The sequence below is a fragment of the Nelumbo nucifera genome, chromosome 4 (genome assembly GCF_055504915.1).
Source record: "Nelumbo nucifera cultivar China Antique chromosome 4, China Antique-T2T, whole genome shotgun sequence".
Lineage (NCBI taxonomy): Eukaryota > Viridiplantae > Streptophyta > Magnoliopsida > Proteales > Nelumbonaceae > Nelumbo > Nelumbo nucifera.
The window spans coordinates 59,546,077-59,690,255 of NC_142652.1; the positions used below are offsets into that span (position 1 = coordinate 59,546,077).

General features: G+C 38.2%; 3 protein-coding genes, 1 non-coding gene and 2 pseudogenes across 6 annotated transcripts; 4 read left to right on the forward strand and 2 right to left on the reverse strand.

The window, feature by feature from the left end:
- The first annotated feature begins 4,003 nt into the window (after positions 1 to 4,003).
- On the forward strand, positions 4,004 to 90,285 carry CSTF77 (Tetratricopeptide repeat (TPR)-like superfamily protein). 2 transcript variants are annotated; one of them, XM_010281161.3, is made up of 22 exons: positions 4,004 to 4,405; positions 4,513 to 4,575; positions 8,133 to 8,242; positions 8,993 to 9,093; positions 17,891 to 17,952; positions 18,066 to 18,206; positions 25,772 to 25,900; positions 26,458 to 26,504; positions 27,355 to 27,418; positions 35,633 to 35,753; positions 42,852 to 42,910; positions 43,019 to 43,087; positions 43,566 to 43,706; positions 49,573 to 49,637; positions 49,815 to 49,911; positions 62,597 to 62,656; positions 65,043 to 65,195; positions 75,791 to 75,860; positions 75,930 to 76,046; positions 84,319 to 84,489; positions 86,034 to 86,255; positions 90,045 to 90,285. In XM_010281161.3, the coding sequence occupies exons 1-22, from the start codon at positions 4,313 to 4,315 to the stop codon at positions 90,203 to 90,205; spliced, it is 2,316 nt and encodes a 771-aa protein (XP_010279463.1). In that variant the 5' UTR covers positions 4,004 to 4,312; the 3' UTR covers positions 90,206 to 90,285. The 2 variants fall into 2 exon arrangements, with proteins under 2 accessions (XP_010279463.1, XP_010279464.1); XM_010281162.3 differs by having other exon boundaries at positions 75,936 to 76,046.
- A 3,014-nt stretch (positions 90,286 to 93,299) lies between these two features.
- On the forward strand, positions 93,300 to 94,278 carry LOC104613395 (kunitz trypsin inhibitor 5 pseudogene; annotated as a pseudogene). Its single transcript, XR_016085799.1, has one exon. The product of XR_016085799.1 is annotated as a kunitz trypsin inhibitor 5 pseudogene (transcript).
- Positions 94,279 to 115,569: 21,291 nt separating this feature from the next.
- LOC104613396 (kunitz trypsin inhibitor 5 pseudogene) lies at positions 115,570 to 116,485 on the forward strand (annotated as a pseudogene).
- Positions 116,486 to 121,999: 5,514 nt separating this feature from the next.
- On the reverse strand, positions 122,000 to 122,815 carry LOC104613379 (kunitz trypsin inhibitor 5-like). Its single transcript, XM_010281163.3, has one exon. The coding sequence runs from the start codon at positions 122,779 to 122,781 to the stop codon at positions 122,164 to 122,166; it is 618 nt and encodes a 205-aa protein (XP_010279465.1). The 5' UTR covers positions 122,782 to 122,815; the 3' UTR covers positions 122,000 to 122,163.
- A 7,825-nt stretch (positions 122,816 to 130,640) lies between these two features.
- On the forward strand, positions 130,641 to 131,069 carry LOC148800571 (uncharacterized). The gene has a single exon (XM_088903787.1). It carries the CDS (start codon positions 130,641 to 130,643, stop codon positions 131,067 to 131,069), a length of 429 nt encoding a protein of 142 aa, XP_088759913.1.
- Positions 131,070 to 135,112: 4,043 nt separating this feature from the next.
- LOC148800572 (small nucleolar RNA R71) lies at positions 135,113 to 135,219 on the reverse strand. Its single transcript, XR_016071108.1, has one exon. It is a non-coding gene; the product is annotated as a small nucleolar RNA R71 (small nucleolar RNA).
- Positions 135,220 to 144,179: the final 8,960 nt, after the last annotated feature.

Genomic DNA, 144,179 nt, shown 5'->3' on the forward strand with positions numbered 1-144,179 from the left:
GATCCCAAAAATCCAAACCCGATGACACCATGATCACCCAAATCCGACACTGTTTACCCCATCATCTTAAGACTGGAAGTTGAAACCTATTTTGGTCGTTCGATTGGGTAATTTTGATCTTGAACCTCATATCACATCAAATCAGAAATCCAAAGAGGTACATAGATCCAAAAAAATCCAAATCTAATGGCATCAACACACATGAATTCGACACCGTTTACCCCTTCATCCTAAGACCCGAAGCCAAAACCGATTTTGATCATCCGATCGAAGTCATTTCGATCTTGAACTTCATCTCACATCAAATCAGAAATCCAAGACCTCCCCCATGAAATATGTAATCCAACCACATGGATTGATATAGTTCAAAATTCTGAGTCCAGCGATACCAAGATCGTCCAATTCCGACATCGTTAACCCCTCCATCTTGAGACCCAAAGCTAGACTCGATCTGAGCTTTCCGTTCAGATTCCTCTTCACTACAACTTCAAACCCAGGCATCCCACTACCAGAACTTCCTCCCAGCCTCTAGAACCATCTTAAGAATTCCAAGATTTGACCAGCTAGGAGCCTCTAATCAATCAAGCCAATCACCTAAATTTGGAATGTCCAATATAGGTAAATCGGTGAAATCTTCCACTTATTGTCTTGACTGATTGAGAGGATCTCTCTCAAAGCTGTCTTGACAATCCATTCTCTGAATCAATCTCCCTCCAAAAACTCTTTAAACCTGAGCCATTGATCTTCCTAGGCTCCCTATCTCAGCCCTCCATTCCCTTCTAGAACCCTTCACAAAAATCTATAAATGCCCCCCCCCCCCCCCCCTTCTCACATTCTAGACACAATGAAGCCTAGAGAGATAACCCCTCACTCACTAGTCTAGACAACACCCCCTTTACGTCCCAAGCAGCTCCAACCATTGGCCCCTACCATTTCTCATGTCCCTAGAGTTTCCCATATTGGTATGCAATCCAAAAAATTCCTAGGTCATTCTTTCATCAATAGGGCAAGGTTGAAGCACGTTTGATTTTAAAAGAGTGTAGAAGAAGTCTTAATCATGCAGCAGCGTTCTACACCAATTGGGCCACATCTCTGGCTATGTGAACACCAACCTTGTTGATACATGTTAAAGATCACGGTTTTTTGGATTAAACAATGGGGAATGGGTTGTTTTCTTTTCTCGGTTATTCCAGATAAGATTACTCCCAACCTTTTAGTCTTTGTACCTTCATTGTTATGATAGTTATTCTACTAAGATAATTTCTTTTCTCAGGGTTATCTCATTTGAAGCAGTTGAAATGGGTTGACCCATTAGTCACCCGAAATATCGAATATCATTTTGATTAGAGATACAATTAGCAGCATTGTTTTCCTTTTAATTATTTACTTAATCAGTCTATTTATTCTTGATACTTCTCTTGGCGTTAAATATTTCAGCATTTTTTTCATGCTAGTTAAAACTTTATTAATTTTGAAAATGTTTTGCATGCTAAAAATCTTGGTAGGACACCTAGAATCTGCATGACCATACTCTTTTAGCAGCTTTTGTCTAGTTAAAACTTGATTAATTTCAGCATTTTCTTTCAACCCATTACCCTTAAACCAGCCTAGCACCCGATAAGTAATTATCTAGTTCAGCCCATTGTCCATCCACTTGACTAGAACTTTAGGCATTACATTTTACTTTATAACATTAGGTTGTACCTTGAAAGTTAAGTTGATATGGGGCACTGTCACTTAGGGAACTCTTATAGGCTTTCACATTGCATTCAGTATTTGTTTAGGTGCATGTTAAATTGAATCAACCCCATTTGCAATTAGTCCTTTTTTAACTCTCATTAGTAAATCATCTATTTACTTATTAACCTTAGTTTACCAATATTTTGTTATGCTCCTTCGAATACTCTTTAATCAATTAATTCATCATCTTTTGATAAATTAGATGTTTCAATTATTCTTCAATCTTTTTTCCTAAATGATGATTTCCTTTTTCTTTCTTTATTAGTTATTTCAATTAGTTTTAGAAATCTCCTTGCTTGGATCACATTTAATCTCTTTCCTTGGTCATTTGATGTTTTGGTTAAATTTGTTATTAGTTAGGTTGTTCATTAGTTACATTCTCTCATGTCTATTTTGTTAGTTAACCATTTGATGTACATGTCTAGTAATTTTACATCTTTCCACATAATTTGTCTTGGGATTGTGATGTTATCTCTAGCATTTGTTTGGAACAAAGTTGTCATTCCCCTTGTTCTTGTTATCCTAGTATTAGGACAAGTGGTATTCATGGTCTTGAAGTAAATTTTGTAAATTAACGCCACATTTTCTGATCTTGGTTTCATTTCAAAACCTTGGGTTTGCAGCCTCAAGGTTAAGGCTTTCCGGGGTCTGTTAGAGACACTATGAAATTGGGGAAGGCATTGAATATATGGGTCCTTGACTAAGGTTACCCTCAATCACTCCTATTAAGGAATCATTGAATTTATTATCTAGAATCTCTTAGACATGCTAAAGTAGTTGTTTAAAGTCTTAAGTGGGTCAAGGGTTTGATGTCTACCTGTACTAGGCCAAAATGAATGAAATGACATTCATCTCTTCTCTTATAGGCCTCTATTGTGTTTCAGTCTATAAGGTGGAAGTCTTTTGATTCATTGCCTAGTGCTATAACTCTTTCTATGGTTATTTTTTATGGGCAAGATCTTAGTTAGGGAAGAACTGATGCTACATTCTTTAGAACTATCATCTGAGTTAGATGTTGACCTAAATAATCTTCTCATTTTATCTTGCCACTTCACCTTCAACAATCAAATCAACTTCAATGACCTTTCAACAACTCTTTATGGCTGATTTCTCCGAAAAAGTTACAGTCTATGGGTTATAGCCAAAGCTTTTAGGTAGTATCCAATCAAAAGATATCTCTAAAGGTTGCAGGTTCAAATTTTAGGCCTACTATATTGGGACATAAAAAGTTATGAAAGAAATATGGACCTAGGGTCTTTGGATCAATGGATCAAGATCTCTGAAACCAAATGGAGTGGGGAGTGAGCAATAAAATTTGGGAAAGAAGAGCTAATAGCTAGTCCAATAAGAAGTTCTTATATAATAAAAGAAATAGAAAAGGTGATACTAGAACACTATTCCCAAATAATAGAACAAAATCATTAGAATAATTAAGTGCAAATAAAATGTTAATATAATATATCTAACATAATAATAGAATACTAACATATTAATTATTAAATAATTAGAAATTTATTTTAAAATAATAAAAAATAGAATAATAATAAAATGTAATAAAATAATACATAACATATAATAAAATATACTGATAAAAGAATAATATATTAATACAATATTCATAATTTAATGATAAATAATAAGATATTAATTATGGAATACTAATTAAATAATAATAACAAAGTAATAATAAAAAACAAAGATATTATTTATTGAATAATAATAATAGTAATAATAATAATAATAAAGTACAAATAGAATATGAATATAATATAATTAAATTAAGAATACAATATTGACATATTAAATATTAAATAGAAATAAGGTACGCTTAAAATAATAAACAAAAATAATAGAATAATAATAAACTAATAACAGAATAAAAATATAATAAAATAGTAAATCATTCATAAAATATAAAAATAAAAATATTTTTAAATTCATTATAGAATTATAATATATTAATATTTATAAATTAATAATAAATAGTAAGATATTAATTATTAAATACTAATAAAATAATAATAACAAATAACTAATAAAATGATAATTATATATTCATAAAATATTAATAAAGTAATAACAAAATATTAAATAAACTAATATAAAAATAAAAAATCAATTGATTTGATTCCAACTCCAAACAAACCAAACAAGAAAATTTGAAATATAAGATCAGCTTGAAAGGAGTATAAATGCAAATACCTTATATTTTGCTATGTATTTATACCGTACATATTTGCATTACCCTGTTGATATCTTATTTGCGACAAAGACCCACTAAACTTTCAGATTGTGACAACACCCCTCTCGAAAGAACACTTTTCATCGCCAAGATTCACTTTTCATCTTCTTCCCAAACACCGAACTCTCCGATCCCCGAACTAGAGCAGCGGCAGGGAGTTTCTTCGTCTCCCATTTCTCTCTCTTCATCCTCTCTTCGCCTATCGCCATTTTGTTTGGAGTTATGTTTTTTAAGGGTTTCATTCGGTAACCTTACCTATTTTTTTTTTTTTGGTTTCGTTTAATACTTTCCTTGACAAGCTCTTTGATACTTCTCCGAAAGTTAGCAACAATGACTTTGCCCATACATGAAAAGGATGGAGATAATCTCTCTGTTGATAAATACAACGTCGAAGCTTCGGAAATTCTAGCGAATGAAGCACAGGTTTAATGTTGTATTTTTTTTCTTTTGTTTTTCTTGGGTGCCAGGTGTTCTGTGTGTTTTAATTCATCAGTTTACATTGAATTTACACATTTTGATTTGGTATGTAGCATCTTCCGATTTCTGAGGCAACGCCGATATACGAGCAGCTTCTTTTGACATTTCCTACTGCTGTGAGCTCTTTTGCTTATTTTTGAAATCCTTCATTTTAATTGTTTGCTTATCAACTAAAAACCTCGATGTATTTTCCTTTTTCCCTGGCTTCTTGTATTTTCTTAGTTCTACTAATGGATGGCTGATGCAATGTATACTTGGCTGAAAGCATTTGTTGCACATGTTACTATACTTGTCTGACGGATATCACCTTTTGCTCCCTGATGTTGGTGTTGTACGATAAATTTGCATGCTACTTGCTTTTAACTATGATGTATAAAACTTGAAGCATGCATCACGCTGTGTCAGGTTATTTATCTTGTTTTGGCTGGTTGGTGATCAGGTTATTTAGGATGATCTTGAAAATTAATTTAAAGGTATAAATGTGAACAGTTATTTGCTCATGGTTGATATTTTTCACCTAGGTGATTGCATTGGTCGGAGAAAGTTTGCAGTTAGTAGAGATTCTTCTTGTTTATTCATGTCTTGTAGACTCAAATATCTTGATTAGAGCTGATAGTTTAGCTCTTATGCAGGGAATTAGACTGCATTGGGTCCAAATCATAGTTTCCAAATTACAGTTTACAGCGGTCATTCAAGTTATGGATCCCAAGGGTTATGATTAAATCATTTGGTTGAATCCATTTTTGAAAAAAAAAAGTCCTATGTTTATTATGTAAATCATACTAAATCAATTCATGATTTTTATAATTTCTGCAATTCATGGGATTTGAATCAATATGACTGGGACCTAATTCTGTACCTTGTCATTTCATTTGACAATTTTCTTTTCAACAAGTTTTTTTTTAGAATCCTTACTTGAATAATACCCATCACACAAGAGAAATAAAATAAAGTAAAATACATAGTATACAATCCTATCTACAATTCGGGCCCCTCAGGCATAGGAAGGGTCCTCAGGGACGAGGAAGGAGAAACATCGTAGCCTTATACTTGGGACCAACTGAACAAGGTGAAAGGGATGGTGGAATCCATCATATGGACGCCAAAATTGTTGCGGAATGGGTGGGCAAATTTAAAAAATTTCCTACATTCCTTTCAATTGGGAATCATATTCCCTGATTTTAGAATCAAGATTCAAGGATCCTACTTGAACCAGAACCGAACCAGATTTGAATCAAAAGAGAAGGGAGTGATTATACCTGATCCAGAGAAGTAATATCTCCCAAAGTTGGTGTTCACGCCCAAAGAAGACACCAAGATGAGCTCCCATTGAAGATGACACAGTGATGATGAAGCCGAACCAGCAGTGTTCGTCCCACGAACCAGGTTCTTCTGAAGAACTCGATGGAAGACTGTGAGCACCACAGTATAATCAAGAACCTTTCTTGATTTTCTCAAATTGAGAACTCAAACTGGCAGAAAAGGTGGCGGCTGCTGCTGGAGGAGAATGCTAGAGAAGAAGATGCCAAATTGTTATTTTCCTCTCTAGGGTTTCTGAGATCCTATCTCAAGAATGCAGAGAGAGCTCTTGAAAAACCTAGGGTTTGAATTCAAGTAATTCGAAATTAGGGTTTTTCCTCATCTTTCTTAATGATTAAGAAAACCTCCTAATCATATCAGGAGTTGCCCTTATCCAAATCTGTATTTGGATAAGAATTCTTCTTAATCTTATCTGTAGATTAGATCAGTTTTTGGGCTTAACCTAATCTCTGATCCGCCCCCTTAAGTGACTAATCAAATCAGCCCAGATCGAAATGGGATTTAGGCCCATTAAGTAATAAGTGCTCAATAGTCTTCCAAACTGCTGCTCAGTTGGGATTCTTTGTATGGCGTGGGACCCAAGCATTGATCTACACACCAGCCACATGGGTTCGGCCCAGCCTCTGTTATAAGGCCTAGCCGAATTCACTGGAAAGCCCAGTGAACCCCCTGAGCCCATCACATGGACCCCATGGGCCCAACACTTACACTAAGTGGTCCTTGGGCCAAGTCATCTCATAAAAACCCAGGGACTGTGGGCAGATGCAAGATTAGCCCATCATGTATTATCCTAAATGGCCTTACACTTAACCTCTCAGCCCATAATGATCAAGCACTGCCCGACAAGAGAGGACCTCTTCCTCGGCTGCAAGGAACAGTGTTACACTCTCTACTCACATGGATCCTGGGAATTAAAACCATTTGCAAACATTTTGAAACCATACATATCTATAAATTTTGCAAAACAAAATTTCAACGATTGAAATGCAGTTTGGTTTCCATCGGAGAGAGTGTATCCCCGATCATTACCTTTGTCCGACAAAAGGGCTTATCCCGTCACTATGATCACCCACTCAGATGAATTCTCAGACTGTCCCAACATACCCAGGTTTTGACCCCTACTAAGGATCTCACTAATTGGCATATCAAAGACAGCCCGATCCGACACCTAGTGCAGTACCATAATCGGGTCTAGGGGTCAGGTGTAACTTTCCAGTTTTGCCCATCAATCTCCAAGGTCTAGGGCAATACTGGAAATCTGGTCCGGTTCAAGGGTTCAAGTAATCCTACACTGCGTGTGCCTTGGGTCTCACCCTGGCAACTGAGACAAGCCACCCCAACAGTTGGCAACACACCAGTGTCAGCCTTGGCAGGATAAATCTCCCCAGACTTATCCAATGGCTGTGAACATTTAAAATTAACACAAGTCTCAATAAGTGTCCAGTTTTAAGGTCTTACACAGAAGCATACCACACAACATGAATCAAACATGTACTTTATTTATTTACATTAAATATCAAAAGTACATCAAAAAATGATTGAAGCTAAGGGCATACAAAAACTGTCAAACACAAGGTGATGTGGTTAGACTAGAGGTATTGGCTGCAGTATATGGGGTTGAGAAGGTCAAAGATATGGGTATTGATAGACTGATCATTGAGGGTGATTCAAGAACTTGTGAACTGGCTGAAGAAGGGGGATAGGGTGCCATGGCATCTAAGAAATGAATTCAGGTGATTTAAATGGCTCTCAAAAGACATGACAATCCAAGTTAAAATGGGTTAGGAGAACTGCCTACAGTCTGGTAGATGGTTTAGCTAAGCAAGGGGTGCAAAGAATTTCCATGTATTGGGCTAAATTGTAATTCTTGGGTTGGGTCAGCATTTTTTGAAGCTGTGTTTTTCTCTTTTTCCACAACCTCTTGTTGTAATTTTTGTTTTCTATTATTAATGAAATCATTTCTGTGTTGCTGATCAAAAAGAAAAAAAAAGAAGAAACAAAAAAGCAACCTGAATACTTAGACACACTAGCAGCAAGGTTTTTCTCAAACTCCATAGTGAACACTGCCTGGCCTCCCTTTCAACTTTCTAGTGAGCTGGTTCTGTGTACCCTCTATGCACCCACTTATACATCCCTATGGAATTTTCATTTCCTTGAGTATGAACAAGAAAGAAAGTTTACCATTACTGTGTGTCAACTTTTCTGAAGCTTGGTGTGCATGATTATCTGTTTCAATCTCATAATTGGAAATTCAAATCCTTACTTGTTTCTGGATAATGGTCTATGATATTTCTTTTATTCTTTTTTTAAAGTAGCATGTTTTACATGGGTGAATTATCTTATCTTTTTGCAGGCAAAATACTGGAAACAGTATGTAGAAGCACAGATGGCTGTGAATAATGATGATGCAACTAAACAAATATTCAGTCGATGTTTATTGAACTGCCTTCAGATATCTCTTTGGTATAACCTTCTTTACTATAACGCAAATCAGATTAGCCAATGTCATTTACTTGCTTTACTGTTCTTTAAATATCAAGAGAGAGAAAGAGAGATACAGAAAGTGGGGGTGGGGGAGAAGAAAGATGTTAATACTGCAAAACCCCTGGCAAACAACCAGCATACTGTGACTCCCCAGAAAGAGATACCAGATTAGCAACCAGAAACACTAATACCAATTGATTTTTTGATCCCCTGACTCAACAAATGGTATTATTTTCACTACACCCAACTCCATGTAGATGTAGAGGTTTGAACTCTGGATGAAGAACTTGGGGACAGGCCACCATCTTGGTCTCCTACCTCAGTCACTACATTTTGTTGTGGGGAAGGGTTGCAAGCTTGTTTGTAATGGACAAACCTACATTCTTACACTTGCCAGTGTGAGATTTGACCATTACACCAAGTAATGGACAAAAGGGCAATAGTATATACAAAATATAATATATAACATAAAAAGAGAAGAACCAAAACAAAACATTAAATCCTTTCTTCTTTTTCTTCTAGATGTGGGGAATCTCTCCCCACTATAGGGATGCTTGGCATCTTGTACACAAAAATTTTCTGTTATCTATAAAAAAACATTAGATCCTTTCTTCGTTATGCACTACGTTTACTAGTTATGATGTTAACATCTGCTCATCTGCTTTATAGTTATAGATGGTATTCCATTGTTTTCTGTACTCTGTTTTTTATTTATTTTCAATTCTCTAGGCGGTGCTACATACGTTTCATCAGGAAAGTCAATGAGAAAAAGGGAGCAGAGGGTCTGGAGGAGACTAGGAAGGCTTTTGATTTTATGTTGAACTATGTTGGTATGTATCAGGTTTATGCTCTCTTGGATGACTATTTTCTTACTCTGTTTCTTATTTGCTATAAGCAGCTTGTTATGCTTGCATCAATGCTATATATCCTGGATAAAAAAAACTATATTAAAAATTGGTGTTAAAACATGCCTTTCCACATGTAGATCATTCGGGCATCTGTGATCTGTATCCATCCAAAAGCAAAGAAGAAAGATGGGATTTTCAAAACTTCTAATTTGTGATAATAGGGATATTTTGGTAATTTTATGCATGGTTAGTAACATTGGCAAGATTTGGTGAAATATATCCCCATTTTGCTTGGGATGATATGAAGTTTTCTAAGTAATATAGCCTAAATTGCCCATCAAATCAAATATGGACACATGGCATGCTCAAGGGGCAACCTTGTCATTGTACGGGTTTCGGAGGGTAATTCTGACATTTCTCCCTTTGACTTGATGAGGAGCCATGATGGCAGACGTTACAACCTCGGCCCACCCTTTGCTATAGTAATGATAGAATAACGCTCGGCCATGTGGTTGCTACCTTAATGGCGTTGGCCTTAATGATGCCCGACGTGTGAAGCCATTACAAAGAGGCCATTATGTTGCTTCTAGGAGGGACCTCACCTATAAGTACGGATAACCGACCACAAGTAACTTCTCTTACACACTCTTGTTTTCCTATTTACTCTTGTCCTCCTTTCACTTCGACACCTTGACACCTTGACTCTTTGAGACCTTGGCTAACATAATAGTTGGAGTCCTCGCCCTTGGAACCACATCGGAATTCCAAGACTGTCATCACAGTTAACTTTACTGACATCAATTGGCACTGCCTTTGGGATACAATTACAATAAAATTCCACTTCCAATTACTATGCCCAATCATATAACTCTAGGATAGGAAACAACTCTCCCCCTTCTGTACCCCAAAATCATATCATGAAGGAGCAATTCCAATAGTTGATGCAGCGAGTGGCCTTCCTCGCCAACCAAGTTCATAATTTGCAGTAACTAATGGGAGGCCAATCTCTACACAACTGTCTCAGTAACACTCACGACTACCTTGGTAGGAGGTCAGTTGGCCCTTCGTTGAGTCAGTGCCTTGGAAGCAACACCAAGGATGACTTTTCCGAGGCTAACAATAGTAACTGCTTAGGAAGCTAACAATGCCAACAATAGTTCCTTGGAAGCCACACTAGTCGCCCCATTGGCCATTGCCAGGCAACAAAGGAACACAAATGAAAATAGGGATCAAGCTACACCTAGCCATTGCAATCCGAAGCCATATCCTTACGTAGGCCAGGAAGCAGGTGAAGGGATGGGATATCCATCATATGGATGGCTGAACCCTACAGGAAGGGCGAAATTTCAAAAATTTCTTTTCTCCCATCCGGGAATCGTATTCCCAATTTAGAAAGCTGCATTTTCAAGGTTCGTTCTTGTAACTAAACCAGACCAAATCTGAAACCAAGATTAGGGAGAGGTATACCTGATACGGAATCCATGCAAAAATGCTCCTCCCAACGCAGGTGTTGACGCCCAAAGAGTACCAAATCCTCCCTCCACTGAAAATGACATAATTTAGGATAAGGTAGGAGTAGTAGGTAGTTCTTCACCATGAACTTTTGATTCTTTAGCAAGAATCAAATGGGTTAGTGAGCACAACTTTAGAATTGTTTCTTCTAGCAAGAAATAGTATTAAGATCTAATGTTGACCAGTTCCAAGAAATGGAGATCAAACAGGGTAGGGCGGCAAGAGCATGGAGAGAAAGAACTGAAGGCAGAAACAGTCAAACTGTGTTGTCTTCTGTGTGTTTTTTCAAATCCGCCCTGCTCTTTATATATAGCCTTAAAGAGATAATCTCCTAACCTGATTAGGAGTTTCTTGATTCAAATCTTTATTTGGATTTGAACTCTTTAAAGTGATAAGGATAATCCCTTATCTTATCTGTAGATCAATATCAGCTACTTCTAATCAAATTAGAAGTTTCCTAATCCAAATCTCTATTTGGATTTGGACTCTTTAAGTGGATAAGAGTTATCCCCTTATCCTTATCTACTGATCCATACTCAGATTCGCCCCTATTTAATTAATCAAATTAATTCAGTTCGAAATGGGCTTTAGGCCCATTAAGCTTTTAGGCTCACTTCCTTTTTAATGCTGGCTAGCTTGGCTCTCTTTGTATGATGTGGGACCCTATTATTGATCTACACATCAGCCACATGGGTTCAACCTAGCCTTTGTTACAAGGCCTGGCCGAATTTACTGCTGAAAACAGTGAACCCCTGAGTCTATCACCATGGGCTTTTAACGGGCCCAACATTTACACTAAATGGTCCTTAGGTCCAGCCATCTTATGAAGGCCCAAGGACTATGGGCAGATGCAAGATTAGCCCACCGGGTATAACCCTCAATGGTCTTACACTTAACCTCTCAGCCTTTAATGATCAAACACTGCCCGACAAGAGAGGACCTCTCCCTCGGGTGCAAGGTGCAGTGCTGCACTCTCTACTCACATGGATCCTAGGAATTAAAACGTTTTGCAAACAATTTGAAACCATAATATATATATATATATAATATATGTATGTATGTATGTATGTATGTATGTATTTCTCTATATAAATATATTTTGCAAAAACAAATTTCAAACACATTTGAAATCCACTGTTGGCAGTTTAGGTTTCCATCAGAGAGAGTGCATTCCTCAATCATTCACTTTGTCCGACAAAGGGGCTGATCCTGTCACTATGATCACCCACTCAGGTGAATTCTCGGACTGTCTCAACATACCTAGGTTTTAACCCTCTCTAAGGATCTCACTGATTGGCATATCAAAGACAGCCCAATCCAACACCTAGCGCAGTACCATAATCGAGTTTAGGGGTCAGGTGTAACATTCCAGTTTTGCCCATTTATCTCCAAGGTCCAGGGCAATACTGGAATTTGGTCCGGTTCAGGGTTTCAAGAAAATCCACACTGCATGTACCTCAGGTCACACCCTGGCAGCTGAAACAAGCTACCCTGACACATGAGTGTCAGCCTTGGTAGGATAAATCTCCCCAGATCTATCCAACGACTGTGAAGATTCTAAACTAACATGAGTTTCATAAGTGTCCAGTTTAATGGTGTTACACAGAAACACACCATAATAACATGAATCAATTATGCACTTTATTCATTTACTATAAATGACAATAAGTACATCAATCTGATTGGAGCTAAGGGCATACACTGTCTAATAGCAGGAGTTCATTCGATGGACCTCCAAGATAAAGAAGAACCCCAAAATAGAGGAACCGATACAAGTACTGTAAGTATCACCATGACATTAGCCATGACACAGATGAATGCCGCCATTTGAAAACTGAAATTGAGACTCTCATAAGGGATACCCGAAGGACTTTGCCTTGAAGGATCAGCCAACTAGAACAACTTTGGAGTCGGTCGATCTCCCAACAAATAGACTCCTGGTTAGTGTCATCAACATTATTTTTGGAGGTACAACATCAAGTGGAGAAAGCTCCTCTGCTAAAAAGGCATACACCTGACAACTCCAGATCAGACACATGCTCAGAAGAAAGCTAAGTCAGAAAGGTCATCACCTTTTGTGATGATGATTGGTAGGGGGTCATCACTAGGGGTGGATTCAAGCTGAGCCAAGCCAAATATTTGTTTATTTGAGCTTGTGAATAGCTCGACTCGTTTCCACCCATAGTCATCACCCCCCATGACGACACATTGTTCGTTTTGGTAATAAACAAAAAAGAATTTATAATAATAGAGAAAAGTACATTTGATAGTGATGAGAGATCTCTAGAAAAAACAAAACTACAAGGAGAGCTGAAACAAAACATAGAGGAGACATTGAAAGAAGAAAGGAGAAATACATAAATCAAATAGAAGGGAAACTGTTAAGCCAACTACAGAATGTTCCGAAAACCAGAACCAAGGTCTTCTTTTGTGATTCCTTCAAACTCTGGATGAATGAGAACCCAATTCATAATTCCTTTGCAGCATAGCATTGAGATATGCTCCCTTGATTGAGCCTTTTCTTCAAATATTCTTCTATTTCTTTCCAAACTTCCCAGTAGACAACAAAAGGAATGCAGCTCCAGGCGATCTTTGCCTTGATATTTCCCCTTACTATTGGCCATTTGGAGAAAATCTCCACAGAATTGGGAGACCACCCACCAGACTTGAAGAGCCCAAAGAAAAGCCCCAGAAGAACTTGGAGAACAGACACTCAACAAACAAATGATATACATTCTCCTCAGCGTTCTCACAGAGATAGCATCTGCTAGCCTGGTGAAAACCTCTGTTTTGAAGATGGTTTATTGTCAAAATGCTATTCATCACCACTAGCCAAGCAAAAGCTTCCACCCTATGGGGGACAAGATTTCCCCAAATGCCTTTCAATTCTGCATTTTCTCCAATTGGCCTTGATAAATCCTTGTAGAAAGATTTGACTGGAAATAGTCCATTTCTAGCTTCTTTCTACCATCTTGAATCCTTCCTTTCCACTTGAGTTTTAGTTGATTGGAGTTTTGCCAGAAGATCCCCACACCTCATGAATTTCCTAATCAAAGAGAGATCTCCTAAATTTTGCACACCATACTTCTCTACCTTGATTGACTAAAAAATTCTCTACAATAGAGCTATTTTTCATGCCTAGCCTATATAGATGAGAGCAAAGATCACACAGCTTTCCAATACCCTGCCAATCATCTTCCCAAAATTTGATTGTTGTACTATCACCAACCTTGAAGGACACAAGATTGAGAAAAGTTGACTTGAATCACATAATCCCTTTGCACACGCTAGCTCCATAAGATGACTTTACTTCTTGGGAATCCTACTCGAAACAAATAACCCCATATTTACAAGCCACCACCCTTCTCCAAAGTACCTCCCTCTCCAATCCAAACCTCCACAGCCATTTCCATAAAGGAGCTTTATTGAAAATCTTCAATCTCCTTATCCCCAACCCCCATCTTTCTTTTCTTTGCAGAAGTGGAACTTCTTTTCAATCCCTTTAAGTTCCCATAAAAACTCCTTTTGCAATTTTTCAATTGAGTTTATTATAGAAACTGGAACCTTTAAAAGTGAAAGGCAATATTGCCAGAAGATTGGATAGCATACTCTTTATAAGAGTAATCCTTCCACCAAGAGATAGATACATACCCTTCCATCCTGCCAGTCTTTGGTCCATCCTTTCAAGAACCGTTTACCAAGTCGAAGAGATTGAACCTTTTGTCCCAGTAGGGAGTCCCAAGTAAGTAAAAGGGAAATCCCCCACCAAACAACCCAAAGCTGTTGCACAATCCTCCAAAAGAGATTTTGGGATATCTTCCACCCTAATCATCACACTTCTTCAAATTAATTTTTTTACCTACCAAACACTTCATAAAATCTGAGAATCTCTTTTAAATTCAGCACTTGCACAGTGGACTCATCCAAGAATATCTAAGTATCATCTGTAAGCTGAAGATGAGTAATGGAAACCTCATTTTTGCATGCTTTAAACCCTTCAAACATCCCAGCCTATGCTCCTTTACATAATAAGCAGCTTGCAACTTTTGCCACCAAAACAAACAACAAAGGTGTCAACATATCTCCCTATCTCAAGCCCCTTTGGGCTTGAAAAAATGTGTGAATATACCATTGACAAGAACTGAAAAAGAAACCGAAGAAATACACATAAACATCCAGCTTCTCCACCTTCCCCCAAAGCCCATCCTTGCCAGGATATCTTCCAGAAACCCCAATCTACATGATCTAAGCCTTCTCAATGTCAAATTTGCAAACTAAACCTTGTCCACTTTTCAGTCAGTCTTGAGTCAACACATTCACTCGCAATCATCATCACCCTATCAAGAATTTGCCTGCCTTCCACAAAGGCCATTTGGGTTGGTCCCACAACCTCATGCAAGACAGATCTTAATCTTCTAGATAGTGCCTTAACAATTACTTTGTAGGGACTTTAGATCAAACTGATTGGTCTGAAGTCCTTTACTCTAGATGCCCCTTTGACTTTTGGAATTAGAGATATAAAAGTTGCATTTGCACTCTTCTCAATGATCTTTTCCTACCAAAATTCATTCATCATCCTGAAAACATCCTCTTTTATCACATCCCAACAGCTCTTGCAGAAAGAGATATTGAAACCATCTAGCCTTGGAGCCTTGTCACTCTTCATAATATTTACTGCTTTCTAAACTTCTTTATCATCAAACTCTCTCCAATCAGTCCCTTAGATCCTCCCCAAACCTTCCCAGATCTACATCACCTAGGAAAACCTTTCTACTTGGGGTAGCCTTGTACAAATTGATATAGAAATTTCTAATTTCCTCCATCACTTCTTTTGAGTCATCAATAATTCTGTTTTCCTCCAATCTAGAGATGAAGTTCTTCCTCCTCCTACCCCATGTTTGAGCATGAAAGAAGGCAGTATTCCTGTCTCCTTCTTTTAGCCAAATTGCTCTTGATTTCTACGTCAACATAATTTCTTCCATATGAATCATTTCTAATAATTCCCCTCTTACACTCTCCTTCTGCCTTTTGCCTTCCCTAGAAAAAACATCCCTTTCCTCTAGTCTCTCCAAATCTACCATTTTTCTGAGCAACTCAGCTTTTTTGAATGAAATGTTCCTGAAGGCTTCTCTGTTCCAATCTTTTAAGTCCTCCCTTAGGGCCATCAGCGTTCTCATCAAAATGAAACCTGCCCTTCCTTCATAATGATAACTCCTCCATTTCTCTTCCACAAAGGCCACAAAAAGAGGGTGTTTAAGCCACATATTTTCAAATCTAAAAGGTTTTGGCCCATTAAGTTTGAGAGAAATTTTCTCAAAAGAATCAGCTTATGATCAGATAAGGCAAAGGCCAGAGTTTCCTGAACCAAGTCTGAGAAAAAGTCCTGCCACTCTCCATTAAAAAGAAATCTATGCAATCTCCTTAGGATAGGTGGATTTTGGCCATTTGACCACGTGTAGCCTGATCCCAGCTTGATACAATCAATCAACCCATTCCTTCTGACAAACTCACTGAAGCTCCCCATAGCCCTGGTTTGATTGTGATACACTCCAAAATTGTTTTCATGCTTCTCTCTTCTTCATTGGAAATTCTTGCCCTCCTCTCTTCCCAAACTGTCCATAATATAGTGGCCCTGGTACATCTCCACTAGGAGTGCAATCAAGCTGAGCCGAGCTGAACTTTGGCATGTCTTGGCTCGAATCGACTAAAATATTACTAGGTTCGAGTTCGAGTTTGGCTCGAAATATATTTTCCGGCTTGAGCTCGAGTTAAATATTCAACGAGCTCGAATTTGGCTCGAAAGCTCGAAAAAAATATTTGTATATTATATATGATATTTATTATAAAATATATAGTATATTTTGATAAAATTCCTAATCAGTACCCTGTACTTTGGCTCAAGTGACAATTTGGTCCTCGAACTTTAAAATGCGACAATTCAGTACCCGAACTTTCAAAATGTGACAATTCAGTACCCGAACTTTCAAAATGTGACAATCCAGTACCTGCCGTCAACCATTCTGTCAACCAGCCGTTAAGTGACACTTGAAAAGTAAAAAATGCCCTAAGAATGCCATCTAATTCTCTTTATCAACCATCCAAACATTGACAATAAAATGAACAGTCCCAAATTCTAGATTATTCTAAACAGTCACCAACTTTTCTGAATAGAAGAGGCTAGGATTTGGAACTGTTCAGTTTTTCGTCAATGTTTGGATGGTTTGTAAAGAGAATTAGATGGCATTTGAAGGGCATTTTTGACTTTTCAAATGTCACTTAACGGCTGATTAACGGACTGGTTAACGGCAGGTACTGAATTGCCACATTTTGAAAGTTTGGGTACTGGATTGTCACATTTTGAAAGTTTGGGTATTGGAATGTCGCATTTTAAAGTTTGGGGCCAAATTGTCACTTGAGCCAAAGTACAGGGTACTGATTGGGAATTTTCCTTAAAAATATTTTTATATTCTATATTATATATGTATGTATGTGTTAATTGAGCCAAGCTCGCAAGCTTTCGGGCCAAACTTTTTATTGGTTGAGCTCGTGCTTGAATAACTAATCGAGCTTACTCCAAGATTCAAACTTGTTTCGAGCTCAATTAGAGTCCAACTCGAATTGAGCCTAATCGAATTCGAGCCCAAACTATTTGATTAGAGCTCGATTCAATTGCTGCCTTAATCTCCACATTAATCTCTCTCTTCTCCTCAACCACTTGAAGGTTTCAGGCTTTCAGCCTCGAATACTCACCAACTTGTAGACAGTCCACCTGAATCCAAAGAGAGAAAAGAACTAATCCCAAATAATGTTAACAAATGGATAGGGGATTAGTAGGTGGTAACCGGTTTTACCATTTGTGAGCTTGTAAATGTATGACTGAAGGTAGCAAATGTTTACCAAGCCAAGTTGATGCGGATGCATGAGTGAAGCACCATATAATTTTTCTGATCTATGGAAAACACAACTAATATGAGTAAACATTTTAGATTGGTGACTAATGGACCTTGGAATGGTAACTTCTTGCTAAAGGAGGAGAAAAAGAAGATTTTGTTTGTGTTGCAAGATATAAAACATAAGGATGAAACTAAGAGAGACTGAGAGGGATTTATTATGTTAAAAAATGGAATATTGAATATCAGGAAAAAAAGAGTAAAAAACATTGGCTGTAGTCCTGTAACCATACAAAGCTTAAATACTGTTTTAATGAAACTGCTTTTAGTAACTTGCAATTATCTATAAATTCTTTTCTTGTTGATTGTGCTTCTAGGAACCGACATTGCATCTGGCCCTCTATGGATGGAATACATTGCATTTTTGAAGTCCTTACCGGTCTGTTCTTCATTCCTTGTTTCTTTTCTGCTTGTCATTTTTGGGTAGCCAGATGGTGGATTCTTTAATTTTTTTTATCCCTCTTTATTTTCTTAGAAGTTTCTTGTTGGCAGGCTTCAACTGCCCAGGAAGAGTCACAGAGGATGACTTCAGTGCGGAAGGCTTACCAAAAAGCTATAGTAACTCCTACACATCATGTAGAACAACTTTGGAAGGATTATGAAAACTTTGAAAACTCTGTTAGCCGAGCATTGGTAAGTTGTCTTAATTTTAAATATCCTGTTAGATTTGAACATTTCTTTTTTGAAAAGCAAAGTCAATTTATCAAAATTTGGAAAAGCAAAAATATAAAAGAGGCATCTATGCAGGACTGCTCAGACATCATCAACTGAGAATCATGGCAAATCACATGGCCTCAATTAAGGGGCAGTTTTATAACTGCTGAACCGATTCGCTTGTTGGTTTGAATTTTAATGGATAATATAGTAATGCAATGGAACATATAAGGTAATGTAGTTATCTCCATATGCCATTCAGAAGTTAATGAGCTCACACCCTACTTAATTCTATGGATTGTAGTAGTTATCTCCACATGCCATTCAGAAGTATCGGGTGCCTCGATACTTTGAACGTTGCTCTCAAGAGCTAAACATAAGCACCCCAAGCTCATACTTCTATGGATTGGAGTCCTTTTGCTTTTCTACTATAGATAAAGTCTCTTTTTGAATTTCAAGTTTCAACTGACATTAGGTTTGCTTATTTTTACTCAATAAAAGAAACTTTTTATTGGTGACCAGATGGATGAAAAACTTGAAGATCGAGGTTAAGTAATTCATGTTTGAAGAAACATGGACAAAGGTAGACATGACTTTGAAGATCTGACAGGTGAGGAGGGCATTGGTGATACTGGTAGGAAACACAACCTTGTGGTTTTCAGGGTATATTGGAAGGAGCTATACATATCAACCGGATGAGTTAATGGAAGAACTCAATGTACAAAGGTCGACTAAGATACAATATAGAGAGGACCAATAAGAAAGATTCATGGAATTACATGAATGTTATGGTGAAGGAAAGAGACATCTGACTTGCTTTCTGTAAGGTAGAAAACAATAGATGGAGTTCAGTATTAGAGGTGAGAGCTGAGGAACGAATTGGAGGATATTTTATTCAAAGAGGAAATTAGTATCCTTCAACAAAATGAGATTGCCTAGGCTTTTCTGGACCATTTTAAATCCATTTTTAAAAAGCCTTTGGAGGATAGAATTTGGGTTGGCCTAAGTTGGAGGAGTCAAAGGGTGGTTGGAAAGAAGGTTTGATATGGATGAAATTAAGATGCTAGTCTTTTCTATGGATAGAGTTAAGGCCCCTGGTCCATATGGTTTTACAATGGCATTCTACCAAGATTGTTGTGAGTTTTTAAAACATGACATTAAAAAGTTGTTTGATGAATTCTTTGAGAGGGGGGTGATAAATCCATGCCTCAATTCTACTTTCATTGCTCTGGTTCCTAAGAAAGAGGCCTTACACCCCAAGGACTTTTGGCCAATCAGCTTGGTGAATAGCCTATACAAGATCATTGCTAAAGTGCTTTCTCGAAGGATTAAGGTAGTGCTACCTTCCATAATTTAAAGTCTCAAGGGGCCTTTGTTAAGGATAGACAAATAATTGATCAGATTCTAGGGGTGAGCATTATTCGGTTAAAACCGAATTACCGAACCGAAAATTTCGGTTTTGGTTTTTGGGTAATTCGGTTCGGTTAATTCGGTTTTTAGCAATTTTGGTTTTCGGTTTCATTTTTTAGATTTAGAAATTCGGTTAACCGAAACCAAATTAACTAAAATTCATTATATAATATATAATAAACAATATATAATATGCTATATATTTATATATTAATATATTATATATAATGTATTATAATGAAATTAAATTTCATAATATATATATTATAGGTTATAATATATAATATATAATATTATAATATTAATTAATGAAATTAAATTTCATAATATATATATTATAGGTTATAATATAATATATTAATATATTATATATAATGTATTATAACGAAATAACTGAAAACTGAACCGAAAATTCCAGTTCGTTTATTTCGGTTTTATTGTAATTCAATTTCGGTTTTGGTTTTCATTTTTTATTTTTGTTTTAAAAATTTTGGTTTATTCGGTTAAAAACAAAACTGAATAAACCGAATGCTCACCCCTATCAGATTCTAATCACCAATGAAAGTGTGGAGGAAATGAAGAGGGCGGGGAAGAAAGGGTTTGTTTGTAAGTTGGATCTAGAAAAGGCGTATGATTTAGTTGATTGGGGCTTCTTGTTGGAGGTAATGAAAGGTTTTGGCTTTGGCAATAGATGGTGAAAATGGATATTGGGATGCATTAAGACCTGTCATTATTCAATATTGGTCAATGGAATAGTGGTGGATCATTTCCAATCTATCAGAGGGATTAGACAAGGGGATCTTCTCTTTCCGTTTCTCCTCACTTTGATTGCAGATGTCTTTGGGAGACTTGTAGACAGAGTTGATTCTAGAAGACTAATTAGGGGTTGGCGGGTGGGAAGAGATGAGGTTCCTATTACTCACCTACAATTTGCTGATGACACCATCCGTTTTTGTGAAAAGGGTGACATTAGATGGGTGAGAAGTTTGAAGATGGTTGTATTACTATTTGAAAGATTGTCAACATGAAAATTAACTTTGAGAAGAGCTGCATTGTGGGATTGAATATGGAGGATAAGGAGATTACTGAATTTGCAGGAGTCCTTGGTTGTTCTATTGGTCAATGGCCTATGTCTAGGAGTCCTTGGTTGTTCTGTTGGTCAATGGCCTATGCCTAGGAGTCCTTGGTTGTTCTGTTGGTCAATGGCCTATGCCTTATTTGGGGTTACCACTAGGGGATAATCCTAGGAGTGGCAACTTTTGGAACCTTCTAATTGACCGCTTCACTAAGAGATTGGCCTTGTGGAAGAGCAATTATCTATCCCTTGGTGGTAGAATCACTTTGATTAAATCCACACTTGCTAACTTGCCGGTGTATTTTCTGTCAGTTTTTAGGATTCCAGGTGGGGTTTGTAGGAGGCTAGAGAAGCTGATGAGGGATTTTTAATGGGAGCCTAGGGAGGAGAAGAAGGATCATAGAGTGAGTTGGGAAGTTGTGTGTAGAAGCAAGAAGTATGGAGGATTATGTCTCGGAAGTATACAGGAGAGGAATACGACATTGTTAGGAAAGTGGTTGTGGAAATTCCCTTGTGATAGAGACAAGTTGTGGGCAAAGGTGATCATTAGTATACATTGGCTTGTGACTGACGGATGTGACTTTGGCACTTAAGTTCGTGCTACAAGAGCTTCTCCTTGGAATTCCATTTGCGACATCCTCCCTTCTTTCCTTTGTCATATTGTATAGTCCTGGGTCTGGATCTCTCATAAAGTTTTGGGATCATGTTTGGGTGGGCAATTTACCTTTAAAGACACATTTCCCCTCACTTTATGCCTTATCCAATTGTAGGGAGGAACCCATTTCTTTTGTGGTCCATTCTACTATTTATGGTGTTGTTTGGGACTTGGGATTCATAAGGGGTCTATGAGAGCCTGAAATTACAAGTGTTATTATTGGCTTGCTTCAAAACCTTGACGGGGTGGTATGCTTGGATGTTTCAAGAAGGGATAGGAGAATATGGACTTTGTCCCCTTCCAGTTCCTTTTCTTGTGCCTTTTTTTTTCTTACCTTATACAACCTAGAGATAGTTAAGGTTTGTCCTTTCTAGTGAAGGAGGTTAGGAGCACACCCATTCCGCATAGGGTGGGTGGTTTTTGCTAGGAAGTTTATTTAGAGAGAATTAATACTTGTGAATTAATGCAAAGGAAAAGACCTAATTGGTGTCTTTCCCCTCATTGGTGTTCTCTTTGTACGGTTAATGGTGAGAATTGCTTTCACTTACTAATCTCTTGCCCTCTTTCTTCTTCAATTTGGGAATGGTTCTTTTCTTTGTTTGGATGCAGGTGGAACCCTCCATCAAATGCACAAAGCCTGTTCGCCTCTACTTTCCTCAGTTGGTCAAAGAAGAGGGGCAGAATATTATGGAAATGCACGAGAGCGGTAGTTTGTTGGACAATTTGGGAAGAAAGGAATCATAGAATCTTTCTTGACAAAGAAAGAAGCAGAGACACTATTGTTGAAGCCATTCTTATTAGAGTTCTCCATAGGGTGAAGACATTGGATCTCTTCAAGAATATTGTTGCGATGATTTATTGAGAAAATGGAGGGAGGTGGCTGGTTCTTCTCCTCTTAGGGAGGTTACTAGACCTAGTTGGTCCTCCCTATCCCAAGGTGTCGTTAAGCTTAATTTCGACGATAGTAGTGAAGGTAATCTGGGTCCTTCTGGAATCAGAGGTCCCTTAAGAGACGAGGAAGGAAAATCATTGCTATTTATTTTGGACTGATCGGAATTGGTGATTCTTTGAGAGCGGAGATCATGGTGGTGGTAGAAGGTGTCCAAAGGGCTAGAGAGCTGAACGTTAGGAAGCTTACCATTGAGGGTGACTTGAAGCTTGTGGTTGAGTGGCTCCAAGGTGAAGAAGAGGGATGGTGGTCCTATATCTTTGAAAAAAGAAAAGTTTTGAGATTGTTTCAGGGGATGGAGGTGAACTTCAAATGGGTGAGAAGGGATGCCACTGTACTTGCTGACACTCTTGCTAAACAAGGGGTGGGAGGGGATAGTTTGTTTTGGGCTGTTTTGTAATAGCTTCTTTCTTTGGGGAGGGCTAAGAGAGTTATCTCTCCAATTATCAAAAAAAGAGAGTTTATCTCTCCCCTTGTTATTCTTGTACCCAGTTTCCCCTTCTCAATTAACAAAATTGGTTATGTTATTAAAAAAAAAAACAATTTTGGTAGAAAGTTGGAGCGCTCCAGCTAATCCCAGGTGCACAGTTTTAAACTTTGGCCCAAAACAAATGGTCCCTATTTACCCCCTGTTTTGCTAATACATCGGCCATTCCATTTGCTGCCTATCTCCCCGAACATGTGCCTGTTACTCCAAGGTGCTGAATTTATTTGTCTTCTCCAAAATATGATCAGTTTTAAATCCTCTTCCACTTCCAAATCTCTGGGCTCTTTTATAACTGTTTTTTTTTTTCTTTCTTTTGAATGTTTTTCTGCACTCTTGAGGAGTTAACCTCTTGTGTTAATGAAATGTTCCTGTTATTGATCAGAAAAAAAAAAACCAATTAGTCCTGAATAGATGGCCTCCACCATGCCTAGGTGATTCCTGAACAAACTCCCTATGCCTGCCCTCCCTAGATTTCCCTTAGAACTGCAAAGTTTGGTTTGATTTTGTTTTCATCTAGGATTTTCAATCCATAATCACATTGTCTCTCCTTTTATCTGTTGTACCACCGCTAACCAAGATCTTACTTTCTCATTAATTGAGAACATTGAAAGAGTTTCAAAGATTTTACCCTATGTGCAACTCTGACTTTTATACCTTCAAAAAGCTCTTCCTATGACCTGTTGTTGTCATTGAAAATTCTATGGTTTCTTTCTTCACAAATAGTACACACCACAACTTCCCTTGGGGGTAGATTCAAGCCGAATACCTGCCTATTTGAGCTCGGCTCACCAAGATAATGTTCGGCTTGAGCTTGATTCGAGCTAGAGACTTGAGCCCAAATTCGACTCAGCACAAAAGCTCACAAGTTAGAGCTTGGCTCAGCTTGAGCTTGACTATGAGCTAAGCTTCCTATAAAAAATAAAAATTAAACATATAAGAATTATTTTTTATTTTGCATACAGAAAAATTGAGAATTATAAAAATAATTTATTATATAAATAAAAAATAAAAATATTATGTATAATATTTATAATTATATATAAAAAATAAAAAATATACATATAAAAATTGTTTTTATCTTATATACAAAAAAAAGAACTGTGAAACTTTTTTATTATTATATATATAATAAAAGTTATTTATTATATGTATGTTAGGCATGATTAGGCTTGCGAGCCTCATGAGTTGAGCTTCACTAGGCTTGAGCTTGGCTCGAAGCTCGGTTTCAACTGAGCTGAATCGAGCTTTTCATGAGCCGTGCTCGAATAGCTCGTGAAATGCTCAATTTGTTTCCACCCCTAACTGCCCTTATTGCCCTCCACATTATTCTTTCCCTTTTTTGGTTGTAGGGGGCACCCACCTATAAGTTATAACCAAGAGTAGAAAACTCCTAGGCACAAGATACAAGAAGATGGGGGATTAGTGGTGGATGGTTTCCTCACAAGCTTTGTATATTATTCGCGTATGAGGAGAGAGGCACATGTTAGGCCTCCTTTTCTGCAGCATGCCACAACTATTAATCTTTCCATGGAACACTTCCCAACATAAAGATTGAACTTTTTGGAGGGATAGTCTTGCACAAAATCTCTTTCATTGGGAAGTTCTCTCCCAAGGAATCTGAATGGATGACTAGGTCAAGAAAACTACTCAAGAAAAGGAGTCAACTGGGGTGAGAGCCCAAATTCTACCATCTTCCCAGTTGGATCCAAGAAGATTGTATCCAATTTGGCCAGTAAAAGGACAAGGGATTTGCATACATTATCCCTCAAACTCCTTTTGAAGCCCTTAAAGTTAACTTTTCTCAAAAAAAAAAAAAAAAAAAAACCCATCTGAAGCCTAAGTCTCAATTCAACCTAGAGGAGGAGGTTATTTGAAATCCATAGATTCAAACTTGTAGTTGGAAAGGGAGTAAAGTGAAAGGAGTTACAACTTGAGAGGCAAGTTACCAAACCACAGATCCTCCCAGAATAAGATTCTTGTCCTACAACCCACATCAAAATCAGTTAAGTTACGAAGAAAGGAAGGTAGTACCTCATGTATTGCTTTCCAGAGAGAAGTTGAATGCTCCCATTGGCCCTATGCCAAAGTCTATCCCTTGCAAGGGGAAATCTCTACAACCACTTACCTAGCAAAGCTATATATCTCTGAATCAGGTTCCTGGTACCATGCCAACTCTGTTCCTTGGATCTTTACACCTGCTCCCATTATACCAAATGATCCTTCTTTTTGTCCCCCCAGTTCCCATAAGAAATCCCTCATGTGTTTTTGCCTAACCATTTTTTCTGGGATATGAAACGTGGACAGGTAATAAATGGGTAAATTGGCTAGCATAAATTTATTTAAGGTCATCTTCCCTCCCATTGAAATGTAGTTGTTTTCCAAAGGGCCAATGCCTTAGCAAATTTCTCCAGGGCAGGTTCCCATAAGCCTTTTGCTCTCAGGTTGCACCCCAAAGGAAGTTTAAGGTACTCAAATGGCCAATTTTTGACCTCAGAACCTAGGATACCTGTGAACAATTGAGCCTCATCCTCTCCCAAGCTCCCAAATTCCTAATTCACCCTTATATTGGAAGCCCTTTGAAAGATAATGACCATGTCCTTTAGATTCCTCAAGACACCTTCATCACCCCCACCTTCCTTCAATTCATCTAAGTGTTGACAACTTGAGAATCACCTCCTGCTTTCAATCATTGGAAGTTCAATGAATACATGAGCTTCATTTAAGCTAAATTTTGAGACTCATTTCACTTTGTTTAGCACATACCAAAAACCATGTATGGAAAAGAGCTTTATGTACTTGAGGCTTATTATGAATAAGAACTTATGCATTTGTGAGACTGTAATTTCTTTTCATTTGTTAATTAGCATATTGAAAACCATGTATGCACAAGAGATGTTCTATTCATCATCTCTTGAGAAGCACATGGATGGAAAACAATATGTGATTTTGCTGATAATGTTTTCTCTAGGCGAAGGGATTGTTGTCTGAATATCAGCCAAAGTATAACAGTGCAAGGGCTGTCTATAGAGAGCGAAAGAAGTACATTGATGAAATTGATTGGAATATGCTTGCTGTACCCCCAACTGGTTCATACAAGGTGGGTTTTTAAATCACTCTCTCTCTCACATGTTAAGTGAGCACCCTAGGGTTGAAAATATGCACATGTGCAAATGTATTTTATATAATTTTTTTGGTTTCTCCGGATGACTTTATTTCTGACCTAGTCCTTCTGAGTTTTTCCACTTATCTTTGTCAGCATACACATTTCTGCCACACTCATTTTTTGTCATGTTATTTCTTGACTGCCCAAAACTTTGCTCCATACAGCATTGCTGTTTTATATACATTTTAACCTGAGTTGTATTTGTCTATCAAGTAAGACTCTGGATGCAGTCCTTTGTTTTTCCATCATGCTTTGATTCTATCATTCTATTGGCTACATCCTCTTCAATCTCTCCCTTATTATGAATTATTGAACCAAGGTAACAGAAGAGGTCACATTGAGTTCTCTCTTTTTCTCCAATTCCAAGTGTACCCTGATTTGAATTCCTATTTTTATTAAATTTAAATAGTGTATATTATATTTTGGTCTTATTATTTTAGTACCCTGATTTGCATATATGAGAAATCTAAGTGGTGTGCTTTGCTCGACAGGAAGAACAACAATGCATGGCCTGGAAAAGGTTATTAGCCTTTGAAAAGTAAGAATGCCATTATTTATTTTCTTCTTTCATAAGTGATATATTTGAGCAAATCAGATCTTTGGATTTTTCTGATAATTTTTGGGAATTGTTAGAGATAAAAAATTGTAATGTGAACCCGTTGGTCTAAACTGAAGTTGGATGTATGTTTTTCTTTGTTTGGGGTGTCATCTAGACACCTGATCAGCTTGTATCTGTTTTTGTTTTAATAAAATTTTTACTCTTATAAACTGAAGGTTGCCTTTGCCTTCTCCAGGTGTCTACTGGTCACTTACCTATGTACTTTTCTTTTCTATTAATGAAAATTTCTTTTTATTATAAAAAAGTGGGAAAATGATAAAGGGCATTGATATATTGTTTGCTAAGACCTGTTTCTCCAGAACTGTTATTTCCTTGAGTTTTGTGCATGGGAGTTGATTATGAATTGCCGTTTTGGTGATTCTGAGACACCAGGGAACATTTTGGCAATCTCCAATGCGATGTAGTGAAATTTAAATGATGTTTTACATTTTAAACCTGTAATTTTGATAGGTGAAATCCATAGGATTTTAAACGCCAAATCATCATTCTTCCTACCAAACATGTATGTACTAGAAGCCTTGCCACAATTTTTTTTGGTGTTGTTTTGCTGATTAAAGTAAAATGGCAATGCCAAGAAGCGTAGCCATGCCAAACACTTTCGGCATCAATGGGTTTTACTAGCAATAAGTGAAAATCAAGAATAGTACTTTTCTCATTAATCATACACAAGTAATATTCCTTCCCCATAAGTGAATATGGTTATACATTTCATATAAAGTTGACTTGAGATCTTCTAACTTTAAACTGATAATGATAACTTACTTTTCAGAGGGAATCCTCAAAGGATAGACAGTGCATCCTCTAATAGAAGAATTGCCTTTACATATGAGCAGGTATCAAAGAGGGGTGGTTAATTTAGTGCTTCTTGTGTCATTATTCTTCTTGGAAATAGTTAATCTCCAAAATTTGTCCTTGATTTTCTTGGAAATCAAAAATTCTGTTTGGGTCGAATATATTATTGAAGCTTACTTGTAGTTTGCATTGGATATTCTTGAATTTTCATCTTGAATAATCTGATTATTCATTCCTTGATCTGTGTAATAATTGTTTGAGCTCACATGCCTGAGTATTGATTTTGCATTTACTTTCAGTTTGAAATTGAACTTTGAACTGCTGGGGAATGTATTCCATTGTTCAACTTACGCACCTGTTGATATGTCTGTAATATCTGAGATGGCATAAATACAACAATCACAAATAAATTAGAAAAAGATGAAAATGCATTAACAAATGAAAAATTAGAAAAAAGAACAATAATATCTAAATCAGATAGTAACTTTTCTATGTCATGGAAAGATCTATTAACCATGCAAGCGTGCTTGAGTGATTAGTTGGTCTTGTCAACTATTTTGATCAAAGGATAGTTTTCGACTTAATACTTATAACTTTAGTCATAGTTCAGGGGTTAACATGTGGTTTTGCAGCAGTTGAAAGTCCAAATTGCTCAACCATCTAGTTATATCCAGGTTGACAAAGAATGCTTTTTTATTTGATGTTTTTGTTTCTTTGTACCATTTAGTTTCATTTTAAACACAACTAACCACTTCATGGGTTAGTGGCATTTATTCCCCTGTACTAAATTTTATTTTCCCTTGGGTGATAAAAGTTGTGACTTTTGTTGATTAGACTGGACAGCAGAATTGTTGGGATAAAAATTTTAAGGAAATCTTTGTGTAACATAATAAACTCTCAGACCTGAACCTGTGTTCTCATGCCTGTCAGCATGAGGTTTTACCATGACATCAAGCAAAGGCCCCTACAGTAACAGAAATATAGAGAATATAAATTTCTCTCTTGGGAGTGGTTTAAGGCCCATCTACCCCCTGAAATTGGTGGGACTTCGAAACACTGTGTATAGGGGTGTATCGGAGGGGTCCCGATATGACACTATTGGTGTATACACCCCGATACATGATGGAATTTTAATCCTTGGCCTTTTGTTCTTTTCTAAGAAGATATTTTATTAGGATGAATAAATGAACAACATTTGCAAATTGGAGGTAGGGATTACGAATTTAAGATCTAACATGGATTTGTTTGATCTTGCCTCAAGGGGCATCGCAATTTGGTATGAAGGTGGCTCGTTGGTTAAAGAATGCAAAATGTTTTGCATCACATTAACTATTTGAAGTAATGTAATTGGGGAAAAAGAGAGATTGAGGGTTTTGCATGCTTGAATATAGAAGAAAAACAGTCCAAAAGAATGAGAGGACTGATTTAAAAGGTGTGAAAGCAAGGTATATATCGACAGCAATGAGAGAAGAAGAGTTCGGCTGTAATAGGGTTTTGGAGAAGAGTTGTTCAATCCTCTCTCCCTTCCCTAATCTTTTCATTAAAAATAATTACAAATTTTCTGTAATTACAAGTAGGCCCTTAATTGGGTGATTAACTAGTTAAACAAGAAACATAAAGAAATATAAAGGTCCATTAACAAAAAGAATAGAAACATAAAGAAATAAGAACAGCCTATGGGCCATTCGGCCCATCCTCTCTTCACTCCCCCTCAAACTAAGCATAGATGTCAATCATTCCCAGCTTGCCACTGTCATGTTGTAGCTTGGCCTTGGAGATTCCCTTGGTAAGACTGTTACTGTTCTTCAGATGTAATGAATGGTAGACAAACTTCTCTAGAAGCCACTCTTTCTCTAATGAAATGTCTGTCAACTTCAATATGCTTAGTCTTATCATGTTGCACCAGATTGTGGACAATGTTGATCGTGGTCTGATTATCACAATATAGCATCAATGGCTTATCATACTCAACACTTACTTCCTCCATTAGGGATTGAAGCCAAAGTAACTCAGAAACCCCATGAGCCATAGCCCTGTACTCGGCCTTAGCTGAAAATCTAGCAGCAATAGATTGTTTCTTGCTTCTCCAAGAAACAATATTACCTGCCACCATGCTACAATATCCCGAAGCTGACCTCCTATCATCAATGTTGCTTGCCCAATTAACATCTGTATAAGCTTGCAGTTATATATGACCATGCTTAGCAAAAAGAATGCCCTTTCCAGGAGTACTCTGTCAGAGTTGATTCGAAAGTCAGAAAAGAGAGAGAGAGAGAAGAGAACACAGCCGAATGGTGGGTGTGACACCTTGTGTTAGTCGACACCCTAAAAGATATATTTATATTAAAAGGTAAAAGGACAAATTTACCCTTAATGTACAAGAGAAAGAGAGTACAAAGAATAGTTGTACAACAAAGAAGAGTAAAAGTACAAAAATATCCCTATGGCTAGATTTCACAATCTCTACATACTCTTCAAGGAACATAAAATCCGCTCTGCTACTGCCATATGAGTGTCTTTGGGAGCATGCATGAACTACCTAATGCAGCTAACAACATATGCAATGTTAGGCCGAGTCATATAAAGATATAGCAGTTTCCTTAGTAACCTTTGAAACACTCCCTTATCTTTCAACAGTTCTCCATCAAAGGCGGAAAGTTTGTGACTCATATCAATAGGAGTAGCCACTGGTCTTGCACCCATTTTGCTTGTTTCAGAGAGCAAGTCTAGCACATACTTGCGCCGAGAGATAAAGATTTCATCCTTAGACCGAGCCACTTCAATACCAAGGAAATACCTCAACTCCCCCAGATCTTTGATCTCAAACTTTGTATGAAGGAAGGATTTAAGATCATCAATCCCTGTCACATAGTGCCAGTCACTACAATATCATCAACATAGACTATGAGATATACCACCAATGAACCTCTCCTCTTCACAAAGAGGGTATGATTAGACTGAGTCTGTATGTAACCAAAGTTAACAAGACCAGCCCTAAACCTTTCAAACCACACCCTAGGCGACTGTTTGAGCCCATAGAGAGACTTTTTCAACTTGCACACTTTTCCCTCAATGTCTGTGCCATACATCCCTGGTGGGAGGGACATATAAACCTCCTCATGTAATTCTCCAATCAAGAATGCATTTTTCACATCCAAGTGATAAAGAGGCCTATCTGAATGAGTTGCCAAAGATAGCAGAATCTGCACAGATGTCATTTTCACAACAGGAGCAAAAGTCTCCAAATAGTCAATCCCATAAGTTTGTGTATAGCCTTTCGCAACCAATTGAGCTTTGTACCTCTCAATAGAGCCACCAACATGATATTTGATGGAATATACCCACTTACATCCCACTAACTCTTTCCCTTCAAGCAAATCAACCACTTCCCATGTGTCATTCTTGTGTAGAGCCTCTATTTCAGTTCTCATAGCATCATTCCATTTTGGAATAGTAAGAGCTTTTGATACAGACTTGGGTATAGGGTTAGAATTAAGAGAAGAAAGCCATAATATGAAGGAGAAAAAAGGCCATAGGAAAGATGTTTGGAAATGCAATGTGTAGTACACTTCTGTTTACCTTTCCTAATAGCAATAGGGACATCAAGATCTGGGAAGGGAGGCTGGCTGCAAGGGGGTGGTATCAGTACCTGTTGTCTCTTTAGTAACTGGAAGTGTAGGAGGCTCGTGTGATGTAGAGGAAACAATTTGCTCACTCCTGGTCCTTTGCCACTGGTACTACCTGTGATTAAAAAGAGGACAAGGAGGTAATGGAGGAGGAATAGGAATATTGGAAGGAGTAGGTGATGATTGTTCCCCCCTTGTCTCATTAGGAATAGAAGGAAACTCAAGTGGAGACTCAACAAGGACAGGAAGGGGGAGTGCAAACAACTGTGACAAATGCTCCCTTTGTGAACAATGCTCCCCTCGAGATGAACCATAGAAAGGAGTGGACTCAGCAAAAGTAACATCCATTGAAACATAACGAGTCTAGGTTCTAGGATCAAAATAGCAATAACCCTTCTGTGTGGAGGCATAACCAAGGAAGATGCACTTATGGGCCTTTGGTTCAAATTTATGTCTCTGGGTACTAGAAATGTGTACATAACAAGTGCAGCCAAAGACACGAAGGGGAATAAAAAAAGGTCCTTATCTGGATAAAGGTGGTTAAAAGCGGACTTAAAGCCCAACACTCTGAATGGCATACGATTGATTAGGTAGGTTGTAGTGAGAACAACGTCCCCCCAGAAGTAGTTGGATTGCCCCGAGGAGTTGGAGGAGGAGGCTGCACTCTCATGCTGATCATCCTCCCATACTTCTCATATTCTGCCTTCATAACAGCTAACTACTCAATAGCAGTCCTCTCATTTGTGAAACACCTGTCATTATCTGAGACTGTGGCTGTGTTGGCACTTCCTGACTTATCATTATCAGCCTTCTTTTGAAAACGAGGTGGAAGAAGTTCTGGATGTAGTTTCCAACATTTATCTTTTGTATGTTTGGGTTTCTTGCAGTACTCACATATAACCTCCTTCCTTGAACCACCTGAACTACCTATAGTCATCTTAGGTTTGAGTCCCATATTAGCAAAATGGTCATTTGGGATAGTCCCTTGAACTTGGACCAGCCTCCTGCTCTTTTCACTGCTCACCATGGCATAAGCCTAAGACAAAGATACATTATCCTTAGCTCGGATATTCTATCTGGTAATATCAAACTTTGGAATCAAAGACCCTATTCCTCTCAACTAATTTTCTGTATGTCTGAACATCGTTTGTGCTTTCCCAAACAACTGTTTCCATTAGATCTATCTCTTGCTACAAGGATTTCAGCATTGAGAAGTATACTGCTAAAGGTCTCTCCCCTTGCCTTAGATTATTCATATCACTCCTTAACTTATATGCCCTGGCCACATTTAGTTTTTGTGAATAGGTTTCAGCAACACTATCCCATATTTCCTCAGCTGAGGTCATCCATAAATAGTGTTGACTAATTTGTGGTTGCATCGAATGAACTAACCATCCAATAATTGTGTAATTCTCTTGCAACCATTTCTCATAAGATGGTTCATCTTTCGGTGGTGCTTTCTTGCTCCCGGAGATATACCCCTACTTGCCTCTACTACAAACATGTATCTTTACTGATTGTAACTATGCTAGATAGTTAGTCCCATCGAGCTTGACTGTGGTCACAACCAATAAAGAGTCTACAGGTGCTCCCGGAACCTGTCCGGACTCTGCGCCAAACTTATTCTCAACTCTAGAGACATCTATCTTTCTCAAACAACTCCAAAAGAACTTCAAACAACTTCAAATGATAAAAAAGAAGACAGGAAAAAGCAGACAACAAGTACCAACCTCTATGAAGTCTTTTTTGCCAACTGCGTCTCACCTGGAACTTGAGAGAAAAAGAAAATTGCAGCCACTCCCTGTAGGCTTCACAGATCTGCACAAGACTTGGATTGGTCTTCAAGATAAAGAAAGAGAACCCCTTCAGTCACTGAGTGCCAAGGTGAAACTCCCTGTGGGGCCCGCAATCAGAATTCTTCAGTTGATTAGGGTTTTGGGCAAAAAACTCCAAGGACTGTCAAAATAATGGACAAGACAACTTCCTTTTCTCGAAAAGACCACTACCAACTGGGCTGAATACTTTCTTCAATTACTCATTTGGTTCAGCTCTCCATACACACTGTGTATGGGAAGAAAAGGGAAAAAAGAAGAAGAAAAGAGCCCACTCTGATACCAAGAAGAAAAACAGTCCAAAAGAATGAGAGGACTGATTTAAAAGGTGTGAAAGCAATTTAGATATCAGCAGCGAAGAAAGAACAAGAAGAAAGAAGAAGAAGAAGAGTTCGGCTGTAATAGGGTTTTGGAGAAGAGTTGTTCAATCCTCTCTCCCTTCCCTATTCTTTTCATTAAAAATAATTACAAATTTTCTGTAATTACAAGTAGGCCCTTAATTGGGCGATTAACTAATTAAACAAGAAACATGAAGAAACATAAAGGCCCATTAACAAAAAGAATAGAAACATAAAGAAATAAGAACAGCCTATGGGCCATTCGGCCCATCCTCTCTACAAATATATTTTATATGTTTGGTTTATATTTTTAAATTTCCATTTTAATATGTTTTACATGTTATGTTCATGTCTTTTACTTTTAAATAATAGGTTTTTGAAAATATTTATTTGGAAAATAATTTCATATTTTAATTAATAGTATCTTTAGTATTGAATTTTTTTTTGTTTTTTTGAAAACCTTCATTTTTACGCCTTGCTTCAGAACAATGTTTTAAAATGTGGAGGCGTGACATGAGGCGTTCCACTACCTAGAGGTGTGAGGCGTAGTTCAAAATGTAAGAGGCATAAGCCTCCCAAACACAAGGAGGTGTAAGCCTCCTTAAGAGGAGAGGGAAGAGGGGGAAGGAGGAAGGGGAGGAGGAAGAAGAGGAAGGGGGATCTCATTTTTCTTTATTTTTCTGTTTTTTTATACGAGATGTGCATGAGGGGCATGGGGCGTATGCCTCTAGCACGTCTCACGAAAAAAGCATGTGAGGCGTACACCTCAGAGGTGTCAATGCCTCTGGCATATGCTTCATGGTGCTCTTGGATACTATTATATTCTTATTAAATTATTCAGTTTGTGAGTTAAAATATTAGTTTCTTTTTTACTATTTTCTTATTTTTCTGGGTTCACTCAACATGTATACTGTCTTGAACCCTAAAATACTTCAAAACCTGAAGTGATAAGCAAGAAAGAACTAAAAGTTTTGTCTACCCAAGAAATTATTATTATTTATTATCATCATAATCATTACCATTATTATTATTTTCTTCTTTTTCTTCTTCTTCTACGACAAAAATAGAGACTGAGCCCCTCTATTTTTTGAATTTTTTTTTTCTATCTTCATTTTTTCATGAATATGTTGATCTTCTATTTTTAAATGAAGTTATACATTTTTTTATGAAGATTATTTATCAAAAAAAAGATTATAGACAAATAATAGTGAAAGATGGTTGTTGTTATGAAACCAAGGGAATTACCCCAGTATACATGGTTTTTATTCAAAAAACCATCACCTAGGTGACTATCAACAAGGTGCTCCCTGTCACCTAGCCTCGCCTTGATGCCTTGAAAACTATGGAAAATAGATAAAGCATGGAATTTTGATGACAAGGTATCACCTCATACAAAGCACAAGGTCCTTAAAAAATGCCACCCCTAACTGACAAGGATCAATAAATTCAATCCATCACAACTACTTGGACAAACACAGAATACAACCGACAAAACACAAGAAGATACTACCATGACCGATCCAACCCATAGCAACTGCAAGAACCTCACCACCTTATCCAGTAATTCATTTCAATGTTCAGCTAACCCTTCTTCTACCTGAACTAATTTTCCCTCCCCAAAAAACCTTTCATGACTGAGAAGCTCTCCAATTCCTCACCTCATGCGAGCCTTCAATTAGCAAAGCCAAATAAGTAGGCCGTTGGCATGGTTTCTTCCCAATTTTATGCTTCATAGGTAACCGTAATCAGCTGGATTAAATAATTGACTCCAGACAGTATAATCACTGTATATAATCCTTCAAATCTTTCATTTACAAGGGAGCAAATCAGTTGAATTATACAACTAGGCTGTAGATAGTGTACTTCCCATGTTCTTCAGTGTTTTCAATCTTTAGTTGAAGCTATAGCCCATATTTTTTTTTTTGATAAATTGCTATAGCCCATAATTTGCCAAGCTGAATCTGTAGATTTATTTTTTGTTCTTTCTACTATCACTTTTATATTCATCTTCCTTTTGGGTAAAATGTAGCAGAAAGTATTCTGCTTCATGTATATGAGTGGGAGAAGTGGAGGAGGATACCATAAATTTTTTTGTATAAAAGGAAAGGGATGAAAAGCTGCCAGAATGGAAAAGAAGAAATGGTTTGTTTTTCTTTTTCCTGAAGTCCTTTAGTAAACTTGTAAAAAAAAGTTCTTTTGTAAACTTCTATACAAATTTTTTTCTTTTGCATTTTTAGTGGACATCCCAATCTATGTGGGTATTTCTCTCCCTCTCTTCTTTCTTCTGAGTTGTTTTAGTACAGCTGGATGCCACAGCCCCAAAAAGGAAGACAAACAGAATATATCTGAAGATTAAATGAGTCTTTCTTCTTTTGCATTTTCCTTCTGCCTGCATCTTTAATCTTTTCCTTTTATAAGAAACTGCTGGATTACTCACAATTATTTGTTCTGATATCCAGTGTCTGATGTATTTATATCATTACCCTGATATATGGTATGACTATGCTACGTGGCATGCAAAGACTGGTTCAATAGATTCTGCAATTAAGGTATTTCAGCGAGCTTTGAAGGCTTTACCTGGTAAGTGTGATTCTTCTTTTCCTTTGTGCCTCACTTTAATTTTTAGACATGTCAGTTTTAAATAAGTTTTTTCCTTTTATTGATCAATCAATTGGGCTCTAAAAAATTTATCCTAGCTATATGGTTAGCTCCATGAATTCTTTTATTCCATAGTTCCTCTATTTAGGGCCATATACTCTCTCAAGTTGTGTGTTCAGGCATAGATCCTTTCCGACTACCTCAATTCTTGTATTGCCATTCATTGATTTGACTATTAATAGACATGGTTTGAAATGTTGGTGTCAGTGGAAATATCAGTCATCCAAACATAAGAAACATGTTAGAAATGTTGGAAATGTCGTATGAAATGTCGTAAACATTATAGACATGGTGGAGTGGAAACATTGTGAAATATGCAGAAATATAGAATGGAATTTTATAAAATGTTAAAAGAAGCATAGGCACACCCTTTTAAATTATGAGCTTGTTCCAAAACATCAAATAAAGCTAGGAAGCTAAGGTTAATAGGCAAAACAATAAGCTGCAAAGTTGTCTTGTAAACTTCAAGAGTCAAAATTCCATAATGGAGTAAGTTCAAGCAAAATTTAAACTCATAGAAACTGCAAGTTGTTCTAGTAGATCACCAAATAATTTATTACACTAACAAAAACAAAGATTTAACTTCATGTCTGAAAAGAATTTTGAGCTGGCACAAAGTGATAATCATGTCCATTACGTGGGCAATAATACTTCTACTCCACATATCTACAATATTGTTCCCACATGTGCTCCGCATAGTATTGGTAGTTTTTACTGAGGAATATGTTGATTCCAGTAATATTTTGTGATGGTACCAATGTAAATGGAAATATGGCATAGAAATATTTATTTCAACAACTAATTATCAAAAAACAATATTTACTTCAACAACTAATTGTCAAAAAAAAAAATATTTACTTCAACAACTAATTGTCAAAAAAAAAATATTTACTTCAACAACTAATTGTCAAAAAAAAAAAATATTTACTTCAACAACTGGGGTAAGTTTTGAATCCCACTCCTATTCATTCAAATTTACAAATGACATAAAATGGGGTCTCTCCCTCCACTTGAATAAATTTTGGGTTGAAAAACTAGAGGCTAGTTCTTATGATTGACGCCCATGAGGTTGTGTTGCACTCAATGTTCTGAAAATTGTAATCATATATATATATATATATATATAACAAAACTTTCATTAATCAAACAGGATAATTAATTACACGGGGGCGGGGGGGGATAAACTCTCTTAACTCCCTAGCAGAGGCAAGAGCCCCCAACTGAACTTTATTTCCTTGTCCTTAACCAGCCATCTGAATTTTCTCCTTTCATTGTTGTAGTTCCATAAACCAGCCTTGTCTTCTTGCAGCCACCCTACCACCACCTCTGAATCCCTTTCAATTGCAAGCCTTCTAATGTTCATTTCCTTTGCTCTTTGGGTACCTTCCAAGACTGCAAAGATCTCAGCCCTAAGAGAGTCACCAACCCCAATTGGGCCTGAGAACAGAGCTGAAACAGTGCCATTCTCATCCCTAAATACACCCCCAATGCCAGACTGCTCAGGATTCCCTCTACTACTACCATCAAAGTTCATCTTTATAAATCTAGTGGTGGGAGGAGTCCAAGACAGACTTAGACTCGTTTTGACATGGGCACAGCTAGCGATCTCTTTCCATTTCCTCAGCAGATCATCTGCAGTAAAACCTGTAAATAGGTCCGAGAATTTCAGCCACTGAACGACCTTAATGCGAATCAGCTCTATCAAAATTTTGACACTTTCTTTCTTTTAGAGAAAAGTCTTGAGTTCCTTTCTTCCCAAACTGACCAGCACACCGCAGCCCTTAGGCATCTCCACATAATCCTGCCCCTCTGTAGATGCCACATGAAAAAAGAAGAGTAAAAGAGGCTTTGCACATCCATAGGGGGGTTCCACCCAAGCCGAAATAGGGAAAAGGCCCATTCCCAAATAGTTTTGGCAAACCGACAAGAAATCAAAAGGTGAAAACCAGTATCCCCATAAGCTTTACTGAGAATACACCTATGAGGGGATAAACATGTCTTGGGTCTCTTTCTTTGAAGCAGATCACTAGTGTTGATTCTATTCAGAAATGATTCCCAACAAAAACTCCCAACCCTAGGAGGAATTGGCTTGCACCAGGTCTCTTTAATAGGGAAAGATAACCCTACGGGGTTGTCTGGCTGCGTCAAGACTTTAAAGAAGGCGGCACAAGAGAAGGAACTTGAGGGGGTGGGGGTCCAAATTTTAGTGTCTTCCTTTGTGGGGTCCAAGAACATTTTCAAGAATACCTAGGAGAGCCAAAGTGCTGTTCAGGTCTATATCTCTAACAGTCCTTATCAAACCTAGATTTCATCCAAACCTAGAATTTGAGGATGAAGGGACAATGAAGGAAGATATGGGCTCATTTTTAAGGTCAGAGGGAGCATACAAAGACAGAAACTGGTCATTCAATGGGGAATTCCCTACCCAAGTCTGTTCCTAGAATTTTATGAGGTTGTTTGAGTTTAAATCATACCTGATCGAAGGGGAAAAGATAGGTAACATGTCATGGATGGCTTTCCAAGGTGAAGCACTTGTAGTCCTTGCCAGAATTCTAGCATCGCATCCATTATCCTCCAACCCATGAATGCTCACAACTATTTTAGCCTACAATTTCTCCTTCTCTAAAGATAATCTCTATAACCATTTCCTCAGTAAAGCCACATTCCTTTTCTAATGTTCCTAATCCCTAAACCTCCTAAGCTTTTGCTTCTAACCACCACCTCCCGCCCCACTCTATGGTCCCTCTTCTTATCTCCTGGCTTCCACAGAAAGTATCTCGTCATCTTTTCCAAACTATTAGACACCTTTGCTGAAATCTTGAACACTGATATGTAGTAGATGGGTAAATTGGCTAGGGTAGCCCTAATTAGTTTGATCCTCCCACTAAGAGAAAGATAGTTCTTTTTTCCAGGAAGCAAGTCTCTTCTCAAATCTTTCTACCACTGGATTCCAAAAACTATCTCTTTTAGGGTTGTCTCCCAAAGGTAAGCCTAGATAGCGTAAAGGTCAACTTGATAATGCACATTCCAATAGCTCCACACATTCCCTGATCTCCCCATCCTCCATGTTTACTCCCATTACACAACTCTTCTCAAAATTCACTTTAAGGTCGGGCATCTATTCAAAGAGTTATATTACCATTTTCAAGTTCCTGATCCATCTCAAATTTCCACCTTCATAGAAAAGTATCGTGTCATTTGCAAACTGTAAATGGATAAGTGGGATCTCCTCCCTTCCTAACCTCCAACCTCTTATTAAGTCCCTTGAATCTGCTTTATGAATGAATTGTCTCAGAACATTAGCAATCAAGGTAAACAAGAAGGGAGAGAGTGGATCTCCTTGTCTTATTCCCCTTATGGCTGGGATGAAGTCTACCACTGTCCCATTTACCAACACAGAGTAATGACAGTTCTTGACACAACCCATGATCCATATCATCCATTTACACCATCTTTCCCCAAACCCAAAATTATCCATCACTTCCTTCAAAAAGGACCAATCCACCAAATCATAAGCTTTTTCTAGGTCGAGTTTGCACACCAGTCCCTTCTTTTTGACCTTTTTAAAAATTTTCCATACTTTCATTGGCAATTAATATTTGATCAACTATACAGATTGTTTACCAAACTTATTGGTTTGAAATCTTTTGGATGAGAAGCATCCTTCTTCTTTGGGATTAGAGCAATAAAGGTGGAGTTCAGCGCAGGATTAATTATTCCCCTCCTATGAAATTCATCAAACACTAGCATTAGATCTCTCTCTAAGATTTCCCCACAATCTTGGTAAAAGGCCATTGTGAAACCATCTGGGCTTGGAGCTTTTGTTCTCTCCATAGAAAACACAACTTCCTTTATTTCCTCCACTTCAAACCTCCTTTCCAACCTTTTCCTATTTTCTGCCTCTAAATCTGGCCAATCCAACCCTTCTAACCATACCCTCCCAATTAAAGGCCTTTTGAAAATGGATTTAAAGTGATCAATAAAGGGCCTTTGCTATCTCATCTTGGTGGGTCAAAATTGACCCCACAACTTCCAATGTTGAGATGGAGCTCTGTCTTCTCCTACCATTTGCCACCATATGATAGAAGCCAGTATTTCTATCTCCCCCTTCAACCATTTGCAGCGAGATTTTTGTCTCCAGATAACTTCCTCCTTATATAGACAATCCTCCAGCTGCCTTCTCAATTCCCTTCTTTGTTCCTTGTCTCCCTCTTCACATCCTCCCCTTTCCTCTTTCATCAAGTTCTCAATCTGATCCATCAAATTTCTCTTTCTTTCTTCTAGTCTGCAAAACTCCAATATGTTCCACTCCCTAATCTTTGCTTTCAAGAATTGGAGTTTCTTATGGAACCTCATTCCTTCCCACGCCACTGAAGGATTACACTGGTCCCACCCATAGTTGTCAAGGCGCCCTTTGAGGCTTGCCTTGCCTAATCTCCAAGCAGCTTTGTACTATGTATTGTAAAATACTTTTTTATTCTTTATTTTTTGACATTATAATTATAAAATAGGCACTATTAAACTAAATGTTCATTTTGTGTGTTTATATACTAATTTCTTTTTATTATTTTCTTATTGTTGGGGTTTTATCAATACAAACATTGCTAATGCTCTATTGAACCCTCAAAGACTTTAAAACCTGAACCAATAAGTAAGGGAGAACTTAAAATTTTGTATACTATTACTACTACTATATTTTTTTAATTTTCTTTTCCTTCTTTTTCTTCTTATGAATATGTTGATTTTCTATATTTGATCATGAATTCTATACTTTTCTTATGAAAATTATGAATAATTATTAAGGAAATATGGCTATGGTACCTAGGGAACTTCCCTAGGATCTATGCTTTCTACATAAAAAAATCCATCGCCGAGGCGCCCACCTAGGCGACAAGGTGCCCCCCTGATGCCCAACCTCGCCTTGGTGCCTTGAAAACTATGGTCCCGCCATTCTCTGATTTTCTTAGTGAATCCTGGGTGTAGTAGCCACATGTTCTCAAATATAAACAGAACAGGTCCTCCACTCCTCCTTTCCTCCTTGCAAATCGCTATGGGCCAATTATCAGAAGTCTGTCTAGGAAGTGCCCTAGATGCTAAACTCCCCTAGTGTTCTTCCCAATCTGTTGAGAATAGGAACCTATCCAATTTTGAGCAAATCGGATTCACCCTCTGATTAGGGTTATTAGTTTTTTCTATGAACCTAACCACATTAAAATCCCCGCCCAAACACCAACGCCCTTCCCATAGTCCCCTAACATCACCCAATTCCTCCCACAGTTCCTCCCGTAGTTCAATGATATTGAGTATTTACCAATTAATTCCTCCATTCCCACAAGCACATCCCTCTTCCACATTGTTACAATTCCTCCTTAGGATCCCCAAGATGGAGCAGCCACCCAATTGATCCCCCTAGCACCACATCTGGGTTATACCTCTTAATCACCTCTTTGATCGTTGCTCTTTCCCTTGCACTCCCCAAACCCCTCACATTTCAGCTAAGAATCCTCATATTAACCTTTTCCTTTCTCCCCTCCTACTACTAGCCTTTACTTCACCCCTTTCCTCCTATCTCCTTCACTCCAAATTGCTTGTCACCTTCCACGTCTCTTTTCAGCCTCTCTACTTCACTCAATTTCCTCTTAAACAGTAAGGAGGTTTGAGTTGCAAATCATATGATGAATTGTATTGTACATCATAAGATTTTATTTTTTTATTTATCTAAGAGTTATCAAAAATATAAAAAGTAGAAATTCTATAAAATGGTAAAGTGTCTTTGCACCGACTTTCAGCCTATACTCATCATATAAGTATGTAGTAATGGTGAGGAAAGACCAGAACTGCTCTCTAATTTCTGTTGCTTCCTCAAATATTAGATATATTGACAATTAAGGCTTAAAGAATACTAAGGCAAAGGGATTGAACATAGAGAAAATGTATGCATGTGATAATAGAATTATTCAGGAACAAGTGTGTTATCTTCTGAGTCAACCAGGCGTTCATGTGTATATGAACTGAATAATTCAAGAATAATCATAAAGTTATTCTTATTCGTGTTACATAGTCCTTGATGTGTATATGTAACCATGCTGAAAGCCATAACATTTTTGGCAATCTCAGAATGGGGTGATAATGATGATTATTTGGTTTCTGACATTATAAGTAGACCAAAAAAATAAAGTATTAGATTCCATTAGAGAACACTCTGTATCATACTGAGATAGCCATAAAGGAGAACCAATTTCAACAACTAAAGAGTCATTGGTGCTAAAAGTACTGAGATTAACCAAAAAATATTACCATCAAAGTTCAGTTTTAGAACAAATAATCAAAGAGAAAGTGCTAAATTTTGTTACCTAAATCATCACATAAAGATTAAAAAAATATACACATTGGAAAAGTGGAAGAAAAATGTGAAATGGAGCCTCTTCTTTCATGTAACACAAAGGTCCCTAATGCATTTATCATGTTGAAACAGAGGAGAGGAACATGGGCCTGAATCCCTGTTCTCAAAGCATAAAAGAATGAGACAAAATGGGAGCAGAGTTCAAAGCACAAAAAAAGAAAAAAAAGAGAAGATGGGGCGCAGCCCCATCCAAGCATAAAGGAAGAAGATGCTTAAAAAAGTGAATTTACCTATTTGGTGACTGACATTCACACCCCTCGAGTTGGCCATTTCTCAGTGTTGGCCCCAGCTCTGTGGGGTCTTGGGAGGGGTGGACTTGATGCAGACCTAAAATTTGGCCTTTTTTGCACAAATTCGTTTCTCTCAGACTCAAAATCACATTCTCGCACATGTCAGCCAGCCTGAAATTTTACCATTACTATTTGAAACACTGTTCACATAAAATTACCTGATTTAACTTCAATTCATGATTGATGACTCGATTCAACTATGTGCTCATAAATCATATTACCCCCAAAAGTGATTTGATCGTGTAATTTGAACATTTCTAGCTGCAACTTGATTTGAATCACCTGGAAGGGCCTAAATGTTTAATACCATTTTTACTTTTTTGTTAGATTCTGAAGTTCTGAGGTATGCATATGCAGAACTAGAGGAATCCCGTGGAGCTATTCAGGTATAGGAAGTATGATATATTCCATTTTTTTGCATTTTTTTTGGCATTGTTGGCTTTTCTTCCTTTTGCTTTTTGAATTTTATTGTCTTTGGAATTGGCTTTCTGCAGCCTGCAAAGAAGATATATGAGAGCAGTTTGGCTAATGCTGTCAATGCAAATGCACTGGCACACATACAAGTAAGCCATGTTTGCTTTTCTATGACTTTTTGCATGCATTGAATAACTGCAAGTCTGCAACTATTATTTAGTGGGTTGGTAAAAGTGCTGAGCTCTTGTCTCTCTGAGGGGGCTACATTGTACATTTGCTCAACTTGTAGGTTGGATGAAGAGAGGAATTGGGGGGGGGGGGACTGGGGAGTTGTCCTTGGCTTTACTGGCATTGTGAAGGGGATGCTAGATCTCTAGTAGAGAGATTGAAGTGTAACAACCTCTGGGTTGTGTTCCCATCTCTGGTTTTCTTTTGATTTGCGCTGTTCAGGTGAGACCTATTCTATACCTAAGACATGGAAAGTTTGAAGTTTGAACATGTGCATTTAGGAATGTTTATTGATTCCACTTTTTTTTTTTCCGTCTATTATTATAGATGCATTTAATTACTAGTATCATGTTATATGTTTTTTTCTTAAATTCTCAATATATGATGTTGACTCTGCAGTTTATCCGTTTCCTAAGAAGAACTGAAGGAGTTGAAGCTGCTCGCAAGTACTTCTTAGATGCCCGCAAATCCCCGAACTGTACATATCATGTCTATGTTGCATACGCTATGATGACATTTTGTCTTGATAAAGACCCAAAGGTCATATGGTATTTAACTTCATTTTGCTTGTATTGTCAAAGTTATTTTCAATCTTTTCTCTGGATACATGTCATTGCTAAACCTGCATCAGAAATTGTAGTAGAAATCAGCAGAAATAAAAGTTGTAAGAAAAGGAAGAGAATGAAGAAGAGGTTTTGTGAAAGAGAAAGAAGAGAAAGATGGGAGAAAGAGAAGAGAGATCAATAATACTGGTTGGCCCTCTCTCATTAACTTTTATGCTTAAAGAAAAAACACATACAATGTCCAATCTACCCTTGATGGGGCGGGTACTGCTAACAACTTAAAAATAAACAAACAAATCAAACAAATAACAGGAAACACTCAGCACTCCCCCTCAAGTTGGGAGCAGTGTAGTTAAAGTCTTATGATTTCCGATACAATTCACAATTTGAATCATGAGTCCAAAGGATTTCGATTCAAATCTTATGTCTGAATCATTTTCTACAAAAATCTTACGATTTTTATTTGAATCCTATGATTTGATTCATAAATCTTATGATTTACGTGATTCTTGCAATTCATTGTGATTCGAATCAATTCAATTAAGAATTAGTTCTCTACTTTGTCGTTTTGTTTATTTATATTTAGTTTTTTTCAAGGGCGACTTGTTTTAAAGGCCTTACTAGAAATTGATTTATATATGCTATTTAAGAGCCTATATTGAGTTTATTTTCTATTATTTGTTGGATAAAGAGACATTATATGTGATTATTTGTCTTTCAAGTCAAACTTGATTGTATCATCTTAGACTTATATTGTAGAAGTAGTGAATTTTATTGGTTTAGGTACAAATATTTTAGATATGACTTAAAAATAATGTAGAACATTAAATTTTTTGAGCATTATCCACATTTTATATATATATATATATATATATAGCATTTTAGCATTATCCACATTTAATTTTTTGAGAAGTTTGTAAAAATAGAAATAATTTTGCGATTTACAATATGATTCACGAATCACGATTCGATATGATTCAACATTCTCTATGATTTATGATATGATTACGATTTTTAGAACATTGGTTGAGAGTAAATGTCACACATTCCCAACTAGTGTAGGTCATGTTCAAGCTTGCTCTTTGTAATCCCCTGGGTAAAGACATCAGCCAGTTGTGAGTTAGAAGAGACGTATGGTAGGCAGACTTCAGCTGTTACCCTCTCCTTTATGAAGTGTCTATCAATTTCGATATGCTTTGTCCTATCAGGCTTTATAGTGTTCACAACTCACAACATTCAGCAAAGAATCTACATTCCCTACTGGACCAACTCTGGATTCACTGTTCTGCTTTATTTTGACCATAGTTTGCTCCACTGATCAAGAAATGTCCAAAAACAGCATTTGGAAATCAAACAAAAACGAATGGGATGCAAAAGATGGGATTCACAACACTAGGGAAGTAAAATCTAAGGTTACACACAACCCTACTTGATAGAAATGGAGAAATATCAACTGCTGCTACTAGTGCCTTCAAAATTACCTGCAACCTGGATCGTTCTAAAACTGGTCCATAAAGAAAGCTCCCAAGCCCTGCGTGTCAATTTGATGAGGTGCCCTTGATCCTTGTCATTGATTTTTCTCTAGTCAGCTAGGATTTTTGGCCAAGTCTCCAAATACTATCTTCGGCACCCCAAAACTGATCTGAATCACTCCAAAACCTTTAACCGACCAGGCCACAGCAGTCATACACAGATTCTAATCTAGTGATCCCTAAACTCTTTGTATGGAAGTGTCTATGGCCAAAAGGAATTTTGGCCAAGTGCTCCAAAAACTCTTTACCTGGTCAAATATGCAAGAAAATGTCATAAGTTGCAGACTTGATAGGTTTCTGCATTCTAAGGATTGGATGGAAAGATTTCCCAACCTTTGCCAAGAACTTCGCGCAAGATGTACTTCAGATCATTGGCCTATTTTGCTGAACACAGAAAGAATTAATAAAAGAAAGACCCCTTTTAGACTAGAAAAATTCTGGTTATCTCACAAAGATTTCAGTAAAAAGGTTGCAGAATGGTGGGAAGATTGCAAAGTAGAGGGCTGGGCAGGTTTCAGGCTTCTACAGAAACTAAGCTCTAAAGAGAAACCTGAAAGTTTGGGGGAGAGAGGAATTTGAAGTTCTTGAAGAAGAGAAGAAAAGAGTTCTAATGGAGTTAGAGGAGTTGGACAACAGAGAACAAAATGGGACCCTTGATGCTTTAAACAGTAGTAGAAGAGAAGATTTAAGAAAGAATTGGGAACAACTGATCAGAAGAGAAGAAATTTACTGGAGACAAAGATCAAGAGTGAAATGGTTGAAAGAAGAAGATAATAATTCCAGATTTTTTCACACTTATGCCTCGGGAAGGAGTAGGAAAAACTTCATCTCCAAACTGAAATTGAACCAGAGGGAAGAGGAGAATCCTGAGGAAATTAAGGAATCTTTCCTCTCCTTCTTCAAAAGCCTTTACACCAAGGATAGTAATAACCAGTTTAGTTTGAGCAGATGGGAAGGCACGACTTTATCAGCTGAAAAGAGGGTTTGGTTGGAAAGAAGCTTTGAAGAGGAGGAAGTTAAAAAGGCAGTCTTCAGCATGGATGGAGATAGGGCTCCAGGACCGGATGGTTTTCCCATCTTTTTCTTCCAGCAGTGTTGGGAAATAGTAAAGTCAGATCTCATGGATATTTTCAGGGACTTTCACTGTTCATCCATTGTTAACAAAGGCCTAAACTCAACCTTTCTCTGCCTCATCCCAAAGAAAGGGGGAGTCCTGGAAACTAAAGACTTTAGACCAATAAGCTTGATAGGGAGCATCTATAAAATTTTGGTCAAGGTCTTGGCTAAAAGACTTAAAGAAGTCCTTGAAGATCTAATTTCCCCAAACCAATTTGCTTTCGGAAAAGGGAGGCAGATTGTGGACAGCATTCTAATTGCAAACGAGTGTGTGAAAGATAGAAAAACCTCTGGGAACCCGGCGGTCCTAGTGAAATTAGATCTGGAGAAGGCGTATGATAAAGTGGATTGGGACTGCATTTTAGATTGCTTGAAGATGAGAGGTTTTGGGAGCAGATGGATTAGGTGGATTAAGGGTTGCATTGGTTCTTCTTGGTTTTCTGTGTCGATAAATGGAGAAGCTAAAGGCTACTTTAAGGATAGTAGGGGTCTCAGACAAGGTTGCTCACTCTCCCCCTTTTTATTCACTTTAGTAGTGGACATCTTTAGCTACCTCTTCAATAAGGCTATGCTCCTCAACTTGGTTAAGGATTTGAAGTGGGTAGGGACAAGATTCACATTTCACACTTACAGTTTGCTGATGACATAATTTTGTTCTTGGATGCCTCCATAACCAACATCACAAACACTAAAAGGATAATTGAATATTTTGAACTTGTCACTGGTTTGAGGGTTAATTTTTGCAAAAGTTCTATAGTAGCTCTTGACTCTGTGGAAGTGGAACTTCTGGAGAGCCTCAAATCTTTGTTGGGGTGTAAAGAGGAGAGTCTTCCTATCTCATATCTAGGGATGCCTCTTGGAGGGAATCCAAATCTCTCAAATTTTGGAGACCAGTGGTGGAGAAATGTGAGAAAAAATTTTCATCTTGGAAGAAGTGTTATCTTTCGAAAGGGGGAAGGCTTACTCTCTTGAAGGCCTCCTTCGCAAATATGCTAGTCTATTTTACCTTTCAATCTTCCAGATTACAACCAAAATCAGAAATCAGATTGAGAAGCTTCAAAGGAACTTTCTTTGGGAAGGAGGGGAAAAGAGAAGTCACTTAGTCAGTTGGAAACAAGTTTGCAAGCTTAAAGAGGAAGGTGGCTTGGGAGTTGGGCACTTAAAAGAGAAAAATTCTTCTCTCTTAGGTAAATGACTGTGGAGGTTCTCTAATGAATCCAATGCTCTTTGGACAGCTTTCATCTCAAGAAAATATGGACCAAATGTAAATGGGTGGGATAGCAATCTCCATTTGAACAGGATAAAGTCCACAAATCCATGGAAAGGTATCATTTCCACCCATACTTCTTTCTTTCCTTTATAAGATATAAAGTGGTAAATGGCTCAAATAAAATTCTGGAAAGACCTTTGGTGGGGGAATCTACCCTTGCAGCCTCCTTCCCTAGACTATTAAACCTTACCCTTGACCAAGAAGCTACTATTTCTTCCTACCTTCCAGACCAAACTGTTGAGAAACACCCTAAAGCTTCGACTCAGAAGACCCCCAAGGGATTTGGAAATTTCTGAATTAATAGACTTAATTCAGACCCTTAAAGAAGCCTACATCTCCCCATCCAATTCTGACACCCGAATCTGGACCCTGCAACCCACTGGCGAATTCTCTTCCAAGTCTATGTTCAAGGTTTTGATTGCTGATGACCAACATTCCTCCTTTCCTTTTAAGATCTGGTGTAGCCACATCCCATCAAGAGTTTGTTTCTTTGTTTGGGAAGCTTGTCTCCAGAAATTAAACACTTGTGATCTCTTGCGAAAAAAAGTTTTTGGGAAGATTGTCCATCTCCCCTCATGTTTGTTTTTTATGCTTCAGCTAAGGTGAATCAGTAGATCACATTTTCCTTCTCTGCAAATTCACCCAAAAGATTTGGTTCCATTTCCTGAAAACGGCAGGTTACAGCTGGACTATACCAAAGCATGCTATGGACTTTCTACACCAATGGCAAGGTACAGGTTTAAGTAAAAGGGGTAAAGTTTATTGGCAATTAGTGTTACATGCACTGTTGTGGGGAGTGTGGGATGAAAGGAACAAGCGGCTCTTTGGCAACAAATTCAGCCCCTGGAGGAGCTAATTTCAGACATTTCTTACCTTTGCAACCTATGGACAGTGAACTCAGAACTGTTCAAAGGACTCTCAGTCAATGATCTCGGTAGAGATGCTTACCCCTTTCCATTTCTCCCTCACCTCCATCAATCATCCTCGAGATATCCTGAACCCATCAATGAAGGAAAGATGATCCTAAACTTCGATGGAAGTGCTTTAGGTAACCCTGGATTAGCTGGTATTGGAGGAACACTAAGGGATGAAAGGGGCAACATCTGCTGGACTTTTAGCGGTCCAATTGGTTTGGCAGATTTACAAAGGCTGGAGTAATGGCTGCTCTCACAGGAATTAGAATAATAAAAAGTTTGGGAATCCAAAATATAATCATTGCAGGTGAACTTTGAATACATATAATACAATTTTGACATAAATATTTAAATTCTTGTTTTCTTGCTCCAGAACTTTTAATATATATATATATATATAATACAATTTCTAATTTTAGAAATATGAGTAGAAATAATATTTAAAGCATCCTAAATACATAAATTTAAGATGTAACATGCACATCTGATATGAAATAATTTTCCATTTAAATATGATTTTAATTGAGATTTAAAATATTTATTGCTGAATCATTATTACTAGCATTATGAAAACTAATAGAAAATAATTTATTGTCAAATTCCATAAGCATGTAAAGTATTTAAAAATACTTGCAGCAATAGATGGGCCAGTATATTCATAAAAAAAAGTTGGGCCAGTATGTGGCCATTCAAGTCTTGTAAAACTTAAAATTCTTTTATTTAAAAGTCAATTTTCATCACTAAAATGATCGGTAGCACAAATATAACTCATGCTAAATTTAGAAGTCCAAATATCAGAAGTAATTGCAACTTTAGAATTGTTAGATCTTTGGTATGACTTTAGCAATCACATTTTCAAGGTTTTGCTATGACTAAACTTCTATGATATATAATTGTTAGATCTTTTAAGCTGATCAAATTGCCTGTTGCCATATAATTTATTATGGTATGCAAATTGTTTTATAATATATGATTTTTGGACATGTTTGTGTCATTGTTATCTCCCTGCAGGTTGCACACAATGTTTTTGAGGCAGGACTGAAGAGATTTATGCACGAACCTGGATACATTCTTGAGTATGTTCAATCCTTCAAAGATTTGGTAGACCATTGTCATCAGTAGTCATTATCCTTGCTTGTGCTGTCGCTTTTGCTTTTTCTTGATAAAATTCATTGGATCTCATAATGATACTGTTGTGTATGAGCATTTATTCTTGATAATATTCATTGCTTTGTCCTTACATAACGTTACAGGTATGCAGATTTTTTATGTCGCTTAAATGATGATAGAAATATTAGAGCCTTATTTGAGCGGGCATTGAGCTCACTTCCTCCAGAGGAATCAGTGGAGGTAATTTCTTTTCTGTTTTGTTTTGTTTAAATGTTATCTAAGTTAACCACTGATATTGGTATGGATAAAAGGAATGTATGCATGGAGAAAGAAATCTCTTTCCCAATGATTCCTGCACTCATGTATGTCATAATTCTTTTGTGATTGGAATTTTGGTTACTTTGACTCTCTTTAAAGCTATTTTCTTGTTTATCAGTATATTAGGAATAAAGTCAATTTTCTCGAAGGGTCGGTATTTTTCAGCCTTAATAGTGAAGCTTTAGAATTTTGAGAAATTGAAGTTATGATTATGCCATTTTTCCCTTCAGCCCATTTTTTTAGGGGTCATAATGTGTGTTTTAGGTGGTTTGGTCTCATTAAAGAGGTTATTGAGTTATTGTAGAGAACACTGATGTGGGCCCCACAGCTACGGTCCCACTGTGTTCGTAGGGTAGAAGATGTTCTAGTCTGCTTAGGGTTAGCTGTTGGTCATTTAGTTGTTTCAGTTGTTATTTATTTCAGTCTTATTTTTTGCTCTATTTGTTATGTAAAGACTAAGGGCAGATCTGTCCTTTCCATGTAATGAGCATAACCTATAAATATTAATTAAAGTGGCGGCGGCAGAACATTAAGCTTCTGCTCCTCCTTTCAACTCTTGTGTTCTACTGCTTCTCCTCCCTCTTCCTCTTCTTTCCTCTTACCTTTCTTCTTATTTTCGATCCTGAAATCCATTAGAGTTCAAGACTGATAACAGTCTTGAACTTCTACTAACTGAGACAACTCAATAGACTCAAATAAAGCAGGAAACAGACTCTTTAGAGACCGAAAGGACAAATGACCCAATTGGTTATGCCAAAGCATAACCGAACTCACACTCTGAGAAACAAAAGACATCTTCTCTACTTGCTCTTCCTGACGAGACCTCTCCCCGAGCAGATAAATCCTATTCGTCTTACGGCCAGTCCCAATCACCTTCTTCGTCTCCAAGTCCTGAAAAACACATCGGCCAGGGAAGAAGGTTACTAAAAGAAGATTAGTATCAAGCTTAGGAACGTGCAAAACAGATGACATGGAGATAGTATCTGATAACTTAATGTCACCCTTCCCAAAAATAGGGACCAGGGAGCCATTAACAATAGATACTTTATCCCTACCCAAAGACAAATGGTAAGTAGTAAACAGTGAAGGCAAGCTAGTCATGTGGTCGGATGCACCTGAATCTATTACCCAACAAGGTTCAGTAGTACCTGGAGCTGAGGCATGGTAGGTTGAGGCTCAAGTACCTGAATGTGCGAAGGCAGATGTGGCAGGAGCTGATGGTGACTGCGGTGGCTGAGCTGAACTTCCAACTTCCTTTTCTAACTGTATTAGGGCAGCCCGAACTGTAGCTAAGGTCTCTAAAGGTGTTCCTCTTGTGCCAGATGAGGATGCTGAATCAGTGTTCACGGCCACATGAGCATTGCCCTTCTTGCTTCTCAACTTTGCCGGAACCAGGTGAGGATGCAGTTTCCAACATGTTTTTTTTGTATGTTTGGGTTTCTTACAATGCTCACATACCACATCCTTTTTGTCTTCCTTCCTCCTGTCCTTTTCTGAATCACCCCCTGATTTGGGTTTGACAGCTACAAAGTCATGATGCAACCTCCTTAGTGCACAGTGAAGAGACCAGGAGGAAAGTCATGATGCAACCTCAGCTGCTTACACCTGCCTTGGTAGCTGTCAAACCCAAAACAGAGGGTGATTCAGAGAGGGACAGAAAGAAGGAAGATAAAAGGGATGTGGTGTGTGAGCATTGCAAGAAACCTAAACACACAAAAGAAACATGTTGGAAGTTGCATCCACATTTGGTCCCAACAAAGTTGAGAAATAAAAAGGGTAATGCTCATGTGGCTATGACTACTGATTCAACATCCTCATCTGGCACAAGAGGCACACCATTATAGACCTTAGCTGCAGTTCGGGCTGCTCTAATACAATTGGAGAAGGAAGTTGGCAGTTCAGCTCAGTTACTGCAGTCATCGTCAGCCCCGGCCACATCGACCTTTGCACACTCAGGTACTCGAGCCTCAGCCTACCATGCCTCCGCTCCAGGTACTACTGAACCTTGTTGGGTAATAGATTCAGGTGCATCCGACCATATGACTAGCTTGCCCTCTTTGTTTACTATTTATTACTTATCTTCTGGTAGGGATAAAGTATCTATAGCTGATGGCTCTCTTGTCCCTATTTCTGGCAAGGGTGACATCAAACTGTCGAATACTATATCCTTGTCCTCTGTCTTGCATGTTCCTAAATTTGATACTAACCTCCTTTCCGTTAGTAGTATTACCAAACATTTGAACTGCTCAGTAACTTTCTTTCTTGACCGATGTGTTTTTCAGGACCTGGAGACGAAGAAGGTGATTGGGATTTGGCCGTGAGACGAATGGGATCTATCTGCTCGGGGAGAGTTCTCGTCGGGAAGAGTCAGTGGATAAGAAGTTACTTGTTTCTCAGGTTGTGAGTCCGGTTATGCCAAAGCATAACCGATTGGGTCATTTATCTTTTCGGTCCTTGAAGAGTCTGTTTCCTACTTTGTTTGAGTCTGTTGAGTCATCTCAGTTGAAGTGTGAAAGTTGTGAGTTTGCTAAACATTGTAGAAACTCTTATTCATTGAGTAATAAAAGGAGTAATAGTTCTTTTGATATTGTGCATACTGATGTTTGGGGGCCATATCACATTCCTTCTATGGGTGGGTACAGGTATTTTTTGTTATTTGTTGATGACCACACCCGGTTTTCTTGGGTTTATCTTATGCGTTCACGAGATGAGGTGCCTGCCCTGACCCAAAACTTCCACCAAATGATCCTAACCCAGTTTGATTCCAGGATCAAAGTGCTTAGATCTGATAATGCAAATGAATACTTTGCTAAGCCATTGGCATCGTACCTCCTTAATCATGGGGTTATCCACCAGAGCGCTTGCCCTCATACACCTCAGCAGAATGGGGTTGTAGAAAGGAAGAATAGGCACATCGTGGAGGTGGCTAGAAGTATTATGTTTACCTCCAATGTCCCTATTCGCTTCTGGGGTGATGCTATCCTTACGGCGGTATATCTTATTAATCGGATTCCTTCCCAGGTTCTTGATATGAAACCTCATTTTTCCCTTCTATACCCCAATGAGGAGTTGTTCACTATTCCCCTCAAGACATTTGGTTGTACCTGTTTTGTTCAGCTTCTCGGTCCCCATCACTCCAAGTTTGAACCCAAGGCCTCCAAATGCATCTTTCTTGGTTATGCACAAACTCAAAAGGGTTATTGTTGTTATGATCCTGTCTCAGGGAAGAAGTTTGTATCCATGGATGTCACTTTCTTTGAGGAGACACCCTACTATTCTCGGGTCTCTCCTCAGGGGGAGAGTAGTGAGCGTGGAAATTTGGGTCCTTTTCTTCAGGGGGAGTGCAGTGAGGATAGGGTTAATACTTTTGTGGCCGTTCCCTTACCTATTCTAGTTGGTGATGAGGGCTGCAGTAGCGAGGGTGGTCAGAGGGATCGGGAGTTGAGAATCTATCACAGGATTAGTGCAGAGAGTGGGGAGCTGCTTGAAGACAAAGTTATGTTTCAGCGGTTAGTGGGAAAGCTCCTATATCTATGCCTCACCCGGCCAGATATCAGTTATGCCGTTAGTGTTGTTAGTCAGTACATGCATTCTCCTAGAACCACACACCTTCTAGCAGCAGAAAGAATACTAGCATACTTGAAGAGATGCCTGGGTAGAGGTATACTGTTCAAGAACAATGACCACATGAAGGTGGAAGTCTATCGGATGCCGATTGGGCTGGGAGTGTTGATGACAGAAGGTCTACCTTTGGATATTGTGCTCTTGTGGGAGGTAACCTGGTCTCTTAGAGGAGTAAGAAACAGAGTGTTGTCTCCCGATCCAGTGCTGAAGCTGAGTACAGGTCAATGGCTAATGGAGTGGCTGAAATTCTTTGGCTGAGATCACTACTTGAGGAGTTGGGTATTGAGTATGAGAAGCCCTTGATGCTGTATTGTGATAATCAAGCGGCTATTAATATAGCACACAACCCAGTGCAGCATGACAGGACTAAACATATTGAAGTTGATCGACACTTTGTACGAGAGAGGGTCTCATCACAAGAAGTGTGTCTCCCATACATCACCTCCAATATGCAGCTGGCAGATATCCTCACCAAAGCTGTACCACGGAAGAAGTTAGAGGCAGATCTATCCAAGTTTGGAATGATAAACATTTATTCCCAACTTGAGGGGGAGTGTAGAGAACACTGATGTGGGCCCCACAGCTATGGTCCCACTGTGTTCGTAGGGTAGAAGATGTTCTAGTCTGCCTAGGGTTAGCTATTGGTCATTTAGTTGTTTCAGTTGTTATTTATTTCAGTCTTATTTTTTGCTCTATTTGTTATGTAAAGACTAAGGGCAGATCTGTCCTTTCCATGTAATGAGCATAACCTATAAATATTAATTAAAGTGGCGGCGGCAGAACATTAAGCTTCTGCTCCTCCTTTCAACTCTTGTGTTCTACTGCTTCTCCTCCCTCTTCCTCTTCTTTCCTCTTACCTTTCTTCTTATTTTCGATCCTGAAATCCATTAGGGTTCAAGATTGATAACAGTCCTGAACTTCTACTGTTATCAATGCAATGTAACCAAATCTTGTGATGCTGGCATTTTTTTTTTTGAGTGGGTTGTGGTTATTTTATTGATAGGTTCCAGTCTGATGGGATATGAACTTTTCTATTTTTTTTGTTCAATCTTGGAATAAATTTTGGTTTGTTTAGTTTTAATAGGATTTGTAATTGGTATTTAGAGTTGTTTTAAAAGAGTTGGAGTCCTTATTCAAGTGTCCCAATGGGTTACCTTAGTTTTGAAGATGTTAGAAGTTGATTTAGGTCATCTTCACGGTTGAATTTGTATTCTATAAAGGGAAATCTGCGCCCTTATCTCTAGTTTTAAAATAATTAATTTTTGTTGGAGTTTTAGTTGACAATTGGTGAAATAAAAGTTCATTTTAAAAGATACTTGCAGGTGAGCGTGTGGTATTGATCTCTCTTTTCTCTTCTCTTCTTTCTCCCTTTTTCTCTAAAGGTGTAATGTTTCTCTTTTCTCATTTCTTCATATATGAATATCTTCTTTTCATAATTCGAATCCTTAATTCCTCTTCTTCATCTATCACGTTCTCTTTAGTAAGTGTTAGTGGAAACTTTTTTTAGTATAATTTCTCACATAATATAATTCACCCAATTAGACTAATAATTGGGGTTTTTTTGTTATTTGGGTAATCCCCATTCAAGAAATCATGTAGATATTCCCTTAATTACATCTCTGCTAGGGGCAGAGAAAATCTTTTGGTTCTGATTCAGAAGTACCAATGAATAAGACTAAACTAAGTATGAGTTTTCTACAGAATTTTCCTTTGAAAATTCTGGTATATATTCCCTCTTTATTTGAGAGAAAACCAGTATATAAAGAAACAAACATTGTATGCATAACAAGTAAATAGGTATCATAAAGAGCATGTTTCACCAATAAGGCTACAAATGGCCTTTAAATTATGGTTGTGTGCATTATCATGCTGTGCGGAACCATAATCAGCCAAGTTTCATGAACAAGGTTGTAGTTGGTTTTTCCCCTCACACATAGGTTAGTAGGTTGTAAGGAACCATAATCAGGCAAGTTTCATGAACAAGGCTATAGATGGTTGTCTTCTTACATGTATTTCAATATGAAACAAGGAAGAAAAGAGAAAAATAAAAGGAAGAAAGAAAGGAGTGAGAGGAATTGATAGAATATGGGCTTCCATCTCATGTGAGAAGCACAAGGAGTATCATATTGAAGAGGTGTAGGAAGAACACAAGATTCCCTACCTTCTTCTTCCTTTTTCTTTTATGCTCTCCACACCAATCTTCTTCTCTTTTCTCTTCCCACTTGTTTCTTAACGCTAGAAATCCTGCAAATCAATTAGTAATAGCCAACAAAAAGGCATTAGCCTCTTCTCCTTGTAGGAGAGGGGTTTATATAGAGGAGGGAGGTGGTTAAGTAGCTCCCCACTCCCATCTTCTTAGAGTGCCAAGTGTCACCCCACTTAAAATGGGTTAAGGAGGGAAAGGAAAACTTTTCCTTCCTAAGGTGACAAGTGTCCCCCCACTTCAAAGTGGTTAGAGGAGGGAAAATAACTCCTTCTTCCTAGGGTGACATGTGTCCCTCCCACTTCAAGTGGTTAGAGGAGGGAAAACAAATCCTTCTTCTTAGGGTGACATGTGTCCCCCCACTTCAAGTGGTTAGAGGAGGGAAAACAAATCCTTCTTCTTAGGGTGACATGTGTCCCCCCACTTAAAGTGGTTAGAGGAGGGAAGATAACTCTCTCCCCTAGGGTGACATGTGTCCCCCCACTTCAAGTCGTTAAAGGAGGGAAAATAGTCCTCTTGTTAGAATGGGACAAGTGGCATCCCCTTATAAATAAGTGGGACACCTCATAAGAAATTAATTAAAATGGATTTATTCTTCTAGAGCCTGCTGTTCCACTAAATGGGCTCTACTGTGGGCCCATTAAATTCTTATTGCATTATAAATAAGCCCAAATAACTTGGGGCCTGTTGGACTGCTGGCCCCTTTCTTTATTAAAATGTTTCAGCCCACCAATAGGACTGGTTGGGCTTATAAGACAGTCCTTTTCTTTTCTTTATTATTATATATATTTTTTAAGTTGTGACTGGAAGTATCTTAATAACCTGCTCCCAGTCCAGCAAATTTAAGAGAGAGATTATTTCTCAAGGAGCTGCTGCACCTTCAACAAATCTGTCTTTTCCAGATCTTAGGTATGCTGTTAAATTTTTGTTTAATTAAAAAGAAACAGATAACCTCTCTTTCTTTTCTTTTATTTTTATTTTTTATTTTTTTGATTACTGCTGAATCCTTGAATCATTAAATAGGATTGCCTTTTTTATTTCAACCTGTTTTTTTTTTTTTTTTGGACTGAATCCTGAAATCATTAAACAGGATTTTATCTTTTTCTTTGACTTCTGTCAACAGAAAAATGACTGAATCCTAAAGCTATTAAATAGGATTTGATCTGTTTTTTTTTTACTACTGTTAAAAAAAAGGCTGAATATGATTGTGTTTTTTTTAACTGCTGTTAACAGGAAAAAGGCTGAATATGATTCTGCCTCTTTTCTTTTTTTTTTTTTTATTTTTATTTTTATTTTTTATTTTGACTTCTGTCAACAGCAAAAAGGCTGACCCTTTATATTCCCCTAATCCTAGAGTTTAGAATTGTTACTTTTTTTTTAATCACTAATGAAAGAGACTTAACTTGACCTTTAACATTGCATTTTGGGCTGTTTTACAAACATTCCCATTCTCCCTGAGAATGTTCAGGGTTGCCCTAAAATATTAGGGTAAAACTATTTTAGCCCAAGGCATTTAGTGATCTCCAGGCTCAAGGCACTTAGTGATTTCCAGGTGTGGATCACAGATAAAAAACGAAAATCAGATTAGAAGTAAGATCAAAAAGATTTTAATGGTTTTGATGATATCATTGAGAATTAAAAACCCATATAATAATTAAGGTATAGATGATTAGGGATTAGTGTGGTTCTGATGATCTCCAGGTGTAGATCATCATATAGAACTAGCATCAGAAATCAGGATGAATGATTCTCAAAGATTAATTGAAATTCAGGTTCTGATGATCTCTAAGTGCAGATCATCATATAGAACCTATTAAGATTTAAAATGCTTAAAATAAGGTGCAGGTTTTGATGATCTCCAAGCGTAGATCATCACATAGAACCCATCAAAGATTAAAATGATTAAAATCAAGTACAGGTTCTGATGATCTCCAGGCGTAGATCATCACATAGAACCCATCAAAGATTAAAAGGATTAAAATCAAGTACAGGTTCTTCTGATGATCTCTAAGTGTAGATCATCATATAGAACCTATCAAGAGTTAAAATGCTTAAAATCAAGTACAGATTCTGATGATCTCCGGGCGTAGATCATCACATAGAACCCATCAAAGATTAAAACGATTAAAATCAAGTACAGGTTCTGAAGATCTCTAAGTGTAGATCATCATATAGAACCTATCAAGAGTTAAAATGCTTAAAATCAAGTACAGGTTCTGATGATCTCCAGGCATAGATCATCACATAGAACCCATCGAAGATTAAAACGATTAAAATCAAGTACAGGTTCTGATGATCTCCAGGCGTAGATCATCACATAGAACCCATCAAGAATTAAAACGATTAAAATCAAGTAGAGGTTCTGATGATCTTGAAGGGATGAGAGCCCTACAAGTAGGAAGGGTGAAATTTCAAAAATTTCTCTCTCCCATATGGGAATCACATTCCCTGAGTCGATCACTATGGGCTCTTAATGGGTGCAACATTTACACTAAATGGTTCTTGGGTGCCGCCATCTTATGAAGGCCTAAAGACTATGGGTAGATGCAAGATTAGTCCATCAGGTATAACCCTCAATGGTCTTACACTTAACCTCTCAGCCCATAATGATCAAACACTTCCCGACAAGAGAGGACCTCTCCCTCGGGTGGAAGGTGCAGTGCTGCACTCTCTACTCACATGGATCCCGGGAATTAAAACCTTTTGCAAACATTTTGAAACTGTAATATATATATGTATATCTCCATATAAATATATTTTGCAAAAACAAATTTCAACGGTTGAAATCAACTGCCGGCAGTTTAGGTTTCCATCAGAGAGAGTGCATCCCTGATCATTCACTTTGTCCGACAAAGGGGCTGATCTTGTCACTATGATCACCCACTCAGATGAATTTTCGGACTATCCCAACATACCCAGGTTTTGATTCCCTCTAAGGTTCTCCTTGATTGGCATATCAAAGACAGCCCAATCCGGCACCTAGTGCAATATCATAATTGAGTCTAGGGGTCAGGTGTAACATTCCAGTTTTGCCCATCTATCTCCAAGGTCCAGGGCAATATTGGAATTTTGGTCTGGTTCATGGTTTCAAGAAAACCTACACTGCATGTACCTCAGATCTCACCCTAGTAGCTGAGACAAGCCACTCCAACCAACTTGGCGGTACATCAGTGTTAGCCCTGGCAGGATAAATCTCCCCAAATCTATCCAACGACTGTGAAGATTCTAAAATAACACGAGTCTCATATGTGTCAAGTTTAAGGGTATTACACAGAAACACACCATAGTAACATGAATCAAATATGTACTTTATTCATTTATAATAAATGTCACAATGTACATCATGCTGATTGGAGCTAAGGGCATACACTGTCTAACACTTCTTCCTTTTTCTTTTATGCTCTCCACACCAATCTTCTTCTCTTTTCTCTTCCCACTTGTTTCTTAATGCTAGAAATCCTACAAATCAATTAGTAATAGCCAACAAAAAAGGCATTAGCCAACAAAAAGGCATTAGCCTCTTCTCCTTGTAGGAGAGGGGTTTATATAGAGGAGGGAGGTGGTTAAGTAACTCCTCACTCCCATTTTCTTAGAGTGCCAAGTGTCACCCCACTTAAAATGGATTAAGGAGGGAAAAGAAAACTTTTCCTTCCTAAGCTGACAAGTGTCCCCCCACTTCAAGTGGTTAGGGGAGGAGAAATAACTCCTTCCTAGGGTGACATGTGTCCCCCCCACTTAAAATGTGGTTAGAGGAGGGAAAACAAATCCTTCTTCCTAGGGTGACATGTGTCCCCCACTTCAAGTGGTTAGAGGAGGGAAAACAAATCCTTCTTCCTAGGGTGACATGTGTCCCCCCCACTTCAAGTGGTTAGAGGGAAAACAAATCCTTCTTCTTAGGGTGACATGTGTCCCCCCACTTCAAGTCGTTAAAGGAGGGAAAATAGTCCTCATGTTAGAATAGGACAAGTGGCATCCCCTCATAAATAAGTTGGACACCTCATAAGAAATTAATTAAAATGGATTTATTCTTCTAGGGCCTGCTGTTCCACTAAATGGGCTCTACTGTGGGCCCATTAAATGATTATTGCATTATAAATAAGCCCAAATAACTTGGGGCCTGTTAAACTGCAGGCCCCTTTCTTTATTAAAATGTTTCAGCCCACCAATAGGACTGATTGAGCTTATAAGACAGCCCTTTTCTTTTCTTTATTATTGTTATATATATATTTAAGTTGTGACTGGAAGTATCTTAATAACCTGGTCCCAGTCCAGCAAATTTAAGGACTTAACAGTAAGGATTTTTCATTGTCTTGTATTAATCGATTACTATCCTAAAGAGCCTTCTATACGTTGTTTGCATGCAAGAAAACTTGCATGAACAGCCCTAATGTGGGCAATGAACAAAAGGAATGGGTAAAACAATACAATAAAAACAATGAAAAAGATACGAATACAACTGAAAAGTACAACTTGGTAGCAAGTTTTAAAATGTTGATGTCAATAGAAATGTTGCCAAAATATAGGACATATGTCAGGAATGTCAGGGGGAAATATTGTAAAAATTAGGGACGTTGTAGCAATATATGAAATATGTGGAAATATGCAGTGATATTAAAAGAAGCATTAGTACGCATTTCTAGACTATTTTCTTATTCCCAACAATCACGTAAAGCCAAGAAACTAAGATCATTATCAAAGTACTAAACAACGAAGTTGTCCTACAGACTTTGAAAGTAAACAATTAACACTTAAACTGCATAATTTATTATATAAATAAAAACTATGGTTTAACATCATGTCCAAACCATCACACATAGCCAAGAAACTAGGATTGATAACAAACTGATAACCAAAGAAATCCTCCTACAAGCTTCATGAGTTAACAGTGAAACTACATGATGTATTATACAAATAAAAACTAACATTAGAATGACACAAAAAGAACTTCTAGGTGGCTCAAGGTGGTCATCATCACCATTAGGTGGGTGATAATATTGTGGTTCTTCTTGTTTGCAACTTTGCAATATTGTTGCCAATTCATCATACTACTATACCACCTCTTCTACTCCTCTACACTGCATTGGCTGTTTTCTTGATCAATTCTTTGAGAAACTCCTATCTGTGGGTATTCTCCATATGCATATTGATGTCCATATCCATATCCATTACCATAAGAGGTCATGTTAGGAACTTATCCATAGAGTTTGGATATTACCCCCATCACCCCCATCACCATCACTACCCCCATCACTTCTACTTCTGTTTCTTGGAGTTACAAATTCGTCAGACCAATCTTCATCTTTATCTTTCTCAATTTGTCATTGCCTTTGATTTTGAGAAGCTATAAATTCATTTACATTAATGCGCATCTCATTGGCTATTCGAGCATTTGGCCATCCCCTTGGTCCATCTAACAAAGGCTCAGGAGATTTTATCCATTGATAGAGAAGGTTCCCTTCATCCTTTTGACATGTAAAGGTTGAAAGGATCAGCATAATTCTCTTTTCGTTATCACCTTTAAGATGTTTTGCCTTGAGCCTCAAGTTGTAGTGGACAAAAACTAATTTTTTTGAGCTTTTCATGACCCAAGTGGCTAAGCGGCTTTGTGTGGATAAGAGAGAACATGCTCCAATTTCATCACATCTTGATGATGTAGCCATTGATATCAACACACGTACAACTATACCTCTCCAAGTAGGAGCATCAAATCCATACATTATCCACCATTCAGCTGTAAATATTAATTTTTTTCATGTTAGTTCAATTGTTCAACTATATGTATAAATAGAATCATGAAGTCTAATTTAGAAAAATTAAATAGATAGTCTCTAATTGAGCTTTAAACTTGGGCATTATGATATCACCTATTTGGGTGCATTTTTGTTTTTGAGCTAATGGCAGATTGCCTATCAAATGAGACAATTGCATCCCTAAATTTTAACACCTACAAAGATGGTGTAGGTGACATCACCTGTATGGACAATTGTGTCAACAATGGATCTTGGATAGAGAAGCTTCTACAGGTCCTTCTAATTTCTCTAATAGTTGTAATTTTTGCAATGTCATGCCTGATTCTTTGGGTCTTTGGGTGTGAAGGGCTTATATGAGGATTCAGAAATTGTAGGTATAGAATAACTTGAGTTTATAATATGACCCCACTATGAATCATTTTACTAAGATAACTAAATTGAGTGGGAAAAGACCAAATTACTTCTTTACAATATAAATACTGTCACATCTGTAGTCTTTTGATGAAATATCACTATAACTGAACAAAAAGCTATGGTTCTTGGATGTACATCCTGGGTCCTGATTTTGTATCGAATTTCAGATCCTTCTTGTAGTAGGGAAGGCAAGGAGTATGCATACAGCATTGAGTTACAACTCGATGATCAGAAAAATCTGATTGCTGATTTGTTGGCTAGGGCGTGTTTGCATAGAGTTGAGATTTACTGGGACCTACTGCCTAAACCATCAGGGTAGTGCATGAAAAAGTAATCTGGAAGGGTGATCATTGTGGGTGGAGGTAGCTGAATTCCACATCTTTTTTCCCTAAATAGTATCTGTAATTCTGAGTTTCTAGACTAGAACACAATTTCTGAATTGTTCCTTACAAAATTTTTCCAATTTGGATTGTGCAGCACTCGTGAAATTAGATTTTATGATATCAAGTGTTATTTTATTCTTTCCTATGTGGCCATTGTTTAGTTAATTTCTTTTTTCTATTTTTAATTTATGTTGTTTATGAAGTTCCTTGTGTTGTGAACTTATTGTTTGTAGGTTTGGAAAAGGTTTACCCAATTTGAGCAAACATATGGTGATTTGACTAGCATGTTGAAGGTATTTTCTCTTCTCATTTTTTGTGATGCATGCCATTTGTAACCTGAAAATGAGTATGCTCACTAAAATATAATTGTGAATGATCATTATTTTTTATATAAGTTGTTCTTGGAAAATTTTCTGCTTTCCAATAATTTTGTTTTTTGGAGTGCAAATGATCAAAATATCTTATTGGGGATATGGGGCATCAACATAATAAAATATGAGGGTCATTTGGACTGGTCAAAAAGCCTTGAAACATACCTACAGTTTCAGCCTGGCTAAGCATCTTGCTAAGAGAGTCAGCCACAACAATGAACAAGGGAGGAGAGAGGGTCTCGTATATGTCTGACTTCTTCCCTAAGAAAGTGAACCGTAGCACTGGGCATGTGGTGATGCCGGAAGAACGGTGTCAGGGAAAGCGTGCACAAGCTAGTGTATGGTCCCTTACTCTACATGTGCCTCTCTGTCAACTTAACCTAGGATCTGCCTCCCCAACTAATTGAAGACAGATTTGCAATATTCTTAATAGGTACACAACCTGCGTGGGGGAATTCACCCCTATAAATAGAAGGTTTGGTCTCCCATGGAGGGGACCTTTTTCCAAGAAATCCCACATTCCATGATTCCACAGACATACTTTGGATCATTGATTTCAGGATCCGGATTCCAACCTTTAGCACTCACAGGCTGTTTCATACACATCGCAATCTTTGATTCAAAAGTGATCATGACATAAATAATTTCAGACCCATCCGCAGTGGGGAGGTGTACATGAAATCATTGCAATAAGTGTCTGTGTCTCTTCATAAGCGAGTTACAACTTCTGTTATATACTTGTGACTTATATGTATGTTTTGATCAGAAAATACAAAAAAGAACTTGAGTAGAATTAGGGTTTCCCTATTCAGGGTGTATAAGTATGCACTATGTCTGCTAAAACCCCGACTTGGGCTCTCAATGGGTTATAGTGAGTGGGGCCCACAATCTGTGGATGAGTTATGGGACCCACCCACTTCCGTTGTTCCTTCTGTTATTGTAAAAGAATTCTAATGACCCTGCTAATATTACACTGTTTTCTTCAGCTACTCCATTTTGTAGGTGTGTGCTTAGTCAAGAAAATTATGATAAATCCCATCATCATCATCATATGAGGTCAACTATGATAAATTCCATGTGTCCACAAAAACTTTTTTAAATACCCAAACCATATACCCTTCTCCCTGAATTTTGAGCATAAGGCTTTTATTTGTGCAGAAAACTGGGTAGTTACGTATGTAGAGCTCAGATAGCTGAGGCATAAAATAAATCTGGGTCTATGGAGTAACCATCCACAATTAGTATTTATAAAAAAAACCATCCCCAATTAGTATATAATATATAAAGATCAAATGAGATAAAATATCAAGTCTAGATTCAATTCAGTGAGCTATATCAATGTTGAAGACAAAACTTTGATGCCTGATTTTCCAAAAAAAAACTGATAATATGTTGACTGCTCAGAATAATCCTCAAACCCCAATAAGAAATTCCAAAAAACTGATATATATATATATATATATATATATATATATATATATATATATATATATGTTTCTTATATATCTTCACGAAATGGAACACAGAAACTGGTTTCAAGTCTCATTTTTGAAAAATGATGCCTTAATTGATTTTCAGCTTTCCATGAGTTAGGGAAGTATTCCAGCCTCAATCAATCGAGTCTATAATACCCTAGATCGGAACAAACCCTCATCAAATCCATTCTACCTTAAACCAGATGAATGGTTGTAATTGATAAGAAGAGAAGATGGTACATACAAAGCTTTAACTATATTGCAAACTTTAGAATCTGAACGTTTCTGATTAATCTGGACCAATCTATCATTTATGTAGTTCTATTATATTATTGTAGGGCATTGGAAGATGGTTCCATTGGTAGGTCCATCGGAGTATTTTGAAGGCTAGGAATGCAAAAGTACCCAATATAGGGAGTAACCTTAGAGTTAGTTGACATGCTATAATTTTAGCACCAAATGAGTTCTATTTTTGCTTTCTTTTTATTTGGATAATAATTGCTGGTGTATATTTGATCCTCTAATTAGGATGAAGCTGCATCTTATTAATAGATTTTATCTATCAAAATAATTATATGTTGATGGGGATGCTGATCATGAACCTTTGCTAATAACATGGTTGTGGATGGGTTGCTCTAATAATAATTGGCTCCTTGATCATTTTTTGTTCTTCAATTCATTTTTGTAGTTTGCCTTTTTTCTCTGTATCTTTTCTCAATAATCAAATTCATCTTGGAGAATATTCTCGCAAGCATATTATTGATTTCTAAAATTATAATGGGATTGTTCTTAGCTTTCTAGACCATACAAAGACAAAGTTTTCTTTGATATAGGTTGAGCAAAGAAGGAAGGAAGCTCTGTCTAAGTCAGGTGAAGAAGGATCATCAACACTAGAAGGCTCATTGCAAGATGTTGTCTCAAGATACAGTTTCATGGATCTCTGGCCTTGCTCATCCAAGGATTTGGACCATTTGGCACGACAAGATGTACTTCATTTTTCACTCAGCTTAACCCTTTATCTTGTTGTACATAACATAATCATAGTTGTCAAGATGCCAATGTGAAGCTAGGAAATGGGGGGAGTGCTTTGTTATGTACCTAATTTTGCATTTAATCCTTCATTTGTTTCATCAATTAATACTCTGTCTTCACCAAACAACAGGCACCATTGCACTTCCTCTTGAAAATGTATACTGAATTTATCAATTATTAATGCAAAAAAAGGACCAAGACACTAAGTATAAATTGTTATATATGATGCCTTTGCAAAAACAACTAGGTGATAGGGACTTGGAAATGGAACTGCTTTTCTGTCTGTTATGTGGGTCAGTGGTTCACTTGCAGGTTAAACGGGTTAACCTGTGACGTTATAATTTAATAATGAATATATAAAAACAAAAGAATGATTATATTTATCATATTAACGATTATAAGTGTGATAAGTAATAATTATTTTTGATAAAATGGCAGAAAATACAAAAAGTAGAAGAAAAGATAATTAATACCTTGCCAATGACCCGGTGATCATGGCTGAGTGAACCGATTTTTTTAGGCAAGCAGTTCAGTAGTGAAATGGATCATGAATTCCCAAAATTAAATCCTCCCACTGACCAGAATGTCCACCCAACATGCAAATCAGCTAAGAAAATTGACCAAAAGTGAACAGAAGATAGGAGGGTCCCTGTACCTCTTTTAGTTTTGGGAATTAAAGATTTGTTAGCCATCTATCAACAAACCCTTAGATCCATCTGGGGTCATAACCTTACTGCAATTCATGTTGGTCATAAAATTAAGGGTTCATTTGGTTCACGGGAGTAGGGGTCTAGGATCAGAATTGGAATGGCCTATTCTGCTTCCAACTGTTTGGTTGGGCGGAATCAGAATCCCATTCCCATTCCTGCTGGAATGGCATTCCCGCATTTATGGGAATGGCATTCCCGCATTTATGGGAATGGCCATTCCCTCCCCCTCCTTTGGGAATGAAATCCCATTCCAGTTGATTCCAATTCCCATTTTGATTCCTGTCTGAACCAAACAGACTATAGGAGTAGAACATTCTGATTCTGATTCCGATGGTGAACCAAACGGACCCTAATTTTGAAACTTTTCTGATTTTTGGTATTTTCTGTTACATGCATATCATGGTAATTTTACTGAATATCAATGGTGTGTGTTGTAGTAGTTCTGTTATTTGTATCTTATTTTAGTTGTGTTTAAATTTCCATGGTTATATGACAAGTAGATAAAAAATTGTGATGTTTTATTTGGGATAATCTCTCTATGGAAATTCTTTAATTTGGGTGGATAGTAATTGGAGTGCTGTCGCTTATGTGTATATATGTTTTGTAAGCCATGTTTCTAACAGATAATGAATTGAAAGTGTCTTCTTGTAATATAATGGTGCAAACTGCATTGTCTCTTTTTCTTATTTCTTTTCTCTCCTCTTTCTTTCATCTAGTTCTTGTTTTTGGATCATCAAAGAAGGATTGATTTTATTAATTTGAGAGAAGATGAAGACAGATTACAACCAGCAGAAAAACACTGTCAGAGCTACATAATGATTTACCATACTGCCCAGAAAAGATTTTGTTTGCAATCTCCTTGTTGTGCTAGTGAGTCAGCCATCCCATTTGCAGTCCAAATCCAAATGAAAGTGGCATTGAGCTCCCTTGCTAAACTTTCAATCTCTCACAAGGGAAGTCTGTAGATCCAGGGAGTATTACCTCTGCAGCTAGACCAAGAAATCACCAGCTTTGAGTCCCCTTCAACCTCCATGTTTTTAAAATCTGCTTATTTGGCTAGTTTTAACCCCTGAAGAAGTGCTAGTTCTTTGTTACAGCTTTGCTAGTTTCTTCCATCTGGTTCTTTGTTACAGCTTCAATCAAGATCTTTTGGTTAGCATCTCTTCCTGCTCTCAAAAAGGCTGTTAATCCTTACTCATGACCCTCTACACAGTACAAGTTTCTTCCTTCTCTCTTTCAATTTCCATTGTTTGAATTTTCTCTGATCCTTGTTTCTTTGGAAAATTTGCCTTTTCTTCAAGATTAGTTTAGATTCCTCTGAATTTCATTTTCCCCTCATCATTCTCTATATTAATTTGTTCTAAAATGTTTTAATTCAAAGATCTACCTAAAACCCTAACATCCATTTTTTTTTTGTTTTCTTTAACAATGTATTTTCATCTTTTTGTGCCCAAACTTCCTTAAACTCCAAGTTTAATTGCTGCATAAATCTCCCTACTGTGGATCTGCATAGAAGTTCATACAAAAGTTTGACTCCTAGACATGATTTCTTGGTTCTTCTGAGTTTTATTTGTCCAAAGAGAGTGCGGCAGATTGCTGAATCTGATGTGAAAACCTTAATAAGCTGAGTTGCTTATCTTATATAGCTCCATTAAAATATCCTAAAGCTGCAATTCATCTTCTTGATTCATTCTATCAAGTTTTTTGCCCACCTATTCTCCCTAATAAATTTAGGTTATTTGCAGTTTCTTTTGCAATTAAAATTTGCTCCATGTTATTGTAACCTGACACATGAACCCTCAAAATTTGATGATGATCAATAAGTTCCATAGTCCTCATTAATAAGTCCAAGGAGATTCATTGTTAATGTTGCATCCTCCTGATGCAGATAAGGAAATAATTTGTTTTTTTTGATAAGTAAATGGTATATTTCATTAATGGAAAAACATCACACTGCTTACCAAAACAAGCGGCAGACCAAAAGGTACAACATGGCTCCCAAACTAATAGAGCTTCAATGTACATTAAGGATAACAAGGGAAAAAATTGCTGCAGATTACAGATTATAACCTGGCCCTGGGCAACCCCATTCTAGCTGTTCTCTTAACACTGCTGCTCTCACCAACAGATCTGCCAGCATATTATCACCTCTTTGTATCCATTTGAATGAGGTATTCAACTTGAGAAGCAAGCAGTGGGGATTATCCACGGAGAATTAGATCAGTTTTGCAATTCCTACACGAATTTCAGAAATTTTGAGTAATAGGATATTTGTATTTTTAATTAACTATTTAATTTTTTTAGTTGTAGGTGTATTAATAAAAAAATTCTGTTTTTTTGTGAATTTTATTGGTATTTCGGAATTACTATTTATGGTAAATTTTGGGCTTACTATTTATAGTAATTCTCATAATTACTATTTTTAGTAATCTTGCGGTTTACTATTGTTAGTAAATATCAGGTGTTGTAAATTATGTCAGTTTTAGTGGGGTTAGGATAGTGTTATTATAGTTGTTTTATGCGTTAGAGGTTGATTCTGGGTTAGTTTCTTGGTCCAAATTTGAGTCTGTAATGGGACATCCAAGTTAATAAATTGGTTTTGTAAATGGTTATTATAATTGGATTTTAAGGAGAGTTGATGTGAAATAATCTTTGGTTCAGTGAATTCTGGTTATTGGTAGAAAATTTGAATCATATCTCATTGTTGTTTACCCTAATTCTCGTTCTTTGGTCGATAGCAATCTCTCTCACTTTTCTGCCCTTATTCTTTACCCTTGACCACCCAAATCCCCTCTACCCCATAAAGCCCACCACTAGATCTTTAATTAGTTATACCCTACCCCCTCCTGCATCATCTCCTGAATGATGATTACATCCTTCATACAATTTCAATAAAGCCCAACACCACCCTTTTAGATGCATGGCAACATAGAAAAAACAGTAAACATTTAGTTTCTCACAATCCCATCCTATTGCCTTCTCATTGTTAGTTCATGCAAGAGAAAGAGAGAAAGAGATAAAACACGAGAAGAGAGACTATTTGGTTGGTCTGTCTTACTCGATCCAATCTAGAAATGTTATATTTATATTAAATGGTAAATCAAAAAGATTGTCCTTACAAAAGAAGTAAAATATAGGAATGTACAAGTCAGTACTTTAGTGTACACGCCTAATGATGTACATACAAGGAATAAAATGAAAAAACCATCCCTCTTCTCTACACTCCTCAAATTGATGCCAAGGAACAAAAATCAGCAAGTTGCAAGCTAGAAAAGACATGTGGGAGGGAAAATGACACCAAGAAGGAGATCTCTAATGAAATGGCAGTCCCACTCAATGTGTTTTGTACGCTCATGGAAGACAGGGTTGGATGCTAATGGCACTCATGCTATCAGCAAAGAGTGGAATGGAAGATGAGTAATCAATATTCATATCATGAAGCAGAGCTTTGAGCCAAATTTTCTCACTACATATAGATAGACCTATCTTCAGGCTGGGCTTTGAGCTCAACTTTATTGCCCCCAGCTTGGGCTTCGGGTTGAGCCCATTAGAATTTTGGCAAAAGTGAAACCCGAGCTTGGGCCATGATTAAGTCTACCTACAAATGACATTGCTCTATATTCTGCTTCAGTAGATGACTTGGAGATAGTTTGTTGCTTCATGCATTTACAAGAGACTAAGGAATCTCCTTGAAATATATGCCAACTGGTAGTAGACGGTAGTAGAACGGTGAGTGTTAGGATAACCCACCCATTCAACATCAGCATAGGCTCTAAGAAACGTAGTGGAAGAGGATGAAAAAAATAGTTCATGGTACATTATTCCTCTGACATAATGGATGATCAGAAGAACATCAGAGATGGGGCTGCCGAGGAGCAAACGAACTGGCTAACAATCTAAACTGCATTAGAGATGCCCGGTCAAGTCATAGTCAAGTAGATAAGACTACCCACAAGCTTCCTATACAACGTACAATCTGGAAGCAGCTAACCCTCATCTTGTTTGGAGTCAAAGCGCTATCTATACCAAATCTGAGGCATACTTGTACTGATTGATAAAGTATCCTTGAGGACACCACTGAATTTCAAGACCCCAGAAATAAGTGATTGGCCTAAGATCATTCATTTTAAAAGAGGTGTTGAGAAGGAGCTTCAAGTTATCATTACCATCCACATCATCCCCTGTGATGAGAATATCATCAATGTAGACCAAAGAGGGTCAATCCTTGTGCCCATTTTGAGAGTGAAGAGAGAGTACTTTGAACCACTCAACACAATTGTATGGAAGCGCTCAAACCAAGCTCGTGGAGCTTGTTTAAGACCATAGAGGGATTTCTTTTGTTTATAAACGAAAGAAGGATTATCACATTTCCTAGCAGGATGTCTCATGTATATTGTTTCTTGTAAGTGCCCATGGAGGAGGGCATTTTTAACACCCATTTGATGAACTGTCCATTGTTTAATTGCAGTGATAGCCAAAAGAAGACAGACAATCGTCATCTTAGCGATAGGTGCTAAGGTCTCATCGTAGTCAATGCCATATTCCTGCTTGTAACCTTGAGCAACCAAATGAGCTTTATATCTATCCGGAGTGCCATTTGATTTAAGATTTACAAAATAGACTCAATGACTACCAAATAATATAAGCATCTAGAGAGGGGGGGGGGGAGACAAGATCCCAAGTGTCATTCTCTAACTGGGCCTGAATTTCAGAATCCATGGCATCATTGCAATGTTAACAGCTAGAACTTGGTGGGTAAGACCCAAGAATGTCTATAGAGGATAGAACAACAAAAAAGAGCTATGGCTAGAGAGAAAACCACAGTGGTCAAGAGGATGGGATATATGTGATGAGATATAGGTAAGGTAACTGGATGAGAAGAAGAACATACAATAGCAAAAGGTGAAGTAGAAAGACCAGCCAATGGTGTGGAAGGAGGCATAGGCATTGAATGAATTGGATGCTTCCTTGAATAAACCTGTAGCTATTGAGGACTAAGTGGAGGAGGATCACTTGCATAATCAAAATGGTGTATAATAGAAAAGGGTGGTGCAGGCAATCTAGCAATGCACTCAAAAAAGGAAATATTTTCAAGAAAAATAACATTACAAGATATGCGAAACCGATGGACTTTGGGATCATAATAGAGGATTCCCTTGTGTTCTAGACTATATCCCATGAAAGCACACATAGCCAATTGAGGAGTTAGCTTAATTCGTTCATTAGGAGGAAGGTGAACAAAACAAGCACATAAAAAAACATGGAGTATGGAAAATTTGGTGGGTGATGAAAGGACTGATAAAGAGATGAGTTTCCAAGAATAAAAGAAAGAACATTGATATGGTAGTGTGGTACACACCAATGTTGGTTGCCTCCAACTAGAAGGTAATGGGGACATGTGAATCATATAAAAGGGATTTCACCATACTAACAATATGATGATTCGTGCTGTCGGATGGCCCATTTTGTTTATGGGTACCTGGACAAGATCTTTGTAATTGAGTACTGTGTTTCAAATAATTTTGGAACTTACCATCCTCACCACCAAAGAACTCCATGCTTTAATCAAACTGCAAGATGCTTATTGTAGATTTAATTTGTGTCATAACCATGGCATAAAAATTCTTAAATGTGGGAAAGATTTCAGATTTCTTACAGAGAAAATTAACCCACGTATATCGTGTACAATCATCAAAAAATAACACAAAGTATCTATAATCCAAGTGTGAAATAACAAGAGACAATGAAAAGGAGTAGAAGCATGCTCAAAAGAAGATGGAAAAGGCAAGACATGACTTTTACTATGACAAGTTGAAAAGGATTTATCAACATTCTTGAATGAAGAATTAGATATAGGCATCCAACCTGAAGAAAACATATAATCCATGTTTTTAGCATTGAATGTGACCAAGGTTCAAAATTTCGTTATGATACGCCCTGTATTGGGCATATCGTATTGTATCTTTGGGGTTCCGATACACCTGTTTACAGGTGTTTTGGGACCCCTCTCTTTTTTTATAAAAAATATGCTTAATACCTCCCCAAAAACCAAATTTTGAAAAAGAAACTAAAAAAAATATAAAAGCATGTGCTTCCAATTACCGATATGCCTTTGCCGATACATAGGGGTATATTGATACTTTGAACCTTGAATGTGACCCAAACGTCTATGCCTAGTGTGACACATTATTAGAAGTAGCAGAGAAAAATGAGAAGCCAAAGAAGAACTTTTATCCTCAAGTTCTAGAGCAAATAACCTTCCAATTCTGCGTTCCTTCCCCCTCAGCTCGCAGTGCACTGGTCCTAGATGAAGCAACAGTCACAAGAAAAAAAGAACATTGTTACCATCATCAAGTTGTCCAACATAGATTAAATTAGCAGTTAACTTAGGCACACAAGAAGTCTTAGGAAGGAGGAGAGGCTGACGAAAAAATGTCTGAGGGGTAAGGTTTAAAAGACTGACCAAAGAAAGCCTAATCATGTGATTTGAGGCTCAAGAATCAATAATCCATATATGAGAAGGAGATGAGCATAAGTAAGTAGACTCATGTTCCATACCAATAACAGAAAAAGTAGAGGAAATAGTTGAAGACATGAGTTGGCAAATCTTTTCTTCAATAGGTGAACCCCGAGAATCAGTCATGGGAGCTGAAGTATAGTAAGGACCATCGGATGGTTCAGCCGAGATCTGAGAAGGCTTATGTTGGCCTTTCTTAGGGGGGTCTAGTTGGACATTTGGCAATAATATGACCTTGTTACTTGCAATAGGTACAAAAATTTTTCTTGCAGTGGGATGTAACATGACCAAAACCGTTGCACTCATAGAATTGTACCTTTGAGAAATCTTTCTGTCCCTTTTGTTTGGTAGCCTGAAAAAGACTGCATCTATGCCGTGTTCTTTCTTGGTATCATAGTGGACCGAGTAAGAAGTCGAATTTCCTCTCTTAATAAAACTGAAAATGGAATTTCCAAAGTGCATAGTTGTTGCTATCAAACATGACAAAAATGATTCTGGCTTTCTCAAACCCCATAATCAATAGAAAAAAACAGGTAGAGATTAGAACAAGTAGTGCATACACAAAGAACAGGTAATAGTGCTGCAAAAGATGCAAGAAAACCCTTTGTAGCCCAGAGAAACTATTTAAACTACTAAGGTATATAGTAACAGTGAGATCAGAACTCCCTCAATACTTGATCAAAGCTGGTGTGATTTTCAGAGAATGTAAATCTGAACTGGGTACACCCTATGCAGTTTTACCACAATCCGAGATCTACGAGGGATTTAATCAAAACTTCCTTGCTGGATGTGCTAAACAGAGTAGATTGGCTTTAAGGTTGACCAAAACACCACCAAAGCCAATCTCAGATCAATAGGAAGAACAAATACTGAATTTTGACTCTGAAAGAATGTATCAGAGAGCAACCTGCTTTGATACCATGTTAGTTTAGGCAAGATATGAAACACAAGAGAATAGAGACTGTTCGGTTTGTCTGTCTTACTCAATGCAACCCAGAAATGTTATATTTATATTAAATGGTAAATGGACAAGATTATCCTTACAAAAGAAGTAAAATACAGGACTGTACAAATCAGTACTTTTGTGTACATGCCCAATAATGTACAAACAAGAAGAAATAAAATGACAAAGATTCCAAACGCGTGTCTAAGCAGATTCTATACTTGACTATTTTCTCCTATAAGATTCCAAACGTGTTTGAAATGGGTCATCATAGCTAGACTTTCTTCAGTCTCCCAACGACCTTAATACGTTCCCCTCCCATAAGTTAAGAACCCTCAATATATCCATTTAGCATACTACCTTGTCACTGAAGTGCATAGCAACATCTTGACATTGGTTATATGGTTATTTTGTTACAAATATGATGTATAATGTTTTAATGGTTCAAACTATTCTAGTTCAGAGACAGAGAGAGAGAGCAAGAAGAGAGAAGGAGAAGAGGAGGAGAAGAGAAACTGTCAAACTGAGAAGAGAAGGGTCTTTGCCAATCGACCAAATACTTATATGTTTACTAAATCCGGGTACAATGTCCAATATGCCCCTACTTAAGTGTGGGACATGTGACTTAAAAAGAAACTAAATTGTTAAAACACACCATAACATATAATGAAAAGACAAAACTACCCCTACTTAGTAGACTCTAACACTTCTAGTTGTAGTATGTTATGATCCATTTGTCCCACGTTGGTAGTATGGGATACTAATGTGAGGTATCCCACATCGGTAGTATGGGATGCTGTTGTCGGATATATATGTGCTTGGGTTCCCTCCCTCTAACAGCTAGCTTTTAGGGGTGAGTTCTCCTAAGGCACACATCAAATGGTATCAGAGCTTACACTATACCTCCCAATTGCAATTGTGTGGCACTGGTGGTGACGTCGGTATTGCAGTGTTCAATTGGGACTAGGTGGACTAGTGCAAAACCAGCTTGCGTGGGCATTGGGATTGCAAAGCATGGTGGAATGCTATGATCCATTTGTCTTTTCTTGGTAGTATGGGTTACTAATGTTAGGTATCCCACATCGGTAGTATGGGATGCTGTTATGGGCTTTATATGTGCTTGGGTTCCCTCCCTCTAACAGCTAGCTTTTAGGGGTGAGTTCTCCTAAGGTACGTATCATAGTACCTCTTCCTCTATCACGTGCTCCCCTTGAGTTGTGACCTCCACCACTTCCACAACCATGACCAAACATAGGGGTACCACAACCTCCTTGAATCGCACGACCTCTACCTTTATTTCAACGACCTCCTCCCCTTGCGACAACACCTATTCAAGAGTAGAAAAGACAGATCCACCCAATATCTATCCTTTGACTGGTTCTTATACCGACTCCCTTAGCCGACTCTAACGTTTATTGGGAATTGTCCTTGTTGAGAGCCAATAATAACGAATTTTGCATATAAATTTGCATAATATATATGCTATATGATTCTTTTTGTATATATGAAACATGATATATAACACAATAATCTGGGTATTATAATATATATGCCATGTGATTTGTTTTTTTATCATAGAGTACAAAGATGTGAAACAAAGGTGTTAAACAAAGGCCGTCTCTAGATTGTTGCCTAGGCATTGCATTGTTAACCATGGACAGACCTGTGTGGTATTTGCAGATTTATGAACCATACATCCATTTGTTGAAATAATCCTCTCCTTCACATTATGCTATAAAAAAGTTGCAGTAGATGATTATTTGAACTTTGTGAATTCGTTCATTTTGTTAACTTTTTCATCATGGGAAGGAAATACTTTTCTCTGGGTTTAATTTTTGAGGAATTTATGAAGAGAAACCACTTCAAATCTGTGAGCTTTATTGGATTGCATCCTCCTAGGGTAGTTAATTGTATTTCCTAGGGTTGAATATTTTCACATTTTTGTTTGCCTTGTTATGAAATCTATTGTGTGGTCTCGTTCCCTGGTTACTTTATGATTGCATCCCTTTCCTTTCAGTTCTATCTTAATAAATGATAGTTTGCCTGAAGACCCCAAGAAATGTCCTTTATGCACATTTTTCTCTGTTGCCCACCCATGGGGAGGTTCTCATTTGATGTCATGTAGTAAAATAAATATTTTCTTAGATTGTCATAGGTTCATTATTCTCATACATGTGCATGTTCTGGTATTTTTTATGTCCTAATTGTTTTGCTTTGTCCAATTTCCTTATTAAAAGGGAAAAAAATATGCAGATTTCATGTAATTTTTATCATCAACACATTTACTAGTAATATGGGCTATAAACAATTTCATATTCTGCATGTGGTTATTTCAACAAAAAACATCTAACTTATTTATTTGGATTTAAACTTTTTCAGTGGCTTGCAAAAAACATTAACAAGAAAATGGATAAGTCAACATTTCTCAATGGAGCTAGTTCTTCTATAGGTATGGTAAGTCTGTCTTATTTTTCATCTATGATAAATTCTTTATTTAATAAGTCGATCATTGTTCTAGGTGCAGATAAGAGTTCAGTTGGACTAGCTACCAATCTAAAGATATCTGCATCATCTGCAAAAGTTGTTTACCCAGATACCACTCAGATGGTGATTTATGATCCAATGCAAAAATCTGGTATGTTCTTTCATTATATACTAATTTGGGGTATTATTTTCTCTCTTGCACATTGTCATGCATCATCATTATCATTGTAGTCATCCATGCCTTATTCCGACTATATGGGGTCGGCTACATTAATGTGACACTAGAGTGCCTATATGGGGTTGGCACATAGTTTTCAAGGCGTCTAGGCAATTTTGGCTAGCAATTCTCTTTAATAAGAACTAAAGAACCTTAAATAAACTCTAAAAATGTGGCAAATCATCATATCTAAAAGATAGAACTCCTTTATATATATTACTTTCATTATTTTCTAAAATAATACTACTATAATGAGTATTTTAATTGTGCAATTTTATATCAATTCACAGCTAAAGAAGGTTATTAGCTTTATATGATAAATATTCAAGATGGAGTTTCTGCTTTATTTAATTGGAGAGAGAGAGAGAACCTCCATATAGTTATTCTTTCTTTCCTTCCTTTTTCTTTCATTTGTTCTTTTTCTTTTTTTTTTCTGATCAGAAACACAGAAGCGATTTCATTAATAAAAAAAAGGCATAAGTACAACAAGAGGATGAGAAAAAAAGAAGAAAGCACAGCTATGGAAAGCTGACCCCTCCCTTATATTACAATTGAGCCCAAAACAATTAGGTCCTGTGTACCCCTTGCTTAGCTAGACCATCTGCCAAGCTGTTCGCAGTTCTTCTCACCCACTTAACTCTGATGGTCAAGTCCTTTGCTAACCATTTAAAATGCCTGAAATTATTCTTCAAGTGCCATGTCACCCCCACTCCTTCCTTTAGCCATTTCACAACAGTTCTTGAATCACCCTCAATGACTAGGTTATTGATGCCCAACTCCTTTGCCTTCTTGACCCCATATACTGTAGCTAACAGTTCTGCTCTTGCCACATCATGCTGTTCAGCAGGTCCTGGGTATAAGGCTATGATGTTTCCTTCCTCATCCCTAATTACCCCCCTATGCCTGAGGGGCCCGGGTTACCCAAACAACTCCCATCAAAATTGAGTTTCTTCCAGCCACATAATGGTGGTAACCACATCTCAGTAGGTTTCTGTCTTCTAGAAGATGAACCAGCAATAACAGCCCAGGCCCTAAAAAAGTCTTCAACCTTATATTCTTGAATTTCTTTCCTCCCAAACTGTCCATAGTATCGCTGCTCTCGTACATCTCCCCAGGATCCTTCCCCTCCTTTTAGTACAGCTAAAAACAGGAGGGTGAAACAATCCTTCCAACCTGTCAGGAGAGACCAAAAGCATCCAAAGAGGGAAAGAAAACCAATTCCAAATAAAGCTAGCAAGAGGGCAGGAGATAAGGAGATGAAAGGCAGTTTCATCACTTAACTTATACATAATGCACTAGCTGGGGGACAAACACCAAGTTGGTCTTTTTCTTTGAAGCAAGTCACAGGTATTAATACAGCCATGAAACACTTCCCAACAGAAAGCACTGATTTTCAGGGGAATGGGAAAGCACCAAATTTCCTTAACTGGGAAAGGAGAGGAAGAAGTGGCAACCAAAGAATTAACGAAAGATTTATAAGAGAACAGACCATCAGAGTTTAGGCTCCAAACCCTAGAATCCATACTCCCTTCACCCAAACACACTGAATTCAACAAGCCAAGCAACTCAGACATTCTAGGAATTTCAGCTTCTCTAAGATTCCTAATAAAGCTAAAGTTCCACTTCAACTTAGAAGGATGAAATTGTTGGGTCAAGAAATCAGATATAGGTCTACACTTAAATCTGGATAGGCCACAAGGAGCAGAAAATCTCTCATCCAAAGGGGCATCCCCAATCCAAACATCCTCCCAAAACCTAATTTTTTGACCCAAAGCCAAGTCATACCTGACATGATTTAGAAATGTAGGAAGAATCCCATCCATTGCTAGATATGCCGTGAATGCTTGCAACTACTTTGTGCCATAGCTTGTCATTCTCATTAGGGAATCGCCAGAGCCATTTGCCAAGCAGAGCCATATTCTTTAGCTTGATATTACCAATTCCCAACCCGTCTTCAGACTTTAATTTCACCACCTTGTCCCATCTAACCATGTGGTCCTTTTTCTTTTCCCCTGGCTCCCAGAGAAAGTCCATCATGATTTTTTCAATTTTCCTCACTATCATGTAGTACATTGGAAGGCTTGCAAGGGTGGAATTAATAAGAATTAATCTCTCCCCATCGAGATATAGTTCCTTTTCCATCCAGCCAGCCACTTCTTAATCCTCTCCACCACAGGGGTCCAAAAGCTAGTAGATCTCAGGTTGTCACCAAGGGGTAAGTCTAAATATCTCAGAGGCCACTCACCCCTCTCACAACCTAATGCGCTTTCCATGTCTTTTAAAACATCTTCTTCTACATTGATTCTAGCAATTAAACTCTTAGACCAATTAACCCTCAAGTTAGACAGCCTCTCAAAGAGTTTCACCACCAATTTCAAAATTTCCACCCCTTCCCTATAGTCACGCTCACAAAAGATTAGAATATCTTCTGCAAACTGCAAGTAATATTGTCCCTCCCAATTGGCCAACCTCTGAATAATTGCAGGGAGTTTGCTCTAGAGATCAACTTACTCAACCCTTCAGCTATCAAAGTGAAAAGAAAAGCAGTGAGAGGGTCACCTTGTCTAAGCCCACGAAATTCCTCAAAGAAATCAGCCACCATCCCATTAATAATAATAGAGTAATGGCTAGACTGTAAGCAACCTCTGATCCATTTACACCTCAAGTTCCCAAAGCCACACCTCATGATATCAATTAAGAAACTCCAATCCACCAGGTCGTAAGCCTTCTCCAAATCCAACTTGATTGCCACTCCGTTTTTCTTTAATCTCCTTTGAGCCTCCACACATTCATTCGCAATTAGAATCTGATCAACTATCTGTCTATCTTGTACAAAGGACCCTTGAGATTGTGAAATAAGTGGGGGAATCACCTTCTTAATCCTCTAAGACAACACCTTTTCTATTACCTTGTAGATACTTGTGATTAGACTAATGGGTCTGAAGTCCCCTGGCTGTTTAGCATATTCTTCTTTGGGACCAACGCTTTGAATGTAGAGTTCATACCCAGAGTTCCGGAGTAATCCTTTATGCCACTCTCTGGAGATATCCACACTTTTTCATTTCATTTTTTAACGGTGGGAGAAATAACATCAAAACATAAATCCTTGAAGTTGAATGCCTGTCCTCCCTCAAAGAGGGAATCTAAATGGAGGTTGTCATTGCTATCCAAGCAAGCTTCAACTGTACCTTCAATGCTTCCTATGCTCGAAGCGTCATCAGAGGAGAGATCTTCATCTGATACCTCACAGTCAATTCATTGTTCATCCACTTCGAATTCATTCGCGAGGGTCTCGCTTAACCCACTGCAGTTGAGGCGAGTTTTCCCTTGAATGACTGACTGCGTTTGACAGAGAAGATGATAGACCGACGTAATTGTCTCCCTTCGCCCCAGTCTTGCTCCCACACATGCCATTTAAGTCATCACGTGGTGGCTTCCTATATTCTGGTTCAGCCACATGGGTCACCCCTGGTTCAATAGCTGGCCCTTGCTTCTTATCTCCTCTTCTTAAAGCTTCTACGTAGGGTTTTCCTACACTAATTTCAGCTGAAATTCAAAAACATTTGAACAGCCCCATATTAAAGGAGAGATGGAGCTGAAAATTTTATAATTTGATGGTCCACCTTCTAGAGTAGGAAAGCCGGCTAACTGCTTGGGATTTTTTCGATCTTTTAAATCACGTGGCTGCCAACTATTCGCGTCACTGTCATCTTCTTCCTGTCTTCCTTGCTTCCACAACAACGATTCGACTTCAAGCACTAGCCAAACTCTTCGCCATCGCCCATGGGAAAGAAATTCAACTGATCTTGGAATCCTTTCTGGCCTTGTACCAGTAATTTTGATCTTTTAAATTTGAATAGTAAAACATTAAAACAATGTATAAATGATATATGGTATATAATAAACTGTATTAACACATTAATAAGATACAACAATATAAATACTATTATATAAGGTGCCCACCTTGTCATTTTGGTTGCCTTGGCGGGCACCTAGTTGCCTAGTTGCTATCAGTTAAGGTGTTTGGCTGAGGCACCCAGCCAAAGGTGCCTTGTCACCTATGTGATGCTTTGACAACTATGTAACTACTTTTACCCATGTCCCTTTTGGTCTTCCCCTAGCCCTTCTATTTCCTTCAACTTGTAGCAAATCACTTCTTCTAATTGGTGTTGTTGCTGGTCTTATATGCATGTGAGCAAATTATCTTAGTCTACTTTCTCTCATTTTATCACCTATTGGGGCTACTCCTAGGTTCCTATGAATAACTTCATTCCTAATCCTGTGCTATCTAATTTTTTTTGCTCATCCATCTTAGCATTCACATTTCTTCCAAACTCGTTAGCACATTTTCCATGTTCATATAATTCACATTTTTTAACATCCTTTGTAGTTTTATATTTTTCCTAGATTTCTGCATTTCTAACATATGTTTGTTTTAATTTGATTATATTTTGAACCTCTTCATTCTTTGTACTTTTCCACTAAGTTTTAATTTGATTATATTTTGAACCTCTTCATTCCTAAGACATCCTTTGCTACTTTCTTTTTGTTGTTTGCCATTTCAAGCCAAGTATCACTATTCATTCCATCTAAATACCAATTCCCTTGTATTATTAACTTGTTACTAAATTGAGCTAGCTTTTCTCTTTTTAGGCTTTTCCACCTAATTCTTGGGTACCTATTTTCTTCCCCATTTATCTTTCATTTCCTAATGAGCTTATCTTCCACCATTAGTCTATGTTGTGTTGTTGAGCTTTCTCCCAGAATAACTTTGTAGACTTTACATATCATTCTTTCTGCTCTCCTAGTAAGGAAAATATCTATTTGACTTATTTTCAATTCACTTTTAAATGTTGTTAAGTGTTCATCCTAGTAAGGAAAATATCTATTTGACTTATTTCCATGTCATAAGCTACTGCAAAATCTAATATTGTACCTCCTTATTCATTCTTCTCCCCAAACTCAAATCCTCCATGCACCACATCATATTCTACACTTCCTTACAAGACAATTTAAGTCTTCTATAAAAATCTTCTCTTCATATGGAATTTCTTGGATTAATGCTTCTAGGTTTTCCCAAAATTGTCCTTTAAAGTTTTCTTCTATACCCACTTGTAGTGCATAAGCACTAATTATGTTAATGATTGTCTCCCGGATCTCCCCTAAAACAAGTCTAATTAAAATTCATAACAAATTGTGAAGGAAAAGTAGAATCTTGTCCTTGTAAAGCAAAAAAAGCGTAATTTAATCAAAGAATAAAAAAAACAGAAAGACAAAAAAATCTGGTTTGACCGCCATTTTGGAAGACAATGAAATCTCCCTTTGTTATCTTTGACCATAACTTTGGAGAGTTGAAAAAAAAAGAAAGCTAGGTGTGAGTAGTATCACAACTATGGTTGAAAGGCTGGCACTGTTATGATAGTCTTAATTTTGGAAACACAAGTAGAGTGCAAGAGAAAGGGAATAATAATAAGACTCAGGAAGACACTTTTAGGGTGAGAATTGAATCGGAACTTGGAGAATATTTTGATATCTAATTTGTCCCTCTAAAACTGACTCGACTTCTTTCTGTCATCAGGGACCCCCTATTTATAGACAAAAAGGGGAGTCAGTTTCATGTGCACGTTTATCAAATTTCCAGAAATTTCACTCGTCAGTTACGAATGTGGATCTTGAGCCCATTAAGATGCTGACATGTGTCAGATTGCGATTCACGGAGCAGATTCGCTCTACTCCATGTTCGCAGACTCTTACCACATTTCACGGCATCACGTTTGAGGGGACAAACTCTGACATCGTAACTATCACCACCGACGTTTGTCTCTCAAGTAGTGTCTTTTGCTTTTTAGCAAATCCGTATTTTGTGTGTTTCTCTATTTGACATGTATCCGCGGTTTAGAGATTTACTTTCATTTCGCTTAGTCCGCAGATTCTGTTTAAGAGTCTTTAATCATTAATCTGCGGTGATACTTAGGTTAATCCCCTTGCAATGGTAAATCGTTGAAAATCTTAAAGAATAAAAAGTCTTTCCATAAGGAGGTAGGATGCCATATATAGTATTCCTACTTAGAGTTCTACACTTAGGACCCTTGAAGACAATGAATGAATCAAATGACCCATTCTTTTTCTCCTCTTGACTGGCCTTTTTAATTTAATCCCATCAAATGAGTTAAAGTTCAAATGGGCTATCAGAAGTGAGATTATTATGTCCAATCGTAATTGGGACCCTTTTCAGCCAACTCTAACAAGATAAAAAATAAGGGCCCACTTGATTACATCCAGTTTTGGATACTAAAATAGGGGGGAAGGGACTCCCTATTTGAACCTTCAAGGGCCCATTGCTTCATTACCATATTTGATAAAAAAAAATAATCAATGCAAAATCAGTTAGAAGTAGTTAAAATTAAATCAATAAAGTTGCAGTACAACAAACCCAAGACTGAAATTGGTTGGTAAAAACTTAATATTAGCACAGACCACAATGAAATGTGGTCTTTTGTTTTTTCAGGAAATTCAGGTCAAGAAATGAAGTAGGGTGCAACAAAGAATTCATAGATATATCAAAGATCTAATTCATGGTTCTAAAAAGGGATAATTTTAATGGAGTAAAAGAATCCTGCTCAAGCTAGGATTCCTCCACGAATCCTACCTCAATCAGGGCATTCATTTCATGAGCCTACAAAATAATCATCTTGAACAAAACAAATTATGATCAAGATTTAAAAGTGAATCAATGGTAGTTTAATAAAATTGAAGAGTCTTTCTTCAACTAGGACTCTTCTAAGTTCTAATTATAAAGATTTTGCGATTAGCCCTCAATATATTCAAATCAAATAATATAATTAACAGAGTCAAGTATAATGAAATATTAGGATCTCAAGAACCCTAGTTGAATTAGGACTTATTAATTTAACAAGATGAGTTCTATAAAGCCTCATCAAAGCAATTGAGCAGTTAAGTTCTATCAGCTTTTGTTTAATGAGAGATACTGCAAGAGTCCTAATCAGAGCAGGGCCCTTCTAAGAGTCCTAGTCATAGTAGGACCCTTCTATTTCAAACTCAATTCCATTCTAATAATAAAACATCCATAAATTTGACTCTAATTGTATATTTGAGCACTGTAGGCTCATATTCTAGGCCCATAATGCTCAAGGTGGTATTGTTGAAGGAAAATTTTTATCAAACCTAAATAGAGTTTAAATAATTTATAACCCAAATAAGTGGGTTGGCTAGTGCATTAGCTAAAATCATCAAGGTCAGGTATCCTTTACCTAGAGGCAGAGGGTAGTTGCATAGCTACCCCACTCCCTATTTAATCTCCTTAGAGGAAAACTAGAGAGCCTCTTTGGAGAAAATTGTCTCATAGCATACCACTCCTAGAGATTCTTAAGAAAAGCCAAAGTAAAGAGGTAAGAAAAGAGAAGTTCTCATAAGAAAAAAAGGGGGAGGACAGGGAAGAGAAAAGGAAATCCAATTAACATAGGTGGGTGAAGGGAACTTCTCTGCAAATACCTCCTATATGTGTTTTTGTATAAAAAAAGGAGAGAAATGTGATGTTATGTTGTTTCTCGATTTTATCTTTTTTACATTCCATTCTCGTATACTTGAAGTATGTAAAGAAATGCAAATGGAAGTTTCTTTTCAAGATCCCTTCGGCTGGGTCCTGGTATGGAAATATTAATTCGTCAATATCATTTTCTATTGCACGGATGTATCACTGTATTTAAAGTACATCTGTTATTTTACAGCCTACATTATAATTTGGAGTACTGAAAGGATTCTGCTATAAAAATACTCAGACAGCTTATCAACTATGATAAGATAGGATACCCACCAAGACAGAATATTAGCAGATGTATCCCGTGGAATGGATTCATTTAAGAAACACATTTCTTTTGTTTCTTCTAGAATGGCTTTTTGGTTTTAATTTTATTCTCAAACTTTTTTGTTGGGGAGATGTTTGACATCATTCTATTCTGTTGGGAACATGTTTGGTGTCATTCCAACAACCAAAATTGATCTCTGATGGTACTTAGAGACACGTAGAAAAGAGTTAGTTGACTGATCACTTTTGTAAAATATCTTTATAGATTTCAAGGGCCACTTTAACAACTTTATGGATTTGGGTGAAAGTTTACCATAATGATGCAATTTTATGAATATAGTTTTCTTTCAGTACTCACATTATTCATTTCATCATGTGTAGGTGCTGGATTGCTTCCAAATATTACTGCACCTGGGCTCCCATCTCTTTCTAGCTTAACTTTGGCTCCGGCTATGGCTTTAGTTGGCAGTGGAACAAAGGCACTTGATGAAAATCTGAAAGCAATTCCACCAGCATTGGTAGCATTTATAGCACATTTGCCTGCTGTTGAGGGTACTCTCTCAATACACAATTCTTGTTATAGCCATTCAATTGTAATCTCATCTACTATTTGACTGATAATTTGTCTTGTATATTAGAATTAATAACTTTAGAAAAGTTAATATCACCATTTTCACAAAGAAAGTGACGTGTGTTGAATAAGTCAGTGCTATCCTAGTACAGTGAAATGCTTTGTTGTGGATTTTGATGTGCATATAGAGTTAATGTAAATACATTTTTCATTTTTGAAGACCAATACATATTTTAAACTTTATGCTCATTGATAAAACTGTCAAAGGACAATATTGTCTGGTTATTCTCTTAATTTACTGCTAAATTATTTTATAGGTGAATCAACCATTGAGAAAGGGGAACTTTCAAAATTCAGAGGTTTGTTTGAATGTTTAGTTGAACCACCTAACCTCTGAAAAGTAGAAATTTCAGATTTCAGGGTCAATCTTGGATGATTTGAGTCCTACATTAGTCAGTAATGGAGCATTTGGCTCTACATCAATTTGGTATTAGAGGTCTCACTCCTAAATCACATCCCTATCAATGAAACTCTTGGTGTAGAAAGGATTCGTGCAATGATTTAAAAGGCGTGCCTAGGTTCCAGGCACAGCAGTTTCAAAAGGTGTGCACCTGGGGCACCTTGCACTTCAACTCAGGTGCATGCCTTTTGAAAATTCGTGCATTTTTCTGATACCAACTTATAAAGATAAATTTTCTCCATTTGCTAATGTTGGTCATTCATTCATCCTAAAAAAAGATATTTTAAAAGACAACTAAAGTTATGAAATCTTTTTTTATTGGGATTAAGAATTTAAGACCATGATATAGACTTGTTTGGGCTTGCCTCAAGGGGCTTGGTACAAAGGTGGATCATAGAATGAGGAATGCATAATATTTGACATCACATTAACTATTTGAAGTAATGCAATTTGAAAAAAAAATAAAGTGATTAAGAGTTTACGTCCTTGAATTGGTTTTATATGTTATGCTTGATTTTATTTTTAAATTTTCATTTAAATATGTTTTATGTGTTATGTTTATATTCTTTTAATTTGAGATAATAGATTTATAAAATATTTATTTTGAAATCTGAGTTTATATTTTTAATTAAGATTGTGTTTAATATTTTTAATATTTTGCATTTTTTTAAATTTTTTTGGATTTGTTTTGGCAATTTTTGAAGTTTTTAGCAATTCTTGCATTTTTGTGCCTTGCTTCAAAAAGGTGTATGCCTCGCCTTGCACCTTGTGCCTCGGGTGCAAAATGGCCCTTGTGCTTTTTAAGCGTCTTGCACTTTTAAAACAATGGATTCATGGGTGATAAAAAAAATAAAGATCATTTAAAAGGTTAAAGTTTCTGGATTGACCCCTGAAATCTGCTCATTTAGCTTGAAGGAATCGTTCAATATTTATTTAGCTAAATTAAACTTGTATTATGAATTTATGATTACCACAAAAGGGCTTCTTTTATCCTATTTTGCATCTGTTTTTTTTTCTTTTGAACCTTGTTTTGCCTTTCTGATCATACCCTTTGTAAAACACCAGGACCATCACCAGATGTCGACATGGTGTTATCAATTTTGCTACAGAATAACATATCAACTGGTCAAACTGGGAAGTCAGCAACTTCCACACAATTATTGCTAACTGGCCCTGCACCAAGCACAAGTGACCGTTCTGGATCAAACAAATCTCGTCCCAATCCAAGTGGTTTATTGTTGAAACCAAACAGAGATGGGCAGTCTCTCAAAAGAAAAGATCATGACAGTAAGTTATTTTCCTTCTTGTATTCTTCTGTGAACTTTTATCCTGCTTTTACACACGGGAAACATTTATGTAAATAAGTATTTATGCATGTGTGTCTGTATGTGTCAACTGAGTAAATACTTAATGGGTACCAATGATCTCTGAGCTTGATTCAGTTGGGTAATTTTTTGTGGTGTGTGCATGTGTCCATATATAACCACTAAGAAAACTATCTACTTTGTTATAGGATTCTAAGATGGATATCCTGCCTTCCTACATTCACTTGGTTGGTAATGCAAGTAGAGGACTACTGTTAAAAAGAAAGGAAATAAAAGACCATCAACGACACCCATAAGAAGTGATTTGTTGCTAGTTTAAAAGGGCTAGGGGTAGATTTAGTGAAAAATTATTGGTGTTAATAATTTAACAATGGATATGGCTTTAAACAGGAATGGTAAAACAGGATTCATTTAGCTGACCTCATATAGTTAGGTTAAATTTTCAATGTTGATGATAATGTTAAAAGGAAAGGAAATAGTGAAGAATATTACAATATTTTTAGATATGAAATTAGAATTTGTGGCTATGAGGACAGCCTCAAGAAAGCTTAGATCAGCTCTGATACCAACTTATAAAGATAATTTTTCCCCATATTTGCTAATGTTGGTCATTCATTCATCCTAATAAAAGATATTTTTAAAAGACAGTTAAAGATATAAAATCAGCAATGCATAATGTTTAACATCACATTAGCTATTTGAAATAATTCATTTGGAGAAAAATTAAAGAGATTAAGAGTTTTATATGCTTGACTATGTTTTATATGTTATGCTTGATTTAATTATTAAATTTTCATTTTAAATATGCTTTACATGTTATGTTTATGTATTTTATTTGAGATAATAGTTTTTTAAACTTATTTTAAAATTGAAGTATATATTTTTAAGTAATATTATGTTTATCATTTTAAATTTTTTGCATTGTTTTTTTTTTTGAATTTTTGCACCTTGCTTCAAAAGGGTGCACGCTTTGGGTGCAAAATGCCCTTTGTGCATCTTTTGTGCCTTGCACTTTTAAAACACTGTGCATGAGAAGATACAAGGGTCTGATGACCAGTTTTTCCTTGCCTGATTTTTTAGGTTTTTTTTACGAGTTTTGTTGCCCAAGCTTTGGTCTTAGAGTTCAGCCTAAAAACAGGAAGAATTGGTGAATATAGGTGGATCAATCCTATTATTGCATCTCTTTGAAGGGATTGATCATACCTACTGCAGTTGAAAAGTTTCTTTGGTATTCTCATTGAGCTCGATTTAAGCAAAGGGTGTTCTGAACCAATGTTTTACAAGGTGTTGGATGCATATGCCTAGAGGCTACTCCAGACTAGGTGCCCCCGAAAGGCCTTTAAGCGTATGGTAAAGGCATTGAGCCAGGCATTGATGCTTAGTGGTGTATGCCTCAGGTGCATGAGGCATGCTAGTGGTGTATGCCTCAGGTGCATGAGGCATGCTAGTGGTGTATGCCTCATGCTCCCCATGCACACCTTATGCAAAAAGATAGAAAGAAAAAAGAAAAGGAAATGAAAGGAAAAGAAAAGGAAGGGAAAGAAAGAGAAGAAAAAAGAGAAGAAAAGGGAAGAGAAGAAAAGAGATGGGAAAGAAACACAAAAAAGAAAGATGAGATCTTCCTTCCTCTTCTTCTTCTTCCTCCTTCCCCTCCTTCCTTGCCCCCATCCCCCCCTTCGCTTAAGGAGTCTTGCACCTCTTACATTATGACACCTCATACCTCTAGGTAGTGGAATGCCTGCACCTCTGCATTTTAAGACATTGTTCTTGACTGTTTTTGAAAGATCGCCAGCTTTATTTCAGGTTTTTGGTGGTTCTCAGGTTGGTACTGTAACTCTGTGAATTATATTGCTGATTCTTGGGGTGGTTTTCATCTTGGGAAGTTAAGATAGATTGCTTAAGGCTGCTTCCCAGTGTGTTTGAAAAGGGATAGATGATCCTCAGGATGATCAAAAGATAGACAATATGATCACTACTGTGAGGCTGGATGGATGAAATTATTTACAATGGGCCAATCTATGAAGATTGGAGTTGAAAGTCATGGAGAACTGGTATATATTACAGGAGACAATATTCAGGAGAACTATATAGTGATGTTGTCATGCTTAATTCAATGCAACCACACATCAGTAAGAATGACAAGTTCTTGAATACAACTAAGGAGATTATTCATAAAAAAAATACAACTTAGGAGATTTGGGACACTATCTGTGTCACTTATTCTCAGCCTGTAGTAAGGGCATACTAGCTGAAGACCTGAAGCTTCAAGTGAATAGTTTGAAGAAAGGAGATATGCCTATATCGTTATACTCTTCCACTCTTCAGGGGTTATGGCAAGAGATAGATCACTTGGGAACAGTGAGTTTGGTAGATAGTTGAGATGAACAAAATTTAAGCTTCTAGCTAGTTTAAATCCATATTTTTACATTATCAGACAACACATCCTTATGGTTAAGGATATAACTTTGGCATAGGCTTGCTTACTCATTAGTCTATAGCTAGGAAAGTAGAAGTGTGATGCTTAAGGTCCCCTAAGACTGATTCTGCAGCATTGGTTACCAATAAACAGTGGAATGTTGGAGACGGGGAGCAATGGTGAAACTAAAAGGGATCTGAGTTCAGCCTAGCGTAAAAGAAAATAGTTGCTTGAGCTCAGAAATTTGCAAGTTTGGTTGGGCTGGTCTAGCTCATAAATGATCAGCCCCAAGTAGGAGCTTCATGACATTTCCAATTGAGTCATTGTTATTTTTATTATTTTTATATGGAATGCAAATAGTTTGTTTTATTACGTTTTATAATTTTTTACGTTTTTATTATTAACTTTAATATTCTATTAATATTAGTTATTTTAAATGGAATTGAAATGTATTTTAATTTTTAGTGTCTATATTTTTATTAACTTCAATTTTTATCAATTTAGTTATTGCATTTTAAATTATAATATTATGACAATTAACCAATTAAATGGAATTTGAATATGAAACAAGAAGTGGAATTTGAATGAGTAAAACTCTCTCTCTCTCTCTTTCTTTATGCATTCAAACTGTTAGAATGCCAATATTTGCTACAACTCACTCATTTCTGGTTATGTTTGTAATATGACTTTGAATAGAAAAAAAAAAGCCAAAAATTGAAGAAAAAAAGAGAAAAAAATCACACCCTCCCTTGTTTTAGATAGATTTCTAGTTAGGTTTTCTGTGATGCATGGGCTTTGTTAAGAGCATTTTGTGTTCAAGCCAAGCATTATTTTTGGGTGACTTATTATTCATGATATTTTTTATTAACTAATTTTTAAGCTTTTATTTGTGGAGAGGGAGATGTTAAAATGTAATAACAAACGAAAAAAATTGAAAGAAGAGAGACATTTAATTCAGTTATTGCATTTAAGGTGATAGGGGAGAGAGAGAGAGAGATGAAAACATATACAAATATAAGGAAAAAGAGAGGCATTTAATTATCTATTGTCCCAAACTCGTTGTAGAATCTCTATCTCCATTGCTGTTTTAAAAATGGTGTGGATTTAAAAATGAAAATTCAATGAAAAAGGATAAAATTAGTACGAAGTAATGGAGCAAGTAGAAGCTGTGCTGACATGGTACTTCTACCTTTGTGAATGATTTGTTTTCTTTGTTCAATTGTGTTCCTGTTTGGGGTTTAAATATTTTTCTACCTTTGTGAATGATCATTCCATATGTTTGGTTTCTTGAATCGAAAATCCTGATTGTTAAATACATTTTCTCATTATCCCCAGGGCAAGAAGATGATGAGACCACTGTTCAAAGCCGACCACTTCCTAGGGATGTTTTCAGGATCCGACAGATACAAAAGGTCCGAGGAGTCTCCACTTCTCAGACTGAATCAGCATCCTATGGAAGTGCATTTTCGGGAGAGCAATCTGCCAGTACTGAATGATGTCTTACGTATATTTTTCAGTGTATAAAGATTTCTTTATGCCAATCACTTTACATCAATGTTTTATTAGTACGTTTGCATGGGCCTGTTTTATGCGCGGGGTTTGTTAAGCGAAATTGAAATAGGAAAACCCAATCTAAGCCATCAACCCTTTTTTATGCACGGGGTGTTCCCCATTTCCCCAATCCCCGTTGGGACGTGCCCCATTGGGAATGGGGATGAAGAAAACCGTGTGCTTGTCGGGGATGGGAATGGAGAAAGCTGTGCCCCCATTGGTTCCAAAACACTTTGCATGAGCCCTAGAAACTATCATGAGTTTCAATGCTCTTAGGATTCTTCCCCTATTCATTTTAGGGTAATTTGGGACCAGAGTATAAGAATTCTATTGCTCTTGGTGTTACGGTGTTGCCTAGGGACTTGTATATGATTCTTGTCTCACTAGGACTTTATTGCTAGAGTCATAGTACTCCTAGCCAAGAGTCTTGATGGTTGATGCAAACCAATTTTTTGGGTGTGACATTCTCCTCTTATCTGAGGGTGCAGATTACTTATTGGTAATCCTTAGAATTACATCATCACTTTCATCCTCCCAACATATAGGTTATGTCAGCTACAATTCAATAGTGGCCTCACCCATAATACATTGAAGTGGCTAATCATGACACCACCCTGAAGATTCCTTAGGTCCAAGGGCAAAAAATTCCTTACATCTAAGTGATTAGGATCACTAATAGCGACCACTAGATCCTATGATGGATCAGACCCAATTGGATCAATATCAATGTGTATAAGAAACACACCAACTTGGTAGCCTAGACTCTAGAGAGACTCACCCCGTTAGTTGAGATATCACTATTAATTGTCCATATGCTAACCATAAAATAAACTACCCAAGTCCACCCTTGGTTTACATTACAACAAGGAACTAAATCTGTAAAGCATGGTCTGATTACTATAGCAATTGTGTCATGCCAGGTCCGACCTAAACCCTCATGTCATGCTAGTATTATATAATTATTATATACATAGTTTTCAAGGCGCCAAGGTGAGGCTAGGGAATAGGGGGTGCCTTGTCGCCTAGTCGCCTAGGCGATGGATTTTTTTTTAAGTAAAACCATAGGGTTTACTTAGGTTCCATACCTATCTTTCCTTAATAATTAATTATCCATAATTTTATAAGTATAAATTTTATGTTTAACTCTAGAAAAACCAACATTTTATGAGAAGAAAAAGAAAAAAGAGAGAAATTTCAAAAAAAAAAATATAGGGGCTGAACTCCCACTTTTGTTATAAGAAAAAAAGAAAAGAAAAGGTGGAAGAAGAAAATGTATTGATTAAACAAAATTTTAAGTTCTTACCTTGCTTATTGGCTTAGGTTTTGGAATATCTGAGCATTCAATCAAGGATAAAAATTTCAATACAACATGCCCTGTATTGGCATATTGTATTGTATCTTTGGGGTCCTGATACACTTGTTTATAGGTATTTTCAAGAATACATCTTTTGAAATAATATATATATATATATATATATATATATATATATATATATATTTAAAAATGAAATTGAAAGCCAAAAAAAAAATAGGGGTAATATCATTATAAGTATTGATACACCTTTGCCAGTACATTGAAGTGTATTGATAACCATGGATTCAATATAACAGTTAGCAATTTTTGTGTTGATTAAACCCTAACAAAAAGAAAATAATAAAAAGAAATTAGTATATAAACACATAAAATGAATATTCTAATTTAATAATGTCTGTTTTATAATTATAATTAGTTTAATCATTGATCTCTTCAACTTCTCCACTTGCCCAACCTCTTAACTAACTTGATTGCTAGAATCTCCACCATCGAGTCGCCTCAGGGCCTCGAAGGAATTGCTTGTGACCACATGTGAGAATGCCTCTGTTGAGATCCTCAGCATGACTTTCCAGTTCTAGCTATCATCATGGTTGGAACAAGCCGCAAAAATAATCAGTTTGGAACAACCAAAGTTGACCCCAACCCATTTACATAATATAGATGAATTGATTATGGAGATGGATAACATTTGAACTCTATCTTTTCAATTGCACTTGTGTTTATCTTGTAGTTATCGTCTTGTATCTCACTTTCTAATCTTCATGTATATCAATGATACATGACACTCATTGTACATACTGTATATATACTACTCAAATATTGAAATACAATGCATAGAAACTTCAACCTCTTTTCAATACAACGTTCGCAAAAATGATATACCTTTCTTCTCTCAGTGGATATAATCAATTTTCTAAGGATTTGAATGTGTGTCTATGTATATTTTGTATAAAACAATTTTGTTCAAGTTTGGAAGGAAAGAAAATAAAAGGTAGAAATGATTTGAGTGATAAATAAAAGTCAATTACAGTTTTTCCTTATATATGCAAAATCAATGAAAACTATTTTTTTTTTTGTATCTTAACGTGCAAACTCAAAGACATTGAAATCCATAGAAAATAAATGATTATATCTATTGAGATTTCTTACATTATTAGAATGAAACAGAAATGCATGTTTAAGTTAGTTTCTTCCATTTGTACAAAATTTTCCATTATATATTGAAGTGTATAAGCACATCTTGGCTTCACACAGTGTTTTATCTTGATAGAAAATTAAAACAAAATTTTCCATGGTATGAAGTTCACTTTCAATTCCTTGTCCAAACTTCTCACTACAAATGTGGTGATTTTAATTTCCAAGACTTATTGGAATTCTGATCTTTTGACGACCTTTCCATGTTGATTTGTCCCGTTAAAATCAACTCTCACACAAAGACTTTTGGTACCTAGCACACATTTGCAAAAAAAAGAAGGCTTTTGCAAGAGAAGCTATTCTTATCATTTCTTGTTATTATATCTCTATTCTATCCCAAGAAAAGTAGATTTCAAGACAGTGACTCTTACTTGTTGTCATATAACGATCCTGTCACCTGTGTGCAAGGCTTTCCAGCAGTTCTTATTACTGGATATGCCTAACAAGATATGTCTGATTTTCCCAATGCAAGCAAGGTACACAAATAAATTCATGTACGTAAGATCAATCCATCAGACTTGGGAATATCTATTATATATATACGAGACCCTTCTCCATTAATTCTCATTGTGATCGGATAATTGAAAAAAATACTGAGAGAACAATGAAGACTCCTTTGCTGTTTCTTCTTCTTCCTCTCTTTCTTTTGGCTTTGACCGCCAGATGGTCGCCGGTGATAGCCCAAGATGAACCCGAAGCTGTGCTTGACACAATGGGTCGTCAGCTCTGTTCAACAGCCACGTACTTCATCTTGCCTGCTATCTCAGGGATGGGCGGTGGCCTCAACTTTGAGAGTACCAAGAACGGCACATGCCCATTTGATGTCGTCCAAGATGAAGACGAAGAATCCAATGGTCTCCCACTGGCCTTCTCGCCGGTGAACCCCAAGGAGGAGATCATCCGTGTATTGACTGATCAGAACATCAGGTTCGCCATCGACACATTGCTTCCACAACCAACTGTGTGGAATCTTGGAGACTTCAATGAATCAGCACGTACGTTTTTAGTGGAGACATGTGGATCTATAGGAAATCCAGGTATTGAAACTCTAAGCAACTGGTTCAGGATTGAGCCATTCGACGATGATTACAAGCTTGTTTTCTGCCCTACTGTCTGCAATTTCTGCAGACCTGTGTGCGGAGACCTGGGCATTGCTATCCAGGATGGAGTCAGACACTTGGCTTTGGGCTCTGGACTCGAACCATTGAAGATCAAGTTCAAGAAGGGGTGAAATAAATCATCTCATAATCTGATCAAAGAAGCCGCATCAGTGTGTTTATGTATTAGATATACAATATATAGTGGATCTATTTTCTGATCATGAATAATAATTACTAAAAGAATGTATTATAGGATTTTCTGTGACCAACTTTCCCGCCGGTGTTCAATTTTCTGTAAGTTGTGAGTTCTACCATATGTGATATTCATCTCCCAGGTGAATAAATATTTTTTTTCTCGAAAAATTGATAATACTTTTGGGACAAAATCATCAACCTGCCTATTATTTTCTTTTGTGCCAGAAATCTTTATTCATCACTCTGTGTTGAAGGAGCCAATTAGCGAAGTTGATGGATAACAAAGCCAATAATCTTTGTTCTAATCTTTGTTCTAACAAAGCCAAAGGAAAAGAGTTAGAAATGCAAACACATGTTCTCTAACTATTCAATTCACAAATCCAATCATTTCCATTAGCATAAAAAGATAATGCGCGCTAATATCAGCACCACTCTAGAGGCATCATGCACAACCTCTTTCCTTTTCTTTTTTTTTAAATTTTTTGGAAATTGTATACAACTCACCATGATTTCATCATTTCTTTTAAACTCATCATAACATTTCAAAACGTCCAAGGAACCCATGTCTGTTACTTGAAAATAAAAGATTAATGGGTGTTAATAGATTACAATTTTACCCTTTGTTATACTTGACCCATTTTTCAGCTTTCTTGGAATACTTTCAAGCAGCAATATGAGAGCAAAACATCTCTCAACGAATAGAAATCTTATATGTAAGGCAGCTGGGCGCTTAAGGGCATTTTAGCCACAAAAATATGTTTAATGAGGCTGACTTTCCATTTAGGAGCAGTTTGGTCATTAAAATTGTATTTATGTAAACTGGACAACTTCCATCAATGTTCACTAATGATGCTCTAACCGATGGTGAGTTTTGAAAAATAAAAACTTATTGACACGGGGTTCTTTGGACATTTTGAAAAGTTATGATGAGTTTAAGAGAAATGTTGAAAAGTCATGACTCATGATGAGTGTTTTTTTTTTTTTTTGCTTATGCTATTTAATGTTTTCTTATTCTCTCTGGGATTTGAAATTGAGTATCCATTTAATGCCTAAGATTGTTGCAACTTTAAATGCCCAATATGTGAAAACAAATAATGTGTTCAATAGTTGTAACTTATTATTACAGGTGCATCTATCCTAGCATTGTATGCAACTTGAATCTAACTTTTTACAACAAACCTGATGGTGTGCGATCTGAATGCTCTTAGCTAGAGGGCAGCTCGGACGTTGGTCTGCTTTGTTGGCTAGTTGAACTACAAAAAGAGGAATGTTTAGAGGACTCAGGGTGGCTTACCCGATGTGGGTGCTCCGATGCTTAAGTTAGTACTCTGTTATGTGAGTTGAAAGCTTGTATGCTAGAAGGACACTGAGCAAATAATCGCGTGTACCTTGCAATGTTGGGGTTGATGCCATTATATAGGTGAGCTTCCGTAGGTCTTACGAAACACCTCCGAGATCCCTGCCCCCATACTACTAGGAATCCATTCCGCAATAGGAGGTGGACTTCGTGTGAGCTGATAAGGCTTATCGAGTCCGTCCGATTCGGGCAGGATGAGGATAAAGCTCATAGACGTGCAACGTTATCCTAGAGAGGTCAGAGACAGCTGGCTAGCTTCTAGAAGTTGGCTACGTGTCACCTTGGTAGGTTGGGCCCTCACGAGCTGCTCGGACCTCGGTCTTGGCCGAGGTACCCGTAATGCCTTGGCTCATTGAGGTGGCAGGGAATGTAGAGTCATCATCCAGTTAGCATATCACTTCCATATGTCCAGGTGTCGATAGGTCGTGCCAAATTACTCCTCATCAATTTCCCCCCACTCTCGTGCCAGGAGTACCTGACCTGGTATGGGAGTTCATGACAAGCCTAGGTGAATTTGGCCTGGTCTTCATCTTGGTTGAGGTCTGGTCTACGGGCCAGACTTGAATGACCCATCTGGTTCAACCACAGAGCTAGATCGCATCTTGGGAACGTGCAGACGTCACTTCGATTATAAATTCCGTGGACCTCAAAAACGCACTCAACCAAATTTGACCTCGAAAGTCGAGCGTCCACTCTCATGGGAACCGTTGGATTCGATTGATCTAAGCCGTCTATGATCGACTATGACAACTATAAATAGGGGCATTGGGGTCCCATTTTCATTGTCTTGATCTAACCTCTCGCGTTCTTGAGGTTGCATACTAGCTTCAACGTTCCAGGCCGGTCTACTTCCTTTTGGGTAAGCTGTCTTTCCTTGCTCTAGTCTTTTCTTGTCTTCGTTTCTATCTTGTCTAGTAGTGATAGTTTGTTTGAGGAGAGTGGGGGGTCTGGTCTGGTCGAGGAGGGCTCCTCGGCTCAAGATTTGAAGTCTGGTCCAGTCAAGGTGGGCACCTCAGTTCAGGACTGAAAAACCTCACACAAGAAGGCGTCACTTCACGTCATGTACATCCATCTCGGGGACCAGACTGCTTTGTTCTATCTACCATGTCACCCGAGTAGATCCGTATTTTGGCTGCTTAGTTCAAATTCCCCGACCACTATGGTTATTACCTGCCCTTGGAGGGCTTCTCTTGGGAACATGAGCACGAGGAGACAACAGTCTTCGCGAAGTACTTGATCGCCGGGCTTCGCTTCCCTCTTCACCCTATTAAAGTTCTTAAATTCTTTGACGTCGCCATCAACCAACTTCACCCAAACTCGGTTCGCACCCTGGTCGGTACAATCTGCCTTTTCCATGACCTTGACCTCCCTTTAGATTTAGATACCTTCAGCTCTCTATGCTCTATAAAGAAAAATCCAACTGGCCCTAGGAGAGTAGATAAGTACAGTTACTATATAGCTTACCGGCCTAGATACAATCTTCTTCACGAGTATCCCTCGAAGGTCCCAACCTGGAAGAGGAGATACTTCACAATTGCTGCTGAAGGGGGGTGGCCTTTCCCAACACATTGGAGGAAAGGCATCAGTGACCCCGGGGATCATCTTGATAGGAAGACGAAGAAAAATGTGTTCCCTGGTATAGCATGACCTGAGGCTAGTGGACTACTTGGCCGAGGAGAAGCTCGTTAAGGCTAGGCTGAGTCCCCCAAGTAGGTCGTCACTTCGGGCACATGTACTTTGTCTTTTAATGCTGACTTCTTTTATATTGCTTCAGCTGATCTTCTATTAGTCTTCCACAGGTATTATGACTGATATTCCCATGACTAATCTTTTCACCGACATGAAGAAGAGGAAGAGGAAGGCATCTCGAGGTGACTCTTCCCAGAAACCGCCAGTCGAGCCTGCTGCCCCTACTAAGGCGAGGAGGTCCCAATCATTAACTTGGTCGAGGTGGACCAAGAGAAGAAGTTACCACCTAACCAACCCGAGGTGGCCTGGTCTTCTGAGCTTCAGTCCTGTCATCTCAGGCCATCTCTTCAAGTGAGGGCCCCAAGGAGAGCCGAAGCGTCATGGACATCTGGGTTAGCCTCAAAAAGTGCAAGTAGGCAATTTTTTCCGAGGAGGTCTCCAAGTTTTCGAGTTGCAGACTTTCGAGCTGGGCGCAAAGGCACTAGGTCACCTCGTGGTGGTATGTCTCTGATCTTAATAATATGCTTTTGCTTAAATTTTCTATGGTACTTAGCAAATTTTTGCTTCTCATGTATACAAACTCCATGATTTACGCGCTCTTGAAGTAAGTAGTCTGAGCAGCAGGCTATGAAGGTGCAAACTGCCGAGACGGTGGCCATGGAGTGCCGGACAAAAATGGTGAAGGTCGTCGACACCATCAGAAAACTAGAGGCTGGGGTGGCGGTGAAGAGAGAGCATATTGAGAGATTGACGAAGGAAGCCGAGGATCAGAGGGATGCTTTCACTCAGCGCGAGGCCGTCCTCACCCATAGGATCAAGGACACTGAGGTCCTTGCTGTCAAAAACTACAAGGCTTCGCCGGAATTCAACTAACTTAGGTAGGACCTCAGTACCACAACCTTCCGAAAGGGCTTTACGCCTTGTCACTGGTTGGCTAGGCGTGCGTTCCTCGAGCTTGACTTCGGAGCTGTCACCACATTGGGAGTTACTATAGAGATGGTGCTTGAAGCTGACAAAGACCCAGACTCCGAGGAAGAAAGTAATGACAATGTTGACGAGGGAACTATGGAGAAAGATAGCCCAGGTGCCGATGCCGAGGAGGCCATGGACATTGATGAGGCCAAGGATAGTTCTGGAACCGTTGAGGGCGGGGGCGAGGAGTCCCATGATGATTGATCTCTACCTCTTTTGTTCGATCCCCCTATACAAACTGAAAGGGATGAGAGATCCATCATATGGATGGCTGAACCCTGCAAGCAGGTTGGGCGAAATTTAAAAAATTTATCTCTCTCATCTGGGAATCTTATTCCCTATTTTAGAAAACTGCATTTTCAAGGATCAATCTTAAAACAAACCGGACCAGATCTGAAACCAAAAGGGGAGGAGAGGGATATACCTGATACGGAGTAACAGTAACTCCCAATGAAGGTGTTCACGCCCAAGGAGAAAACCAAAATCTACTCCTACTGAAGATGACACAGTGTAGGTGAAGTAGAATCAGCAAGACAGCTCTTCAGCAAGAACCGAATTCTTCAGCAAGAATGTGGTAAAGGGCTGGTAAGCATAGCTTCAGATTGCCTCTTCTAGCAAGAAGCAATATCAAGAACGATTCTTGATCACTCCCACAGGTGGAGATCGAACTAGGTAGGGGCGGCAAGAACAGGAAGAAAATAGCAGAAGATAGGAGCAGTCAAACTGTATATTGTCTTCTCTCTTAATTCAATGGACTATGAGTTGTCTTTGGAGGTCCACCCTACTCTCCTATTTATAGCCTTAAAAGAGAGGTTGTCCTAATCCCATTAGGAGTTTCCTAATCCAAATCTTTATTTGGACCTGTACTCTCTTTAAGAGATAAGGGTAATCCCTTATCTTATCTGCAAAAAAAGATCAGCCTTCCTAATCTAATTAGGAGTTTCCTGATCCAAATCTTTATTTGGGTCTGGACTCTTTGAGTGGATAGGGATAATCTCTTATCCTATCAGCTGATGCAAATCCCAGAACTGCCCCTTATTTAATTAATCTTATAAAGCCAATTCGAATGGGCTTTAGGCCTATTAAGTCTATGTGCTTACTTAACCACTTAATTTGCTGCCTAGTTGGGTATCCTTGTATGGTGTGGGACCTAAACATTGATCTACACATCAACCACATAGGTTCAACCCAGCCTTTGTTACAAGGCCTGGCCGAATTCACTGTAAGAGACAGTGAACCCCTGAGTCCATCACCATGGGCTCTTAATGGGCCCAACATTTACACTAAATGGTCCTTTGGTCCAGTCACCTTATGAAAATCCAAGGACTATGGGCAGATGCAAGATTAGCCCCTCAGATATAACCCTCAATGGTCTTACACTTAACCTCTCAGCCCATAATGATCAAACACTGTGGGCAGATGCAAGGTATAGTGTTGCACTCTCTACTCACATAGATCTTTGGGAATTAAAACCTTTTGCAAACATTTTGAAACAATAATATATATATATATATATATATATATATATGTATATCTTTATATAAATATATTTTGCAAAACAAATTTCAACGGTTGAAATCAACTACTGGCAGTTTAGGTTTCCATCAGAGAGAGTGCATCCCCGATCATTCACTTTGTCCAACAAAGGGGCTGATCCTGTCACTATGATCACTGACTCGGATGAATTCTCGGATTGTCCCAACATACCCAGGTTTTGACCCCTTCTAACGATCTCACTAATTGGCATATCAAAGACAGACCAATCCGACACCTAGTGTAGTATCATAATTGAGTCTAGGGGTCAGGTGTAACATTTCAGTTTTACCTATGTATTTCCAAGGTCCAGGGCAATACTGGAATTTTTGTCCGGTTTAGGGTTTCAAGAAAACTCACACTGCATGTACCTCAGATCTCACCCTAGCAGTTGAGATAAGCCACTCCAACCAACTTGGCAGTACATTAGTGTCAGCCTTAGTAGGATAAATCTCCCCAGATCTATCCAACAGCCGTGAAGATTTTAAACTAACACGAGTCTCATTAAGTGTCTAGTTTAAGGGTATTACAAAGAAACACACCACAATGACAATAGATGTCAAAAAGGTACATTAATCTGATTGGAGTTAAAGGGCATAACTGTCTAACACAAACATCATCTATCAAGCCTCCGAGCTTGGTTTAGTAGACTTTTCTCCCTTTTTTTTGTTAATGTACAAAGTTTCATTTTAAAGTAATGAAATACAACTCTTCTTTTGATCACCTCGTTCACAATGACTTTCTTCATAAAAAATATTCTAAGTGTAGGTTCTCCCAAGGTGCCCAACTTCTAGAACAACTAGGCATGACATGGGGTAACCCAAAGTAATTGTGAGCCGAGGCGAATAGGAACAATAAGGTATATGACCCGAATTGCCTATGCGCTGATAAGGCATGAACAAGGTTTTCCCGTGCTGCCCATATGCTTAGAAAGCGATTGTGGCACCGAGGTCATTATCAGCTCAGCACCTTTGCCCATATGCTTAGAGTGACTCGTTGGCCACTCCTCAATGTATCATTCAGCCAACGTATGGCTTGACCAGTTCGCCTAAGTGGGTGCTTGACTCCCGAACTCATAGGTAGTACTTCCTTAGATTGTCGATGTTCCAAGCATGGGGCGCTTGCTTCCCTTCCAACGTCTCAAGCTTGTACGTCCCTTCACCGAACACCCATCGTACTCTATAGGGGGCCTCCCAATTCGGTCCGAGCTTACCAACACTGGGCTCAGGTACCATTACTTTCCGAAGTACTAGTTCGCCAACTCGAAAGTGGCATCACTTGACTCAGGAATTGTAGTACCGAGCTACTCGCTACTGCTAGGCTGCAGTTCGGTTATAGGCAAGGTCACGTACTTCTTCGATCAGGTCGAGGTTGGTCTGTAGCTCATCGTCATTTGCCTCCTCATCGTACACCTCTAGCTACAAGGTTGGTACTTTGATCTTAGATGGGATGACGACCTTCGTACCGTATGTCGGGTTGAATGGGGTCTCTCCAGTTGTGGTCTTGATGATGGTTCGGTAGGCCCTTAGGACACTAGGAAGTTCATCACCTTGGCTTGACTATTCGCTTATGGATGCACCACCAACGTGAAGTTCTGCTAGATCCCCATCTTCCCACACCAATTCTAGAACTTGATGTCCTCGAACTACTTCCCATTGTTGGGATATCAGCACCTTTAGGACTCCGAATTTGCATATGATGTTCTTCTAGAAAAAGTTTTGTACATTCTAGGTTGTGACGGTCACCAATGGCTCAATGGCTCAGTCTCCACCCACTTTGTGAAATAGTCAACCATCATGACTAGGAATCTTCTTTGCTCAGTTGCAGGTGGGAATGGACCAAGAATGTATATTCCCCACTGGGCCAAAGGCCACAGGCTGGTTAGATACTTTAGGTCGGCTGCGAGCTGGTGAAGTATGTTGGTGTGCCTTTGGTAGTCATCACAGTTCTGAACGAGCTCGAGTGCATCCACCTTCATTGTAGGCCAGTAATATCCTTGCCTTAGCGATTTTTAGGCAAGTGCCCTCATTGATTAGAACATAGCGAGTTGATTAATGCTCTACCCTCTGAGCTGCGTTATGATCTGCAGGTAGGGTCTCGTGGAGCAGATAATCAACAAGTGGGTCAATCCAACTTGATTCTACTGTGAAATTGAGGTTGGCTGAATTGCTACCGAGCTAACTTCTTCCCTCCTCTTCTTGACTTCTGTAGTAGGGGCGGCATTACTCTTTCCAGTAGTGCAACATGCGCATCCATGGCGTCGCTTCTTTGTCACCTCATTGGTGCTGTTTGCTTCTGTGTTGGTCAGAGTCTCGGCCTTGATATTCCCCCAGTTTTTAACATTATCTTGAATAGGGGCTGGGTCTAGGTTGTTGTGGTGGCAAGATGGATCCTGGGTTGGGTCCTCACTCCTTACGCCGGGCTGTTGGTCATCTTGTTGATGGCCCTACTGCTGATGCTGGTCTTGTTGGTCATGGTGGTGTTGGTTGTTCTGTTGGTCGACCACAAGGGTTCGGAGCGGCGGCGGACGTCGGAGAGGGGCTAGATCCCAAGGTGGTGTCGAGCCCCTAGGTGGTAACTGGCCCCAAGCTGGAGATGGACCCCAGGGTGGTGACTGATGTCAGTGTTGCTGGTTCTGCTGATGCTGATGTTGTTGAGGTTGCTGTGGTGGCATGTATGCTCCAAACCTCTCCTCCCACGCTCATAGCTGTAGGTTCATAATTCTGACATTTTGCACCAGCTCATAGAACTGTCGTGCACCTATCTCAGCGGGAACCATAGAGGGCTCTACTACTGGGAGAGGGGCGCTTACATGAGGCAGTGGTGCATTGACTTGTTATGAAGGGAATGCCGGGTTCGGCACCGCTGATACTCCAGGAATGGTGAGGGGCACGGTGAATGGCCCAATAGTCATAGAGAGGATCTTTGGGTTAACTGCAGGCTAATTTTCCCCACATTTATGGGTATTTCGACATTCTTGCTATTGTTGGAGGATGCCATTGAAGTTTGCAAAAGTGAAACAAGGTAGGAACTTAGGTTATGTATAGCGGTTCCCATAGGCGACGCCAATTGATGGTGTGTGATTTGGATGCTCTTAGTTGGAGGGCAACTCAGATGTTGGTTCGCTTTGTTGGCCGGTCAAACTGCAAAAAGAGGAATGTTCAGAGGACCCGGGGTGGTTTACTCGGTGTGGGTGCTCCGATGCTTAAGTTAGTACTCTAGTATGTGAGCTGAAAGCTTGTATGCTAGAAGGCTAGTGAGCAAATAATCGCGCGTACCTTGCAACGTTGGGGTTGATGCCCTTATATAGGTGAGCTGCCGTAAGTCTTACGAAACACCTCCGAGATCCCTGGCCCCGTACTACTAGGAATTTGTTCTACACCAGGAGGTGGATTTCGTGTGAGCTGATAAGTCTTATTGAATCTGTCTGATCCAGGTAGGATGAGGATAAGGCTTGTACACGTGCGGCGTGATCTCAGAGAGGTCGAAGACAACTGGCTAGCTTCTAGAAGTTGGCTACGTGTCACCTCAGCAGATCAGGCCATTACGAGCTGCTCAGACCTCGGTCTTGGCCGAGGTGCCCGAGGTACCCGTGCTGACCTGGGTCGTTGAGGTGGCAGGGAATGCCAAATCATCATCCAATCAATAGATCGCTTCCATGTGTTCGGGTGTCAATAAATCGGGCCAAATTACCCTTCATCAAAACCCATATAATCTTTATTCTCTAGCGTTTGTTTTATGATTCTTGGTAGGAAAAGAAAACCTCTTTCCTTTTAAAGTAGCTTGATTGTAGTTTAAAAGGCTATTTTTATGTCTAAATTAGTAAACATTTTAAGGCACTTGGTTGCCAGACTTGAAAGTTCAAGCCATTAAGTGTAGTTACCCTCAAAATACATGGTATCTATATATAACTTTTCAAAAAAAAAATTCGGGAAGGCTTGGTGTGTTCTCGTTCACATCTCAATGTGCATTGGGAACATCTCTTATATTTTATTCATAAAAAAAAACATCTCTTATATTTTGTCATGGAAGATGTTTCCAATACACAGTGGGGTGCCGATGCGAAAATGCTGTCCATCAACAGGTTTGTCATTATGGTTACATGAACAAGGCATACAAATAACAATGACATGCTTCCCCAACACCGCCACACCACTCGTATATCAAGGGATTAATTTTCTTTGGATTAGTTTAGAAGAAGTACAAATACAAATATGCAGAGTGCAAAATCTTATATTTTATATGTATTTGCACTTTAAATATTTGTATTTATACTCTTTCCAAACTGAGCCTTATTCTCAAATAAGAAAGACAGAAAGAACGTATCAAGTAGTTGAATGCAAAATCCCTATTTTACCCCTAATACAGAAAAACATTCCAATCCAATAGTTTTCATTGCCCACAACTCTCAAACCCCATTCGTTTTTCGGTAAGTTATTTACCTAGATAAATGGACTTACCCAGGTAAGTGTTTCCTAGGAAAGACTTACCCAAGTAAGTGCATTTACCCATGTTCTTTTATTTTTCATGTAAATAATGCAATGACCATTTTAGTCATAAAATTCTATTATTACAAGGGGCATTTTTGTCCCATTCAAGTGTTGACAACTTCCCCTAAGGTGAAAAAGTTATTTACCCACCTAGGATATGGGTATACCTAGAAAAATAAAATTTCCTTGGTCCCCACATAAATCTAAAAAAAGAACATAGGATTCTTGGTCAATGGGAATCAAAATCCCATTGACCAACTTTCCCCCTCTCAAAATCTAGAAAAAGAACGCCCCCTCAAAGTTACAGATAATCATTCCAACACTTCTTCTAAGACCCCAAAAACCTCACCATCACCTTTTTACACCTATTAATCTACCTTCCTTCAAATTTCAGACAAAAAATTTCTATTTTACCTCTTCTTTGGTCAAGATTTTGATTTGATGGCTCGTTAATTGCAACCCTCCAAATCAGAGTTTCTCATTGTGACACATCTCCTAAAACTATCAAACCCCACCATCAGCTTTTTAGGATCCATGATTATCCCCATGTCAAATTTTAATGCAAATTCCCCGTGTTACCCCTTTATTAAAAAAGATTCCAATTGGTGTAATATCATTGGTTGAGGCACTTAATGTTCCATTTCCTTGAGATTCGGACATTCTTAGTAACTCATGCACCTTCCAAATGACTCGACCTCACTTATATATTCTTCTATATAATTTTTATGCAAAAATACCCTTCCTACCCTTATAAAAATTTAAGATTCTATTTCTAGAAATCTCATTGGTTTTCCCTAGCACCTAGGGCATACCATAGCTATGTGAGTTTGAATTTCCACCCTTGTATTTCCATGAGTCTACCATTAAATCTTGGGCATCCAATAGCCCATTGAAATCCATATTCTACAAAATTACTCTTAAGTCCTTGTCCATAGAATCTCCCTATCTTTAAAATTCACAAATAGAAAACCCCTCACACATGTAGGCATCTTAACCATTAGGTAGCTCATGAAAATCTTCCATTATAGGATCAACCTCATCAAGTTTGCACTCCTAGAACCCTCTAAAGAAGAAAGAATAAAAAAGGGTTGTCTAAGGAAGCTAGAAGAGGGAGGGGCATTAAACCTAGTCAAGATGCATGACTAGGTTCAACCAAGAGAAGAAGAGAGCAAGGAAAGAAAGAAAGAGTACAAAAAGGAAAAGAAAAAACAGAAAAACAGAATCCCTAGTTGGTTTTCTATATTTGATGTAGAGACAATGCTAAAATGTTGAGATTTTTCAATCATTAAAGAAATTGCATGGTGTGAACCAATCTTGCAACTGTTAAAGAATTCGATCTCCACCACACTCTAGCACAAAAACTCAAGATTCTACCATAGAACTATCCAAATAATAACAGAAAATATAAAAAATACATATTTAGATCATTTAGCCAAAACTGAGAATCAAATTCGAAGTATAGATTGTTTCCAGGTCATATTCGGCTATAATAGTTATGGCCAATTTGATTATTTGTTTCAAATTCGCTAAAGTTTAGTATAAGGACTGAACCTAATGTTCTGATATCACTGTTAAAAGGACTAAAATCTTAAATAAACATGGTCAAATTTGTTATAGTTGTTGGCTGAATTTTTTTAAAAATTTCAGCCCAATCTAAGAATTAATTTCTTAGTATTTAAAAATATAAATTTTCTAGATTGAACATGCACCAAACTTGAATCAAATTTGAAACCATAATTTAGAACTAAACATACCTAATATGGAGTCCACAAAATGTAGCTCATAGAATGGTAGTTCATGCCCAATATCAGACCCAGATCAATCTCCAACTGAAGATGTCATATCTATAAGTGAAGCCGATTCAGCAACACTCTTTTAGTTGATTTGAACACCAGTTGCTTGAGATTCGATGCAGCTACATGAACCTCCTTTTCTCTGTTGTTTTTATTCAAAAATACAATAGAGAGTTGATGGGAATCATCCTTCTCTATGGTTAGTTCGAACTATGGCTTTTGGGTGCAAGGGAGAAGAGAAAGAAAGTAGGAGAGAGTGGAGAGAATGCATGGTTTACCCCCTCTCTCGAATCTGTTTTATTGAGCACTCTCTTAATAAGATTAGATCATAATCCAACTCAGATTTGAATTAGGACTTAAACCTCTTAATAGAATGGATGCTCCACACTCATTTCCATACCCAAATTCGATTTATATCACATGACAATTGGTCTTACTTGAAATGGACTTAGGCACATTTTCTTTAATAGTTCATTTACATAGGTGTTGCGGTTCTCATAAAAGTCCATATGGGTTTGGCTCATGTCTAGAAAGAGACAAGCCGAATTCACTAAGCTAATCAAGTTGGGCTTAGTCTATGCCCAAAACTTGAGTATAAGTTATCACTGAGTTTAACCACCTTATGAAACCCAAGGATAATGGACTAATATGAGATAAAGCCAATCAAGTTATCAACTATTTAATAGTCTTTTACATTTAACCCCTTAGCCATAAATAATCAAAACATTACTTATAAGGAAAGGCCTCTTCCCTAACAATAAAATGTAGTGTCACACCCTTTGCTTAGATGGATCCCAAGATTAAAACCTTTTGCAAATATTTTTTAGAAAATAATATATATTAAGTATAAATACACATTGCAACTCCAATTTCAAATACATTTGAAAACAACTACAATTAGCTTTAAGTTTCCATTAGAGAGAGTGCAAACATTGATATTCACTTTGTCTAACAAAGGGACTAATCCTATCACTATAATCACCCACTTAAGTTATATCCTAAACTGCTCCAACATGCTCAAGTATTTGACCATAGATGGGTCTCACTGGTTGGCTTATCAAAAGTAGCTTAGTCCAACACTTGGTGTAGTGTCATAATCAAGTATGGGTTTAAGTGCAACTTTCCAATTTTTCCCAATTTTCTCCAAGGTCCAGGGTATAACTAGAAATTGGTCTAGGTTTAATACTTCTCACATACACCCATTGACTATGCTTGGGGTCTAACTCTACTAAATGAGACAAACTACTCCACCAATTTAGCAGTACATTAGTGTCAGCTTTGTTAGGATAAACTCTCAAAGTTTATCTAATGGCTGAGAACATTTTAAACTAACACAAATCTCATAAGTGTCTAGTTTAAGGAGTAATTCACAAAAACACATCAATATGAACATAAAACAATAATGTACTAATTTTATTCATACATGAAAGTCTATGTACATCAACCTAATTAGACCTAAGGGCATACTCTGTCTAATAGCTCTCACTTGCACTTAGGTCTAGGCATAAGCTTTAGACTCATACTGTCTATATGTCCCTCAAATACTTTTTGTATTAGTAGCTTGGTCAATGGATCTGCCACATTATCTTCTAATGCTACTTTTTAAATCTGGATGTCCCATTTACCAACAATCTCCCATAAGATATCATATTTTCAATTGATGTGCTTTGACTTAAAGTGGGCTCTTGGTTTCTTGGCTTGAGCTATCACTCTAGTGTTGTCATATAATAGTGGAATGGGTGTGTGCTAGACGTACGGTGCAACCCTACCTCTAACTTTCGGATGAATTTCTTCATCTAAATTGCTTTCTTGGTAGATTCACTTATGAAAATGTATTTGGCTTCAATCGTGGAGTCTAATATAGGCCCTTGTTTGCTACTTCTCCAACAACAACATATGATCCCAACATAAAGATGTATTTAGATGTAGACTTTTTATCATCTAAGTTTTACTGGAAATTAACATTTGTATAACTAGATTATATATAGTGAATTACCATCAAAGACAAGACAATAGTCTTTAGTTCTTCTTAATTATTTTAGTATGTTATTCATAATTGTCTAGTTCTCTTGTCCTAAGTTGGACTGATATCTATTTACAACACTAACAACCTAATCTATGTTAGGTCGAGTGTACAACCTAACACACATGATGCTTCCTACAACAAAGGCATATGAAACCTTTCTCATGTCCTTTATCTTCTTAAGGGTCTTAGGTGACATTCCTTTGTAGAGAGTGACTCTATGTATGAAAGGGAAAAATTTCTCCTTAGAGTCTTGCATGTTGAATTTCTTGACTATCTTGTCAATGTATGTGGATTTTGACTATCCAATCAACCACTTCAATCTATCTTTATAGAATTGAAGTCCCAAGATATATGAAGCTTCTTCAAAATCCCTCATGAAGAATTGCCATGAGAGCCATACTTTCATTATCTTCAACATTCCTGCATCATTTCTAATGAATAGAATGTCGTCTACATATAGAACCAAGAATGCAAACTTGTCTTCCACTGTATTTCTATAAACATAAGGTTCATCTAGATTTTGCTCGTAATTAAACTATTCGATAGTTGAGTCAAACCAGATGTTCTAGCTTCTCTATGCTTATCTCTCATTGTCTTCAATTTCCATCAATTAGCATTTTTTATCATAACTAAAATGAAAAAGAGGTCTGGACACCCAAGTAAATCTTCTAAGTCGGGTATTGGTATATACAACTTATGGGATATCTCCCACTACTCTTGAGTCCTCCTTATCAAGAATAATTTTTTTTTTTTTATGATGATTGCTTGGGATGTAGTTCTCTTATAAAATGTGTGAATTTTAACTAACAAATATTCTTTGTTCACTTGGGTCATAGAAGAGATACCTAATAAAGTCCTTAGGGTAGCGTATGAATAGGCAACGACTGATTTTGGATTCCAATTTAACTAAACTTGTCTTTTTGAGGATTTTAGTCTAGATTAGGTCCAACCCAAACCTGGTCCATTGACACCCATACTCTTATCTTCTACTAATAGACCCAATATTGATTCGATCTGACCCAATTTAATATAAATCCATGAAAGAGAGACCAGGTTCAATTCAATCCAATAAATACTTTGAACCACCAAGTCTAGAGTGATCCAATTTAATATGTCTTATTGGTTCATATAACCCATTCAAAGTGATTTTGATTTAGAATGATCCAACTCTAATCTGATCCATTAACATCTATAGGTATACTCCAAACAAAATAGCATGAAAAGATCAATTTGTAGCCATTAGAGAGCCTTCAAGAAATGCTTAGTTCCTTACTTTTCTTACAACAACCCTAATGTTGTCTTTTGAAAGTTTAACCGCACCACCATTGACATTAATCTTTAGAGTTGGTTGCACTTGTAGGTTTTAGTCAATGAAATGCAGTTGGCAGAGGAGTATTTGGGGAGGGTAAAAAATCACCAAGATAATCAATAAAATATTATTGTTAACAAACATGTCATTCAACCATTTCCAGCCTACTTTAATGAATTTCTTGAGAACATAATGCAATAAGTCATTCAATACAGCCACTTCAATCATTATCATATGCCCATTAAGTTGTATTTGTTATTGTTTTATGTTATTAACTGTAGAATGAACTTTTATCTACATTTCATTTGTATTTATTCATCTCTAAAACTTCTCTCAATCTCAGGGATGGAGACATTGTTTATGTCTTTGAAATGCGGGGAATCATATAGGTGCATAGGGCCAACTATTTTAATTGCATAACCTTAGCTAAGTTCACTCATGTCTCATGAGCTTCCCCTTTGGCCTCTATTAGACAATATTCATAACAATTTTTGTAAGCGCTGACCTATCATATCGGAAGCCACAAGGTGTTGTGAGAAGGTCTTCCATTTTAGGATTGATCCCTCCCACTAGTCTATGACACCCCTATTATCATATGAGGCAATCAAACTGACTATCTCAGTGAAATAGATAACCTAATTTTATGGTGCATCTCTACTCACTAATTCAGTATGTTTTCAAGCCAATCTTGAAAGGCCTTTAGAGATGTCATGAAGGAACCATATTATCGGTGCCTAAGTCAATTTAGGTCTTATCAAAGTGGCTTCCACTAACTTTCATAATGTTAGGTTTAAATGGGCCCAAAGATCCGGGGTTTCCACACAGTTCCCTTCTTTGGAGAGGAAACAGAGAAGGGTCCATAATGTAGGAGATTATTCAATGATTTGTAGGACATCATGACAATGATATGTATTCAATTATTATGGGCATAGAGAGCCACTAAATTCTTAACATGGACCAAGCACTTATGATGGTCGATGGGCTAATCACATTTACATAGCACAAACATCACATGTATTTGATTAAAATCAATTAAAACTTGTAAAACCCAAGACCATTTAGATTAACACACTATCAACCCATTAATTAATCTATTTATCAAATAAAGCTTGACATGGTACATGGGTCCAATTGCAAAAGGCAATTCAATGCATATAGAAGTCCATAACCAAATGGGCTTATCTTGGTCCATGTGTTGACCCATCAAACCCTTGACCCAAGTCTTAAGTTTATCACTTAATCAGTGATCTATGGGGCTATTAATAGTCCCCAAAGGACCTTAGGTTTGGCCCATATGGATTGGACCAAAACTAGGTCAATTTGGCCTAGGGTTTGGTGTCCATGCACCAAATTCAAGGATTATGAAATGAATAATTTTAGCCATGATTCACAATAAAACTAGTAGAAACAAACAATAAAACTAATACGGTTGGGATTGTTGTATTCCAAACACGATTTGAACAAATTGAAAAATTTTGCATCAATCATGTATCTACATATCAAACTTGGTCCTCTCCATGTATTGTGATCCTCAGGTGTTTCTCTAAAGTAAATTGGATAAGAAACCATAATTCTCTATTACTTACATTAGAAAAGTCATAGTACATTTTCTCTAAGAAAAATAAAAACAATTAATTACAAATTGTACATAAATATTGAAATCGCATCGTGTGAGCCAATCTTGTAACCACTAAAGAATCTGATCTTCACCACACTCCAACCCATAAATTGAAGATTCTACCAGAGTTATTCCAAAGAATAACAAAAAATATAAATAATACACATTTATATCATTGTCCTAAATTGGGAACTGAATTCTCAGTATGGATTATTTCTAGGTCAAATTTGGCTATACTAGTATGGCTGATTTGACTATTTGTTTCAAATTTGCACAAGTTCAGTGTAAGAACTGAACCTAATGCCTTGATATCACTAATGGAAGGATTGAATCTTAAATAAACATGTCTGAAACTATTATAACTATTTGCTGAATTAAAAAAAATTCAGCCCAACCAGAGAACCGATTTCTCAATATTTGAAAATCTAAATTTTTTGGATCGAACAAGCACCAAACTTGGACTAGATTTGAAACCATAATTTTGAACTGAACATACCTAATTCGAAGTCCATAGAATGAAACTCCTAGAGTGGTAGTTCACGCCCAATATTAGACCTCGATTGACCTTCATGGCACAATTGTATATGTGAAGTTGATTCAGCGACACTGTTTTAGTCAATTCGAACACTAATTGGTGGGGATTCAATGCAGCTTTGTGAAAATCCTTTTCTTTGATGCTTTTCTTCGAAAACACAATAGAGAGTTAATGGGAATCAGCCTTCTCTATGGTTTGTTCGAATTAGGGCTTTTGGGTGCAAGGGAGAAGAGAAAGAGAGCAAGAGAGAGTAGAGATAATGCATGGTTCACCCCCTCCCTCTAATCCCTTTTATAGAGTTTTATCCTAATTGAATTAGGTCTTATTCAAAATCATATTTGGATTAGGACTTAATCCTCTTAATAGAATGTGTGCTCCATACCTATTTCCACACTCAAATTTGACTTATATCATATGGAAACTTAAGTCATTATGTGACCTCTTTAATTAGTCATACTTGTAATGAGATTAGACCCATTTTTTGTAATGGTTAGCATACATAGGCATTGCACCGCTTCTTAGGCCTGACTATTATGTGGCTTGGGACCCAAAAAATTCTCACACAAGTCCATATGCGTTCAGCCCATGTCTAGAAAGAGAAGCTGATTTCACTACATAAGGGCAGTAAATCCTTGAGCCAATCAAGTTGGGCTTGGTCTGGACCCAACACTTAAGTATAAGTGATCTTTGGGTTCAGCCACCCTATGAAATCTAAGGATAATGAACTGATATAAGATTAATATGTAAGTATAAATACACTTTGCAAATCCGATTTCAAATACATTTGAAACCCATTGTCGATAGTTTTAGGTTTCCATCAAAGAGAGTATAAACCCTAATATTCATTTTGTTTGACAAAGGGGCTAATCGTATCACTATGATCACCCACTCAGATAATATCCTAAACTGCTTCAACATGACCAGGGATTTGGCCTTAGATGGATCTCACTGGTTAGCATGCATATCAAAAGCAGCTCAGTCCAAGACCAAGTGTAGTATCATAATCAAGTCTTGGGTTTAGTGCAACTTTCTAGTTTTTCCCATCTGTTTCCAAGGTCCAGGGCATAATTGGAAATTGGTGTGGGTTTAATGCTTCTTACAAACACTCACTGTCTAATAACATCTTCCTCCTCCTCCTTAACCTTTTTTCAAACAAAAAACCAAAAAGCCTAGAGAATTTCTCTTTCTCTCTCTCTCCACCCAAAAAAACCTAGAACTGAAGTTCTCCCTTCTCCTTCCCCTACTTTCAATCCAAGAATAAGTAACCTTACACCTATTTTGATTTAAAAAGATGAGAAAGCAAGGCAGCTCAAACCAATTTAAGAAGAGAAGAAGAAGAAGAGAAAGAGAAAAAGAAGAAGGAAGAAGAGGGCCAAGCCAACCTCTTATTCAACCAAGAAAAAGAGAAAGAAGGAATAAAAGAAAAAACCAGTTACTCAGTCGATCTTAGACCAAGAGAGCACACTATTTTCAGGCTGTCAGAGCCCTCATTTCACCTAAGTTCTTCACCTCTTTCAAGTCTAGTATTGGCAATAGAATCTTCTATGTTTTTCTTTGATTTTTGTTTTCTATTAGTGCTGAAATGTGTTGCCAATTAATAGCTAGGCTGTACTTTAATCTCCTTGAAAATGTATTAGAATATGTTAGCATATTCTAGTGTTATTCAAATAGCTTCATAATATATAAAATATGTTCTCATTTTATTAAGTCGTATTCAATACATGTTTCTCCTTTTTGTGGCATGCCTTTCCCAATGAGTGTGTTTGATTTCCCTCGTCCGCTTTTTGTTAAGTAGTTAAAGTGAGATTTTCACATGAGAATAATGGAATCCTTGAACAATTCAGTCCTATGTGCTTTCTATTAGGAAGTCTAGGATTGGATAAAAAGAGGTTGAGAGGAGGCCTCCCTACTTCCTTGCTCCAACCCTAGGGTATTGAAGTGTTCAAGGTGCTTATTATTTTCTTGCCATGGGAAGATTTCAGCATAGGAGTGACTAAAATTTTAAGTTGCTAGCTATTTTCTTTGTTAAATTCTTACGGGAATGATACTAAATTTAATTAAGGGTAAAGAGTGCTTAACACTTTCCCTCTCTCCCAAGGTTTAAAATTTTGATACGATACGCTAGATATGGGGCATATCGTATCGTATCTTTGAAAAATAGATACAAGATATGCATAGAAATTGAATATTGTCATTTTTTCATGCGTATCGGACCCATATCGAGGGTGTATCGGGCGTATCAGGGGTATATCAGGGCGTATCAGTAGCGTATCGACAAGAAAAATACGACCAAAAACTAAAAAAAGTTAAAGGGGAAAAGCAAGCTTTTTTCCCCAAAATAAGCCTTCTTTCACCCCCAAATGACTCTAAAACTCCAAACTTCAATCCTAGAGTGCTAAATTTTCACAAGAAACAAGTGTGAATCATTAATTTTTTAAATATTTTTCAAAATTTAAAAAATATGGCAAAAATTGGTAAACTTTTTCAATTTTTTATAATATCTTGTGATTTACTTTTTTTCTTGAATGTTTAAAATTATGTTGATCTACATTTCTTACATTCAAAGTCGAATTTTTTTTGTGTTATTAGTAGATTTATGGAAATTTCATGAAGATATTTGGGAAAAATATAAATTAACGAAAATTTTGAAAATGTAATTTGTTCTCTACCTATAAAGACTAAATATGTTTTAGATCTATGGGTTTATCTATCATATCCATAGAGCAATTGGAATTTCTTTTTTAATATTTTTTGAATTAAAAATTAAATAATAATTAATTGTATTTTATTATTTGATCATAATAATTGAATATATTATAATTCTATGGATGATCTATCATATCCACAGACCAATTGAAATTTCTTCTTTAATAATATATATATATATATATATATATATATATTTATTTTTATAATTAAAAAAAATTAATTAATTATATTTTATCATTTGATCACAATGATTGAATATATTATAACTCTATGGATGATTTATCATAACCACAAAGCAATTGAAATTTCTTCTTTAATAACTATTTTTTGAATATATTATATAATGTTTATTTATTTTTATAAATTTTTTGAAATGAATAATAAATAATTATTAATTATATTTTCAAATAGAAGTTGTGCCAATGCATGGTTTATGGTTGGATAGGAGAGTTGGGTTTTTTCCATCCCATAAAACAGTAAAACTTAAGAATTATAATTTATAAATTATAGTTAAGCATAGGATTTTTAATGAAATTATAATTAACTACAAATATTTCTTCATAAAACAATTAAAATATATTAATTTAATATATATACACCTCATTGAGGTCTTATATTTAGTGTTGCTGATGTATTTGTATGATTTATTAAAATATTTGTAGTGTTTCCAAGTGTATCTTGTGTATCCAAGGCGTATCCCGATCTGATACACTTGGCATTTCTGATACTTTGAACCTTGCTCTCTCCCCTAAAAAGTACCTAGAAAAGCCTTAAAGTGGCCTTAAGATTCAATTAATGAGCTTAGGAGTCAATTTTTGGTTTCTTGAACTTGAGAGGCCCATCACTCCCATGTTTTCTCTTTGATTGGTGGTGGCTCCTTCACATTCCAGCCATGAAATGAACCCCAAATCAATTGGGTCCTCACGGAGATTTGCTTACACCCTTGGAAGAACTAAGGTGGGATGCTATTCTTCAAGTCAAAAACCCCTTATTTACCATCCTAGTTAGACATTTTTATAAAATTTTCAAGTTGAGTAAAGATGAGGATCACTTCAACTATTTTAATTTGTTGCCATAGGGCGAAGAAAATTGGTTACATGTATCTATTGAGAGTTTGAGACTTCTTACATTATTAGAATCGAACGGAAATGTGTGTTGAAGGGAGTTTTTTTTTCTTTTTTTTTTTTCATACATACATTACAAAATCGACCATTAGTATATTGAAGTGTAGCGAGTTTGGTTTCACACTGTGTTTTAACTTGCCAGAACAAAAAATTTCCACGGGAAGAGATTTACGTTTCAATTCCGTGTCCAAACTTTTCCCTACGAATGTGAGAATTTTGATCTTGTGGGTATTTCAACCTTTTTTATGGATCTTTCAGACGTTTATTTGGACTGTTGAAAACCTTCATATATACCAAAACTTTGACACCTACCACATATTTATAACAATGGCTGTTGCAAGAAAGGCTGATCTTATCATTTCTTCTAATTAATCTTATCTGATACAAGTTTGCATTATTTCTCTCTCTCTATATATGAGAACCTAGCCTTCGATCTCCATTAAATCTTTGCATCATTCCATTCATCCTCTTCTCTCTGTGATCAGGAATATCAAATACTGAGTGACCAATGAAGATTCCTTTGCTGTTTCTGCTGCTTTCTCTCTTCCTCTTGGCTCTGGCCGCCAAGTGGTCGCCGGTGATAGCCCAAGATGAACCGGAAGCTGTACTTGACACAATGGGTCGCCAGCTATATTCAACAGCCACGTACTACATCTTGCCTGCCAACTCTGGTATGGCTGGTGGGCTGAACTTTGAGAGCACCCAGAATGGAACATGCCCATTTGTTGTCATCCAAGATGAAGACCAGGAGTCCGACGGTCTCCCACTCTCCTTCTCACCGGTGAACCCCACGGAGGAGATCATCCATGTGTCCACAGATCACAACATCAGGTTTGCCATCGAGACAAGTCTCCCACAACCAACCGTGTGGAGCCTCGAAGGCTTGGACGAATCAACCAATACGTTTTCTGTAGACACATGTGGGTCTATAGGAAACCCAGGCCGTGGAACGCTAAGCAACTGGTTCACAATTGAGAGATACGACGACAATTACAAACTTGTTTTCTGCCCTACTGTCTGTGATTTTTGCAGACCAGTATGTGGAGAACTGGGCATTGTTATCCAGGATGGAATCAGACACTTAGCTATGCGTTCTGGACTCGAACCATTGGAGATCAAGTTCAAGAGGGCGTGAAACAAAATCTGCTCGTCATCTGGTCGAAGAAGCTATCAGTTTGTATGATCGATATACTAAATAATAAGCTGACTATGAAAATTTCTTAAGAATAGTAATTAATAAAGCATAAATGATGTATTATTGGGTTTTCTGCAATCTTCAAACCATTATTATATTATTTAATCCTGATCAGCTGAATCAACAACGACTAGGCAGATCGCTTTGTCTCTTCTGCCTTAGCTAGACGACGACACCCCACGCATAGTGTGTCCAAATAGAATCGCAACACCTTCCCACCAAACATCTCTTCAATCAACATTTTTAAAAATTTTTATGAAGTACCAAGGCTCAAGGTTCAATTTGGAAAGAGTACAAATGCAAATATGCACAGTACAAATAAATAAAAAATAATACAAAATATAAGGTTTTGCATTCTATATATTTTCATTTGTACTCTTTCCAAATTTAGCCTAATATATAGAATGTAAAACTTTATATTTTATATTATTTTGTATTTATTTGTACTATTTGTACTCTTTCCAAACCGAGCCTTGGGATTGAAGAATTAATGTCATAGGAGTAATGCATAAATATCTCAATTAATCTCAGCCATAAAAATAATGTATGAAAGTATTTAAAAAACCTAGGCCAGGTAAGGTAATATATCAAGTCAAACCCAAGATCTAGACAAACATAATGACCTCCTCAAATCAGTTAATGAATCTCATCCATACAAATGATGCACCGAAATTTTATCTAATTTTGAACTTCAAAATAATATATGAATCATTTAGTCCTCATCCATACAAATTGATATAACCAAATTCATATTGCCTATCACATTCAGACATGTGGCAAGCCTAGGGTGACATCATTGTCATCACATAGGGTTCAAAGGGCAACCTTGTCATTTTCCTTCACAACTTGAGGAGGCGCCATAATGGCAGGCATTACGACCTTGGCCATGGCCCCCCTTGTACATTTATGACAAGGTAACACTTGGCGAGCTGAAAGTAGTAACCGTTTGGCGAGCTGACACCACACTTGTATTTACACTAGGTATCATGTTGGCCATTAGGCATTGGGCCATCATAGGAGCACAAATCAACACTGAGAGCGGAGCAATCTCGACCAACGAAATGAAGCCCATCTTTAACCCACTAATCCTCCTTAAGTCTGAGAATTCATCTAAGTGGGTGATCATAGTGATAGGATCACCTCCCTTGCCAGATAAAGTGAATGATAGGGCTTATACTCTCTCTGGTAGAAACCTAAACTATCGACAATGGATTTCAACTGCATTTAAGATTTGGTTTTGCAAAATATATTTATATGATATACATTAATGTTTTATGAAAAAAATATTTGCAAAAGGTTTTAATTCCAAGGATTAATCCGAGCAGAGAGTGTGACATTGTACCTTGCAGCTAGGGGAGAGGTCATTCCCTATTAGGCAGTGTTTGATCATTATGGGCCGAGATGTTAAGTGTAAGAGACCATTAAGGGTTGATTACCTGATGAGCTTTATCTTACTTAAGTCCATTATCTTTGGGTCTTTGTAGGATGGCTAAATTCAAGGATCATTTAAGTTTAAATGTTAGGCCCATATTGAGCCCATAGTGATGTGCTCGGGGGTTCACTGCATTTAATAGTGAATTCGGCCAAGCCTTTTCACAGAAGATGGGTCGAACCCATGTGGACTTATGTGATGTCATTGTGGGGTCACATGCCATACAAATCAAGCCTAAGTTGGCCATTTAATACCCTTGGGTCATGAGCCTTATAGCTGATGGGCCTAAGGCTCATAATTAATATGATTAATTAAACCGTCACATGACAGCTTAAGTTGTCATGTGACATGGGGCGAATATAGGTATGGAGCACAAAATCTTATAAGAAAATAAGGTATATCTCTAATTAGAGTCCATATTTGATTTAGATCTGGATTATCTCCTAATTAGATTAGGAAATAGCTCCATAAGAGATTATAAAAAAGGAGGGGGCAGACTAGTTCAAGACAACTTCATATTTTTGTAGTTTATGGTTCTCTGTGCACCCTTTTATTTTCTAGTTTGACATCAGCTATCTGGGACTGATTTAGATCAGTTCTCCTCTGATTTTTGCAAGAAAAATTCAAGGGATATCAGGTTCATCATCCTCAGTTCGATCCAAGCAATTGAATCACAATTTTGTAGAAAACTATGTTGTTGAACTGGCTTTAGGAATACACTGTGCCATTTTCAGTGGAGGTTGGTTTTAGGACTAATGCGTGAACTTCTACCTTGGGATTTGCATCTTTGGTATCCATATCAGGTATACATCTTCCTCTTTGATTGGTTTCAAATTTGGTCCAGTTCAGTGCAAGACTGATCTTGAAAAATTCAGTTTTTCAAAACATAGGGAATTCGATTCTCGAAATGATTAGAAAATTTTTAAAATTTCGTCCAACCATCTAGCATGGTTTGGCCATTCATATGATGGATCCTAAAGCATCCAACAGAAAATAAGACCATCAAGCACTTATTAGTTGATGAATGGACTAACAACAAGAGAAAGGATAGGGATGAGCCAAGGCCTGATGGCTCTGGCAATAAGAAAGTCAAGTCCAACTAAGCTGAGTTCCAAAATGAAGTATTACCACAACATTAGCCATAATAGGGAAGAATTCCATGTGATCAAGAATGAAATTGAAGCCCTCAACATGAAGGGATATTTGAAGGACATTGTCTTAAGTGATCAATTGGTCGAGGTAGCCTTGGATCCAACTGACTCGCCAACCAATAGACCACTGGTTGGGGTCATTAATGTTATTTTAAGAGGCTTATTCTCAGGTAGAGAAAGTTCTTCTACTAGAATGATCTATACCTAATAGCTTCAAATCAAGCATAGGCACTACAAGAAAAAAAAACTGAGGAAGTTATCACCTTCTCCAATGATGATCTATAGGGGGTTGTCACCCCCCATGATGCACTAGTGGTTTCCCTCACAATCGCTAACTTTAAAGTAAGAAGGATCCTCATTGACAATGGCTCCTCGTTTGATATCCTATTGAAAGAGGCCTTTAAAAAGACTAAGTTGTCCCTAGATCGACTTTAGCCTACTAACATCCCCCTAGTCAGTTTCTTTGGAGTAGTAATCAAATAGAAAGGAAGGATTACCCTACCTCTCATGGTAGGAATCAAATCCTAACACACCACTCTTATGATCAAGTTCCTAATTGTCAAAGTTAATTCTTCATACAATGTAATCATTGATTGCCAACATTACATGCTTTAAAGGTGATGGTTTCCACATACCACCTAGTAATGAAGATCCCTATGGAACACACCATTGGAGTGGTCAAGGGATACCAGTAGATTGCAAGGCAGTGTTGTGTAATAGCACTAAATTGAAAAACCAAAGAAGCCCTGCTTATTGAATTGAAGGGCTCGACCTCTAAGAAAAATTAGCCAACTGAGGCCAACTTGTAGAAGACCACGTGATTGTACTCTTAGACAAGGCTGAGCCCAAAAAAATATTATAAGTTGGGTCCCATCTCCTAGAGGACATATGTTTTGAACCGATAAGCTTCCTCAAAGCTGACACTGACATATATTTTTGGTTTGTTACTGACATGCCAGGAATTGACCCCTCAATCATGACTGACAGTGGAAAGTGGAAAGTGATCGAAGAGAAAGTGAACAAGTACTTAATGTCATGTGGTTATGTAAGGAAGGCTAACAAAAAATGATGAATATACATTGTTTTCACAAATCTCAATAAATCCTACCCTAAATACAACTTACCCTTTCCAAGAATTGACTACCTCATTGATGTCACCTCAAGGTTTGAGCTCTTCATCAGCCTCATGGATGCCTCTTCCAACTATAATTAGATGCACCCTGAAAATGAAGAAAAAACTGCCTTCATCACAAAGTATGACACCTATTGTTATAAGGTGATACCATTTGGATTGAAGAATGCTAGAGGCACCAATCATAGGTTGGTCAATAAGATATTCAAGGAGCATATTTGTCATAATGTTGAAGCCTATATTGATGACATGGTGGTGAAAAATCTCCAAGCCAACCAATACATCACTAACCTTGACGAGGTGTTTGACATGCTATATGGAGATATTAGATGAAACTGAACCCCACTAAGTGTGCCGAAGGAAAATTCCTTTGGGATGACCTCATTGGTCGAATAGTGGCCCTCTGTAGATTCATGTCTCGGGTCAAAAAATTGATAAATACCACACACACAAAATAGGGGATGAGTTGGTTTCAACTAACCACTCAACACATTGGGACATGGTGGTTATGGGGCCCAACTAACTCCATGTCCCTCTTTCCCCTTGTCAATTTTGGATCAGAGGTCATGTCTGAAGTTGACCAGATTTCTTACTCACTTTCTTTACCTGTTCCCTACCCACAGTACAATTGCAGCTGCACATCTCACAATACATGGCAACGTATGGGTATAATTCAAGGCGGGTAAAGTGTGGGTAGAGAGTAGTGGGCAGGAAATCACATTTGGTTCCAAGTTAATGTTTCATTACTTCGTCACCTGAGGGGATCCTTCGGGATCAGATCTAGTAGGCACATCAAAGTAAGCATGTTAAATGAGCACTTGATAAATATTTTGACAACTATCAAAAGTGGGGATTAATCTTTTTCAAGGGTAGAGTGAGGGTATTTTAAGGGACAGGTGTCAAAAAAAATTTCAAGTGCTCATTGGACGTGCTTACAACTTCGTGCCTATCTCATCCAAACTCGGATCCTTCACAACATCTTGTTGATGAAAAAAGTCCTTTTTAATATTCATGCAGCAATTTTGGTAAACTATAAGAGTATTCATTGTCAGTTTTTATCGAAGACAAAGGTATTGTTTCATCCTTTCTATATTTATATTTTGTTTTGGGAAGAAACGATGAATTCAGGGGGCATTTTCTTGTTAATTTTTGTGTCTTGCTACAGCAGAGAAGAGGAAGGGGTTGAAAGAGGGAAAAGAGGGAGGGGAAAAAGAAGAAGGAAGAGAGAGAGAGAGAGAGAGAAGGGGGCCGCCTCTAGATTGGTTGTCGAGAGGAAGAAGACAATCAATAATTTTTGTCCCACCATAAACTGAAGTGTGGTAACATGGAAAATTTGATTAAAGATCATTGACATGGGGTTCTGTAGAGATTTTGAAAAGTTATGGTGAGTTTTAGATATTATCCCTTAATTTATTAAGTTACTGATGAGTTTCCTAATAAAAGAGGAGTAGTTGTCCATGTACCCTTTCTTTGAGGAGGAAACCAGATTCAAAATGGGAGGTGAGGTAGAGCAAAGCTATTTCACATTTTTTTTTCCGAAGATCAAAAATAGAAACCACAAAATTTTGAGAGTGTTGGAAACTAAATCAGAGGAGAGAGAGAGAGAGGTATCTTATTCTTCATTTTACTGCTGGAGCCACTGTCATGAAAAGATGGATTCTGTAATTTAAACACCTCCTTAATACTCATCCATAACAAAATGTAAAGGAAAAAAAACAAATAAGAAAAAACTGTGATATGGTAAAGCTTGACATGCATTGTTATGAATGCAATTAATTATACTTTGATGACACATCAAGAATGGTGTTGAGCCTTTGTTTCAGGGCCATGGAATTTCATTTTAGATTGGGTATAGCCTTTCATATGGATTAGTTATCTTTAAAAGAGAGCCCTCTTAGTCCTTTATTTTCATATATATGTAGCTAAAATACAAATTGTAATATACCGACATACTTCTATATAAATTAAAACAGACAAAGCTTAGAACGAGACTAAGAGTTTGATTGGAATATCAGTTAATTAAGCAGACCCCCATCATGCCTTCTTGAACATGATCTTCAACGGATTATCAGTCAAAGCCAGATGATGGACTCCATCCTTGATAAAAATGCCAACACCCTTACAGAAAACTTTGCAAGATTTGCAGACGGAAGGACAGAAAACCAGCTTGTAATCATCATCATACTTCTCAATCTTGAACCAACTACTTAAGGTGTCACGACCAGGGTTTCCCAAAACCCCACAAGTTGTAACAAGCTGCTTCCCTATCCATTTACTGTACTCTCCAACCTTCCACACCGACGATGATGGCGGATGGGATATTGGAATAGCAAACTTGATATTATGGTCGGTGGACACACGGATGGTATCCATCTTAGGGTTGACAGGGAAGAATCTGACAGGGAGACCTTTGGATAGCTTGTTGTTATCTTGGACGACACCAAATGGGCATTTGCCATTGTTGGTAGCCTCAAAGGTGAACCCACCACCTTTCTTAGGGTTGGCCGGAAAGATGTAATATTTAACCCCTGAAGAGAGCTTGTGGCCTGCTGTATCGCGTACTGCCGGTGGTGAGGCATCAGCTTTCACCGGAGACAGTTTGGTTCCAAAAGCCAAGAACAAGAGAGAAAGCAAAAGGAAAGCAGTCTTCATTGTCACCTGCTTTCTGTATAAGAAGTGATGACCATGTATGGAAAATGAAGTGAAGAAAAACATCAAAAAGGTATCATATTTATAGGACACTAGGGCTTCCTTCTGCCTTCTGTTTTTTTTTTTTTTTTTTTCTTTTACATTAATTATTGTGGGCAAGACCCAATGGAAAATTAAGATTGGTTTTAAACATTCAAAATCAAAAGGCTTGACCCCAGTATTGGTTCTGATACCAACATGACTAATATCATAGCTAGGCTAGGCTGACGCGAGGAATATCAAATTCTGTTTACGTCTTTAATTTAACTCAATGAATAATTCAACAAAGAACATGTATCAAATCTTTTGTTTTGTTTGAATATTTTTTCTTTGATGATTTTCCCCATCACGTTGTTTTTGATACCACGCACAGGTGAAGTCCAGGTAAATATATACTACAATGTCCCATGGCTCTGTTCGTTTGTTGGATTTTGATAGGGGAAGTTGGTCAATGGAGTTGGTCAATGGGATTTTAGTTCCCATTGACGAAGATATTTATGTTATTTATTGAGATTTATGTGTGATTTACCGAAAATTTATTTTTCTTATGTATCACTTATCAGAGTAAATGAGACACACATCTCTTGGGTAGAAAAATAACTTTTCCACCCAGGAAAAATTTATCAACACTTGGATAGGATAAAATTACCCATTTTAATAATGGCTTTTTATGACTAAAACAGTCATTATAAATGCACTTACTCAGTCATTATACTACCCCTGTGAATCAGCTGTCCAACTCCGTTCAACAATTTCATGTACTTTCTTGCTGTAGTCACTGTTCTCGCTTTACATTCATGTCCAGATCAACCACCAATTGGAGTGCAAGTAATGAAGAATGTAAGGACAAAGAGACAGGTATCTTAGAAACCTAAGCCCCATTTGATGCATCTTTCTACGTGGACTGTCAGCTTTTTAGAAGCTTGAAAGCTCGCATTTTGGTTTTCCTCGTTTGGTAGGAAAAATATCTAGCTGCCGAAAGCCGTAGCCCTAAAAAGACACGTGAAACCCATTTCAATTTATTTTCAAGAAGCTCCAAATAGAGGTTTCCGCCTTTTTTTTCAACTCATCTTCACGTAAAAATATGCATGGACAGACGTGCCTTAACCAAACGGTCTTCAAGCTGCTAAGATCTTGATGTAAAATCTCACATCGTCTTTTGATTGTCAGGATTTCTAGAAGATTTTTCAAAAAAGACTTGCCAAATGGCCCCTTGACCCTTCTTTCTTTTTCCCATCTCTCTCTCTCTCTCTATATATGTTGTAGTAGACATTGCAGAGGGTTATTCTCCTCCATTGAACTTGGTTCCCCTAATTTTACATGACTGGCATCCTTCCTATGTAGGGGTCCCGTTGGACCCCTATTTTCAAGTTGACATTGCAATTTCTGTGAATAAAGGCAAACATACTCTACCATAATATCACTAGATAAACATTTGACCGAAGAAAATTCTTACTCCCTCTTTTACTCTTTCTTCTTCCTCATTTCTCTTCTTCCATGACAATGGCAAATGATGAGATGAGAGTCATGAGACTCTTAGACCTCGTTCACTTTTCAGGAAGTTACTTACTGATATTCCTTTATTTTCCAGGCAAATGAGACAATAACTGTTTTAACCATAAAAAGTCATTATTAAAAAAGGTAATTTTGTCTCATCCAAGTTGATAACTTTTTCCCTAAGTGTGAAAGTTACTTACCCATTTGAGAGATGAATAAAATAAATTGTTCATAAACCCCAAGATAAATATGAAAAAAGAATATGAATTTTTTAATCAATGGGAACCAAAATCCCATTTACATCGCATTTTTTTACTTCCCTCTTCCTCTTTCCTATTTCTCCCGTTTCTCTTCTTTCACAGCAAGGGCAAATATTGATGAGGGGGGTGTGCAGCAGCAGCTCAACTACTACTTGTTGAATGCATAGAATGAACACAAAGGATTGATTGGATAATGTTTGGAACTTAAGTTATAGTTTAGTATAATTTAAAAAATAAAAGTCTTATGGTCTAATTTAATGGCATGATGTAATATGAAAATTGAATTTCCAAAAACTCAAGGTAATTTACTTTAGGGATACTTAAATTAATTGTTAGATTGTTGAGGGTCACTTCAAGTAATTAACCCTATTGCTTTTTATCGAATAAACTTTAAAGCAGATTGTAAGTTCATAAGAGTCCAAAACTGAGAGTCCCTTTGAGAGGGCTTTTGCCATGCATGACTGAGCTGCATTGACTGAGCCACTGCGCGTGGATAAGTTACGTGTTAAATGGTTTCATTGCAAAATCGAGTGATTTCGAACCGCCCTTAACCGGGACAATCGGACCGTTCGGCTTGGAATCATTCAGTCAATCAGTTATGTTTTATTTTAAACTCGATTTTTGGCCCAAAATCATTGAATTGGTCAATAATTTGTTGATTTGGGCGATCGAATTGTTGACTCATTTAACTCGTTCAATAGTTTTGACCGTTTTTAATTTTAATTATTTTTTTAATTTTTTAAAATTCTTTGTTAAAATGAATTGTTCGTTCGAACCAGATGGTTGAACTGTCAATCTGAAAATTGGTGGCCAAAACCAAACTTTTTAAAACTGAATCGGGCAACAAACCGTTCAGGGGTTTGGTTCCCGAGTTGAACGGTCTGACCGTTTGAAAAAAATTAAAAACGGCCAAAAAATCATTTAGTGGTCGAACAACTCAAATGCCCGAATCAATGGTTTGATGACCAAATCAACGGTTTTTGGCCAAAAGACAATTCTGGGGTAAAATGGAACCATGACTAATTCCCGGTTTTTCCAATCCAACCGTCCGATCCAGTCCAATTTTAAAAACCATGGCAAAAACGATTCCAATACAAGGGTCGGTTTTAAATTAAAAGATCGGAAAAATCTATTTTGTGGCTTTTATAATAAGCTTATTTCTAACTATTTGGATTTTTACTAAACACAGTTTGATGGTGTTTCTAGGTTTTTGTGCTTATACAATAGTAGAAGCTGCTGCCCGAATGCCCTCCCATATGAAAACCGACTCACCGAAGCCACTACACTTGGTCATAGACCTGGCAATTGGGTTGGGTGGGTCGGGTTCGGGTTGGGTCAAGGTACTTCAGGTTGATTTCGGGTTGGGTTGAATTTCGAGTTGGGTTGTTAAATGCTAGACCCTAGCCCTAAATGTTCGGGTTAGGGTTGACCCATGGGTCAATTCGGGTCATCCCAAAAATGTCAAAATTAAAAGAATTAACCTTAAAATTCCAAATATAAAATAAAAAGCTTGAACATTTAACAATTTAAAGAGTAAACAATAAAAAGTAAAGACTAAATAGAAAAAATTAAAGAGTGGAAACTTCTAACAATGCATAAATAATCCCAATTAGACTTGACAATTGGGTCAGTGAATTGACCCATGACCCAACCCAACCCAACCCAGCTTTTTTCGGGTCAGGTCGGGTCGGATCGGGTCATTTTCACATTCGGGTAGCTAAGTATGAGACCCTAACCCTGTTTTTTCGGATTGAATTGAGTCAGGTTCGTGGGTTGAGTCAACTTTTTGCCAGGTCTACTTTGTCATTATCAAACGGCCTTGGATTGGGTGACGTAATAGTTCAAGTCTCATGACTCTCTCTCTCTATATATAGAGATTATAGAGGGTCTATATGGCCTTAGTGAGGTAGAACCGTGTATACGTCATGGGAGTAGTTGAAGAATGTCCCCCAAATATATATTCCACCTATGCATGTACTGTCTAAGGGGCTTTTTTCTTTGAATAAGTGTAAGGGGCAAATACCATGGGCTGGTCCGAGCAAAATAAAATTCAGTCTAAGGGGCTTTGTTTGAATTTATTTTTATTTTATTTGGTTTTTTTAATTTTATTATTTATTTTTCTCTGTTGATCATCAGTTTATCTGTAAATTAAAATATTTGTTTTGTTTAGCACACTGATCTCAAAGTTTTAATTGGTCGTCTTTGACATGGACCAGGCATGATAGATCCCTCGTAGACTTTCTCCAAGTATGAATTGAGTATTTAGAAATCATTATGAGGGTGTTTAGAAGGACGTTTATTCAATAAATGCTGTCATATAGGCGCCACTTTAGCAGTTCCCTTCTCATGTTCTTCTGTATGCATTGAGAATAGCAAAATGTGACTTTGATTTCTGTGCACGATTACTGTTTGGGGAAACTATTTTTTAAAGATTCTCTCAACGGTTATGCGTTTTTCACTGTTATGCTGATGTGGTGCCTAACTGTCATAAATAGTTGTAATTATTACTTTTCTCGGTTTTACAAACAAATAAAATGCAAACATTGAATGAAAAAATGTAAATGGAACCAAGCACATACTATATTTAACATTTTATTAGTTTTTGACCTCACCCTCCAGTTTAAACTTTGTTTTTAAGATAATCCACTAAGCTAATTCATTACATCTTATCCTTCATAAATACATGCCAAAGAAAGTCAGGAGATTTGGACCATGTCATTGGTTGAGAATTATTACAGTCAATTTTAGCTAAGGTATGGGCCACAAAATTGCTTGTATGCATTGTTTTAAAAAGCTTAAGCCTTGAGGCATGTGGCTTACACCTTGAAGCAAGGCGTACAGATTTTGGCTCAAGGCTTAAGTCTCACAACATTGATATATGGCTTAAGCCTTTGTCAAGATGAGGCATAAGCCTCAAGACCCAAGGCATGAGGCGTAACTTGAAGCATAAAAAGGCGTAAGCCTCATGTACCAGTGACTATTTAGCGATTTAATACAATAAAAATATATATAATTGATGCATTTTCTAGTTCAAAATATATGTAAGAAACAATTCAATAGTTATGAGCCAAATAAATAAATAGTAAAAATGAAAAACCAATTGGGGAAATCAACTTCTATTAGTTTCTCTTAGGCCCCGTTCGCCTTTTGGTAAGTTACTTACCCGGGTAAATGCAATTACCTAGTTAAGTTTTTCCTGGAAAACACTTATCTGGGTAAGTGCATTTACCCATGTTCTTTTATTTCTCATTAAATAAGGCAATGACCATTTTAGCCATAAAACCCCTTATTAAAAAGGGTATTTTTGTCCCATTCAAGTGTTGGCAACTTTCCCCCTAGGTGGGAAAGTTATTTACCCACCTAGGAGATGGGTATTGTAAACATCGAGAAAATGCCTTCCCCGACTGATCTTTAATGAGATTAGGAAACTCCTAATGAGATTAGGAAGTTGTCTCTTTAAAGCTGTAAATAAGAGAGCAGGGCGGACCTGAAAAGACACTCACTCAATACTGAGAGAAGACAACTCAGTTAGACTGATCTTGCCTTCAGTTCTTATTCTTCCTTCTCTTGCCGCCCTACCCTGTTCGATCTCCAGTTCTTGGATTTGATCAAGATTTGATCTTGATATTGTTTCTTGCCAGAAGAAATAATTTATAAGTTGTGCTTACTATCCCATTCGATTCTTGTTAAAGAATCACGAGTTCTTGGTGAAAGACTACCTACTGATCCTGCCTCATCCCAAGCTGTGTCATCTTCAGTGGAGGGAGGATTTGGTACACTCTTTCGGCGTGAACACCTACATTGGGAGGAGCATTCTTGCGTGGATTCCATATCAGGTATATCCCTCCCTAATTTTGGTTTCAGATTTGGTCCGGTTTGGTTACAAGAACGAACCTTGAAAATGCAATTTTCTAAATTGGGAATAGGATTCTCGGATGGGAGAAGAAATTTTTGAAAGTTCGCCAAACCTTCATACAGGGTTCGACCATCCATATGATGGATCTCCTATCCCTTCACCCGATACATTTAACACCTTGCGAAAGTTCAACATGAAGCTTAATCCCAGCAAGCGTGCCTTCGATGTCACCTCAGGCAAGTTCTTAGGCTTCATCGTTATTCAAAGAGGCATTGAGGCCAACCCTGACAAGATACAAGCCATACTGGACATGGCGCCCCCCAGTTGGTGAAGGAGACTTAGAGACTCATCGGCCGGATAGCTGCTCTCAACCGCTTCATGTCGAAGTTGGCTGACTATTGCCTTTCCTTCTTCCATGCCATCAAAAAGTTGAAGGATTTCTAGTGGACGGAGGAATGCCAGTGCGCCTTTGACGAGCTAAAGGTCTAACTTGCCTACCTCCCCACCTCGCTCGACCCACCCCAGAAGAAACCATATATCTATACTTATCAACCAGGGACGAGGCAGTCAGCTCAGTTCTGATAAAACAAGATGGGGCACAAAAGCCGATATACTACATCAACAAAGTCCTCTGCGATGCCGAAACCAGATATCCTGAGGTGGAGAAATTGGTCTTCGCCCTCGTGGTCTCGGCTAGAAAGCTTAGGTCGTACTTTCAAGCTCACACTATAACGGTCCTGATGAACCAACCCCTTAGGGCTGTCCTCACCAAACCTGAGACCTCAGGGCGCTTGACCAAATGGGCCATCGAGCTATTTGAATTTGACATACAGTACTAGTCGAGGCTCACTATCATAGCACAAGCCCTAAAAGACTTCGTAACAGGATGCACCTTCAGTCGAGCCCTCCGCCGAGCCCTTGAAGATGTTGAAGGGGACAACCTAGCTGAGGAGGCTCACCCCAAACGGAAACTCTTTGTTGATGGTTCATCCAACACCAAAGGAAGCGGAGTGGGTCTTATTCTCCTCACCCCAGATAATGCAATCATAGAGTATGCGCTAAGGTTCGACTTCTCGGCATCCAACAACGAAGCCGAGTATGAGGCCCTCCTCACTGGTTTGCAGCTTGCCAGGGACCTCGGCTCCCTACACGCCAAAGCCTTTAGCAACTCACAACTAGTGCTGAACTAAGTCAAGGTGAGTGCGAGGCAAGAGAACAAAGCATGTGCAAGTACCTCGCCAAAGTTCAAGAACTAGCCTACCACTTCCAGCGCTTCTCCCTGCAGCAAATCCCTTTCCAAGTTGGCAAGCACCTCGAACGCAGCCCTCGGCCGCACTGTCCGCATGGAGAAGCTACCTCGGCCCCCTGTAGAAGAAGCCCAAGTACTTCTAGTAGAGGTCGATGCATCATGGATGGACCCCATCAACGACTTCCTACTGATAGAATGATTGCTCGATGACAGGAACGAAACCAGGAGACTTCGACATTAAGCAACCAACTACACCTTGCTTGAGGGAAAGTTATACAGGAGATCCTTCACCTTGCCTTACCTCCGATGCCTCCATCAGGAGGAGGGCGAGTACATGCTCTAAGAAATTCACAAAGGCATCTGTGGTAACCACCTCGGCAGTCGAGCCCTAGCCCAAAAAACACTAAGACATGGGTACTTTTGGCCGACCCTCTACAAAGACACAGTCGAGCTGGTACGGAAGTGTGACCAATGCTAAAGACATGCCAACCTTTGCCATTAGCCGAACACAACCCTCTCGGCTCTCAGCAGCCCCTAACCCTTCACCAAGTGAGGAATGGACCTCCTTGGCCCTTTCCCTCAAGCAACAGGGGGTAGGAAATACCTCATTGTCACTGTGGACTACTTCACCAAGTGGGTAGAAGCTGAACCCCTGGCTACCATCACAACTCAAGCAATTCAGAGCTTCTTTTGGAAGAACATTATTTACCGCTTTGGCCTTCCTCACAAGCTAGTCACCAACAACGGGAAGTAATTTGATGATGCCAAGTTTAGGGAGTGGTGTGCCTCCCTCGGCATTAAGCAGCAGTACACCTTGGTAGGATACCCCCAAACAAATGGCCTAGCCGAGGTCACCAAAAAAACCATACTGGATGGACTGAAGACCAGACTTGACCGAGCTAAGGGCCTATGGGCTGACAAGCTAAGTAGTGTACTTTAGGCATACCGGACCACACCTCAGATGGCCACGGGAGGAACCCCGTTTGGCCTGACCTACGGTACGGAAGCTGTTATCCCAGTAGAGATCGGCCAGTCGAAGCTCCGAATTGAAGTATACGATGAAGCCGAGAATAGCGAAGCACTCAGAGCAAACCTAGACCTACTGGAAGAAGCCCGAGACCAAGCACAAGTAAGGCTGGCTGCCTATCAACAACGGGTGGCCTGCTACTACAACTCGAGGGTAAAAGAGAGGAACTACAAGGAGGGAGACCTCGTCCTCGGGAAAGTCATGGTCCCTGAGCGGGGTGTGGATAAGCTTGGTCCCAACTGGGAAGGCCCCTACAGAGTCAAGCAAGTCGTCAGCTCCGACACCTTTCGTTTGGAACACTTAAATGGAAGACCTATCCCTCGGATGTGGAACTCGGAGAACCTCCGGATGTACTACCACTAAATGCAAATTTTGATGAATGAAATGCAAAGTTCCTCTTCGGCTCAATGTTTAGCACGTGTTCTCGCTAAGTTACCAGGCCCCCTTAGCTTCGCGACTGGCCGAAGTGCGTTGCCTCTCTTGAGGACAAGGTGCTCGAGCTGGACAGTCGCCAGGGCACATAGCCAGCAATGAACACCCTAACTTAATGCCTCGCCAAACTAAAATACATCAGGACAGCCAAGGCATCGCACGCCTCGCTACCCACCTCGGTAGTAGACGGCCTCCTGGTCGTATATACTTAGTGCGATTAAGTAGACGACAACCCGACCAACTCGGCGGTTTGCCTCAGCCCGAGACCCCGACCTCCACGGAAGTTGCACCTTGGTTGCATACCTTTGCCTCGGCCTCCTGGTCCCCTCAACAACCTAAAGTGAGCGTGTACCTAAAGTAAGCCATTACGAGCCATTTTTTGAACTGTGATCTCTTTGTTGGGAGGGGCAGGGACCTCTCAGTAAAATATATATACATACATACATATATATATATATATATATATATGTATATATATTTTACTCCACGAGGACCTTCTTGGTGTCCTTGATGCCATCCAGGTACGAGGTGGAGGCATACTCCACAAGGGCCTGCTAGTAATTGAATGGTTTCTTAAAGGCCTCCACTGCCTCGGCCACTACCTTAGCTGTTCGCTTCTCCATCTTAATCGCCACCTCTATAGCCCTCTTCTCCACCTCGGCTGCCCGCTTCTCGGCCTCAGTAGCCCGCCCTTTGGCCTGGGTCGCCCATCGCTCTGCCTTTGTAATGATGCTATCAAGGTGTACCCTCTCCTCTTGCTCTTGGATGAGGTGGGCCCACGTTGCCTTCAAGTCGGCCTCCATCTTTGTCCGAAGCATCTGTTCATCCTTTTGGGCCTTCTAGAAAGTGTCCCGCTTGTCCTTGGCAACGGCGACAGCCGCCTGGAGCTTCTCCTTCTCCTTCTCGAGCCTGCCTAGGTGTGCCTAGGTAAGGTTCATCCGGTCTCCTAGATTGACGAAGTGAAGACAGACCTACAACAAGAGTTATCAGTAAGGATTGCAACAAAGAAAGAGCCAACAGACGAAGCATGAGAACAAAAGCTTACCTCGACCAAGTGGTACAACCCCTTGTCATGGATAGATTGCGGCTCGCTCTGTATCATCCTGAAGTGATCCCTCGAGAGGATCACCTCGCTCACCAGGGTTTGCCCGACCCCTTCTTCAATAATGGAGTCCCCCTCGCGAACCGACCAGAGGGCAAAAGACTTTGCAGGACTTCTTAGCTCTTCTGGTGAGCTCCTATGCTGACGTAGGGGCGGATGAGGGCCCTGTGGGGTACCCCTTGGCGGGAGGCTTCTTCGTCGTGGCATCCCCAGTAGGACACTCACCGTGAGCCACCTTCTTCGGCAGCTGCTCTCTCTGGGCCTCCTCGGCAAGCCTCTTCTTACCCACCTTGGCCACCTTGACGAGCTTCTTGACCCCCTCAGCCAACCTCTTCCCCTTGTTCCCTCGACCTGTGGGGACTTGTTGAGGGGTCCCCTTGGTGGGGACTTGTTTTGTGGCCCCCTTGGTGGGGACCGGTGCCCGCTTATCCTTCATAGGGACGTTCTCGACAAGCCTTCTCGGCATCTGCCCTCCTGCATTCTTCCCCACCTGGGCCCTCTATTTGGTGCGAGCACTCTCGAGCAACAACTTCTTGGCATCCATTGGCACTTCTGCAAGCAAAAGAAGACAAGTCAGCACCATAAGATGAGGACGAAAGGAACGTGTTAAAGAAAACTATGAAACCTCTCCTACCGAGGGGCATAGGGCTGAGCCCCGTGAACACTAGGGGAAGCTCCTCCTCCACCAAAGCCTTGGCCTTAACTGTCCCCAGCATGAGCAGGTAATCCTCGCTAGCTACCTCCTCGTCCCAAAGCGGAGGGGTGATGAGAGGAGAATTTATCATATTTTTATCCCCAATTACTCTTTCTTTTATACTGAATTAGCACCTAATTGGACTCATATTTCTGTTCAGGGCATGAAAGAAGGCATCAAGAGCAAAGAAAGGCAAATCAGATGATTTTTCACAGTTTTGACATCGTTCAGTGATCTAGGCCTAACTCGCGTCTTCGAACTCCAAATGGGCTAATTCAAGACCCACTCAAAATATAAGAGAAAAAGCCACAACTTTCGTATTTTGGGCTTTCGCTGATTCGGCCTGCATCGAAGTCAAATCCAGGCCCGAAGTTGGGGCAATTTCGTAGGAAGGCCCAATCTGCAGCTAAAGCCCAACTCGCAGAAAAGTCTGGCTGAAGCCCAATTCGCAGAGGAGGTCTATTACGAATCCAAGAACAAGAAACTAAGAAGAATCCTTCCAGATCTAAATTCTTGATGTAATCTTAGAGAGATAAAGGGATGGAGTTCATTAGATAAAGAGATAAGATTAGAATTAGGATAGGACTTTCCATTCTTGTAAGATGATCTCCTAGAAAGAGTTGGAAAACAGCCCTCTCCTTTGGCTATATAAAGAGGGGGGCGGACCAGCTCTAGCATCACTCATTCCAAGATCCAAGAGATCATCAAGAGGCCAAGAAGCTCAAGAGAGCAGTTCGGCTATGGAGAAGAAAGGCATGGAGATTGCGTAGATCATGAGTAGCTAAGCTTCTTTTTCTGATTCAAGGGGGGAGGTTCGATTGTGTCATTGTGAGGTTCTATAGTTACTTTATTTTTTTACTTTCTAATTCAAGTATTCATTGATTCTTGTGCATATTTTTATTGGACGTTGATGTTAATTAGTTTGACAAACTGAATTAATGTTGATCCTCCTACGACTATCCATGATTTTGGTGATCCGTAATTGTCACAAATAATGGTGCAAGTAGCAATTAGGTTGATTTCTTTTTGGGTCAATTGTTCATGACAGCCTTTGAGCAATGTTTTAACACGATTCAACCTAAAGGAATCGATGGAACAAGATTCAGTAATTGCAGCTATCTCAATTATTGTTATTTTGGTTTAACTGTTTTCACAAATCTTAATGCTATCTCTGTTTAATATGGACGCTATCGTACCCAGTTAAGAGGTGATAAGTGTTGATCGAATGTTGGGTTTGGTCAACTGAATTAGGAAAACACATGGTTTATTATGGCTATCCTAATAAATCTATGGTTAAATGCTTGAATAGCAAGAATGCTGAAATGTACCTAGGATCGATGGCCAATCGATTCAACCCGAACCCTTGAACCAGAATTCGGTAAGACTGATTTTCTCTTGTTTAAGTTGCAATTTATTTTCTTTTCTTTTAATTTCAGTATTTAAATTCTCTCACTCAATTACATTACCCATTCGGCTAAGAGATTATTGATTTGCTCCCTGTGGGATTCGACCTAGAACCACTTTTACTGCAAATATTTTATTGTGGGACTAGTAATAATTTTGAGGGCTTCGACCACCCGTCAAAATTTTGGCGCCGCTGCCGGGGAGCAACGTTAATTTCTTAGCTCTTACCTTCTTTTGTTAACCTTCTTGTTTATGACTCGTGCTTCTCAACGAGGTGAACTTCAGTACAACCCCGAAATTAAGAGGACCACCCGTCGTTTAAGGAAGGAGGCGAAGCAAAGGAAGGATCGTTCACCAAAAAGGGTGAACTCAGATTGCGAATTGCCCACTCGTGATTTTCCCATCTTCGAAGGAGAAAAAATGGCTGATAGAGAGAGGACATTGAGGGAGTTGGCTGCACCGATTATGAACCAACAACCCTTATGCATCACGTACCCCACTCTTGGCTGCACCGATTTGATTCAATTATTGCCTCTGTTTCTTGGTTTCCCAGATGAGGACCCTCACAAACATCTAAAGGAATTTCATGTCGTCTGTTCAAGCATGAAACCCCACGGTATGACTGAGGACCAGGTAAAACTCATAGCCTTTCCATTTACTTTAAGAGATAAAGCAAAGGATTGGTTGTATATTCTCCCTCCCGGTTCAGTACGCACATGGGATGAAATGAATAGGATATTTTTAGATAAATATTTTCCTACGTCCCGGGCTGCGAATATAAGAAAAGAAATATGTGGAGTTTGGCAGTTTGGTGGTGAGACATTATATGAATATTGGGAAAGGTTTAAGCAACTTGTTGCTAGTTGTCCCCACCACCAAATTCCTGAACAATTGTTAATCCAATACTTCTATGAAGGGCTTCAGCCCATGGATAGAAGTATGGTCGATGCAGCCAGTGGAGGAGCTCTAGTGAACAAGACACCTGAAGCGGCCAGGGAATTAATCTTCAATATGGCCGAAAATTCTCAGCAATTCGGTACAAGGACAGAAGGTACCATTAGAAGGGTTAACGAGGTAAGCCATGCAAATTTAGAAAACCAGTTTTCTGATTTAACTGCTTTGGTTAAGCAGCTTGCAGCAGGACAGTTACAAACTATCAGGGTGTGTGGTTTCTGCTCGATCCCTGGACATCCTACGGACATGTGTCCATCACTACAAGATGGCCCGATGTAGCAAGTCAATGCCGTGGGAGGATTCTCGGGCCAGCCCCAACGAAAGTATGATCCTTACTCCAATCATTACAATCCGGGGTGGAGAGATCATCCAAACTTAAGCTACGGGACCCAATGAGGACAGTAGAAATATCAGCCCCAATTTTTCAGTCGACAGCCCCAGTTTTCAACACCCATCACAGCGCAAGGCCAACTCCCGAATTCAGGTATGTCTTTGGATGATATAGTTAAGGCTCTCGCTACTAATACTCAGCAATTTCAGCAGGAAATGATAGCTAGCATTCAGAATTTGGGGAACCAAATTAGCCAACTTGCCACTTCCATCAACAAGTTGGAGGCGTAGAACTCCGGGAAACTACCCTCACAAACGGTAGTTAATCCAAAAGAGAATGCAAGTGCGGTGGTGTTGAGGAGTGGAAGAGAGTTGCAGTCCCAACCAAGTTCACCATCGAAGGCAGCCAAGGAAGAGGAAGGACAAGGGTCAAACAACAGCCCCATTGAGGTAAAATCGGACCCCCCTCTCCCTAAGGTTACTAATGTTGTACCACCTTTTCCTAGCAGGTTGGCAAGTTCAAAGAAAGAGGAATATGAACAAGAAGTGTTAGAAACCTTCAGGAAGGTGGAGATCAACATTCCCTTGCTAGATGCAATAAAACAAATCCCTAAATATGCAAAATTTTTGAAAGAGTTATGCACTAACAAGAGGAGGCTGCGAATTGATGAAAAGGTAAGAGTGGGAGAGAACGTTTCAGCCATGATCAAGAGGACCCTACCAGAAAAGCATGCTGATCCAGGTATGTTTACCCTACCCTGTGTGATTGGCAATAAACGAATCGAGCGTGCCATGCTGGACTTAGGTGCATCTATTAATGTCATGCCATACTCGATTTACAGTGCATTGAGACTAGGTCCTTTAAAAGAGACTAAAGTTGTTATTCAATTGGCTGATCATTCTAATGCATACCCAGAAGGGATTGTTGAGGATGTATTAGTGCAGGTTAACGATTTGATCTTTCCAGCTGATTTTTACATCCTGAAGATGGAAGAAGACACAACCACGAGTTCAGCCCCACTTCTATTAGGTCGGCCATTCATGAAAACGGCCAAGACCAAAATAGATGTGGACGAGGGTACCCTCTCCGTCGAGTTTGACGGAGAGATTGTAAAATTTAATATTTTTTATGCAATGAAATATCCTAGTGAGTGTCATTCGATCTGCTCTATTGATACTATCGATTCGATTGTGCAGGAAGTCTTTGGAGAAGAGGACATGGACGATGAACTGGAATATAAGGCACAATCAGACAGGGAGGAGGAGATCGATGCATCCTATGATATTCCGGAACCTGAACAGGAGGTAAGTACTTCTGATGTTCAATTGAAAGTTTCTCACACAAGGCTACTACCCTCTGTTTTACAGGCTCCGGAGCTGGAACTAAAGACCCTACCTGATCACCTAAAATATGCCTACTTGGGCGAAAAAGAGACACTGTCTGTGATCATTGCAAAAGGGTTGACTGAGGAGCAAGAGGAGAGGCTCATCAAAGTCGTAAAGGACCATAAGGAGGCGATTGGCTGGACTCTAGCCGACATAAAAGGGGTCAGCCCCTCGATTTGCATGAATAGGATCCTTTTGGAAGATGATGCCAAACCGGTTAGAGAACCACAAAGGAAACTCAACCCGGTAATGAAAGAGGTAGTAATGAAAGAGGTGCTTAAACTTTTAGATGAAGGGATAATTTATCCAATTTCAGACAGCAAATGGGTAAGTCCTATTCATGTTGTTCCTAAGAAAACTGGGATAACTGTAGTAAAAAATAAAAATAATGAACTAATTCCCATGAGGGTACAAGGTGGCTGGCGAATGGTAATAGATTTTCAAAAACTCAACTTGGCCACTCGAAAGGACCATTTTCCCCTACCCTTCATTGATCAAATGCTAGAGAGGCTGGCAGGTAAGGCTTTCTTCTGTTTTCTCGATGGATTCTCCGGGTATTATCAGATTGTTATTGTGCAGGAGGACTAAGAGAAAATGACATTTACTTGTCCATTCGACACTTTTGCCTATAGACGAATGCCCTTTGGTTTGTGTAACACTCCGGGCACTTTTCAAAGATGCATGATGAGCATATTTTTTGATTTTATTGAAAAATGCATTGAAGTGTTCATGGATGATTTTATGGTTTATGGTGATTCGTTTGATGACTGCTTGAATAGTTTAAGTAAAATTCTGAATAGGTGTGTGGAAACAAATCTTGTCTTAAACTATGAAAAATGTCATTTTATGGTGAAGGAGGGTATTGTGTTGGGACATGTAGTTTCAGCCAGAGGAATAGAAGTCGACAAGGCAAAAATTGATTTGATTGTGAGTTTACCTTACCCTACAAATGTTAGGGAGGTTCGTTCTTTTCTTGGACATGCAGGCTTTTATCACAGGTTCATCAAAGATTTTTCAAAAACTGTCCTGCCATTGTCCAGTTTGCTGCAAAAAGATGTGCCTTTCGATTTTGATGATGAGTGCAAGGAAGCATTTAACAAGCTTAAAAATTTATTAACCATTGCACCCATCATTCAACCACCCGATTGGAACTTGCCCTTTGAGATCAGGACTGATGCAAACAATTATGCAGTAGGGGCTGTTCTAGGGTAGCGAATCAATGGGAAGAGCTATGTCATTCACCATGCTTCCAAAACATTGAATGCTGCACAGAGCAATTACATAACCACTGAAAAAGAGCTATTAGCTATTGTGTTTGCTTTAGACAAATTTAGGTCATATTTGCTTGGCTCTAAAGTGATTGTTTTTTTTGACCATGCAGCTTTGAGATACCTACTAGCAAAGAAGGAGTCAAAACCGAGGCTGATAAAGTGGATACTCTTGCTCCAAGAGTTCGATCTAGAAATCAAGGATCGAAGGGGAGCTGAAAATTTGGTGGTTGATCACCTAAGTAGGTTGGTGAAAGACGAGGACTTCTCTCCCATCTGTGAGTTGTTTCCGGATGAGCAGTTGTTCCACATGAGAGGTATGACTCCATGGTATGCTGACATTGTGAATTACTTGGTCACTAGAATTTTGCCTAATGACCTTAGCAGATCCATAAAGAATAAAATCAGGTATGAGGCGAAATATTATGTATGGGATGAACCCTACCTATGGAAATTTTGTTCTGACCAAATGATTAGGAGATGTGTCCCTGAGGAGGAGCAGATGCCGATTCTAAGGTTTTGTCATAATTATGCTTGTGGGGGCCATTTTGGGCCAAAGAGGACTGCTCGAAAAGTCTTGGATAGTGGGCTGTATTGGGCCACCCTATTTAGAGATGCTTACTTGTTTTGTAAAAACTGTGAAAGATGTCAACAAATAGATACACTATCTCGCAGGAATGAGATGCCCCAAAACCCCATTCTTATATGTAGAAATATTTGATGTTTGGGGCATTGATTTCATGGGACCATTTCCCTCCTCTTGTGGTTTTTCTTACATACTTTTGGCAGTCGATTATGTCTCAAAATGGGTGGAAGCCAAAGCCACCAAAACTGATGATTCTAAATGTGTTGTAGGGTTTATAAAGTCTAACATCTTCAGTAGGTTTGGCATCCCTCGAGCCATCATAAGCGATCAAGGGACCCACTTTTGCAATAGAACAGTCGAAGCCTTGTTGAGAAAATATGGGGTACATCACCGAATTGCCACTGCTTATCATCCCCAGACTAACGGGCAAGCTGAAATTTCCAATAGAGAGGTAAAGTCCATCCTGGAAAAGACGGTGAATCCGAAAAGAAAGGATTGGAGCCTACGTCTAGATGATGCTCTCTGGGCATATTGGACAGCTTACAAGATCCCAATAGGAATGTCCCCTTACAGGTTAATTTTTGGCAAATCTTGCCACTTGCCAGTGGAAATTGAACATAGGGCCTATTGGGCAATCAAGCAATGCAACATGAATATGGAAGAAGCAGGGAAGGAAAGGAAGCTCCAATTGCAAGAGCTGGAAGAGTTGAGGTTAAAGGCATATGAGAATTCAAGAATCTACAAAGAAAAGACCAAATCGTTCCATGACAATGCACTCTTAAGAAAACAATTTAAAATTGGACAAAATGTCTTATTGTATAACTCTCGACTTCAACTCATGCCAGGTAAGTTGCGTTCTAGGTGGATGGGTCCGTTTACTGTGACTAATGTTTTTCCCTATGGTGCAGTAGAGATCAAAAGTCTCGACACAGGTAAGATCTTCAAGGTGAATGGACATCGATTGAAGTTGTTCCACGAGGATGCAAATGTCCCCTCTACGGTAGACATCTCGTTGGACATTCCATGGTATTCATTGGATTAAAGGAGCAAAAGGAGGACGTCGAGCATAACGACGTTAAACAATTGCGCTTCTGGGAGGCAACCCATTATGTTTAGTTAATTTTGTTATTTTGTTTGTTTTTGACTTTTGTGTTTAGTAGGAACCTCAAAACAGCGAACAGGGAAGTACTCCCAAATCCTTCTACTTTATGCATAATCACATACATTGGGGACAATGTATAACTTAAGTGTGGGGGGGGGGGATTAGGAAAATCTGATGGAAATTTGGGATACCTTACCTTCTTGAAATTTCTGCTCCTTGGAAGCTTATCCTTGAATGATTTCAACTTATCAAGAATCATGTGCTTAGGCTGAATAGATAAGATAGGATGCAAGCATGACTAACTGAATCTTTCTTGGCTGAATATGGTACCTCATGATTTTAATCGATCAATAGGCAAGATGCATAATTGATTTTCACATAATTATCTGTCAAACATGAGTTGATTATTCTAGAACTTGTTGTGTTAGGCATATTGAGACCATGATCAATGAATTCATGGATCAGGCGGCGAAACCCTATGATTTTTGTGCAAAAAAAAAAAAAAATGAATCGTGACTAATGTGAGATGGAGCATAAAATGCACTCATATCTAGAAACAAAAGCAATGTGAGATGGAGCATAAAATGCACTCACATCTAGAAATAAAAGCAAGGGTGAGATGGAGCATAAAATGCACTCACCCTAGAACCCCAACCCCATTCTCACCTTCAGATCCTAAGAATTCATATTAAGTGGTGGAGATGTGATACATAGCAAGCTTATGGCAATAAGCACACCTTGTTTTGGCTTAAGAAACAAAGAAAGGTAAGTGAATCTGACTGTATTGGTTTGTCAAAAGCAATGAGTACCCGTTCAGCTAGGGAGTTTCAGCCGGGAAGGTTTGTCTCCTTGACTGTCAATTTATCCTAGGACCATGAGAAAGGGTGATTTGCGATCACTCTTAGACGAGAAGAAAGGGAGAAAGAGATGAAAGATGGAAGGTTACCAAGTCTGAACTAAAGCATGAAATGAACCAGGCCTCGTGTAGAGAAAAAGAAAGATTGAAAATCAATAGTTAGTTACTTTTGTGTTACTTGAGTTTTTTGCCTTGCCCGAGGACGGGCAAAGTTTAAGTGTGGGGGGATTTGATGAGACTTAGAAGAACCTTATTTTGTCCCCTTAATTTCATCCTTTTACACTAATTTAGCACTTAAATGCACTAATTACTCTTGTATTTTGATTCAGGGCAATAAAGAAGGCAATTGGAAGGAAACAGGCCAATTTAGGTGATTTTGCATAGTTTCGGCGACAGTTAGTGATCTGGGCGTAACTCATAATTCCGGACTCCGAATTGGGAAATTCAAGAATCATTAGAAAGAAGAAAGAAAGGCCTACAACTTTTATGTTTTGGGTTTTGACTGATTCAGTCCGCATCGAGTACGAAACTGGGCCCAAAGTCGGAGCAAGTTCGCAGCCAGGCCCATTTAACAGCTGAAGCCCAACTCGCAGAAGAACCTGGAAGCAGCCCAAGTAGCAGAGAAGCCCAACTCGGATGCAAGAGTCTAGAGTCCTAATTCGAATGTAATCTCCCAAGAGGGAGAGAGTCTTATTAGATCTAAACTTTGAATGTAATCCTATAAGGGTAAGAAGGTTGGGAATTAGATAAGAGATAGGATAGGATTAGTTCAAAGAAGATCAAGACTCCCTAAAGATAAGATGATCTCCTAGGAGTTGGAAAACAGCCCTCTCCTTTGGCTATATAAAGAGGGGGGCGAACCAACTCTAGCATCACTCATTCCAAGATCCAAGAGATCATCAAGAGGCCAAGAAGCTCAAGAAAGCAGTTCGGCTATGGAGAAGAAAGGCACGGAGATTGCGCAGATCATGAGTAGCTAAGCTTCTTTTTCTAGTTCAAGGAGGTTCGATTGTGTCATTGTGAGGTTCTGTAGTTACTTTATTTTCTTGCTTTCTAATTCAAGTATTCATTGATTCTTGTGCATATTTTTATTGGACGCTGATGTTAATTAGTTTGACAAACTGAATTAATGTTGATCTTCCTACTGCTATCCATGATTTGGGTGATCCGTAATTGTCACGAATAATGGTGCAAGTAGCAATTAGGTTGATTTCTTTTTGGGTCAATTGTTCGTGACAGCTTTTGACCAATGTTTTAACATGATTCAACCTAAAGGAATCGATGGAACAAGATTCAGTAATTGCAGCTATCTCAATTATTGTTATTTTGATTTAACTATTTTCACAAATCTTAATGCTATCACTGTTTAATATGGACGCTATCGTACCTAGTTAAGAGGTGATAAGTGTTGATCGAATGCTGGGTTTGGTCAACTGAATTAGGAAAACACAAGGTTTATTATGGCTATCCTAATAAATCTAAGGTTAAATGCTTGAATAGCAAGAATGCTGAAATGTACCTAGGATCGATGGCCAATCGATTCAACCCGAACCCTTGAACCAGAATTCGGTAAGACTGATTTTCTCTTGTTTAAGTTGCAATTTATTTTCTTTTCTTTTAATTTCAGCATTTAAATTCTCTCACTCAATTACATTACCCATTCGGCTAAGAGATTATTGATTTGCTCCCTGTGGGATTCGACCTAGAACCACTTTTACTGCAAATATTTTATTGTGGGACTAGTAATAATTTTGAGTGCTTCGACCACCCGTCAGAATGTATTCCAAAGAGGGTGCCCTAGAATGGAGGGTGGAGATCAGATGTTAGGAAGGGATGGAAGGTGAGGATTTAGCAGTTAGGGGTGGCTAGGGTTTGTTAGAGATGAAAAAAATGAGTGGAGAGGCACCCTAGGGTTTTCTAGGGAGAGGGGAGTATGCTAATACAATAGGAGGGGCGCCATTCTGGGTTTAGTAGATAGGAGGTGCCCTCTTGTGCTCAATTTTTCACAAAAACACCCCCTCTCTCAGCTGGAATTCACACTAGTTTCCCAAAAACTGCATTTCAGCCTTGAAACTTCCCCAGTTTTCTTAGGATTTGCATAGAGACCCTCAGATGTCACAATATTGAATTTAACTGGGAAAATGACACATTTTGACTATTCTAAGGCCTAGGTAACCCTAAAATGATGCCCGTTAAGGCATCAAAATACAGAGTTATCACCCGTTCACCGCAAGCCATCGGTTTGGGTGCACACACCCAATGGACGCGTAGACCAATTCGCCTAGAGTGCACTCGTCCCCTCTACGAAAGACTTTCCTTGAGCCTGACCCATACCGGACACGACCCCGGCGTGCCAGACCGTGAGTCCCGTACCACGCATGGCCCCTGACTGTCACTGCATGAGTACAAGGCATCGGCCCGGCTCAGCCGAACCCCCACCACCTCGGGCTCCCTAGCCAAAGCTAAGGCATCCACAGCTTCACCTCTCTTCCACGAACTGAAATCAGGCTGAAGCAGAAGCGAGACGAAGGCGATGCCATTGTAGGGAACACTTCGTTGAACAAGCCCAATGGCACCTACCAATATCAACACTCCCTTTGGCTGAAGCCAAGGCCCCTTCCGAACCCCCACCTCAGCCTCGGGAGTGGGGGGCAAGTGATGTAGACGCATTCGGCTGGCCTGTACAAGGCTAACTCATGTTGAATAGGGGGCGCCAGCATAGGCTCACCATGAGCATGATTCGGGTTACCTGACGCGGACCAGGCGGACCCAATCACGGGGCATTGCATGGTTCTAGCAGATCATCTTGCCAGGCCCTCGTACGACTCGTATCTGGACCATCTGAGCCCAACTACTCCCTGGCAGCTAACTATAAATGCAAGGCACCCCCCACAAGATAAAGGATTCAAAACCTTTGTGATCTCTAGTACTCTCTCCTCCAAGGACTTAGCACTATCTGAGACCTCATCTGGACCCCTCAGCTCCAGACTCAGTGCTTACCTTGCACGCATACTAACTTGACCGTCGGAGTCCTCGCCTTGGGTTCTCACCCGAGGCCTCTGACACCTTCTCCCTTGCAGATTCATCACTGCGGGAACATCACTTCGTCCTCCCTCGAAAGCCCTTCTCAGTACTAGCCCTCGACTTCTACAGTATCCGAAGGAGCAATTTGCCTTGGCCTCTAGTCCTCAGCCTCGGCTCATCTTCTTTGGACCCTCAAAGCCTTCATCCTTCCTTTGAAGCTTGGGAGCAAATTTACTTTGTTACCCTCGGCCAAATCGAGCATCAACAAATGTAAACACGAATTCCAATAAAGCATATGCTTTTTTTTTATCAAAAGCCCACTTGAATGCAAATTT

Excerpts from the sequence above, each read along its gene's own strand:
- LOC104613379 (XM_010281163.3), bottom strand. The coding sequence starts at position 122,781 with ATGAAGACTGCTTTCCTTTTGCTTTCTCTCTTGTTCTTGGCTTTTGGA.
- LOC148800571 (XM_088903787.1), top strand. The coding sequence starts at position 130,641 with ATGGCCACGGGAGGAACCCCGTTTGGCCTGACCTACGGTACGGAAGCT.
- CSTF77 (XM_010281161.3), top strand. The coding sequence starts at position 4,313 with ATGACTTTGCCCATACATGAAAAGGATGGAGATAATCTCTCTGTTGAT. Across the intron at positions 8,243-8,992 it reads TGCCTTCAGATATCTCTTTG|GCGGTGCTACATACGTTTCA; the intron begins GTATAACCTTCT and ends TCAATTCTCTAG. Across the intron at positions 49,638-49,814 it reads GAACCTGGATACATTCTTGA|GTATGCAGATTTTTTATGTC; the intron begins GTATGTTCAATC and ends ATAACGTTACAG.